At 43.1% G+C, this 144179-nt stretch overlaps 4 protein-coding genes and 1 long non-coding RNA gene across 29 annotated transcripts in view; 2 read left to right on the top strand and 3 right to left on the bottom strand.

The window, feature by feature from the left end:
* Positions 1–17182: 17182 nt before the first annotated feature.
* Positions 17183–78934, bottom strand: LOC310849871 (lethal(3)malignant brain tumor-like protein 4). Of its 24 annotated transcripts, none has more exons than XM_083750729.1 (22): positions 78718–78852; positions 63467–63636; positions 59488–59641; positions 57246–57351; positions 55562–55712; positions 54742–54796; positions 53547–53635; positions 50819–50923; positions 49857–49992; positions 48591–48682; positions 46824–46975; positions 44838–44914; positions 43349–43434; positions 41838–41948; positions 37632–37746; positions 37431–37530; positions 34731–34895; positions 34088–34225; positions 33525–33586; positions 31911–32077; positions 26294–26356; positions 17183–21784 (listed from the first exon to the last, which is right to left on the bottom strand). In XM_083750729.1, the coding sequence occupies exons 2-22, from the start codon at positions 63581–63583 to the stop codon at positions 21656–21658; spliced, it is 2370 nt and encodes a 789-aa protein (XP_083606855.1). In that variant the 5' UTR covers positions 63584–63636; positions 78718–78852; the 3' UTR covers positions 17183–21655. The 24 variants fall into 24 exon arrangements, with proteins under 24 accessions (XP_083606855.1, XP_083606862.1, XP_083606867.1 ...); XM_083750736.1 differs by having other exon boundaries at positions 63467–63596; positions 78718–78839; XM_083750741.1 differs by having other exon boundaries at positions 55562–55709; positions 63467–63596; positions 78718–78838.
* LOC310850006 lies at positions 66234–69604 on the top strand. The gene is made up of 2 exons (XR_014567192.1): positions 66234–66315; positions 66691–69604. It is a non-coding gene; the product is annotated as an uncharacterized lncRNA (long non-coding RNA).
* Positions 78935–95062: 16128 nt separating the features above from the next.
* Positions 95063–115953, bottom strand: SRSF4 (serine and arginine rich splicing factor 4). Of its 2 annotated transcripts, XM_083750855.1 has the most exons (6): positions 115593–115953; positions 107040–107182; positions 99463–99575; positions 97823–98037; positions 97048–97137; positions 95063–96470 (listed from the first exon to the last, which is right to left on the bottom strand). In XM_083750855.1, exons 1-6 carry the CDS (start codon positions 115697–115699, stop codon positions 95657–95659), a joined length of 1482 nt encoding a protein of 493 aa, XP_083606981.1. In that variant the 5' UTR covers positions 115700–115953; the 3' UTR covers positions 95063–95656. The 2 variants fall into 2 exon arrangements, with proteins under 2 accessions (XP_083606981.1, XP_083606982.1); XM_083750856.1 differs by lacking the exon at positions 107040–107182 and having other exon boundaries at positions 115593–115926.
* Positions 115954–125182: 9229 nt separating this feature from the next.
* Positions 125183–134686, top strand: LOC310849967 (putative transmembrane protein 244). Its single transcript, XM_083751010.1, has 5 exons — positions 125183–125267; positions 128337–128410; positions 128935–129060; positions 132521–132565; positions 133967–134686. Exons 1-5 carry the CDS (start codon positions 125236–125238, stop codon positions 134044–134046), a joined length of 357 nt encoding a protein of 118 aa, XP_083607136.1. The 5' UTR covers positions 125183–125235; the 3' UTR covers positions 134047–134686.
* A 1037-nt stretch (positions 134687–135723) lies between these two features.
* Positions 135724–144179, bottom strand: part of MECR (mitochondrial trans-2-enoyl-CoA reductase) — an 18051-nt gene continuing 9595 nt past the window's right edge. Inside the window, exons 3-10 of the mRNA XM_083750926.1 lie at positions 144017–144148; positions 143132–143275; positions 142035–142137; positions 140127–140229; positions 139518–139591; positions 138102–138162; positions 137781–137853; positions 135724–136968 (exon numbers count right to left, since the gene is read on the bottom strand). Coding sequence (XP_083607052.1) covers positions 136805–136968; positions 137781–137853; positions 138102–138162; positions 139518–139591; positions 140127–140229; positions 142035–142137; positions 143132–143275; positions 144017–144148 — 854 coding nt within the window. The 3' untranslated portion in view covers positions 135724–136804. The remainder of the gene's footprint in view (positions 136969–137780; positions 137854–138101; positions 138163–139517; positions 139592–140126; positions 140230–142034; positions 142138–143131; positions 143276–144016; positions 144149–144179) is intronic.

Genomic DNA, 144179 nt, shown 5'->3' on the forward strand with positions numbered 1-144179 from the left:
AACTACAGGAGGCATCCCAGAACCTTCCCGGGTCTGGACACAGTGCGGGAGGGGGAGCCACAGGGAGCAGAGGAAGTGGCAGCGGAGTTGCAGGAGATCCACGAGCAGCTCAGGAGGCAGTTAGAGTTGGCAAAACAGGCTTACAAAGTGCAGGCAGATCGACACAGGAGGGTTGGGGAGGACATCCAGGTGGGAGACTGGGTCTGGTTGGCAGCACAAGCAGTTCCAGCCAGATCGTTAGCCAAGAAGAAACTAGGGCACAAGCAGCTAGGGCCTTACCAAGTAGAGGCGCAGATCAACCCAGTGGCCTTCCGGTTGACACTCCCGGAGGGTTCCAGAATGCACCCGGTCTTTCATAGATCAGTGCTCACGCCCTACAGAGAGCCCCACAGGTTTCAAGCACCGGGGAAGGCGCCAGACCCGCTCAGAGAAGCGCCCAAGAAAGGGGGGTCGCCGAAAGGGGAGCCACTTAATGAAGCCACTGAGATTTTAGACTCAAGGTGGGGGGAGGACGGGATTGAATATCTTCTCGCCACGGAGGACACCCCGGCCAGCGCCAACAGGTGGGTGCCGGATTACGCAGTGGAAGAGCAGTTGCTCAAGGAAGAATTCCACACACTTTTCCCGCACAAGCCTATGCCGGCGGGCTTTTTCGAGGATTGTTTGTTCACACCCACACTCTCGGCCAGCACTTTCCGGGGTTTCTCGTCAGCTGAGGACTCGGCTCCGGGAGGCAGCTCTCCGGGGGGATCACTTTCAGGTTTTGGCACGGGGGGATCTTATTGGTGGGAGGACCAACCCGAAGTGGGCTGGCCCAGAGACATGCCGAAGGGGCCCTGGGAGGTGGACCCCCATCACACAACAGGGGGAGGAGGGCTCTTGGGTGATTTGGGGTCGAGCGCAGATTTCGAGCACACCGCGCAGGAGATGGAAGCGGAGGAGGTCGTCATCGACGAGCCCATGGGGGACTTCCCGGACTTATCTCGATGGTTGCAAGCCTCAGGGGACGAGCTGTATCCTGGACTCACCCCTACAACAATGGAGCACCCGGAACCCGCACCGGAAGAGGGGGAGGGGGGAAGGGGGGGCTTCGAGGGGGGGATGGATGTCAGGGGTTCAGAAGGAGAGACACAGGAGGGGGAGCAAATGGAGAGTGAGGAGGAGGAGTACGAGGGGGGCGCAGGCAGTGACAGTGGCCAGAGTTATTCCACAAGCCTCTCTAGCGAATCGGAGGACTCACAGAAGGGAGCGCCGGTGGCCAGAGCAAGGGAGATTCCAAGGGAGAAACCTCAAGAGGGAGGGGCCAGCGGGGAGTCTCTGAACAGCAGCTGGAGATCAGGGCCAGCGTCTCCACCAGAGCGCAGTGGGGAGGGGGAGTCCCAGGAGTCGGGACCAGTGTCCTCACCACCAGAGGGAGGAGAGGAGTCAGGTTTGGCAACACCCACATCAGGAAGCGGGGAAACGGTCAGAAGGAAAGTCACCGGCTGGGCGCGCGCGCCAAGTTCAAATGTACAGGAGCGCGGCACAGCGGGGAGCCCGGGAAGGGAGCCAGGTCCTAAAGCCCGCCGGAGGGAGGGGCAAGACTCAGGAGGCTCCGCGTCAGAGGAGTCCAGGAAGGAGGGAACCCCAGAGGGCAGAAGGACCCAACGCAGGAAAGAGCAGCGCAAGAGGTGGAGCCGGGCTAGAATCTTAAACTGGTGTGGGTGGAGCAGTGAGTCAGAGGGGACTTAGCCGGTCTAGCGTTAAGACGTGGGCCTGCGCGCCCAGAGCTTGGAAATGGAAACTAAACTTCAATAAAGACTTTTGTATATAATATCCACTGGGCGTTGGTCCTCTGTGAGCTGGGACCTAGCGGCAGTCCTGACACCAGTCATTCAAATACCGAATTGTATAGTTTAGGTGGTCCTTCATATGCTAGATTTGATGGTTTGATGATTTTCTTTATTTCTGCATTCCAAAATCTTATTAATTTCAATTACATTCCGGTCAAAATAATAATCCCTTATACAACAGCTGCAATACTAACATAACTTTTCCCCCCATGTTGTAAGCAGCCTTTGAGGATGGTTTGAACTGTAGAAAGACAGCATACAAAAAATAGTGTGTATATATGTATGATCCAGTAGAGCTTTGAATATGTTCTCAATGGATGGAGAAGATAAGGGGATTTGTGATTATGTTTTTTTTATATAAGATATTTATTGGCAATTTCACACATTTTATAAAACATAAAAATCACAAAAAAGACACAAAAAAGAAAAACAAAAATACATACAAGAAAAAACCACATGTATAACTTCATTCCCTTATATGCATGAAACTTACTTTCCCGACCTCCTCATACCTCTCCTTACTGTATTCCATTCTCTAATTAAGTCTCTTCAACAAATCCTTCCCTTAATTTCTATTAGATTTTTAAGCTTGGTTTCCATATTCACATAAATGTTACAGCTAGCAACCCCTTAATTTCAAAATCAACATCGTCTTAGCATTCAACAATTTTACAGTATTTCTTAAGATAGTCTTTAAATTTTTTCCAATCTTCTTCCGCCTTCTCTCTCCCCTGGTCTCGGATTGTGCCGGTCATCTCTGCCAGTCCCATATAGTCTATAACTTTCATCTGCCATTCTTCCACGGTGGGTAGTTCTTCTGTCTTCCAATACTTTGCAATAAGTATTCTTGCTGCTGTTGTAGCATACATAAAAAATGTTCTGTCCTTCTTTAACACCAATTGGCCGACCATACCCAAGAGAAAGGCCTCTGGTTTCTTCAGAAAGGTATATTTAAATACCTTTTTTATTTCATTATAAATCTTCTCCCAAAAAGCCTTAATCTTTGGGCACGTCCACCAAAGGTTAAAGAATGTACCTTCAGTCTCTTTACATTTCCAACACTTATTATCAGGCAAGTGGTAAATTTTTGCAAGCTTGACTGGGGTCATGTACCACCTATAAATCATTTTCATAATATTTTCTTTTAAGGCATTACATGCCGTAAATTTTATACCGGTGGTCCATAACCGTTCCCAGTCTTCAAACATGATGTTATGACCAATATCTTGTGCCCACTTAATCATAGCTGATTTGACAGTTTCATCCTGTGTATTCCATTCCAACAGCAAGTTATACATTTTTGACAAATTATTAGTTTTGTCTCCAATTTCGATTTTTCCACCTGAAAACCCTTTTTCCTATCAGACTTAAAGACCTCCATTATTTGATAATAGTGAAGCCAATCTCGCACTTTATCTTTCAATTTCTCATAACTCTGTAGTTTCAGTTTATCCCCCTCTTGTTCCACTATTTCCCAATATTTCAACCATTTTGTGATGGGATGATGAGCTGCTTGTGCGTAAAAGCTTAGTCCCTCAGAGTTTGCTCAGCTTAGCAAAGCTCTGTCTTTAGCGGAGCCCTTAAGCATGGCTCCCTCAATCGCTGGCAGAATCCGACAGTGGGCGTTTACGGAATTTACTCCAGCATAAAAGCTCCTTGACGGAAACGCGTCGTCTGGATTCTCGGCGTGACAGTTTCCGGCGAGGAGTGGGTGTACCTATGGGAGGTCCTGAGACTTCTCCGCTGTTATCGCTAGAAGACTCCCTGAGCCATTCCTTTGCCTCCCTCTATCTCTGATCTCCCATTCTCTCCCTGCTGGTGCCTTCCTCCGCTGCTGAGTCTCTCCTGACTTCTGAGAGCCTCTCCACCTCCTGTCTTTCCGATGGCAGTTCCCTGACACATTTCGACTCCATGTTAAGTTTTTTCACGGCCTTTGCCTCCATTGGAAATAACCACCTGGGAGTTTTGTTTTCCAACAAATCTTTATATTTAATCCAGACGTTATACAATGCTTTCCTGACAATATGATTTTTGAAAGCTTTATGAGCTTTAACCTTGTCATACCACAAATATGCATGCCACCCAAAAGTGTTATTAAACCCTTCTAAGTCCAAAATGTCTGTATTCTTAAGAAGTAGCCAATCTTTCAACCAGCAGAAAGCTGCTGCTTCATAGTAAAGTTTAAAGTCTGGCAGGGCAAATCCCCCCCCCTTTCTTTTGCATCAGTTAATATCTTAAATTTTATTCTGGGCTTTTTGCCCTGCCAGACAAATTTGGAAATGTATTTTTGCCACTCCTTGAAACAACCCATCTTATCCACAATTTGCAATGTTTGGAACAAAAATAACATTCTAGGCAATACATTCATTTTTATAGCTGCAATTCGACCCAACAAGGAAAGTTTCAACTTCGACCAAATTTCTAAGTCTTTTTTCACTTCTATCCAACATTTTTCATAATTGTCTTTAAATAAGTTCACATTTTTAGCTGTCATATTAATCCCCAAATATTTCACTTTCTTGACCACAGTTAAACCTGTCACATTCTGAAACCTCTCCCTTTCAATAGGTGTTAAATTTTTCTCTAAAATCTTAGTTTTAGTTTTGTTCAATTTAAATCCTGCCACTTGGCCAAAATCTTGAATTAATTCTAAAACCCTTTTTGTACTAGATTCTGGCTCTTGTAAAGTAAGTACCAGATCATCTGCAAATGCTCTCAATTTGTATTGTTTGGCTCCGACCTGGACCCCTTTAACCAACTGGTCCCTTCTAATCATGTTTAGTAAAACCTCCAGAACTGAAATAAAAAGTAATGGAGAGATTGGGCACCCTTGACGTGTTCCTTTTTCTATCCTGAACTCTTCTGTAACCACATTATTCACGATTAATTTTGCTTTCTGTTCTGAGTATATTGCACCAATACCGTTTTCAAATCTTTGGCCTACCCCCATCCCCTGGAGATTCTTCTTCATAAAACTCCAAGAAATGTTGTCAAATGCTTTCTCCGCGTCAACAAATATCAAGACTGCTTTAGTATTTAAGTTCACTTCTAGCATTTCCAAAATATCAATTATATTCCTTACATTATCTGACATATGTCTTTTCGGGAGAAAGCCTGCTTGGTCCCCATGGATCTCCTCTATCAAAACTTTCTTCAATCTCTTAGCCAAGATGTCTGCAAATATTTTATAATCCACATTTAATAACGAGATAGGGCGGTAGTTCTTCAGTTGAGTCTTCTCTGTCTCTGTCTTCGGTATTAGTGTTATATACGCCTCTTTCCACGAATCCGGTGCCTTTTTCCCCTCCAAAATTTCATTACAAACTTCCTTCATTGGTTGTACAATCCATTCCTTCAGCATCTTATAATACTTGGAAGTAAGCCCATCTGGTCCCGGAGATTTGCCCAATTGCATATTTTGAATGGCTCCTTCTATTTCCTGTTCAGTTATTTTCTGGTTCAGCCCTATTTTACTTTCCTGAGAAATTTTTTGTAATCCATATGTCTTAAGGAATTGATCTATATCTTCTTCCTTCTGCGGTCCTTGTGGGGATTTGTGATTATGTACAGGCTAACTAGGACGCAGGTGGCACTGTGGTCTAAACCACAGAGCCTAGGGCTTGCCAATTAGAAGGTCAGCAGTTCGAATCCCCATGACGGGTTGAGCTCCCGTTGCTCGGTCCCTGCTCCTGCCAACCTAGCAGTTTGAAAGCACGTCAAAGTGCAAGTAGATAAATAGGTACCACTCCAGCGGGAAGGTAAACAGCGTTTCCATGCACTGCTCTGGTTCGCCAGAAGCAGCTTAGTCATGCTGGCCACATGACCTGGAAGCTGTACACCGGCTCCCTCGGCCAGTAAAGCAAGATGAGCACCGCAACCCCAGAGTCGTCCACGACTGGACCTAATGGTCAGAGGTCCCTTTACCTTTACAGGCTAACTCAGCAAGTTGGACAGGCTAAGAACTGAAGTCTGAAACCCCAAATGCAATGGTGATATGGTTCCATTTTACATCTTACAAATAGGAGCTGCAATGCAGTGTTAATGTGAAGTCTATCCTGCCCAGTGTATTCCAAGATAGTCCATTCTTTTCCTGCTTTCACACATTTTCCATAGGATTGCAGGGAAAATAGATAACTCTTCAATGCAAAAAAATGCTTTTTCATTGCGATGTGGCTGTTATTCCATTTTACCCTAATTCTGGAGGAAAGAAACCAGGCTGTGGCAAAGAGAGAGAGAGCAACCCACACCTCCCTGAGCACATGTATGTTTTACTGACTACCCCCCACTTGGACAAGTCTCCTGCCTGTTTCAGGCAAGGCAATCTCCTTGGGATAAATGGTCCCATATGGCAGCAATTATGGGTTGTTTGCACAGTCTGAAACTGCCTTTTATCATGCCCAGCACCTTGGGCAGCCAGTGGTTTATTTTATGGATAATGAGCTGCACATGCGGGAGTTAATGAATGGCTTTACAAATCCAAGTTGCCCGCCACCTTGTTTTGCAGATTGCGTGCTGATGTCCTGCTTTCAAAATCACTGGGTTGTTTTTTTATGGCGTTCTTGGAGTTTGCCATGAATAAAGTCATGCAAACAGAGGAACGAAGCGCTTCAACAACTGATCTCTCCAGATGGCTACTGAGTCATCTGGATCCGTAGCAAAGCCAAAATGATCCAGTCTCCTTCAACTGAGTTATCCAAGAGGGCTTCTCCCCCCCCCCCCTTTGTATTGACATTGGGTTGTCTCCAGCATGGATCTTGCTCAGAGCAGACCCTCTGAAGTTAATAGACGTGATAAATTTGAGTCCATTAGTTTAAGTGGGTCCAGTAATGCCTAGGACTTGCTGATCAGAAGGTCAGCGGTTCAAATCCCTGCGACGGGGTGAGCTCCCGTTGCTTGGTCCTGCCAACCTAGCAGTTTGAAAGCACGTCAAAGTGCAAGTAGATAAATAGGTACCGCTCTGGTGGGAAGGTAAACGGTGTTTCCGTGCGCTGCTCTGGTTCTCCAGAAGTGGCTTAGTCATGCTGGCCACATGACCCGGAAGCTGTATGCCGGCTTTCTCGGCCAATAAAGCGAGATGAGCGCCGCAACCCCAGAGTCGGCCATGGCTGGACCTAATGGTCAGGGATCCCTTTACCTTTACAGTGGTACCCTGGGTTAAGTACTTAATTTGTTCCGGAGGTCTGTACTTGACCTGAAACTTTTCTTAACCCGAAGCACCACTTTAGCTAATGGGGCCTCCCGCTGCCGCCGCGCCACCGGAGCACGATTTCTGTTTTCAACCTGAAGCAAAGTTCTTAACCTGAAGCACTATTTCTGGGTTAGCGGAGTCTGTAACCTGAAGCGTATGTAACATGAAGCGTGTGTAACCCAAGGTACCACTGTACTAGTAATGCTAGAGGCAACCCACTTTCTCTTGGCATGTCTGCCTGGTGATGGCACCATTGTCCAGTGATTTGTGGTTCTGGGTTCAACCCTGGCATCTCCAGTTAAAAGGATAAGGGAGCTGCTGGTGGGGCAACCCTTCTGCCTGTGATCCCCAACAAGCTGCTGCCAGTCAGAGTAGACTGCACTGGGGTAGATGGACAAATGGTCTGACCTGGTATAAAAGGTAGCTTTGAACGAGCGATCATAACGATCTCTGCAAGAGAAGCAAATCAAACAGCTTATCTGGCCTCTGGACCTCTGTTGCTCTGTATTGATCAGAATATTGACCCATGGAAACAGACCGGTTTCAAGCACATTCTAGCCCTGTAAGCGATAAAGGAAGTGCAGGCGCTACTTACACAAATGGTGCTGGATTTCAGCTGAAAGAGGGCAAGTTGCCAATATCCCAACAAAGGAAAGGAGACGAGGGGGAATTTGGCAAACTAGAGCAAAACTAGGTCGACTCACTACGGGTTATGTGCAAAGAATATCACATGAGACAAAATAATAACGACAGCACTGGTCTGGTCCTTTGCAGTGTTTTTACATAGTCATTTGGCCACTAACATGAGGATAGCTTGACAAGTGTTTGGTGTTGCTTATTTCTGTGGGTAGGTAGATGTTGCATGCAGAGGGGGCCCAGGTTCAGTCTTTGACATTTCCAGGTATCCAGTGGTTGGTGATGGGAAAGACCCTGAGAAAGACCTTTGGGCCAGAGACCCCAGAGAGCTGCTGCCAGTTTGGCTAGACAATATTAGGCTAGATGGAAGGATGAACCTGTCAATTGGCAGGAAAATTCATACACGTTCTCATGTGCATTTTCCCCTAAGATTTTTGTAAGCAAGTTTGACCTATGTAGGCATTTCAGCAAGCAATTCTCTCCAATATCATACATATTTGCGTCTTATTTTCATGGAGTGGTTTTATACGTACTTTGCCATAATAAAGATGTTTTGGGTGGAGAGCTGCATCACAAAATGCAAAGAAGTGTGCATTTCGAAGGACAGCTGTGTTTCAGCTCATTGTATTGTTTTGGAAAGTAAGAACTGAAATGCAGACCAAATTACAACCGCCCTGCAATCCCTGGCTTGTTGATGGAGAGTACAAGCATTTTCATACTTGGTCCTGGCCAGTTCAGAGAAGTATTCTGCCCTTTGCCAAGATCATGAGTCGTTTTAAACTCTCCAGAGCTTCAGGGAAGTTACTGCAACTCTGCCAGTTTGCATCAACTTTATCCTGGTGAGCCATAAATTTTGGAGAGGCTGGGAAATATGATTTTATCACTAACCAGTGCTCTCAGTTCTGGCTTGTGAAGACCAAAGACCTGGACAGCATACACATTGCACTGTCTGTATCTACTCCCAGGTTCAACCACGTTTAATTATATGCAAGTCACTCCTTTGCATATTTGTTAAATTTAAGTAGCTGTTGGTGGGGGGCAAGCAAGATTGGACCATAGGAAAGTGGTGTTAACCCTTACCTTCACCACAGTAATGACCACAATCTCCCCAAGCCAGGCATGGCCAAACTTGGTCCTCCAGATGTTTTGGGACTATAACTCTCATCATCCCTAGCTAACAGGACCAGTGGTCAGGGATGATTGGAATTGTAGTCCCAAAACATCTGGAGGGCCAAGTTTGGCCATGCCTGCCCCAAGCTGTTGTTAGTTCCAGGAGGGAAGCTGCTGCTGACACCAATGGGAGCATCACCCAGCCTAGGGGAATCTGCAGATGTCCAGATGTTCTTTGAGTGGAAAATGGGTCAGTGCCTCTGGCTGATGACCAGAAGGTTAGTTGTTTGAGCCCACAGAGGGACAGGGTTATGCCTACTGGCGTGGTTGCTCGAGAGAGAACAGGCAAGATCCCCACTGTTCTTTTCAAAGGCTTTATTATCGGTGCAAAAACATTTACAGTGCAGAACGCCTCAATGTCTTCCTCAGTCACTAGCAGAATCTGAGAGTGGGCGGTCCTTAAACGTTCCCCAGCAGAGTAGTCTCTTGACCCGCATCTGACACCTCCCCTGTCTGCGCTTAAACCTACTGTGCAGAGAGGGCGTGGGTAAAGGGGGACCTGCCTCCCCCCCCCCCGCTTTGGTCATGCATGGTGTTTTGGCTCTCTTTTGCATCCTCTGAGCCCTGGATCTCTTCCCCACTAGAGGCTTCCCTCCTCCGTGGAGGAAGTGCTGCTTCTCACAATCTTTGGAGGCTCCCTGTAACCCAACTGCCCTTCCACCTCTCGCCTCCGAGCTGATGGCAGTTCCCTGACAGACAGAATTCCTGCAGTGCAGGGGGTTGAATTAGATGACCCTGGGGGTCCCTTCCAACTCTACAATTCTATGATTGTAAGACTCCAGATCCCACCAGCCCCAGGCTAACCTGGCACACGGCCAAGTTATTCATCTTTTATGGAACTCAGATGAATTTGGTGCAGGGGTGTGTAAGCTTTGTTGGGCACAATGGGATCCACTGGCCATGGCAGAAGGTTTATGTTTTCAGGAGCAGAGGTGGGGAACCTCCTCACCAAAGATCACTTTCAGTAGTGTCAGCAAATGGAAGGGCTGGGAAACTCTTGCCAGGGAACAATTTGACCAGACCTACTTGGATGTTTTCGAGAGGGAAGCAGATCTTGCTTTCCCTGCCGTGCTTTCAATTATATTATGACTTAGAGGAAAAAAGAGAAAAGAAAATAACATAATGTAATTATGTGTCAGCGTTGTGAAGCTATGGAAAATACAATAATGGGATTGTTTGCTCTGCATTCTTATGCAGAATATTTTATAACAAATGCAAATGGCTGGCCTGGGCCAGTCCAGCCCACGGCTGTATTTTACCTATCTGATGCTTCTGTGGTTTTTCTAAGTAATTTTCTATTAAAACAACCAGTCTTGCTGGGAATAAGGCTTTCGGCGTGATAAAGACCAAATGCCCCAGTCCATTGAGGAAGATCATCATGTGAAGGCAAACTTCCAGTCATGCATCATTTGCTAAATTGGGAACTGTGAGCATAAATGGAATGCATTAGTATCCATGCCTTTGTATGCATGTCTTATGGGACATAGTGCAGAGAAACCTGCATTCACATGCACATTTGAATTCGTTTCTGACTTGTACTCATAATTCTTGGTTTTGCATGTGGAATCTTCTGTGTGTTGTAAGACTTACGTCAATGCCCAGGACAGTGGGTTTATGTAGCAAGGAAGTTCTCTGCAGTTGCCTATGAAGTCGCTTGCGATGCTGAAGAGGCAGGCCATATTTTGCAGTGAAATCTGGCTCATCTCTTCAGCAGTGCAATGGAAATGTCAATGAAACCTCCAGCCAGTCTTGACTACCAAGACAACATTCAGCAACGGGTAACGCCTGGCGGTTTTCATGCGTGGTTGATTTAAGATGAACATCTTACTGTGTGAAATTCAAAAGGTAGTCATGAGATGAGGGCTTTATCAAACCAGAAATGAACAAGGGGGTTTGCTTTGTGGGACAAGTGGAGTTAGGACTCTATCCTGCATTGTAATTTTGTGTCACAGTAATAAATGCAGGGTATATGGGATGCTTATGCATACTTCAGTGTAATATTCCTTCATAGTAATGGGCAGAGGCGATGTTCTCTTTACTGTCTAGGTCTCTTAGAATAATGCCGTTTTCAAACGGTAGCCCAAGAAAGTCAGCATTTTGGGTTTCCAAGTGCCCCTTAGAGGACCAGGCAATCCTACAGTGCAATCCTATGAGTGTTTAGTTAGAATGCAGTCTCAATGTGTCCAAAGGGGGATTACTCCTAGTAGGTGAGTAACAGGATTGCTGCCTAAGACAACTAGTATTAATTGACCAGCACTATTTACCAACTTCGTGTTTTTTGAGGATACTAGTACAATGCTCAAGAAGAACATCCCTTGAAACACAGGTCAACCATATAGCCATGCATATTTCCTGGCTTGGGGCTATGTTGAAAGCTTTAATTGAATTGAGGACAAAAAAATGAGAGATATATGAGAAACAGGCACTGCAAAGTTGAAAGAATGCTTGTGTTTTCATTAAGTTTAGCATTCCAAGCTTGGATAGGAGAGGATTCATAGAGCTGGCCATACTGCCTTAGAAGGCCTGACACCAACCCTAGCCCCATTCCCAGCTACCTTGCTTTTGTCAGGGAGACGGACTAATTTTTTAATATGCAGTTGGACTTCTAAATTGCTAGGAGAGACCTAAAAGAGGATGCTTCTCTCTTATACCATGCTTCAGCAAAGGATGCTGTGGTCCAGCCACCTGAGAGACAGTGGCGGAGCTTCATGCTCCAGCACCGGGGGGCAGAGAGCAGGTGGGGGGCTGGTGTGCAGCCTGGGAGAGTGGCGTGCAGCCTGCAGGGCATGCTGCGTGTCCTGGGGGCGGGGGGCAGCCACGATGGCACCCTGGCAGGATTGCACTGTTGGGGACAGTGCGCTCCCCCCCACTCCTCTGCTTCCGCCAGTGCTGAGAAATATGGCCATCAGACAAAAAGAGAGGGAGAGGAAGGGAAAGAGACCTCAGTTTGGCTTACATGGATAAGTAACTTAGGGTGCTGCTGACTAGAGAGATTCTGCTACAGAAGCAGTGGCTCTCCATCTGAGTGCGTACACTTGTAGTGTGAACCTGTGGCCCTTCAGATGTTGCTGGACTCCAGTTCCCATCATCCCCAGATAGCATGACCAGTGGTCAGGGATGATGTGAATTGTAGTCCAACAACTTCTGGAGGGCCATAGCTTCCCCAACTCTGGTTTAAGCCACACCTTCATCTATCCTCAACCATATGCAGAAATATTGCAAAAAGACAACAAGACTTCAGTAGCCTCCTTCCAAGGGGAACCAAACCTGGCATCCTCCTCACCACTTGGAGAAGTGGGGTGAATACAACAATATTTTTGCTTTCTATACTGTCCAGATCAGGGATAGGGCCTTCCTGCTGCTGTTGCACTACAGCACCCATCATCCGTGACCATTGGCCATGCTGGTTGTGGATGATGGGAGTTGGTGTCCAGTAATGTTGAGAAGGCCATCGGCTCCCCATCCCTGGTCAAGATGGGACCCAAAACCAGATTACATAGCCACTATGAACCAGAGAGAGAGAGATGCAACACCCCCCAACCTCACTTTCTATCTCTTCAGCAAAGAAAGTAGATGTGTTGTTTATTTAATGAGAAATGAAATATGTAAAGGCTGGTAATTAGCAATTTGTTCTATAACTAAGGTTTCGCAAGCCATAAAAAGATAGAAGAAGCAGAACTTCTATTGAAACTTCATTTGAGATAATAACACCGATGCAGTATTAAAATAAAATTAAAAGGGGGGGGGAACAGCACCCAAGTCTGATTTCTTCTCCCTGCGCAAGTTATATAATGGTCTCATCTAAATTTTATATGGGAAATATAAAATCCCCTGTGTATAAAAATAATGTCTCACTATTAATCAGATAATGTCAAACTTTGCTTTCAGTTTGATCCCAAGCCAAGATGCTTTGCTTATTGGAAATGTAAATTAGCCTGCTAGCTAACACTGGTTCATGGGGAATTTACAGGCTTTCCCTTTTCGTTTTCAAACACATCTCTTTTTAAAAACAAAAAACCTTCCATTGCCATCTTAATAAGCAAAAAGCTAGTTGTTGGCAAACATTGACTCCCTCTCCCCCAGCCAGAGGAGCAACCTTGAAAAAAAATATTGGGGGACACTAGGTAAGCCCCACCCTGCATAGTCAATCGCAAGACACTGCCTGCACACCATTTGAGTGACAATGTCCATTGACTTCAGGAGGGGGCAGCCCCCTCCAATATTTTATTGGGGGGCCAAAAGAACCTTGAGCCCTAGAAGTAGGTTCCTATGCCCCCAGCCCTTAGTGGTACCATTTGCTAGGCTGGTGCGATGTTCTGAAATGCTAGCAGACACGGTGCTCAGGGCAAACTCATTTGTGGTAGAATATTGGCAAACAGAACCACTTCAGTGAGGGGAAAGGGTGAGATAATCAGCTTGGATAGGGACAATTTGACTCATGTCCTGGGAGCAATAAGTGCTGTGTACGGTTGTGGCTCAACTCTTTGGGATCAGTGGAGAAGAAGGCAGGGAGCCCAACAGTAGTTGGAGCTAGAGCCAGAACCAATGAGAAGCAAAGCCATGTGATTCTAGTTTTGCCCCCATTCCTCCACCGTATTGAGTTCTGTCGTGGCAACACCAAGACGGAAGGCAGGCTATCCTACTTGACCTAATGGACCACCAGCCACCACTGGTGTGCTGGGCCCAGGGGTAACCCATGAAACGCGGTCCAGGACCGGTCCAGAATCCGAAGGTTCCACTAGGAGTCAGTCCAACAGGGCCAAGGCAGGACACGAGGCATGATACCAGGCAAGGGCAGGTACAGGATCTCAGGCAGGATCTAGCATACAGCAATGTTGCTCCCGCAATCTGGGGCAGGGTCTGACAGCCTTTTATCTTTGTCGGGTTAGCAGCCGGTCCTGATCCCCCGCCGACTCACCTCCCTGTTTCACCCAAAGGCGAGCACTCCTCCTGCGAGTTACTCAGGTCTCTCCTTCTCTCAGACCTTAGTCTCTGCAGCTTGGGAGACATTGGTGGGTTACTAGACCCAGGGGCCTCCTCAGCCTCCCCTGACCCAACCAGTAGTAGAGCAGCTGTAAGTGATGGCCCAGCTGAAGGCAACAAGGTAATCCCCACATCTGGAGCCAGGGCAGGCTCAGGCCCCTGACTCGGCCCAGCTGGTGTTTGTTGCAGGGAAACCTGTGCAGACTGGGACTCTTCAGGATCAGGCCCCAGACTTGGTTCAGATGATGCCTGAGACAAAGGATCTGGTGCAGACTGAGACTCCTCTGGTTCTGAGTCCAAGCCCGGGTCCCAGGCCATCACAACTGGTGTACTAAAAAAAAAAAAAGTGAGACGGGCTTGCCAAAGTCCATGTTAACTGAAATAATGGCATATTTGCATAGAATTGTAAGTTGGAAACAACCCTGAGGGTCATCTAGTCCAACCCCCTGTAATGCAGGAATTTCAGCTAAAACATCCATGACAGATGGCCATCCAACCTCTGCTTTAAAAACTCAGAGGGACAGTCCATCACCTTTCCACAGCCAAACAGCTCTTACCCTCAGAAAGTTCTTCTTGATGTTTAGTCAGAATCTCCTTTCTTGTAACTTTGAAGCGGGAGACCACGGTTGTGGTTTCAGAACAGACTTCCGGAACGGATTAAGTTCATAAACCAAAGTACCACTAGGTACCAAGGTACAAGTGCTCTGATGGTGTTTCCTGATTGGCAGGGGGTTGGACTCGATGGCCCTTGTGGTCTCTTCCAACTCTATGATTCTATGATTCACTATACAAGGTTTTCCCCTTGCTAGACTTTGCCCCAGCCAGTACATACAGACAGTTTCTTTACATAGAAGACAAAAGTCATTGTTGGCAGTTTGGAATTGGGCATGCTAGAAATTGATTCACAAAGAAATTGAAGCCCCCTGCCCCAGTCAGTTATAATCAGAACAAACTTAGAAACACCCACAGATTGAGCATATTTCAGTGAACTCTTAACTGAGAACTCCCACATGAGTTATCAAGGATGCAATGTCTAGACATATTTTTTGGAGGGGGATAGGGTGGAATTGTTCCATTTTGGATAAAAGCCTAGCTTGATGCAGGCCTAGCTCATAAAAGCCTATGGATGCAGATCATCTTTCAGAAAATAAGCTATGCTGCACACACTTTGCACTTTGGTGATGTCTCAGTATTTGATTTATTCCAGAGTAGTGTAGATTTGATGCTGGGAGAATATGTGGGTCAGGAAAGGAAATGATAATCATACCCACCAACAACAAAAGAGAAACAAAACCACATACTTTTTTTTAAAAAAAAACAAAACTTTTTTGGAGTATATTTTCACCATTTGGAAATGACATCCATCGGCTAGACAGCTGACTGGGAGTGGCCGCCGAGACCAAAGAACACTGGTCCTGAAAGACCCACATTGGCTCCCAGTATGTTTCCGAGCACAATTCAAAGTGTTGGCGCTGACCCTTAAAGCCCCCAGTATACCTGAAGGAGCGTCTCCACCCCTTACCACCTCTTTTTCTATCTTGGACTGCAGTTCCCTACTCACATTGTTTATTCTGTTATCACCAAGTTGAGCCCACACCTGCAGAGGGCAGGTACAGTAGGAGAAAATAGGAAGATACCCTCTTCTGGTACTGATTGGAAACAGCATAAACCAGAGGGCTATTTACAGTGGATGAGGTTCTGAAATATATACCGGTATATCCTAATACAGGCATGTCCAAAGTCCATTTTGGGGGCCTAATCCGCCGTGCCGGTCGGTTTCATCTGGTCATTGTGGCTGTTTGTTTCCTGGGGTAAAATCCTATAAAAAGCTCAAGAACTTACTAAAAAACCTGTGGTCGGCCCTTCGGTCGGCCCTCACACATGTTCACTTCATCAAATCTGGCCCTCTTTGAAAAAAAGTTTGGACACCACTGTCCTAATATATACATTTTTGCCTGATAGAAATATGTTTTTGCAAGCTATTTCCCCTAACATAATGCTGGTTTGCAATCTGGATCCAGACCTGACCTGGAAATCTGAATTTTTTACACACAAGCATTGGGAAGCCAAAACAGCTGTAACTTTGTTTTTTCACCCACGTGTATGACATTTGGAAACATGGTAACCTCTCAAGAGGGGATTAGCCTTGACAACTTTCAGATAGCTCTAGGGATTATTGTGCTAGCCACTTTTAAAATTTAGTTTAAAGTGCAGAGGGGGTGGAGGTGGGGAAAGAGAGAAAAATAGGAGGGAGATGCAAAGGCAGAGCGGGAGAGAGAGAAAGAAAGAGAACAACTGCACTATTTGGTTCATGAACCTGAGGTTCCCCACAACCGTAACTGCTCTTGGTAAACACAGTCATTACTTGCCTTTGGTGTGCATGTGTGTACCCTTTTAAATATTTAGTTTGAGCTCCCCCTCCCTACCGTATTTCGAAATTAAACATCTAAAATTGCTGGATACATCTTAATTGCACAGTAAGGTAAAGGTAAAAGGACCCCTGACTATTAGGTCCAGTCGTGGTCGACTCTGGGGTTGCGGCGCTCATCTCGCTTTACTGGCTGAGGGAGCCGGCGTACAGCTCCCGGGTCATGTGGCCAGCATGACTAAGCCGCTTCTGGTGAACCAGAGCAGCACATGGAAACGCCATTTACCTTCCCACCGGAGTGGTACCTATTTATCTACTTGCACTTTGACGTGCTTTTGAACTGCTAGGTTGGCAGGAGCAGTGACCGAGCAACGGGAGCTCACCCTGTCACCGACCTTCTGATCGGCAAGTCCTAGGCTCTGTGGTTTAACCCACAGCGCCACCCGCATCCTTAATTGCACACATGGACACTAAGAGGCCATGTAGCGCACAGCCTGTAACTTCACACCCTGCTGTTGTAGAGGCGTGCTTGGAACTTTTGAACGCATGTTGTTTGGTGACAGTCTTGTTCTAGAGAACCACAATGTTGCTTCTCAGGCTCAGGCTACAGGGTTTGGGCCAGCAGTGCAGAGGGGGGTGGGATGCTCAGCAAGATGCCCCTAGTGAGCTATCCCGTTTCACAAGCCTGTCAAATCTTCACTGCTTCCAACAGATCCCTGCTGCTACTCACTGCTTGGTGACTTGAGAAGGTTGTGAGCCAGAGTTGGCAGGTGAGCAGTGATGCATGGTGCTAGTGAGTTGCAACTAAATGTTGGGGCCTCAGGAGCTACCTGGGGATACTGGCCCCCAGGGCTGGCCCTGCTTCTTGCATTTCCACTAGTAAGAAGTACAAGGAGTGTAGATAATACTGATGCAGAACGTGATGTCAGGTCACTCAGAATATGGCCCAGACCTGGAAAGAGAGACCAGAGAAGTCCATGGAACAAGTCCAAGTCAGAACAGTCATTTTGAATCAATGTGTTTTATTCACATCTTCAGAGCAATGCACAGATGGGGGGGGGGGGGGACAGCAAACATTTCAAGGCCTTTAAAAAAAAAGATTTAAAATAGTGAAATAATTCTGAACACTGAAAATCAAAATTCCACCAAGAGCTTCCCTGCTTTTGCATGCATGTCTAATTCAAGTAATAGTGTGTTTCAAAAATAAGCTTGCTCATCATCACATGATGGAGAGAATGTCAAAAACTTTAAAGCTTTCTCTGGCATAAATCCCTTACCAAGGCATGGAAGCGGCACGCAAGAAGTCTCACAGCCAAACTCGCTTATCCCCTGGGCTGAATATTTTTCTTCCTCGCTTGTAACGTTTCGGCTACCACTGTCACTGAGCGCTTCTGTGCGGCTTCTGGTATGATTCATTACCCTGAGCTGAAATGTACTACTGTCGGATTACGAGGATGATAGTTTGTGATGGCATGGAAATTTTTTAACTACAATTTCCTGCTGAGAGGGGAAAGGGGTGGTGGTGATAAAGGAAGAAACCAAGTTTGGTTTTCTAAAACAAAGCTAGAATGGCAGAACATGACACATCAGTTACATAAATATTTAGAATTGAGACCTTCTGTCCTTGCTTTGCTAGCTCATGAAGAGCAATCCTTAAACCGTGTCACTTACAGAGTGACAGGTATCATAGTGAATGCATAGGGATTAATAAAAATCGCTGCTCTTTAAGACAAAGATCCAGTCTGACTGAAATGAAATGAAAACCTTTGAAACAAGCAGCAGCAGCAGCTTTTATCAAAAAGCTCTTTCAGGTCTCCCCACTTCTTCAAATGAGCTTTAAAAGTAGAGACATGCAATCTAAATATACACTTCCAGAGTACTTCCTTGCTGGCAAGAAACCACCTTAGCATTTATATAGGATTAATAGCATGTAGGGAATGAAACCTTAATTCAGATGGTTGACAAAAAGATAAAAAGGAGAGGGAACCCTGGCTGATATGAGGACAGTGCCATCACTTCCTATCTCCACTGTGTGGCCACTGGGCTTAAGAATAATGTGGCAACTTATTCTCCGTGTTGTGTCTCCTGGGAGAAGATTTATTCTATGCTATGCCAGAAGCGCATTGGCAGGACAGCTCCAGCCTGGAGGAATTATAGGCAAGATATGGGTAAATTGAATTCTATACAGAAATGAGAAGATCAACAACTAAATAACAGATTAAAAAGTCTGATTTTGCAAAACTATGGCTAACAGCAGAGTAGAAAAAAATCCTTCTGGTTTATTCTCGCTTGGCTTTTCTATTCCTCTGCTGCTCACCATCCTGTCTTGTGATTTGTTCTTCATAAAAGGGTTCATGTTTTCTCCTGCCCTACCTGTCTAAGAGCCCCCCAACAATTCAGTTCCCTTCCTGTTTGGTGAAATTTTATCCCTAGATTCTGGCTGCTGGATTCATCCCTCTTTAAAGATGTTGACACCTTGATATTTGTTTTCTGTATAAGCTCAGTATATACTAGCTTAGGTGTGTGCTGACTGGAAAGCACACTCTTTTGCCAAAGAACCTGGATTTGGTTTTTGTGCCACATGGTTGCACTGCTGCAAAGACCACAGAAGTGAGACAGGAAGCATTCCTCAACCTAAAGCCCCCTTTTGTTGGATAAATTAGCACTTGGCTCCTGAGCCCTACAAATAGAAACAAACCTTCCTCACATCTATGCAGAGAAGTAACTTGCAGAACTTTGCTGAATCTTCTCAGTCATGGATATCAAGGGCTGTTTTCTTCTTGCATGACAAACACAGGAGTGTTCCATCTGATCACTGGGAGCGGCTAGGCAGTCCTCACATTTTTTCATTAATTGATACTTCCATGCTACATTTCCATTTGCATGAGGGATCCATGGGAGTGCTCCTGCGCTTAGAAATTACAAGGTGTACACAGTTGCCCTGAGAGTCAGTTCAAGAACAAGAGAAGAAAAAAACCAAGAAGTCTGTTTCCATGTTTCTTGCTTGCCAGTTAGACTGAGTGCTTCCCTCAAAAGTTCTGCTTGCATTTAACCAATATCCTGAACTGTTTTACTGCATGAATGTGCAACTTGCAGTTACAATTTGCATATATGTGGCCTTAATTTTGCCCTGCTAAAGGTGCCCATTGTTTCTTCTCATCTGCCAGAAGTATACATAGAGAAAACTAAGATGAAAATGTCCTTTGGAAAATATACTCTCTTATAAAATAAGATTATGTATTTTTTTTAAATGCCTCTCTTACCCAGCACCATAAACGTTATATGGAATATCTCTTTTACAGCAACAGTCATGTGGCATCTGTTGTCTCTCTCAAGTATTAATAGAGATTCTCTCTATCACACTCTTTCAATGATAGCTCTTCTACGTAGAAGGCTTAAACTCCTTAGCTTCTTATACAAAAATAGAAAGCTATGAGACATATTGCCTCTGCAGATTTATTAAATACTGTTCAGACTCAGCAGCCTGGATTGTGGACTATTTACAAGTCTTATGTCATCTTGACTTTAGGAAGGTTACAGAGACTCTTAAATAGTTGGGAGATCAAAAGTGGAGAGATGTATGTGAAGTGGATGTAACGGAAAGCTTGACACCATTCTTCACAGAAATGTCACACATTTGCTTATAAGGTAAGTTAAAAGGAGAGAAAGACATACCACCACTGACCAATAGGAAGAGCATCCTTTACCAGCTCACATTCTTCATGTCAACGATGTAAGACACTAACAACAGAGCAGTATCCTTGCTATGCTATACAGAAGTTCCCTTTTACTCCCTCAAGTTTAAACAGTTATCGACCCTAAAAATGGCTTGACATTAAATAAACAGAAGGCCTGGCTTGCTTTAGATGAGACACTAGTCCAAGGGATTCTATTGTCTGCTAAACACCAGGGCAGCGAATGAGGGGTAACTTTGATGGGCATGCAAGAGAGAGAGGAGTTATATGAGAGGGTTCATAAGCTCTTCCACATCTGAAGGGAGGAACATTAGAGCATGTGCCCTTCCCAAGTTATACTGTATTTTGATGTTGCAGGGGTTGAAGAAGTGAGAATGACTGTCTACATTATTGTACAGTGTGGGCTGCTAATTAGGGAACAGCAACAGAAATATGGACTACATGGCCATTACCTGCTGCAGGTGTGAAGGCAATGTCTCCATAGACAAACTGAGCTTATATTCAGAATCTGCCTTCCCCAGTGAAGATCTGTGTCAAATTGCTCTCTTTTAATATTCTTTTGGCACCTTGCATCCCCCCCCCGCCCCAACTATTTTTTCATCTACCCATATTGTCCTGTGCATTTCAGCAAAAGCTCCCAGAGATTGGTCTGCTGCACAGCAAAGCATGCAGATATCATTCTAAAGTCTAAGACTACTACTGAACTGAATGGAGGATGTGAGGCAGCAGTCCTTAGTAGCTTGTACGTTTGGCTCCTTTGTGCTTAAGTGGTCCACACTAGATACTCCTGTTTATTAACCCACTGTGCTTTCAAAACAAAAGGCTTCAGAGTGGGGATTCCAGATTCTTTCCAACAATTCTTGCCTCAGAAAGATCACTACAGAGAGGGATGTGCCATCCCTAAACTTTCCTTGCACTGAACCACAGGGAGATGAAAACATTTAAAACATACTCTAGTAGTTTCATTATGGCTCTCCAGAGGTTTTCCTACAGTTCAATTAGGGGAGCCCTCCACCCAAGTGATTGACTTATCTTTTGTTGGAACAATCTCCCAATAGCCTTTATTAGACCTATCTTCATTTCATCTCTTAACCTCTGCAATTGCACAGCTTGAAGTGCAGGTATAATAGCTTGATAATCAATGGTATGGAGTCAGACTTCATTCCTGGCACTCCTTACTCCCTGCCAAATCCTGGTAGACCAAAATAATAATTGCCAGTGCTTGAATAGCTGAAAGAGAATAAAAATTCAAAACTAGTTTGGAAAAAGCACAGATGTTTGATGAGGATTTCAACAGCAGTGCTTTGAAGAATCTGTCTCTTTCCTTGTTCCCTTAAAGCCTATCCCCAAGTTCTGCACACAAAGAAGTCGTCATGTACGTCAGTGATAACTTGGATTCTCTTTTAGGCACTATCAACAGGTTAGTCAGTTTGGCTCCCCACCAATAGCAATACCCGGGATTCCTCTTATAACTGGAGGCATCATCAAGATCTTCACAAAAGATCAATTTAACCATACCCATATTCAATTAGAAAAAAACACACAATTAATAATCTCTTCCTAGAAGGGAAGCCACTAAATCCATTCCAAGTGGCAGAAGGGATTGTACTTCTTTGGGATCCTTTCAGCAGGTTCCAGAGTCTGAAATGCAATTAGACCACTGCCTTTCCAAGGTCCCGACCTGCTCAATATTCAGTAACATGGATCTCTGCTGCTGAGTTGTTCTTTGAAGTCCTTTCCCAGCTCTGATCTCCTGGCTCAGACTGGTCCTGGAGGGGCTGCTTCAGTCTTCTTCCGCAGTCTTGAACATGAGGATGGCATTGTATATTTTAAGTGCTGGTCCCAGCTTGATACTCAGAATTTTAACAATGTCTGACTGGTTCAGGAGAAGGAAGGCTTCACCATCGATCTGCTGGTAGATGGAAAAATAAAAAGAAAGTCAATATTACGGCTGGGACAATCCAGCTTGCATATGCTTAAAATTAACACAGCATGGGAAGGGCACTAAGAATGACATTTGATAGGATAATCAATTACACCCTTGGTAAGCTTTTTCCAAGCAGTATCCTTTAGTGTACTTCAGATCTTTTGCAGGTGGCAGCTTTCTGTAAGGGAGGACAGGGTTATAGACTCTAAGCACCTGAATAGAAATGGTTACTTTAAAAAGTTATTGTGGTGGGGAAGTGTCCAAGTGTCCTTCACACCATAGGTCTCACATTCAATTCCTGGCACCCCCAGTCAAAAGCAGCTAAAGCAGGAGCTGGGGAAAAACTCTATATATCGGAGACCCGAAAGCAGTTGTTAGTCAAAGCAGACAAGATTGGGCTGGATGCACCAATAGGTCCACCCTGTTTAAGGGAGCTTCATACATTGCTTGGTAAGAACAGAACCAATGTCTGAGAAGCTTTTGTATTTTACAATTCAACAGAGAAATGGTGCTTCATTATATATATGGTATATGCTGAAACAGTCTCAAGGTCCTTCCCTTATTGCAAGGGGCAGTGAACTATTTTCAGCCTGAGGGCTGCACAATGCTTTCTGGGCAACCTTCCAGGGGTGATACACCAGTGGTGGGCAGGCCAGAGGCTAAAGTGGGCAGAGCAACGAATATGAAATTTACCTCTGTATAGTAGGCTAGCTTTAAAGACACTCCTCTCTCCTGCATCCAGGTAAGCCAGAAGCATGGGAAGAGTCCTTGCATTTGGCCCCCAAGCCCAAGGTTCCCCATCCCTAAATTACTATGCTAACTTTAAGGTGGTTGTACATGGGGTCACCCAAAATTCTCTTTAGAGGTGCCTCACTACACACCCCACTTGACTGTGTTGCATTGAGGTGACTTGGTGGTGTGTCTGTTACTACTCCTAAACAATAACCCCTTTGCTTTCCTGACATACCATGGTTGGACCTAGCAGGGGAAATAGGAGGCGGAATTGGGGGGGGCGGCTTCTATCTGCAGTGAAAAGAAGCGAAAAGCAGAGTTCACCTCAAGTTCTGCCAGCATGCAGAAATGGAGAGGAGAGGGCTGCTTTCTAGTGGAAGGGATAAAATCTTCTAATTTTCATGCCCCAGAGTAAGTGGGAGGAACAACCCACATGAGGAAACAATATTTCACAGATGAACAACCCTGTTCCAACCTTAGTACATGTGCTGCTAATGCTCTACATTTGTGATGCTGATTGGTGCTTTCTATGTAGAGTTGATAGGAACGTTATCCATGAGACATACAGCCGTACCTCCTCTTACGTAAACCTCGGGACACGTAAGCGGCAAACCCAGAAGTATATTTCCGGGTTTGTGCCACGCGTGCTTGCGCAGAAGCGGTCCCTCCGATTGCGGAAACCTTGGGGATTCGACCGGAGCTCTGGAACGGATCCCGTCCGCAACCGGAAGTACTACTGTATTATGAATTGCTTAGGCGTACAGGGAAATGGTTGCTGCTTTTGCTACATTTGTCCTTCTTGTAGTGTTATTTTTAAAAGTCCTCTCTCTCTCTTTTCAGATGCAAACTATGGAATCTTCAATTGTTAAGGCAGAAATGTGATGCGCCTTGTGCATGCGGTTGAGCTTTCTTTTCTTTTGCAAGATCTCAAAAAGAAAAAAGAAGTTTTTGAGCTATTTTTAAGGAAATTCACCAAAATCTACACTTCTGACATGGGTTGCCATACATCAGGATTTTCCTGGACATTTAAGCAATTTCTGGCCAGATACTGTTTCCAACAGCCAAATCCTGGATGTATGGCAAGCCTACTTGTGAAGGAAAGCTTTGCCCTTTTAGGCCAGAAGCTATTGAGGAGCCCGTATATGTATGGACTGTTTTGTTCCTAAATCACTCCTAGTAAGGAATTGCTGGATCCATTTTCTGGCCAGAATAGTAGGCTGACCATTGGAGTGTTAAGTTTACATATTTGTTAAATGATGTAGACAAATGCATAATTTTCAAAGCAGCTTTGTTTGTGGTCTCAGTGGCTAAACTTAGAAGGAGCTTTGTAGACAGGAATGCAGTAGACAGTGGGGGGTGATAGGAAGAATGCCCAAGACCTGTCGTTTTTCTTCTCCAATGTGGTTAGTTTTTATCTGCTGTTACTAAATAATGCATGTTTTGTGTGTTTGATGCTATATTTTGAAGGCTATTGCTTACAATAAAACAAATGACTGGTTTGTAATGTTAGAATCATAGAATCGTAGAGTTGAAAGGGACCATGAGGGTCATCTGGTGCAACTCCCTGGTAGAGTCTCATGCTCTACCAACTGAGCTATATAAGCCCAGCATGTTGCTAATGTGCTATTGAAGTGTTGCTCAGGAAGCCCAGAACAGTGACTAGTCTTCCATTAATGGAAGCACCAGCATAGTTTAACTACCACTGGGCTGCAGCTTGCCCTGGTGGAATGAGGAAAGGTTAGGTACCCAAAAGAGAATGATTAGAGAGGTACAACAGGATAACATCTTCAGCAATTCTTTCTTTTAATACACAGACTATGAATAGTTACATTCAAAGACTGCAAATTTAAAGTTGGTAGTGTGTGATTGGGATTTAGTTGAGCAGGATTGAGTACAAATACATATTTTAAGTTGTCAGCTCAACTTTCCATCTATATGTGGGAAAGATGGGAAGATGCAAATGATACTGAGGAAATGAAAAAAAATACCCATTGTAAAAGGCTTTGAAGAGTAGCAATGAAAATTCGTTATATAAGAGCTTATATAAAACAGTAATATAAAAATAAGTATCCATACAATAATTGCCCAACACACAGTGAAACTTTATTGCAGCTCAATATGATGAAGGTCAAGAGCTTAATGCCCCCAAATGATAGCTTATGCTAATTTATTTAAAGAGGATTAAAGCTTTGAACAGATCGATGAAAAAGTTTTGACTTGCATTAAAAAAGTTGGAAACTAGTAATCAGTTAAATAGGATGCTAATTTAATTGTACAGTACAGCTGGGCATCAAAGGCTTCAGCCCAGGAGTCAGAAAGTTCTCTGTTCTGTCCACACTATCCTTTGGCAAGTCACTTAATAGTCCAGCTCCTTGGTTTCTAGAATTGTGGGCACCACGATTTATGAAGGATGTTGACAAGCTGGAATGCGTACAGAGGAGGGCAACCAAGATGATCAAGGGTCTGGAAAGGTCGAAGGAGCTGGGCATGTATAGCCTGGAAAAGAGGAGACTGAGAAGAGATATGATAGCTATGTTTAAATATCTCAAGGGCTACCACACAGAAGAGGGAACAAGCTTGTTTTCTCCTGCTCTGGAGGGTAGGGCTTGAACCAATGGCTTCAAGTTACAAGAAAGGAGATTCTGACAAAACACACAGAAAAACTTTCTGACAATAAGAGCGGTTCGACAGTGAAATGGTCTCCCTCAGGGGGTTGTGGACTCTCCTCCCTTGGAGGTTTTTAAGTAGAGGTTGGATGGCCATCTGTCATGGATGCTTTAGCTGAGATTCCTGCATTGCAGGGGGTTGGATTAGATGACCCCTGGGATCCCTTCCAACTTCACAATTCTATGATTCTATGAAAATGTGTGTGTTCAGAAACGAAGAATGAATGTTTGATCAAGTTCTACTCATATTGAGAAAACACTGCAGAAAGCTTTTGGATTCTTTCATTCTTTCCAGTTCTAACTACTACCAAGCTATTCAAGTTTCAGAAAGATCTCTTCAGACTGTTGGCCCCCAAACAGGCATAATTCTCTGGCTGCAGATCGCTAGCAGCTTTACCCAATCTACTTGGCTACCTTTTTACATAGCTTGCACAATTTGTTCTCACATCAGCTATGGCCATTTAGTAAATAAAAATTAAAATAAAAGCACAACAGCCTACCATCTCTAGAATTATGTACCTAAATATGGTGTGTCTGGGCAGCTCAGCTGCTGCTAATGGACTATTAAAGCAGATTTCAGCAATTCTGTCACCAACATCTTTTTCTTAGCCAAAGTCTCGCAGAGAGGATATTTCTTCAATTTGGTTTAATTTCAGCCTGATCATAAAACCTATCCACTACATGCCAAATGAGCAGTGCTTTTCTTCTAGAAAGAAAGGTGCCAGTAATCACCAACATGCTGTTGGACTCCAACTCCCATTAGTCCCTGCTAGCATAGCAGGGATGGTGGGAGGTATAGTCCTCCAGCTTTGGAATGGCATAATGTTAGCTAGCCCTGCTCTATATCATGCCTTCCTCCAATGATTAAGAAAGCAGAATTATGTAGAAAGACCAGAATATGCAAATCTACTTAATTTCCACAATACAAAGCATTTGTGGAATGAGAATTTTCTCAGAACTTGATGTGGTTAACTTTGGTGCATTGTTTTGATTTTTCTTCTTCTCAATATCCCCCTCCACGTGCCACACATTATCCAAATGGAACAGATAGCAATATGACGTAGCCTGCCATTAGCATTACATAGCACTGGATTACCTCTTGTCGGAAGAGAGCAGCCTGATCCTTGCAACCAGGAAGACGCTGGACAAATCCAGCCACCTAATGAAGTGTGGGAAATAACAGACAGAATTATTAAAGGGCTGTCCAGCAACCTAATAATAAAAGAAGTCCTGTCTGAAAAAACAACTTTTCATTCATTCGAACAAAATATTGCAAACATTAAGATTTTTCTTTCTTTGTATCTAACCAAGAGATGATAAGAATTAATTATTACATTATTTCCATTTTTTTATATAAAAAAACAACACTGGAGTTGATATAAGGTTTGACGTAGATCTGTATAGTAATATAGCACAGACAAGACGAATAGCAAGAACTAAGGAAAGAGAAGCCTTGAAGGTAGACAAACTTTGGGCCAACTCAATTGTGCATGGGTGCGTACTAGCAAAGCAGCATGCGGTCAAAGAGATGTGCTCCTGGATCCTTTGCTTTCTGGCAGAGGATGCAGGGACACATATATTGGACTACAGATACCTATAGATGCAGATTAGCTGCAACACAAAGAGAAACAACATGAGGATGAGTTTAAAAACAAATAATGAATTTGAAGCAACGAAGCCTTATCAATCCAGGAATAAGCAGCCTGCCTTACACATACAGCAGAATGAGGTAGGGTCCTGAGGTAGCTGAATGGACTTAACCACTTCAAGTTGCAGATGAGGGGGCATGGGATTCCATTTTTGAGTGTTCCCCATTGGGGAAAAGCCTCCCTGTAGACAGTATTTAAAATAATCAAGGACAAAGCTTTTAACCCAATCCACTCCCTGCTTTGCTAATTTTCTTTCTGAAAGCTTTTCATGGGGGGCGCACAAAAGTGGCACCCCCCCACCTTTGGTGAGTAGCAGTAGAATGTATTCTACCGGCTCATTCTGTTGCATGTGTAGGCCAGGCTATCTTCACAATGGCCTGAGGCCTAAGAGACAGAAGATGAGAGAGAATGGAAGGAGTGTATAAATTTTACTACAACTCTCAACTTATATAGCTCCCCCCAAAATAAAACATGCTCTGATCTGGCAATTTTTCAGTAACCTCATGTTCCCTGAAGGGATTAACTCTACTATACAGACCTTGAGCTGTTACAGATGTGACATTCCTATCACCAATACCAAAGGACAAATAGTTACAAGGGACACTGTCAGAAACAATTTCCTCCTTTATATACCATAGGTTATCTAACTCCTTGCCTCTCAGCTTGCATAAGAAAAGTATACTGCCGATATGAATATAAATTCCTCTCTTATGTTTCTTTGCATAAGATCCTTCCTACTTTATTATGCATATCCTTATGTTGGCATTACAGGAATTAGACCATGGCAGTAAGCAAGTCTCACCCTAAAAGATAGTAAAAACCTGCAACTCCGGTTGATACAGTAATGACAGCAATATGGGATTATTGAGCACAGGAAGCTGCCTTACACCAGGTCAGACTGTTTGTCCAGTAAGAACAGTAAAGCTTACTGTGACTAACGAAGACTCTTGAGAGACTCCTGCAGGGGGTCTCTCATAACACAACCTGAACATTTTAAACTAGAAATGCCAGGGATTAAACATGGAATGTTCTGCATGCAAGGCATGTGCTCTGCCATTGAGTTACAGCACCTTCTCAAGGGCTGGATCAAAAGTTGCCCCAGCCTTTCTTGTATGAATGGCAACATGCTCAAGAGAATAAAAAATGGTTCCAGGGGGAGGCCCATGTAGGGAGAAGAAGGGATAGAGATGAAAAGTTGCCCCTAGCTGGTAGGGGGCAAGATCAGATTAAATTCCAATGGATATTGCTAAGGGTAATTTCCATAATATGCTCCATTAAGATATGGGGAGGTGAAACCTAGGAATTTGGACATTGTTAAACACATCCCATTGCACTGCAGATGGTGCCACTATTGTAAAAGATCCTCAGTTCACCCAGCAAATGCTTTAAACTGTGTTTGTTTGCAGTAAAAAAAAATGCACAAAAGAAAGTAGGATTTGACACTGTCGTTTTGAAATTCTGCAAAGAGGAACCAGCCTTGCTAAGCTTTGGACAGGATTCCCATCCGTGTATTAATTTCTTCTGTGGGATTAACTAAAAGGGAGATAAAACTGCCACACATGATACAAAATCACCCTCCCAGCCAGTTACATTTAGAAAACATTTTAAGAAGCATTTGAGAAATAATCAACACTCAAATGATAAGTTCTCACTAGAGGGTAAAGATTATTCAGAACGAGCCTTTCCTTGAGATTTTGCAATGAAGGAGAAACACTCCTACTTCTGCAGCAATTTCCTAAAATTAAATTTAAAAGGTCCTCTTTGGTTTCATTAGTATTACTACTTAATGCTGGAGGCCTCCCCCTTTTTTTAAACAGAGGCTGTGGGTTCCTTGGTCCAATTTTAAGTTCATAAACAAAGTTCAGTTCCGCCCATGCTACGAAGAACACAAGAAGAGGCTGCCGGATCAGGCCAACAGCCAATCAAGTCTAGCATCCTGCTTACAGGTTTCCCACCAGATGCCTGTGGGAAACCTGTAAGCAGGATTTGAACACACAGCACTCTGCCCCCTGTGGTTTCCAGCAACTGATATTCAGAAGCTCTGCTGCTTCCACTACCACTATGACACATTCAGGATTCAAATACTAATGAGCACAGAACTGCAGCCTTTGCCTCTTACTTGGGAGAAAGCCCCATTGAACCTAGTGAGGCTTTCATCTGAAAAAAACATGCATAAGATCAAAATGCAAGTTGGGCAGTTCGCCAATGATTTCACAGTGCTGTTCCTTCTGAGCTTACAGCATTTGTGATAAGCAAATTAAGTGCCACATACCAATAAATTTCACTTCCTATCCTAGGATGATGATTGGCTAGGGAATGTCTGTGCAGTCAGACCCACTAAGTAGTAGTTCTACAGCCAGGATTTTGAAATTGGAATGAGATGTTCTTCTCCAAAATACAGATAAACTCAAGGATATTTAAGGTGAAGAAAATAAATGAAGCATGATAGTGGGTTTAATATTCCCCCCCTGCAATTAGGGTTTAACTGGATTAAAGAAGCATGGTGGGCAGAAAGAATATTATCGTTAAAAATTGTTTGATCAGCAATATTAAAAAGAGCTCAACTATTTTATAGTGTTGTCTCAAAAGCTGTATTCTGAATGCATAGATTTCTCCTTCAGAAGTCAAACTAGTCGAGGAGGCTTTAAGTTGGACAAGCAAGTGTTCCCCCCTCATAACAACTCAAGAAACTGCTGGATCAGGCCACTGGCCCTCTCTAGATTAGCATCCTACTCTCACAGTGGCCAGCCAAATGCTTGGGGGAAACCTGCAGGCAGGGTCTGAGCCCAAGAGCACACTTGGCTCCTGTGGCCTCTAGCAACTGCCATTCCGAAACATTGCCTTAAACTGGGGAGGCAGAGCATAGCCATCCTTGCTCATAGCCATTGCTAGCCTCATCCTCCATGAATTTACGGTCTGCAAATAAAAACATCCTGAAGATCCCAGGCCACAGAGAGGTTAGGCTGGCCTCAACTAGAGCCAGGGCTTTCTCGGCCGCGGCTCCAATCTGGTGGAATGCTCTGTCACAAGAGACTAGGGCCCTGCGGGACCTGACATCTTTCCGCAGGGCCTGCAAGACAGAGCTGTTCTACCAGGCCTTTGGTCAGGGCGCAGCCTGACCCCCTCCTCTGGCAATCTGCACAGAATTTTGCTTAATGGTTGTCATCAATTTGATTTTAATTTGATTTTAATTAATTTTATAATGAATGTTTTTAGAATGTTGGATTATTTTGATTGTTGTTAGTCGCCTTGAGCCCAGCTTCGGCTGGAGAGGGCGGGATATAAATAAAATTTATTATTATTATTATTATTATTATTATTATTATTATTATCTGCCTAATCCTCTTTTAATGCCATCCAAGTACCATCACTGCCTCCTGCAGGAGTGAGTTCCACAGTTTAACTATGACTGCACCCTATGCAAAGAAGTAATCTGCTCCCAATCAAAATGTTTCAAGCTCCAGTCACCTCACTCTTTCTCCAGGCCAGAATAAGGACCACTATGTAACTGTGAAGCAATCTGTATCTGGAGCTCTATATTTTTGCAATGTGTGACCGACTGAAATATTGTGGCTTAGGCCAGAATGAAAGCTACAGTTCTACAGCAGCTGCCTCTCTTTGCCTAAAAAGGACTGAGAGGGATATTCACAACAATTACTCTCTGGCCTAGGAAGGAGAACTATGGCAGTCAAGAGCATACTCAATTGTTTTGTTTTAATAAATCATAGTTAAAGCCCAGGGGTGACCAACACAGTGCCCTCCAGGCATTGGACTCTAATTCCCATCCGCCCCAGACAGCATGGCCAATAGTCAGGGATGATAAAAGGTGCAGCACAACAGCATCTGGAGGGTATGGCATAATACTGAATGTGGCACAATGGGTCAGTGCCTCTGGGTGTTAACCAGAAGTTTGGTGGTTCGAGCCCACCCAGGGATGACTGTGGGCAGAATTTCTGCATTGCAGAAGGTTGGTTTGGATGACCCTTGGGACCCCTTCACACTCTGCAATTCTGTGTTTCTATGAAAGCTTTATATCTCCTCCTCATGGCCTTGCTGGAGCAAGAAAGGTGAATGTGTGAACTCGAGTCTCATTCATGTAATGGCAAACCATATTATTATATCAAAATAAGACCAGTATAATATGGGGCTATCTGTTTAGCCCATTTTAGTGTTGGCTAAGTTCTAAAATCTTCCTGGATGTTTTAACTGTGTATTGACAAATGTATTTTTTTCTGACTGACGGTCGAATAAAAGGTTGATGATGATGATGATGAGACCAGTATAAGATGGCTTCATATATTTGTATTAATCAAAATAATAATCATAACATGTTAAAGTAGTAAAATTTGGCTCAAACCTTTGAAGTGTCAGTCTTTCATGATATCAAACATCTCCAAATTTTGAAGCATAAATTAATAAATTTTACAGGAACAACTACTGCAACTACTATGAAGCATAACCCTTGAAAAAAGTATAATTTATACATTTTCAAAATAGGGCCAAGTGATCGTCAAACCAAATGGACTTTCATCTACCCGCTCACGTCAACTCAAACAAAACCACTCTTTGCCACTTTCAGCCTGTGGTATAGCGATTGCTAACTCCCAAGGCAACTGGTGCAAATGTACAGCACACGGCTCAGATATGCTGTGTCACTCAATCCCTGACTGCAGGGGAAACATATTGGCTTGCAGCAAAGCACAACATTAGTTTTGACTGTAAACCCATAGTCTCAACAGAATGGGTCTGTCTGTCAGCAATCATGCAAACTGTGGGGGTATTCTGTGCCACAGTCATGCAAGCATGCGCAGGACAATTGCAATGTAAAGTGAGTCAGCAGCAGACAAGCACAGAAAAGGCCATTGTCGAAAGAGGCCCCAAAGGGGTCAGCTGGTAAAAGTGGCATGGCTGCACAAGGAAGGATCAGTGCAAATTTATGTGTCTTGATCTAAAGTTCTGAATTAGCCACAGCTGTAAAGCAGAGGAAGAAAAGAATCACTACCACTATATTAAAAATGCTTTCCAATTAGATGGGGGGGGGGGGAATCAGGAAGCACAACTCACCTCTTCAACACTCCATTTGGCCACATTCTTGGCGGTGAGGCCAGAGACCTCCGGCAGCAGCTTGCAGTGTTGTTCCCAGCAGAGATGGAGGCGGTGGGTAGGGTTTGCAGAAAGGGAAGGCATGAAGACAGACTGGTGGAGGGCCTGCTGCAGAGCAAATGCTGTGTCTGGGAAGAGGGAGGGCAGGGAAGGAAAGAAGATGAGTCAGTCCTTGTTCAGGTGCAATTTAGAAGTGCAGGGCTGGAGCATCCCTCCCGAAAAAGGTAAAGAAGAAAGCCCTGTGCTGTTACAGATGCTCTCAGGGAAGAGATGCCCCGATGCTAACACAGGAGGGATTGCCAGGGAGGAGGAGGTTGGGTAACTGCATCTTCAGATGGAAATTAATGGCACCATTCCAGCTTACAGTTTGTATCCAGCCTGTTCGGAGCACTCTGCATACAAGATAATGACAAGCACTGGTCACATCCCTGGAGAGATGACTCCAAGGTCAGGAAGGTTGGCAGTTCCTTCCAGACGTTAGTATCAGTCTCCATTTGTCAAACAATAGAGGCATTAAGAACAAGAAAACATCTCCCGCCTGCCTGCCTCTCTATCCCTCTCATATATATAAGATCATCTGATTATTGCTGTGTCATGGTGCAGTAAAGATTTGTGGCTATCCATGCAGCATATACTGGAGCCACTGATTAACATGGCATGGCACAATTTCTTTGATTAGCAACATTAGCATGATTTATTGGGTTAACAACATTAGCTAATTATGTTTGCCGCTCCCCCTCCTCCACCGGGACACATACACAAAAAGAAAGGTATTTCAAAACACCAGGACCTTTTAAGTGATGGTTATTGTAAAGGTCTGTAGTGACATCTAGTGGCATTTTCAAATAACTGAGATATACTGCTTATAAGAGAGCAAGTACTGAACAGTCTGTGAAATGCTGTGTTCTTACTCCTCCCCTAGTTTAAAAATGATTGAGGAATACTAGGGCTCAAAGGGGCTGCTTATGATGAGATTGTACAACTCCCCTCCCTGCATTTTATAAGGAGGTTGTTAGGGAAACAACATGACCCCTCCCCCAAGTACACAACAATAAAGCCGTTTGGTGCTGTTACAGCACAAGTGGTTGAAGTTTTGGGAAGGGTGAGAAAGGAGTGGGGGGAGCTATAGCCTCTTCCTTTCCCACTTCCTGAAACCTCTCCTCTGTGAGCTAGTGCTATAAGCTTGCTAGAAGATGGGCAATTACGGGCTGGGGATACACTACTTTTTTGTTGTGGGCCCTCACTTTTTTATATGGATTGTAGATTTTTCTGAACTGAAGCAGGGAAATCTCTCTAGTGAAGACAGCTCTCCCTGTGGATTGCACCTGTTTTATTGACCAGTGGTCAGTGGAAAGAGATGGAACACTTATGGCTCTCCAATGAGTAATCCGATCCCTGCAGAAACAATTAATATTCATTTTAACAGGTTTGCCAGAGGAAAAGAGGTGGGAGAAATGTAAGCAGCAGGAAGCATCAAACCAAATAATTTGACCTTATAATTTTCATGACCAAATTTCCAGTAACTCCACAATTGTTTCAATGGTTTTAAAAAGCACAAACACAGAATTAACTAACCTCTTCCATCAGCCTCCTGCTTCACTAGCTGGAGCTGTATATAGCTACGTGAGCAACCAATCCTGAAAACACAAATTTGGGCAGTAAGGCAAACAATTATGCAGAAGAGACAGAAATGCTTCTCCAAAGAACACTTAAATCACGGAGCTGAATAAAAGACTTTAAAATGTTTTTTGTAGCCTGTTTAGCCAGCATTTGATAAAATGAGCTCTGACTCACAAATGCTTATGTCACAATACATGCTACCCTTTAAAACTTTTTAAGTTTATGCTGCCACAGGCCGCTAACCCCTTTGGAATAGAAATTGTTGGGTCCAGTGCCAGCTGAGGATCACTCCATTGTAATGTAAAAAAATGGTTTGGAAATTGACTGTCACTTTTAACTGATTTTTGAATTGTTCAGGTACATTTATTGATACTCCACGAATTTGTTTAATTCTCCTTGAAAGCTACCCTTGCATCTGTAATCAGTATCCCAACATTTTTCCTTCACTTCAAAACTAAATAGTCCAAGTGGGAAACTTTATTGGGAGTAGGTTTAACAAGTTGAACAACTTTGCTTACCCTTTTGATTTGATTTTAGTGACAGCAGACGATTCCCCTTCCACTGAGTCCTTCTCTTGGCTGGTCTCAGACTGCTCAGAAAGACTGTGGACACTGCTCCGTCCTGATCTCTCCCCATCTTGTGTGGATGATTTTCTACTAAGAATACAATATTTATGTCTATAAAAACCACTTCCCAACACTCCCAACTAGCCATGAATTAGAACTCAGGGCAAATCCTCACAAATTAAGGGTTGTGATTGTGCAGATAAAACCTGGCAAAGTCCTCAGGATAGGATGCAGTGATGCAGATAGGACTGGCTCAGCTGTCAGTGACTCTAATTAAGTTCTGTGGGGCAATTAAAAATACACAAAAAGGTTCCCCACCAAAATCAGTCACAAAACAAGAATCTTTCCCCACCCAGCAACAGAGTTAACTAACAACTGCTGTCAGGAAAAGGCCACAAAACCAACACAGTATAACTGGTCAAGTGCCTGAGAGAACAAGGACATCTTTGCCTGGCACCAAAAAGATCACAATATTGGCACCAGGCAAGCTTCTCTGGAGAGTCTGGGGCAAGTGGAAAGCAAGACCAGTGCAAGAGTAGCTTAATAAATGTGCCCAATATTACGGTAGACCTTAAGGTTTAGTTTAAAACTTCACCTGGACTGTGGAGAGTCTTCCTGAAGGTCTGTAAGTCTTGTAGAAGTCTCAGGTTTCTTGGGCTTCTGAACATTAGCACTGGGTGAAGGTTTTTCTCCACCAAGACGATCTTGTAAAGAACTCTCCCTGCTGCGATTGATTTCAGAATATGGGCAGCCAACTAATCTACATCAAAAGCAGAAAAATGTTTCCACAAGAAAAATATTATGCAACCCAATTGTTCCACCTTCTCCCTCCGAGGCCTATACTAACTAGCAAAGCAGTATAATACAGCAACTCTGCAAGAGCAACAAATGGCAGGCATGTAAGATAAAGGCTCCTGGGAAGTAAGTGCTTAGCAGCCACAGGCTAAAACAGAAATTCTGCAGAGAGATGCAGTTTTCAGTGAAAGGAGGAGGGAAGGACATCAGCTGCCAAAATGACTGCTCTTCAACAACACCGAGTAGCTGAATGAGCTTGGGGCAACATGAATGAAAGTAAAATCTTGCCCAGAATTCAGGAAACAGGGCACATAAAAAGCTAGCCAGAGGTACGGGGTATGGTGGGTCAGCTCAAGAGAAGAGTGACTTAATGTAAAGAACAAGTCTTTTTAAAAAAACAACACCCATCTTTTTATAACTGCCTTTTCCTAAAGGCTTTTGCTTTGGAGCTATTTCAAAATGTAGCTCTGCATAGTTGTTTCTTAGCCTCTGTTTTAACCACCCTTGTAATAATTGTTAATGCTGCTGCCTTTGTCCATGTTTTCAGCCACTGTATTTAATCATCAGTTTATGATATTGTGAGCCACCTTTGATGGGCTGTGCCCCAAAAGGTGGAATATGAATAATTTTACAAATAAAGAAATACAAATAAAAATAAACACACACATGAAAGAAGAAAGCAAAAGGAGCAGGTGGGGATGTGAGCTGGCACAAACACAGAAAGGCAATTGCTAAAAAATGCCTACATTTCGGCAGCCTTTTCAATGGCTAAGATTCTCAAGACCAACCTAGTCTTCCAATAGAATTGCATCACTTGTTCTGGACACTGGGACCATATTATACAGGTCTGAGGAAACTTAGGTTGGTTACTCTTCCCCACTCCCACCCCAAATGGTTATGGCCTTTAAACACAAGTTTCTTTCTCCTTCCTGTAAATCAAGCTTTGCCTCCCTCAAAAATAAAATAAAATAAAATAAACACAAGTTTTTGACTATCTGAACAAACACCTCTTCCCATATCTGGAATCTCATCCTCCTTAAGATTTGACAAACATTTATGTTGATGTTATTCTGATGCCAGCTTAAAGCGTGTCTTTTCACAAAGGCATTTGGGAAGTGTGATTGATTTTATGCCAATCTGGTTGTTTTACTGCTGGTTTATGTATCCTGATTTTTATTGGTACCATTATTTATTGAAGGTTAATTGTCCCTCACTCTGAGATCTTTGGATGAAAAGAACAGTATATATGTATCAGCCATGAAACTATCTGTCCAAGAAAGTTCACTTACACCTTCCATTCTGGATTTCAGGTGACAGGTGAAAACTTTTTTTTATTTCAAATGGTTTTTAATGTAATTCCACTCAGAGAGCTTTGCTATGGAGGGGGTATACAAATTCAAAATAACTAAAAACAACAAAACAACATTATTGTCACTCTGCAAAACATATGCATCATGTTTGTTCCCCCACATAAAGAGCTTCCTCTAAACGGCCAGTTAGCACATCAAGGGAGAAGGCTGGAGGAAGGAAAAAATTATCCTAATATGCTACCTTTTTACAATCTGGGAGTTTTTAACATGGGGGAACATTCTAATATGCAATCCTGCACCAGCTTAGTGGCACAGAACAGAAAGATGCACTCTGGAGGTCTTTAAGAATCCCGAAATTCATGAGGAAGTAGGCTATGAATCTTCTCTTTATTATGTAGGAAATATTACACAGAAAGCAAGATGCAAAGCAGAGGAGTCCATGTAATCTTGCGCTTCTTTAGTGCTACACCTGGGTTGTGCAACATGCATCCCGCCTATATCTGCAGTCAGCTATTTTAACGGCAAGAATCCCATTGCACAGCTTGGTTTTAGTTTCATGTTTAGAAAGACTTATGAGAGTGTCAATGAGTCAAAGTAGTAGAAACAGCTCCTTGTTTAAAAGAGGGAGTCCTGCCTTTGCCTTACTGACTTTGCCTTATTAATTTTTAAATCTTACAGAGTTTATTGGGGAGAAGCGATTTAATGGCTTTTTGCCCAACAAACACTGGAAATCCTAAACACACACACACACACACACAGCTATGAAACACAATTCCTTTCCCAAGCTAAGGAGCTGTTCTTTGCGCCTTTGTCTCAACTTTCTCCTGGGTGGGTTGAGAATGTTGTAGGACACCTCTTTATGCCACTCCAACTTTCCCTTCTTGCTGGCAAAGTTTTGGGAATGAAACCATGAGATTCTAAACAGCTAGAGCTGCCTCTTCTCATGTGAGTAGCTGTAATATGTAGCCAGGTTCTGATGCTACCTTTCTGTGATGTCAGTACAAAGCTTGTCAGTGAAGCCAAATACAAAGCACAAGAGGGAGCTAGAAGCACAGCATTTATAACTGAGACACGCATTCATATTTGTAGTTCACTGAAGCTGCATTACTTAATAAACAGGTGCTGGGCAACTGATACATATTGCCCTACAATCTGCTGGCAATTACCCCATAACTCTTGGGCACACGTACGTGTAATGCGTTCCATATCTGGGTCCCCTGACATGACCCAATCCCTGACAACCAGGAGTAGGGCATCCCTGTCCTACTGCCCCTGATGGGTCCGCAGTCCCTAGAAAAACAAAACTTGTTCAGGAATAGATTTCAAAGTCTTGTTTTAAATAATTAGGTAAGGAGGGGAGAAAGAAACTACAACATTTTTCTTTGTCTCACCTGGTGGGAGTTGCAAGGCATGTCCAGTTTTTGCACACCAGCCCATGGGGTGAATGTCTGGACTGTCAGCATCAACCCAGAAATCAAAACTGTGGTCCCAGCCATCAAAGTGTATCTAAAGAGGATGAAACCCATATTGGAGGAAGAAAGAATGAAAGTTATAAGATGTTTCTTTTTTTCCTTTTTAAATTAATTTTAATTGCATTTTAAAATTTACAGATAGACATCATCTTTTCATCTACATTTACGTACACAGTCTATTTATTCTTCTATGCATGTTCATATCCGTACCTCTTAACAGCTTCATCATCTCTCTTTATTTCATTTTCATAAGATAATGTTTCTTGTAACAACTCTAAAAGCTTCTAATAGGAGCAGAATCTTTTTGGTTGTGGCTCTGGAGCTGTGGAATACATTCCCTGGACAGTCTTTTGATCTTCCTTAGTTTTGCTTTAGAAAAAAGTGAAACTCTTCCCCCAACCAGGGATTTACCTGGATGTGTGCTTTTTGAACATAAGAGCCCTGCTGAATCATACCTTTAGCACATCTAGTCTACAATTCTGTTTCCTACTGGAGCCTCTGGAAGTCTACAAGCAGAAAATGAAGGCAGAAGCCCTCTTTTGTTGTTGCTCCCCAGCAGCTGGTATTCAGCGGCATACTGCCTCTGAACTTGGAGGTTGCTATAACCATTAGGACTAGTAGCTAGCCACAGTGCTCCATGGAAATAAGTCTGAATTGCTTTTGAATCATTTGTGAAACTGTTTTATCATTTTATGTACTGAATTTAAAACAGTATGTAAACTGCTTTGAGAAGATATGTGTAAAGAGGCAGTATACACCTGTACAGTGGTGCCTCGCAAGACGAAATTAATTCGTTCCGCAAGTCTTTTTGTCTTGCAAGTTTTTCGTCTTGCGAAGCACGGTTTCCCATAGGAATGCATTGAAAATCAATCAATGCGTTCCTATGGAAACCGCCTTCAGACCAGGTCCGGAGACAGTCTGTCCCCCGACCTCTTCTGAAGGCCAGCGGGGGGCGAAAGTCTTTGCTCCCCCCCCGCCTGCCTTCCCGGGACAGCGGAGACTTCTCCGCTGTCCCGGGGCGATCTTAAAATGCTGGCGGGCGGCAGCGAAACCTTCGCTGCCGTCCCCCAGCATTTTAAAAGAGGTCCAGGACCTCTTCTGAAGGCTGGCGGGGGGCAAGTCTTTGTCCCCCCTGCCTGCCTTCCTGGGGGCCTTCCTGGAGGCAAAGGTCTTTGTCCCCCCGCCTGCCTTTCCTGGGGGCTTCCTGGGTGCAACCTGCTCTAGATGGGACCACACTCTTGAAAGAGCACATTCATAGTTTGGAAGTTGTATTGGTTGCATTGCTGTCACTTGAGACACAGGTTGCCTCAGTGGCATGGCGTTCCTTCCTCCAGCTTAGGTTGGTGGCCTAACTATGACCCTATCTGGACAGGGATAACATGGCCACAGTAATCTATGCTCTGGTAACATCAGGATTGGACTATTGCAATGCATTTTAAACAAGTCTGCCTGTGACATTTTATTTACTGGCTTTGTTTGTGTATTTATTAACTACAGTGGTGCCCCGCAAGACGAACGCCTCGCAAGATGAAAAACCCGCTAGACGAAAGGGTTTTCCGTTTTGGAGGCGCTTCGCAAAACGAATTTCCCTATGGGCTTGCTTCGCAAGAAGAAAGCCCATAGGGAAATCTCCGGGGACCTCTTTTAAATGCTAGCGGTGGGGAGCAAAGCCTTTCCCCCCCCCCACTCCAGCCTTCAGAAGAGGTCCAGGAAGGCCGGCGGGGGCCGAAAGGCTTTGCTCCCCACCGCAAGCATTTTAAAAGCAGTCCGGGATAGCAGGGAAGCGCTTCCCGCTATCCCAGATGGCTTTTGAAGGCAGGCGGGGGGGAGCAAAGACTTTTGCCCCCCGCCCTTCAGAAGAGGTCCAGGACCTCTTCTGAAGGCTGGCGGGGGGCAAAAGTCTTTGTCCCCCCTGCCTGCCTTCCCGGGGGCTTTTAAATCGCCCCGGGACAGCGGAGAATTCCTCCGCTGTCCCGGGGCAATTTTAAAATGCTCCCGGACGGCTTTTGAAGGCAGGCGGGGGGAAGCAAAGTCTTTTGCCCCCCGCCCACCTTCAGAAGAGGTCCAGGACTTTGCTCCCCCCCGCCTGCCTTCAAAAGCCGTCCGGGAGCATTTTAAAATTGCCCCGGGACAGCGGAGGAATTCTCCGCTGTCCCGGGGTGATTTAAAAGCCCCCGGGAAGGCAGGCAGGGGGGACCTCTTCTGAAGGGCGGGGGGCAAAAGTCTTTGCTCCCCCCCGCCTGCCTTCAAAAGCCATCCGGGATAGCGGGAAGCGCTTCCCTGCTATCCCGGACTGCTTTTAAAATGCTGGCGGTGGGGAGCAAAGCCTTTCGGCCCCCACTGGCCTTCCTGGACCTCTTCTGAAGGCTGGAGTGGGGGGGGAAAGGCTTTGCTCCCCACCGCTAGCATTTAAAAGAGGTCCCCGGAGATTTCCCTATGGGCTTTCTTCTTGCGAAGCAAGCCCATAGGGAAATTCGTTTTGCGAAGCGCCTCCAAAACGGAAAACCCTTTCGTCTAGCGGGTTTTTCGTCTTGCGAGGCGTTCGTCTTGCGGGGCACCACTGTAGTTAATAAATACACAAACAAAGCCAGTAAATAAAATGTCACAGGCAGACTTGTTTAAAATGCATTGCAATAGTCCAATCCTGATGTTACCAGAGCATAGATTACTGTGGCCATGTTATCCCTGTCCAGATAGGGTCATAGTTAGGCCACCAACCTAAGCTGGAGGAAGGAACGCCATGCCACTGAGGCAACCTGTGTCTCAAGTGACAGCAATGCAACCAATACAACTTCCAAACTATGAATGTGCTCTTTCAAGAGTGTGGTCCCATCTAGAGCAGGTTGCACACCACTCAGCCAGACTGAGGAAGCACCCACTTAACAGCACCTGTCTTCCCTGAATTAAGTTTCAGTTTATTTGCTCTCATCCAGTCTTAACCAAGCACTGATTCAGCATGTCCACTGCCTCCCTTGCAGAAGATGATAAGAAGAAATAGAGCTGTGTCTCATCAGCATACTGATTACGAGCTCCAAAACTATTTAGGACCCCACTTAGATATTAAACAACATGAGGGACAGGACTGACCCCTCCAGGACTCCATACTGGAAAACTCATGGAGTCAAACAATGCTCCCCAAGAACTGCCTTCTGGAGCCAGTCAGCCAAGTAGGAGGAAAACCACCCAAACTGCCCAGTAAAGCTAAGTTTCCTGGGTTAAGAAATACATTCTGGGTAAAGCTAACTACCCAGTAAATCTAAGTTGTTGGTTCCGATATCAGTTTATGGCATCACTTTTGACTTCTAATAAATGTTTACCCATAACACAAAATCTACAGCATTAGAACTAGAAGAACCTTATTGACAGATAAACAGAATAGAATTACTGTGGATATCCAACAATGGAAAACTACAAATGTATAATCAACAGGTATATCAATAGTTATTAATGAAACCACAGTAGGTGCTCAACTGGAGACTCTTAGTTTCTTAGTCTCTTATATGCTTCCTCTAGAGCATCTTGAATTAGGCACTTTCAGAGGCAGAATGTTGGTCTATAAGCATCATTGCTTTGACCTTGCAAGAGGGCTCTTATAGCCTAAATCCAATTCTGATAAATAAAAACTGAAGGAGCCCACTAAGGAGCACTTGAGAAAAATCTGCTGCTGCTTCACCTATTCTGTGAACTGAGGGAGATTTTCAATCTTTGTATCTGACAAACCTCCATTTTATACAATGAGTTGAATGCAAAGTTGATGTGTTTATGTACTCATTACAGGATGGTGAGTGGAGGCGTTCAGCATTTTAAAAAAATGAGGTTAACCTGATGTTGAGGTTCGTATTGCAAGTCACCCTCAAGGTATGAGAGCTCTAACATGGCAAATTTATGTTAGATTCATACAGAGAATTGCTCAAGGGGAAGAAAAATCAATTCAGAAATGTCATTCCAGAATAAGTGGCATTACAATAGCATCCAGTAATAGTGAGCAGGAGCATTGCAATTCATGGGGGGACTAAGATCAAGCTGTCATATTACTGCTGAAGATGCTTTCTTTCTTGAAAGCTCAAATGTAATGTTCTTTTCATACTCTTAGAGTAGCACCATGGCTTATTTGAATGCACATACCTTGACACGATGGTCATCTTTTTCAATTATGGTTGCCACTCTAATTAACATGGGATTTCTCTTGTCTACAGCTTCTAGTTTCATGTTGGGCTGGAATCCATGAGCTGGGCGCTGTAAAGGAACGCATTGCAAATGCAGTCAAGCATTACTGAGAGTAAGGTGAGCCATATATAATTTAAAGGTGCAGTCTGGATGTAATGATAAACCACAGCCTAGCATTAAAAAAGTAAGATTGCTTGGGCAGCACCATCAGCAGCTTCCTCAGTGCATGCCAGAGTGTCTCTAGAAGAAGTTGCTTTCTGGTTTAACTAACCACAATTTCTTACATCTGAACTAACTTGTAGTTACAGTGGTACCTTGGGTTAAGTACTTAATTCGTTCTGGAGGTCTGTACTTAACCTGAAACTGTTCTCAACCTGAAGCACCACTTTAGCTAATGGGGCCTCCTCCTGCTGCTGCGCCACTAACCATGACAGCCCTGTTCTACCTCCACTATAATAAATAAATAAAAAAACTTATTTGTACCCCACCCTCCCTGGCCGGAGCTGGGCTCAGAGTGGCTAACATCATATAAGTAATACAATATCTGAATTCCCTGAATACCAGTTACTGGGAATCACAGGTAGGCAAAATGCTGTTGCAAACATGCTTCCCACAGGTATCTGATTTGTCACTGTGAAAACAGGATGTTGGACTAGATGGGCCAGTGGTCTGATCCTGCTGGCTCTTCTTATGTTCATAAAATTCAAAAAGCCAGTGCCACTTACCAGCTTTTTTAAAAAAATACTGCTACCTTAAAGCATTTCATGTAACCCACTTAGTTTATCTAGAACATGATTTCTAATTTGCCTTGCACCCAACATTCCATAAATACCATAATTATAATAAAATAGCAGCAACAGCAACCATCATCATCCTAATCATCCACCTATAACAGGGGTCTGCAACCTGCGGCTCCGGAGCCGCATGTGGCTCTTTTACACCTTTGCTGCGGCTCCGGGGCGGATACTAGTGAGGGGAGGAGGCGCATTGTGCGCCCCAACACTCCCCACTGTGGTGGGCGCTGTACTGGCTGTGACATCGCATGGGGGCCGTGCGTGCGTTAGTCACACACCGTCCCGACGTCACCTGCCCGCCCGCCCGCCCGCTACATTGTAAGCTGGTCACTGCATTGAAAGGGGGCATGTACGCTGGTCACTGTTTTGAAGGGGAGTGAAGAACACACACACAAAAAAAGGTAACTTGTTAATTTAACGTTTATTTCTATGAGGAGGAGTAATTCTGAGGGGTCAAACAAAGAAATAATAATAAAAAGTGACAAAAAAGTTATTTTTATAATGATGAGTTTTGCGGCTCCCAGGTTTTTTTTCCTTCGGAAATGGGTCCAAGTGGCTCTTTTTGTCTTAAAGGTTGCAGACCCCTGACCTATAACTAAGAGCTGTACAAAAGTAAAACCATAGCTTTTAATGTTGTGATTCACCAATATAAAACTAGAAAAGATGTTGACCAACCAGTTTAAAAGCTCTTGCTGGGGCTGCCTGAGAACCAGTTTCCTCCAAGTATTTCTCCCACGAGAAACTTTTGAAATCCTTATATTCTGCATAGAGGTTTAGAAATATTATCAGTCTTTAACTACAACTGTAAGTAATAGGAAGTGTACTTTAACCAAACAATACATTGTTATGCAAGGGAACTGAAATCAGAAATTAAATCACTTTAAAAAATGTTTATATAGTGTAAGCTTCCAATTCAGGTTATGTGCCTAGGCTTGTTTTACATCTATGCTACTTCATGGATTGGTGTACGAGCTGCTCTCTCCTTCATATGTGCACTGCAATACCTTCCCTTTCATGGAAAATCATAGCTTGTCATCATATCTGAAATGAACAAATGTTAGCTTGTTCTTGCCCTCCAAAACATTGCAAACTTTTATCCTGGCTTTTAATTCTGGTCTGGAGGATAAGCACAAACCAGAGTTTACCAGTGTTTGTGCAAAAGCAAACTATGGTTTGGCACAAAAGTAGTAGTTAGGGAAAGTGTGAGGGAAGGAGTAATTGTGCAAGCCTAAACCAGCTCAAAGACTTTGGTATGGAGTCTATAATACATAGAAACTAGTACAGCATTCATAACTCTTGCAATCTCAGAAAATTTACTAAATGGGTCCACATCATAACATACATTAGTTTTTATTTTCATTTTAAAGTTAATTTTACTGCATTTTCTGTATGTAAACTGACTTCTAAAGCACCTTTATTACCTCTAAAACTTATAAGTTGAAATTCCACACCCTTAATTGGCCAAAAATAGACTTGGTGATTTAAGTGAACGTTATGAGCTGCCCTCCAGACTTCATAGAATCATAGAACAGTAGAGTTGGAAGGGGTCATGAGGATCATCTAATCCAACCCCCCGCAATGCAGGAATCTAAACGAAAGCATTCATGACAAATGGCCCAAATCTACAGTTGTTCCTCCCTGAAGCAGTGTGTGACACCCTGTTCACAGTCACCTCAGTCAGCAGTAATAACACCAGCAAGATCCCCCAGCCCACTGTGGAGATCCTTTGAGTTTTTAAGCAAGGCCTTTTTGCTCTCAATTCTCCTTTCCCATCCCAACTCCTGTCTAGGGCTCCATCTGCACTTTATGTCTAAAGCCATATCATACCACTTTAAACAGTCATGGCCTCCCACAAAAGACTCCTGGGAACTGTAGTCTGCCAAGGGTGCTGAGAGTTGTTAGGAATCCCCCTACTGTTAAGCCGGCATCAATACATCATGTTGTCAACAAAGACCCTATTTTGTGACCAAGCACCAGCATGCAGTTACCCTTATCATAATGGAATTATGGGAAGGGCAGGAGGTGTCTCCCATTCTACAAATCTAGCAGAATTAGTTGGAGAGGAGAAACCAGAACAGACCTCATAGACATCTGAATCACATAGAGCAGATCGCATCTTGCAAATGTTTAGAATGCAACAGGGACTTGTGAACTTTCAACATACCAGCTGGTGTTGTAAGGGGAGTTCCAGTTTCTTGACAGTAACCAACAGGTCGAATATAAGGGCTACTAGCATCACACCTGGATCAAACAGAGAGAACTAGTTCCAATCACAGCCAGTACATGAAAGAATCAATCCGATGTTTCTTTGCTGAACCTGATCATACATGGAAGCCACTTGCTTTAAAAGTCATAAAACTATGTCTTCAAGAAGACCAAAACACTGGAGCTTACTGTGACGGGTTTTTTCTTATTCAACATAAGAAGGTATCAAGTGGGTTATAATCCCTCCTAGTGCTTGGAAGGCAGGGAAAATGTGAATTTCTGTTTGAAGATCCAGGTGAAAGACATTTCTAAGATAAGATGATGCCTCCTACTGGAGGGATCAGTCAGACCCTATGCTTGCTTTCCATTGAGAGGAGCCATCCCTCTAACCAGACTGACTCTGACTGTGGTCAGTGAAGGCTTGGTTCTCAGACTTTGTTCCAGGCCTTTTTAAATAGCTTTCCCCTGTATTCTTTGTCTTTTCTTTTTGCCTCTTCTCCTCTCTTGGTGTGACTGTTGTGTGAGCAGCCACTGTATATATTTTCATTGATCTACAAAGCATTTACACCTGTGCTAAGAACCTGCCTTGAGTTCCACTTGGAAGAAAGTCAGGATGTTTTTTTTTCCCCAGGAACCTGGTATGTGCAGCATAATTTGATATGCTGGGATTCTCAGTGCTCTTCTTCTCCTTCTCCTCCAAGCATGCTTCTAGTGATCAAGGTTGCAAAAGACTTAAAATTTGCATACAATGGGAAAGAAGGTTCAGAAATGAGAATAGATTGGATGTCCTTCAGTGGGTAGCAGTTCACTGCATGGAACAACCGATCTATCCTTTTCACCTGTCAACTATTCCCTAATCTCCTAAACCTTGATGTGTAGTTTGACCCTAGCTTGGAACATTCCCAACCCACAATTGCTAAAGTAATGTGAATGAAGGGGCATGAGGAACATGTGTAGTTAAGCATTGGTGAATGTGAGAAAAGAGTGCTTAACCTTTCACATACTTATCAATTCTCCCCTCCTAATGTTTCCCGTAACCTTCTTTCCTCCATTTGGGTGTATTTCTGGTGTCAGAAACAAGGCAGGGAGAAACAGATCTAAATACAGCTGTGGCGTGGGATTGGATTTTCATGGAGAAATCAGCAGGCATGGGAAGGGATAAGCCAATGATTCTTACACTGTAGGGCAGCCTGCCCTTTAGAGGGTCTAGAGCACCTTCAGAAGTTCCCAGTATCTTTATTGCTTAATTTTTAATTTTATGTAATTGTTGCATGTCATACGCTCTAATGTTAACAAAGATATTTCTCAATGCAACCATGTTAAACAGTTCAAAGATGAAAATGAATAAAAACTGTGTTACAAAACAAAGAAAGTTCCAGATGTATGTAGATCCTAAGGCAAGTTGTATAATCCTTCTCTACTAGCTAAGACCTAGCTAGAAAAACTTAGATGTTGACTACATTTATTTTATTCAGTTACATATATATTCTGGGTTTTGGTCCTTTACAGGACTCCCAGGGTGACTCAAAATTGCAACAATATACCTATCTATAGTTATATATACATACACATACCTGTAAAATAATTAAATCATAATGACAAATGGTAAGCATGCATAAGTTTGCAAGTAAAAGAATATTGTCCCCCTAGATTTTCAAAGAGATGTGAGCTGTACACAGTTCTGCAAGTTTTGACAATGTCACAAGCAAACAACTGGGCCCAAACATATTTACTTGGAGGAAAGGTGCACACATCTAAATGAAATTTAAGCGTGTGTAGGACAGCTTCAGAAATTCAGGAAGTGAGTAAGACCTGATGAATCTAAATTCAGAACTGGAGCCTGACTCAAAATGCAGAACTAGCACCCCCCTCATCCTAACTCAAATTCATTCTCTATCTAGGCAATGCCAAGTTGTGTGAACAGAGGAGATATTTCTTTACTTACCAGTAGTCATAACTTTCATCCCAGTTGTCAAAATGAATTAGCAGCCGATTATCCAACATGTCTGCAATGGTTGCTACACACATTAAAGAAGGATTCTTTTTGTCTACGGCCTCCAACTTCATTCCCACTCGAAAACCAGAAGGTGTGACTGGCTAAGGAACAGGAAAAAATTGAGAAAACATTGCAGTTAGCTAGATTATTGAAATTACAGCTTCATTAGTATAATGAATGCTAATAAAGTATTTTTTTTTAAAAAAATCACATGTTCCAATGGACACTAAAGACCATAATTTGTTAGATATGGGAAAGTCTCATCAAAAAACAAACTATACCAGTCAAACTAGCAGGTTAATTTAGCAGCTGAATAAATTTATCCATCTAAAGAGGTTTCAGGTAGAAATCCTTCCCAGGAATGGTTCGTGAGTTTGTTGTAACTGGACATATTAAATACCGAACTTGGCAATACATGTGTGGTATTGCATTCTGAATTTTCCCTTTCTCCAATAGAAGGATTCATTCATCCAGAGGAGGAGAACCTTTAGATCCAAACCTCTTCTCCCTCCTCTAAACTATAATCCGCTATGACATCAAGACAGCAGAATGCAAATGCTATTTTCCACTTGGATCAAAATTCAGTGCTAGAGGCTGAATCCTATGACAATTCTACTATGGTAACAGCAAGTTCTGGCACATTACTGGACAAATCCTCTGAAATACAGCAGATGTTCCCCATAAATAGAGGAGGATCACTCAGACTGAAACCTAAAGACCCTGACCTTGTTCAAATATATGAAACGTTTCCATATAGAGTGGCCCTGCAGACACAATCATGTGAAAGAAATAATGTCTGGGCTAGTTTATCCACAAATACAGTTACAGCTTCCTGGCACAATTCTTGGCTGAAAAATGGGTTGCTTGCTCTTTGACAGCGGAACAGACAAATTCGGAAGGTTGTGGACTCTCCAGTGGAGGTTTTTAAACAGAGCTTGAATGGCCATCTGTCAGGGATTCTTTGGCTGTGATTCCTGCATTGCAGGGAGTTGGACTAGATGACCCTTGGGGTGCCTTCCAACCTTACAATTATATGACTATGTAAAATGCTGCTGAGAAGTGACTCTCGTATTCAAAGAAAAGCTGGAACAGATCTTACTTTCTCCACAAGGCTACTCTGCATGGAAGAGTTACAAAGGCCCTTCTCATTCATTCAAATCAACACAATTTGACAACCATTGCCAGGCTACAGATTAGACAAGGTGCTATGCAAATGTACAAGCAAAGATACTTGACAGAGTGGAACGGGAAGCAAACTAAAGCTATTTAAAAAATGCTGGAGATGGGGAAGATGAATGCATTTATTCAAATGAGCAGAAATGTGTTCGATGTAAGTACACATATAACAAATATTTTCCCGTCAAGGACTGAGCAAGTTCTGGTATTCTGGTAAAATGTAGCCAATGCCACAGAAATATGACAAAATACAATCTAGTCTGTGCCAAATCACCTAGTAAGTAGTCAGATGATAGAATTCTTTCTTTGCTTGGGTAGGTGTCTGCCATGTGCACATATATAAAAAGCCAGACAATAAACTCTGTTTACTAAATTTAAGTGAGAAATTAAATAGGTTTCTTATTTGACATCTGATATTCCCCTGTTTCTTAGTGATTCAGCCTCTGTTCCAAGCATTTGAAAAAGGCACAATAATATCCTGGCTGAAGCTTTAGAAATGGCTGGAATTTAAAAGACTAAAACATCAGTACTGCCTCTTACCGTGCTCAGGGCTCTGAAAAGAGCTTTGGGGGCAGCTTGAGCTTTGCAGTTCTTCAAATATGATGTCCAATTAAATTCCCCTTCCTTGTAACCTAGAGAGAGGGAGGGAGGGAGGGAGGGAGGGAGGGAGGGAGGGAGGGAGGGAGATAAAAGTATTGTTTTATACAGTGGCTGCTGCTACATTCAGATTGGTTTTTCAGAAATAGAAATGATGTGGGAAGAATGTGAACTTTGCATAATAGCTGCCCCTGTGAAATAGGCAGGAGTTACAGGCTTCAGTTAACATATCTCTCACTTTCTTCTGTCTTTTAAATACATTATTGCAGTTTTAATCATTAATCTGAAACTTCAGAAGTCTCTAGGAAACATTAAAAGGGGGGGAAAGTAGTGAATGCATTTGCTATATTGCACATTACTGAAAGAAATTCTCATTATTTTATGTTTTCCATTGCTTGGCTCCATCAAAAAAAAGTTTGTCTTTTCTCTTATAAGAAAACTGCTTCATAAACTACAGCAAAAGTGAATGCACTCTCTTCTGTCCTGTAAGATTTCTGTCTTCTAAGGTTTACCATACATGATCCACTGCAAACAATACACTGCTTCAGCAGTTTATTTCCATGCTCTACACAGGGTGGACAAACGGTGTCTCAACATCTCACATATTATTATTTATTCATTTTATTATTTATTGCACTTATGCAATGCCTTCCTGACAAGCTATTTACAAATATTAATATCATTTACGCAAACAAGTAAAGGCAAGCAAGCAAAGGTAGGTGCAAATGTTATATTTAATATGTACCCATTTCTATTTTGTGAAGTGGCTACTTATTGGTTTAGATTTCAATTACTTCTTCCCATTTTTAACAATGTTAACTTTAGTGCTACCAGAATGAGCACAGGCGAGCCATGAGTTTGCAAGCTCCCTCCTCACTTCCCCCTCCTCTGGCAAGGAGACTGGAAGCATCCACATCCATGTTTGAACTAACTACACTTTATATGAAATGGCACAATATAGTAAATTAAACAACCTAGCTTTGATTCAGCAAACCTATGTTTAAACTAAGCAGAGTTCCAAGTGTGGATGTGACAACAAACTCAAATCAGGAACTGGATGCCTTTAACTTTCTGTTCAAACACACACACACCCATGAGATGGGAGCATAAAAGCTTGAAGCTTATCCGTGTGTGTTCCCAAGGTGCTAAAATGTGGCGTAGCATTACATCCAAATGCACTTGTTTGAACAAAAAAATAAGTTAATGTACCTTTAGGAGGAAGCAGCTTGTGACCTGTTTTTTCACACCATCCAACAGGGTGGATTTCTGGAGAATCCGCATTAACCCAGATGTCATAACACTCAGAATAACCATCGAAGTGCAATCTCACTCTGTACCCTTGCACCTGTAAGCATGAAGCAACTCAAAGTTATCCCTTTCACGAGTCAAATGAACCTTAGGGTTGTTTTTTGTTTGTTTGGGTTTGTTTTTTAAACTTAACTCTGGATTGATTCCATCTCCTTATAATCTTTGGCAAAAGATAGAAATGCTCTCTTTTAAAATTTACTATCTATAGTTGTAGGGACTCCTCCACAAAGTCTGTTTTATGCTTATTGTCAAAGTGGAACTCAAGTCTCTACACTGCAGTGTCCAGTCACACTGATGTTGAGTCTCTCTCTCTCTCACTCACTCCCACCCACCCACCCACCCACCCACCAGGAGATCCATTTTGCACATGTGTAGGCATTTATTCAGGCCTCAAAATTACCGTATTTTTCTGTGTATAAAACTAGTTTTTTTCCCTTAAAAATAATGTCAAAAATTATGTGGGTCTTTTATACACGGATATTGCCGAGGGTGAACTAGCAATTGGTTGTTGCCACAAAAATAGGGGGCGTCTTATACATGGGGGCATCTTATAGACGGAAAATACAGTAATTCAAGTAAACGCCCAAGAAAACACACACACAGTAAAGATTGTCTTGTTTACCTGAAAATACCCTTTGAGTCTGGCAGGATCTGTTTCTGACTTTAAAACCATGAAAGTTGTTTAATTTAAAACAACAAAATCTAGGCAGAACATATTTTTATTTAAATAGAATGTGAAGCATTATCTTTAAACATCGTTTTAACTCACTGATCCAGGGCATGCCTTAGGACCTTTCCCCTCCCCCTTATTATTCAGAAAATAAGTTAATACTGTTGATTTCAATACAAAGAAAGGCAAATACCTCGGCAACAGAAAGCACACAAAATAAGGATGGGTGTTCAGGATCTAGGCCCTCTAGCTTCATTCCAACTTTAAATCCATTTTTGTTTTGTGGAAAGGACTGAGACTGCAGTGGAAATAATGGAGGGAAAACATTATTTTACACTTCAATGAAGACTTTCTTGTTGCAGTGTTAATACTCTATGGGGAAAATAAGAAGGAAATGAACTCTAGTTATTTTGTGTAATCTGTTTTCTCTAATGGAGGTAACCTCAGAGATTGCTAACTCTGTACTTGTTTTACACTGAGAGATGGAAGGTGAATGACATCTATATCAGAATTATATTCACAAATATATTGATTTGAAGACTGTGATTCATCAGAAATGGCTTGCCCAGTGGGACAGAGCTGCGATGCTAATTTTTTGGCAGTAGTGTCACTGTCACTTACCACGATGGAGTGGGGTGAGGCAGTGGGGAGGTCAATGCATAGTGGGTGCAACAGTGAGAGCACTGGATTAGGTCTGCTGGTGCACCCACACGACCTTGACCTTCCCACCCCTTCATCTCCTGGCAACTGGCAGCACTGTCACTACTAGAAAGCTAATATTGTGGTTCTGCCACATCAGACAAGCAGCTTCTGTGCTCAGTTCAGACATCAGTTGGCTATAGTTAAGCTAACTCTGAAATGAAAAACCATGGCTTGTGATCAGTCAGCAAACAAGAATTGGAAACCATGGTTTGAAATTAATTTGCAAGCCATTTTTTGAGCTATAGTCGGTATGATATCAGAACTCACAAACCATGGTAATGGCCCTCACTTCACTTCCAGAGGCTGCTGTTCTATGGAGAGAGAAATGAACTTAAGGAGCTAAGTGCTGAGCAGATCAGAAAACAAAAGCAGGCAAAAACTGTCTGTAGACTGGGGTTGGGAATATCTGGCGTGTGGGCCAAACTTGGCATGCCAGGCCTCCTCATTTGGCCCACAAGGCCACTTGGGGGAAGTAATGCCCACCTGCCCTAGACCTGATGTTAAGATGATGGGTGGTAGGAGTACACCTTGATCAAGGAAACAGAAGTGGCTTCCATTCAATGGACAGCCCCACCCACTAAAGGCATCCTGATAAGGGTCTGGCCCATGCAGTCAAAAAGGTTCCCCACCCTGATGCACACCATGATTTGACTGTTAAACATTTGGAAACTCAATCCATTGGTTTAGTTCTAAACTATCGTGAGCACAAAACTGATTTGGTTTGACATCTGAATTGTGACTTGGTGCGATACCTGAAATAAGTAGCTTATTCTGACTTTTGTAAACATCAACCAAGAACAAATTTTCAAGTTTTGACATAAAAATAGTCGTAACTCTCAAACCCTGGCTAAGAACAGGTAGATAATTAAAAGGAATTCTGGTGATGGAATCTGAAACAACCTTTTATAATCAATGCTTACTTCCACCAAGAAGTTGATCTTTATAGACATAACTGATCAAAGCTGAAAGGTGCCGCTAGAAAAAAAAGGATGACTGAACATTCCCCCAGCGTTACAAGGTGCTATTTTTTCATTTCAATGGAAATTGAGGGAATTCAGTCTCAGACAGGATGCGTGCTATATTCACATTCTATAGAGGTCGGCTTCTTGCATATTTTTAGACATGCCAATTGGTTGCTACTTGTACCCTCACTTGTAATGATTATTTTTTAATCAGATAATCTACAACATGCTAAAAGTCAAGGATCCAATTAATATAAGCACTATGCTAATTAGCAAAGCTAAAGCTAGCTTCACACAGTCACTGGCTAAGATATGATCCTAGCGCTGAGCAATTTCAAATACTTCAGGCACAAATTAAAACAAGGGTTGGGTGCAAACTTAAAAAACAACAACCCACAACTATTAAACTTTCTCTAGTGAGTAATTGACATATTCCCATTTCAACAGGGGAACAAGTACAAATAAAACCCTCCTCTGCCCGTATTAGTTCATTTCTCTGGCATCCAGTACAGGCAGTAATTGAAGATTTCTTAGAATCATAGAGTTGGAAGGGACCAACTAGTCCAACCCCTAGCAATGCAGGAATCTCAGCAAAAGCATCTATGGCAGTTGGCCTTTGTCTTGCAGCACTTGCTCTCCCCTTTTCTTGTCTACTACTCCCTCACAATGAGAAAGCCCGGGGCTACCTATCTCATTAGCAAGCTGTTTTGGGGAGCAGCACCTTGTTGCAACAGCTCTGGTCACTCTGTAGTGACAGCTCTTCCCTATCCAAATGGGCAAACAATTCCTGACTACAAAGAGGAAACAATGAAAGGAGCAAGGGAGTTTTTCTGCATTTTTCCTAAGACCAAAACAGAAGTGGGGCTTGATTACACATTTTCCCTTTTAACAAGGCAGCTTTGTTAACTTTTAGGATAGTATCGGAAAGGCATCAGGAACCACCCTTTAGACAAGATGTAACTACCCAGCCAGCCAACCACCTAGCCAACACAACACCACCAGTAAATCTAGCTCTTTAGCCTGTGTTGCAGCAGCACAAAATAAAGTCAACCCTGTCTGGTTCCTCCCTGTAGGAGAACTCTTTTGTGTTCAAGAACTCTAGGCTGGTTTGACAAGGTGAAAACTATTTCTCCTGTACGAACCACAGCACATGCCAAAACAACACCAGCCCCCCCCCCCCAATTCTGTTAACCAAATGCACAAAGTCATTAAATAGACACATGAACAAATTAAATAAATTATCCAAGAGCTGTCAACCTCTTTGAAGAGTTTCAGTGGAGCAGGTGCCATTTTTTCTTCTTCTAAGTATGACAGCCAGTTCCACACATGCTTCTTTCCAGGAGTAACTGAGCAAAGACAGAATGAGAGGGAAATTATTTCTGCAGGGCAAAGCACTGAAGCAGAGATCCACACACATGTGCTTCTATTTGCCACATTGGGTATCCAAAGGTAAGCCGTTTCTTCTACAATAGATGGAAAGCAGCTTTCAAGAACAGTTCAACAATTCAAATGCTATCAACTTCCCCTTACTAGAATATATATTAGGGAACTAAAATAAGCAAAACTATCTGCTATTTAAAAAATGAATAAAACTAATTGCAGGAAGGATCTGGTTTCTGGTGTTGCTTTTTAAAAAATTACAAACATACCACATACAATTAATTATTTACGCATTTACAGTTATTTATACAAAAACACAGCAAAATTAACCATATATAATAATTCTAAATGAAACGGGGGGGGGGGGGATACTCAGAATTGGTGTGTTTTTTGTAATGTCTGCTCATAAATTTCAAAATATTTTCTGTGTTGTAAATATCTGAGGCTGACTTTTAATGCTATTTAAATATGGTTTTCTTGTTTCTAGGCACTGGTCAAACAGACCCTTACTGACCAGTACAAAACAATAAATTCCCATAGTTCTTCAAAATATATATAAGATGAGCAACCATTAGCAGCAATAAAGCAAATCTAAAAGAAATTAAATGGCCAGCCAACAGATCATGAGGAATATGAACAGGCTGCAATCTTATACATATTTACCAAGTTCCACTTAATTAAGTGTGCTGTAAATGTCTCCAGCTCTGACTTTAGTAAAGGCGTTCAACAAATTAATGCAAAAGATGAACAATATTTGAGGATGTAATTTAATTTAAGATGATCCTTAAGAGCCCATCAATCATTATCAGTTTCATTTCAATTTTATCTTCCAGTGTTTATTTTAACAGGATTTATCATATTCAGCTTGCTGTTCATAAGAGGGACTCTAGTTTGATGATGCCAGAATGAATGATCCAGATGCTTTGCGGCCACCTGAGCAAGTTGGTATACTGTTACTCGCAACCCTTAATTCTACTATTCTAGATATATTATGGGTTCTACAGCTCCAGCCTTCTGGGCTGCAAAATTATCCACTATACAGCAGCTTTTCAGCATTAAGCCTTCCGCTTACCTTGCTTTACTGGTTTAGCATTCTTGCGGTTTTTCAAATTCAATTTATTCTTTTCCTAGAAATAGACATATTTTTTAAATGATAAGAAAATACACCGAGATTTTCATACATATGATTGACATTTTCATTCTTTTATAAAAATAAAAAGGTTTAGTATTTTAAATTGTAACTCACCTTGGGTACCTTGGTAGAAAGGTAGAAATGAAAAAAACAAACAAGAAAGCATAACCTGCCATATAGTGTATCCCCGCCACGATACACACACACACACACACACACACACACACACAAAATAAATATATATATATTTATAAACTTTCCAGAGTGATATTTTCTGAATGTAAAATGTTAACATTAGCTTCTAATTCAAAAAAGTTTTCAAGATTTACATATATCACTGCCCGACTCAAGTGTAGCCTCTTGGTTATGATTCCAACTACAGTGGTGCCCCGCAAGATGAATGCCTCGCAATACGGAAAACCCGCTAGACGAAAGGGTTTTCCGTTTTGGAGGTGCTTCGCAAAACGAATTTCCTATGGGCTTGCTTCGCAAGACGAAAATGTATTGCGAGTTCCTGCGGGGTTTTTTCCCTTCCCCCCCTTTTCCCCAAGCCGCTAAGCCACTTATCAGCTGATCCGCTAAGCCGCTTAACAGCTGATCCGCTAAGTTGCCAAGCCGCTTATCAGCTGATCCGCTAAGCCCGCTAAGAGCGCTAAGCCGCTAATGGGCTTGCTTCGCAAGACAAAAAAACGGCAAGACGAAGAGACTCGCGGAACAGATTCTTTTCGTCTTGCGAGGCACCACTGTAAACCTGTAATACCTCATCATCATCTGCATTTTCTTCCTCATCTTCAGAATCCAAAAGCAACTTCCTCTTTTTTCGTAGGCGCTTGGAAGGTCTGTCTGTTTCATACATCTGGCTGCTACTTGTCTGTTTCCCGAAGTCAGCTGGGGTGTCCTTAGAGACTCTACTAGGAGACAAAACCTAAAATAAGTGCAAAGTATCCCTGTGAAGTTACAAAAAGTTACCCTTCGCGTTAACAGTGAAGCATCTGGATTGGCAGATTTAAAAGGCAATACAGTATAAATGGTCTGGGGCACAGATACTTCAAAGACCAGCTTCTTCAATGAAAACCGACCTGCTGCATGTTTACTCAGACATGTCTCACTAAGACCAATGAGGCTTACTCCCTAGGAAGTATGTTCGGGACTTAAGCTTTAATAGCTAGTACTAACTGGCATCTTATTTAGGAATTAATCAAATTTCAGGAAACCAAAATCATGTATAATAGTGATCTCTCTTGAAGCACAGGTCAACTGCACAACCATGCAGGTTTTCTTGATGTTGAACTTCATTCATATTAGCACTGAATATTTCACATCAAGGAAAACAAGCACTGCAAAGTTGAAACAATGCTTACATTTTCATTCAATATGAGCCAATGAAAGCGTCAGAGCTAATTTCCTTTAAGAAAAGCTCTTGTACACTTTTATACTGCAATGTGGCCTTCTTATGCTTCAGTCATACCACCAACGGTTTTCCTATCACAGCTTGCTTGATGAGTTTTCATTTCATTTTGTCTTTTATAAGGAAACTGGATATGTATTCATTTTTCTGCTGTGGCAGAGGAAGTCTTGTGAGGTAAATAGGAATATAACTTCCCCATTTGAGTGACAGGTTTGCTACCATCCTAACAATTTTTATGGGCTACTTCAATGTTTAGCATTACTAAAAATGCAAAACTTGTGTATGAAAGTTATGGTGGGAAACAACTGAGGTGGCAAAACATAATTTATCTGAAGTTAGAAGTTACTCAAATTAATGAAATTTTTGAGTATTATAACTCATCTATTTAAAGCAATCACAAATATGTGAATAAAATGAATTTCAGACAAACTGGAGTATTCTTTATATATAGTTACAGTGTTTTTAAATTAGATGGGGATGCAGAGGGCAGTTAAATGATCAGAGGTTCAATATGTTTTTTCCACCTTTCTGAATATGTTTTTTCAGCTTTCAGAATAAAGTATTGAGAATTAACTTTCAGTCATGCTGAAATAAATGTTTTGAAAGATAATTAGACATTTTAAATTTAATCAAAGAATACTGTTTAAAGAAAACAACAACTGCATTTCTTTCTCTTTTGAATAATGTTAACTGATAAAGAGAAAACCACTACCTCCCTTAATCTGTCTTGGTCAGTGCCTCATCAATACATGGGGCCAGTCTCCACCTTGAATGCTATCTCATTCTTTCATAAAGTGATTTACCCTGCAATCCTACAGTCAGAGTAAACCTCACTCAGTTCAATGGTATTGACTCCCAGCTCAGTGTGTAGGATTGCAGCCTTACTATGTAGTTACTGCATCGGCAGCCAGCCAGCCTGTTTTCCAACATCTTTTTTAAAAAATTGATACTTGCTCTTTTAATACAGAGATAAATATAGATTAATCCAGATTCCACTTGTGTCCCATGAAACAAAAGAGGAGACCAAAGACATTACCTGTCTCTAGGTTCCTGACGGGAATTCTCAAAACAGTCCATTTTCCCAGGGTGTCTGTTATTTTCACAGGTTTGGAGTTCAGATCTGAGAATATTGTTCTTGGACACTGCAAAAAAAAGGGATGATAGGCACTGATTAATTCAAAATAAAATTATTTGGGACTTCTAACACCTTTCATGGAGCTCTTTCAATGTTTTTTACATTCCTGAAAGGAAACTGAACACCATGGAGGAGGTATTTAAAGAGTCTGTGAAGTCATTTAAGCCAAAGCAACAAACAAATGAAGACTCTGTGGGTATTTTAACTGTGGGTGAACTTTAGAGATGAGAAGAATAGTGTTTTGAATTTTGTCAAATGTATAAAGCCTCTAGGCACCTACCCCATGAAATGACAAATTCAAAACTTCATCTATATTGACAAATTCCAGAGGGGGAAGCTATGTTAGCTGCAGCAAAAAAAGCAAGAAGAGTCTTAACACCATAGGCTAATAAAATGTATTTTGGCAAAAAAGTATGAGTTATAGGCACCTCATTAAACATATACCTTAAGGCCACATTCAATAAAAGAAAGTGATTTAAAGATATGGTGATGTAATTAAAATAATGTATTTTCTGTCTGAAAGAAATAGGTTACATTTAAGCCAGATTTGCTGTAACTAAACAGAAACAAAAATTAACAGCTAAAAATGTCATTAACTATGTGTATTGAAATGACATTTTAATATATAGATTGTTTATATGCACCCTGTTGTTACTGGTTTTGGCTTTGGGAACAATTTTATATTTTTTATTTTATCAATTGATAATGATGTTGGTCTTATAATAATCTACTTACTTAAACAAAAAAGAATGAGATTGGTCTAACTATATGATGAATACAATATAAATTACCGTATTTTTCCGTGTATGACTAGGTTATTTTCCTGAAAAATTAAGCTTAAAAATTGGGTTGTCTTATACATGGGGGCAATTCCCCCCATTTCCTCAATATGGAGTCCCAAAAAAGAGTCTTATACATGGGCGGGTCTTATAGATGGAAAAATATGGTAACTCTCTACATGGATGTCAGATAAAGGTGTATCTGTTTTGAAATTTTAATAAACTTGTGTAGACATAGTAAATATATGCAAGCAACTATGACTTTATAAAGAAATTATGTGTATGTTTAAAGAAAATAACAAAAAAATTATTGATAAAAATAAATAAATAAATAATTAAATAAAGCCTATATCTAAGCATATTTTCATGTGTACTTTACTTGGATTCATTCTTCTGTTCTGGATCAAAAATCTTCAGCAATAGCATGTGGACAAAACAGAAAATTGTACCCAACTGTACAAAGTTTGCTTAGGAGGAAATGTGTAGCATTACACAGTTAGTAATCATACAGCATGAGATCATTTTTGTTCATAAATCCTTGTTTAAAATCACAAAACTTGGCAATATATTCAATAATCTGCATAGAGACAATACAACCAGGTTAACTTAGATGGTGCCAATCTAAGTATCAGGAATGGCCAGAGAAGTCCAGCAATGTCACCTTCCTGACATCAGTGTCATGTAGCAGCAATATCAGTGTCAGGAAGGTGAATCTGCCCCACTGCATAAATTTATATAAGCTTAAATGGTTTTCAAACAGTGCACTTATTCCTCTTGTGTGAATTTAATAGCAGTAAATAGTCCTAGCAATGTCTTACAAATGTAAAAGTAACAAGAATTAGTAATAAGAAACTGCATCTGACCACCAGAAACAACAGAAAGTTGCTAGCTAATGTTCTCCCCTTTTCCAGTGAAAATTCAAGATTGCTAACATGAGTTGATGTTAATGCATTCCATAATTACATAAAATATTCTATCCCAGCAAACCTGTTCCAGAAACAATGTCTTGCCCACAAGATTGCTCTGGGTGCAAAATATTGGACAAAAGACATAATTTGGAAAATTGTGCACTCCAGCCCCCCCCCCCCCAGTGTGGTAGAACAGGAGTCCTGATGGTTGAAACCACAATGTTTCAAAGTTAAAAGTCGCACTCTTGTTTTACTGTTTCTGTTCCTAAGGACAAATATAAACAGTGACTGTAAATAATGCTAAATGAATAAAAATTACAAGCAGTTCAAATGTTTCACCAGATTGCAAGCTACTACAAAGACCCATTCTTGCTACACGTAACTGAAGCATTTTAATTTTTTTATGTTGGCTTCATGCTCTTGTTCCATTATATAGTCTATGAGTCTAAGGCTCACCTTCAGTACCACAAGCAGTTATGGTATTGGGCACAGAAGAGGTAGACAAGTTAAGGGCTGAACTAGTATTGATTGATGATGCAGAGAGAGCTTTTGTAGCCTTTGCTTCAACTTCTGTAATTATTTCCAGTGTCCCAAACTCAGTTAAACGAAACTGCAGGGAAGAAAAAGTGAATGGAGTAAACATGTAACAAAAGAGACTTTTGAAGGAAAGGAAACAGTATATGAGAGTCAACAAGGAAACAAGGTAGACTGGAGTAAAAAGGAACTAATAGCAAAGAAAATGCATTAAATACTGCATTTACAATAATCTCTAGGGCATCGTTAGTACAGCACAGACACAGATTAAATGAGTACTCATTTCTTTCAATGTACATACAGAAAGACATCATCGGTAAACATGATTCAGACCTATGAAACATATAAAAATATAATGAGGAATGATTACATACACAATCTAAGATCTACAAAACTATAGTGCTGTTTGAGGGAGAGTAAGCACTCCTTAATAATGTTATCTGCTTAGAGTCAAAATCTAAAAAGTGAAAACCATGGTTGCCAGTATCTGCTGCTTTGGAGGGATGGAGGATGTCTCAGCACATCAAGCTGGTACTGGTATACACCTATAGTGCTAGAGCACCAAACCCCTAAATGGTTCATGCAATTATAACCTAGAAGGAGAATGTCTCTGAACAGTTCAGGAAGTGATGTGTACATTATCTGAATTTCAAAAAAAGCAAGGTACATGGGTAGTAGTAAACATTTCTGCTGTATCATCCAGTTTATGTTTATTCAGTCCCCATAAGCACTTAACCAGTATCTGCCACAATTCACCAAACTACTCAACAGACAGGGTACAATCCAGTTAGTGGTAAACACCAAGACTGATATCCGCTAGTAGAGTAGACCCAATAAAATAAATGGACTTAAACAATTTCAATGGGTCTACTCAAAGTATGGGACGTGGGTGGCGCTGTGGGTTAAACCACAGGGCCTAGGACTTGCTGATCAGAAGGTCGGCGGTTCGAATCCCCACGACGGGGTGAGCTCCCATTGCTCGGTCCCTGCACGTCAAAAGTGCAAGTAGATAAATAGGTACCGGTCTGGCGGGAAGGTAAACAGCGTTTTTGTGTGCTGCTCTGGTTCACCAGAAGCGGCTTAGTCATGCTGGCCACATGACCCAGAAGCTGGCTCCCTCGGCCAATAAAGAAAGCTGAGCGCTGCAACCCCAGAGTCGGTCACGACTGGACCTAATGGTCAGGGGTCCCTTTACCTTACTCAAAGTATGACTTCGCTGGTAAAGGTAAAGGGACCCCTGACCATTAGGTCCAGTCGTGGACGACTCTGGGGTTGTGGCACTCAGGGAGCCGGCGTATAGCTTCCGGGTCATGTGGCCAGCATGACTAAGCTGCTTCTGGCGAACCAGAGCAGCGCACGTAAACGCCGTTTACCTTCCCACTGGAGCGGTACCTATTTATCTACTTGCACTCTGACGTGCATTCGAACTGCTAGGTTGGCAGGAACAGGGACCAAGCAACGGGAGCTCACCCCGTCAAACCGCCGACCTTCAGATCAGCAAGCCCTGGGCTCTGTGGTTTAACCCACAGCACCACCCGCACCCTTATGACTTAGCTGGATATCACCCTAAATCCCAATGAATTCAGTGAATTAAGCATGTACCTAACTATCCAACTGAAATCACTGATGTCAGAAGGGCTTCTTTTTGACTGGATGTTGCTCACAGTACACTTGCATCTCCATGTATTTAGAGATTCACCCATTACAGAGGGCAGAACAGTATTTTAAAACACATAAAAAGGACTATAATGCAAGACCCTTAAAAAACAAGTGAAGATTTGTTAAGCATTCTTAAGCATTTTATAAATAAAATATTTTATCATTTGTTTTGTAATCAAATTGAGCCATTCTTACAAATCCAAGGATAATACAGCATTGTTTTAACTTGACTGAGAAAAAATGCAAACCAGCCAACATGCTGATCAATAATTATAGATTGTCACAACTATGTTGTTACTTTTTAAATGGAAGAGCAACAAAAGAATGATCTAAGTGTTTATAGACACAAACGTAGGTGGTTACAATGTGAACCTCACTACAGTTGTTATGTGTCATTAAAGGCAAGATGATATGACTACGGCTGGGTGATATCAGCTTTTCAACATTGTGGTGTATCACTAGCCAAACATTGTGGTTTGGTGATATACTGCAATGTTGGAAAAACAAGCTGCATTGGCCTCTGCCCGTGAGGCACCTGGTGAAACTGCCCCAGCTATCATCTCAGGAACTGAGGTGGATTCACCCAAGCGCTCATGGGCTGGGACAATGCAGTTTGCTTGCGCACCTCAGCTAGGCAGGGGACAGGTTCCCTCTCCCCAGCTGAGACAGCCCTCAGTCAAGCAGTTTAAAGATGGAGAGGGAGGGAAAGTATCTCCCTCTGCATTGTATGAGGGCAGAGTGTGATGGCAGTTTCACTCAGCGATATATCGCTGGTGAAACTGCCACCACTCCTGAGTCCCTCTGCTAGCAATGCCACTGGAGGCAGGAACTCTAGTGGACACTGGTAGCAGAAAGACTCAGGAGCGATGGCGGTGCCACCAGAGATATACCACTAAGTGAAGCTCCTCATACCGGTCCTGGGAGATATATTGATATATCGCCAAGGCCTAGATATGTCATACTGGGCAGACTTTCATATTAATGATGAAGTACTGGTTATTTTATTAGAACATTACTCTTGGGGGGCATGTAATTTGTATCTTTAAAAATCATACCAACAATGACTGACAAATTTTCTCATTGCAATGTTGCCCATTCTCAATTTCTGAAAAGAGAGAATTCAAATCATCTTTAAAATCACACCCCATGGGCTATGTGCCCACACTAGAACCCAAGAGAGGAAAAGAGAATAAAAGATCAGGGGTAAGGAAAATGCCCTCTGAGCATGATGCAACACAGTTATTACTTCACAGGGTCTTCATCCTTAAAGCTATTTATCATATTAAATCCTTCAATAGTTTATAGCACTTCGAGATTTTTAAAAAGACAGCTAACACATTTAATTAAAAAATAAATAAAATAACATTATGGAGATCAGTTAGCAGGTGGGATGGGGATAAATCTGTAATGAAAAAGTCTATATAAAAGAGGCATTCCAACAAACCATATTTGCCTAAAACTCTCAAATTAGATGCAGATTAACTGCAAAGTTGAGCTATTCTCTCCTCCCAAAAGCTGGAGCTAAGGCCCTGTTCCTCAACAGGTGGCCCACAAGCCAGACCAGTCTTCAGACCAGCATCTCTGAGCAGCACAACCAGCCACAGTTTCTTCTGCTCTCCTTCCTATTGTCACCATGCAATTCTCTGTTGTCCTTTTGGCTACCAGCAACCAGCCTTGGTTTCCAAGTTTTCTTATAACACACAGGTGTGTAAGGAAACATCTTGGAAGAGGCTTAGATGTCACCAGGTCCAGACAAGGTAGCACAGTTCTTTCCCCCCTGCTGCAGTTTTGTTCTACTACAGTTATTATTCTGCAGTACTGGAACCCAAGGAGTCACGGCTAAGAAGAGAGGTTTCCTCTGTCTCACAAATTAGTTAAAACAGGGTGATTATCTTTAGTAAGTGTACTTATGTGGCTGAAAATATATTAAATTAGTTCTCTGTTTTGGTGCATAAACAGTGAGTTATACTTCTTCACTGACATTTTATTTCCAGAAACTCCAGATTCACTGCATAGCAGGGAAAACAAATAGCTAAATCAGCAGGCAAGCAGAAATCTCAGCAAAATTTAACTTAGTTTGGTGGTGGCATCTCAAGTTTGCTTTTGCCACCAGAGCTCCAATTAATGCCAGAGGGCAATACATTTCACAGCACGTCTTTTCTCTACCCTGACAAAAGAACATTTGGTAACTCTTACTAAGTTAGGGCCTTTGCTTACCCTATCTCTTATTTTTTTTCCTTACTTGTATGTTGCTACCCGGCAAGGTGGCAATGCCGTCTTTCCAGTCTAAGGCACCCATTACATCGAAGTCTGCAGTCTGGGCGATGGCTGGTTTTTTCTCCGATATATTCTGTTCCATCTTTCAGCTTAGTCTTTGATTTTTTTTAAAAAAAATTAAGAAACAAAACTAGGCTTGAAAACAAAACAAAAAGGCACAGAATCAACAGGCCAGTTGTGTACATTTTAAGAACAATTTTAGGGAGGGGGGAGGCTTTGAAACATGAAAAAATGTCATCCTTCAATAAGGTGCATCTTCACACTGAAGCAATTGGTGTAAAAGAAACAAGAGTGTTTTGTGACTTAACTGTGTGCTGCCTACCTGCGTATTTGTACAGTTCTTACCTTATTGTGAGAGAAGAGGTCTCTATACTTAATTTTTTAGGAAATAGCCATGACTTAAAGAAAAATCATAGGCTTTGCCGAGAGAAGGCCTGTGACATCTCAGAGGAAGTATCAGAACCCAGGAAGCTGCCTTATACTAGTCAGACTGTTTGTTCATTGAGCCTAGCACTGTCTGCTTTGACTAGCTGCAGAGTTCTAGGCAGAAGTCTATCACATCACCTGCTATTTCATCTTTCTAAATGGAGACTTGTGGATTGCACCAGGGACCTTGTGCTCTGCCACTGTACTATGGTCCCTCCCAAATCTCTAGTTAAAAGGCTCTCAAGCAGCAGGCCTGAAAAAATCACTGCCTGTTATCTAGATAAGGAATTGTTGTCAGGGTGACAGTGCTGGGATAGTTGAACAGTTGGTCTGACTTGGTATAAGCAGATCCTTATACCTATACTACTATTACTGTTGTTGTCAAGTCATTTCTATACCACAAACACATATAAAAAACATATGCATGTGGTGTAGAAAATATCAATTAAAACCAAAACAAAATAACAAAATTAAGCAGAATGCATTAAAGAAATGGGTTTACAAAAATGGTTCATCTGACTAAAAATCATGAAATGAAAACCATATATCTTTTTCATAAGAAGGCTTGCTGAAATAACCAAGACTTAAGCTGACACTCAAAGTTCATTACCGACAATGCTGACTTCATTATGTTAGGTAGAGTGTTCTATAATGCCGGTGCTCCCATACTAAATGCATAATTTGTTGAGGACAGCCAGGCACCATCAAATGATTGCAGATTGGGCAGAAGTATAAGGAAATATTTTAAGTACACTAGTCCCAAGTGTACTTAAGGAGGCAGTGGAAGACAGGAGTGCATGGTGTGCTCTGGTCCATGGGGTCACGAAGAGTCGGACACGACTAAACAACAACAGCCCCAAGTTACTTAGGGCTTTATATACTATTAGTAAGATTTGAATATAGTTGGTAGCAAATGCCTTGAAACAGCTGGGCCTCAGAATTCTGTATCATCTGCAGCTTCTAAACTAATCTCATGGGTAGCCCCTTACACCAAGTGGATTATAATAGTCTAGGTTATCAGTGCTTGAATTCCCATAGTCAAACTACCCTGTAATTGGAAAGTAAAATAATAAAATACATTTTTTTCTTGTTGATTCAGAAAGGTCATATTGCACATAGTGGCCAAAACAGCATCACTGACCATATTACATGTGTGGGAAACAAAACAGCTTTGACCATATCATTGTAGAAGTGTTTTTCACACAATAAAATGAACAAGGGTTCCGAGACGTATTTTGTTTTTATTAAATAATTAATAAAACTTATTTTTAAAAAATATTTTATAACCACAGACAAACACCCTTCTTGTTTTTAAAACATAACAAGTTCATGATTAGCCCATTCTACAAAAAAAGTATGATACATGTGTTAGTTGTGGTTTTCGTGCTATGGCTTATCAAACCTACCAAGGTATGAAATGACAAAAATTCACTTTGAATGGTTGGTGACCCTTTTCTGTGGCGCTTAATATCATTTTATACCTTAGTTTGAAACAGACCAAAATTAGCTTTATTTTGATACCAAAATAAGCCCAATTGGTTTAAAAAGCAAAACAGGAGGTTTTTTCTAAACTGACACAGAAATTGCATTAGCCTACATCACATGAAAAAAATTAAAAAATTAAAATTTCTCCAATTCTGGACCAAAAAATCTTTTAAACATAAAAAAGGTTATCTCATAGGTATCTCTACACATTTAATTTTTTGGAAGAAAATCTGAGTCGTCAGAGTGCATGGCACCAGGTGATTTAGCATGGAATGACCCCCCCCCCCTACTGAACATCTTCCAATATCACAGTGAACACTCACATTATAGAGAGCTTATAACCCACCTACGCTCAGTAGCCAGAAGCCTCACAGCCAGACACTGGAGAGACCTGTCAGGGGTGAACAAGGACCAATGGGAAACAGACTTACTAGAAAAGCTAACCAATAAACTGAAACTGGCACAGGGACAAATAGAAGAGGATGCCTTCACCCCAGTATGGCTCCCCTTTTTCACATACAAAACCAAACAAGAACCCACCAACAGCACACGAATCACTCTGGCTTACTTGACCCAACAAGCCCATCCCCCCTCACAAAGGCAAACAAACCCCATTGCAGCCAACTAACCATACCCTGGGTCCCCAACCTCTTTCACTACCAAGGAAACGTAACAAGCGAACAGAAAGAGAAGCTATCTAGAAAACATTAATGTCCCATAACAAATGTAACTGATCTGTAGAAAAGACTGTACAACTTGAGAAAAGAGGCATGTACTTTTGTAAACCAAGAAAAACTTTAATAAAAATAGATAAACTTCAGTAAGTCTACTTTGCGTAACAGTGACCACTACTCTTAGATTCTTTTTAGATATGGCTCCAACTATAAATAGGGATGGACGCAGGTGGCGCTGTGGGTTAAAGCCTCAGCGCCTAGGACTTGCCGATCGAAAGGTTGGCGGTTTGAATCCCTGCGGCGGGGTGCGCTCCCGCTGCTCGGTCCCAGCGCCTGCCAACCTAGCAGTTCGAAAGCACCTCCGGGTGCAAGTAGATAAATAGGGACCGCTTACCAGCGGGAAGGTAAACGGCGTTTCCGTGTGCGGCTCTGGCTCGCCAGAGCAGCAATGTCACGCTGGCCACATGACCCGGAAGTGTCTCCGGACAGCGCTGGCCCCTGGCCTCTTGAGTGAGATGGGCGCACAACCCCAGAGTCTGTCAAGACTGGCCCGTACGGGCAGGGGTACCTTTACCTTTACCTTTATAAATAGGGATGGGAAGAGTATGGCAATAATGGATATACTGGTCTCTATTTCATATTTTTGAATAAACAAAGCAAGAACTTGTGCATATTTGCACAAACTTCAGTTTTATAGCTCACGGATAATTGTCATGTTGGGAGCCAACAGGAGTTCCAGCTATATTTTTATTCACTTCCCCCAACAGCTGTTTCATGCTGCAAAATAAAGGCCCTCCAATTCTATAACATAATGGGAACTTTGGCAGGATTACTTTAATAATTACATAGCTGTTCCGCAAAATATACATTAAATTATGTAATACTTCTAACATTTAACAATGAAGGTTACAAAAAAAAATATCTTTGCAGATAATTTTTAACCATTTTCCTCCTCAAAACTATGCTAGACTCATCTAGGCAGGAAAATATTGACAGTCAATTCAGTTCAACCCATAACCAGTGAAAACAAATTGCTCTGGGGAAATCACACTGCCATTTCATTTGTATGGTTCTTTTAAAAAAACAATACAAGACAAAACAATCCATTGGCAGAACTTCATGCCATTTGATTTAATAAAGGAAACCTTTTGAGAGGCAGTAAGTCGGTTGCCTTGAAGAATCATTTATGATTCAAGCTGCTATAGTGAACTCTCTGATTAACTCCTTTGTGGACAAACAGTTAAAACAGTCACAGCAAATAACTCTTTAATAAGTCTAAGGCTTCTAGCAAGTACCACCTCCAGCAATGGCATCTGAAGGCATCACACTCCATCCTGAGGCAGTCTTTAGGGTCACTTCCAGACTATCTGTTGATTACACATTCATCCTAGTTTGTTTGCACTAAGCTAGCAAAGAAATTATATGATGCCTGCTGTTTATTGAGCTTTGGTTTGTGTGTAGGTTATACTGCTTCCTGTCAACTGATTGTCATTCTGTATTTTCTAGTCCAGCTTCTTGTGCCAGAGTGCTTTAATCCACTTCAATAGTGCAAACCTAAATGTTTTCTTTAATGTACATGAAAACATGTTATAGTCTGTAGGGTTTTTTTAATTTCACACTAACTTGAGATGTGAATTCATCTAAGAGATTTGTACATTATTAGAAAAGTAAAATAAACACTTTAGACTTGTTAATTATAGACCAAAGTCATATGAACAGTCAATGCCACCACCAAGCAAACCCTTCCTCACAAGTTATTTGCAAAGATTCCAGCACCTGAGTAATTGCTGTTGCTTTTAAACTTAGAAAACTACAAAATTTTAGAACACTCAAATTCTGCTTTTAACTGTTACCTAATTTAACAGTTTATAGCTCATACATAAACACTGCATAAATAAATACTGTTACAGCTGTTAAATGCTTTCTAGTCCCTTGTCTCTCCAAAAAAGTCACTCACAAGGTACAGCTCATACACTGTTCCTCACTCTGCCTCATTCTTGTCCTTTGCCTTGTGTCCCAGCCTTGATATTCACTTCTGTGTCCACATCACCTTAACCTATGGGCTGCATTTGGAGAAATTGTATTATCTAACTTCCCTAGATGCTGTCCTTTTTTTCTGAATGGTTAGGTACACAGTCAGGGTCAGGGAATGCTCCTGGACCCAGCACTGTCTAGGGAGATGCAAGTGATGGAGGTTGCTTGGGCTGGTTTTACAACCATGGCCTTACCTAGGGAAGACTGACGTAGCCACAGATTTAAATCTTTTAAATAAATGAATGAAACACTAGCCTTTGATTTACAACGGCAATACCATTATATTGTGCTATTATAAAACAAGATTTATACAATATACCTAGTTCTATGGGTAGGGGAAGCATAAGCATCTCTCACATTAAAATACAGTACTGTACAAGTTGTCAACACTTTGAAGGTCTTTCCTCTAAGTTAACAGTTGGCCATCTGTTCAGTGGTGTACCATATGATATGTGAACGCCTCATGTACATCAATTCTGATCTGAAATGGCAATTCACATGCAGAAGTCTGTTTCTGACTGCCCTTGATGGGCATAGTGTATCTTATATTCAACAAAACAACAGGAAAACACCTGTGGTGACAGCTTCATGCGGGGGTTCTGTTCCTGGCCATCGCACACGTTAGCAAAGCACACATAAGTCCACCCTGCCCCACTGTGCTTCACACACTTCACACACTCCCATTATGCCCCCATTATGCTCTCTTACAAAAGGACCCACGCATCAGGGATTGAGCATCAACTGGACGCGAGCAAAATTGTTGCCACCTGTATTACTAACTGCTCATTATACAACATAATCCAAACTTACAAAACAGTTGGCATACTTAGTCAAACCACAAGCCCATCTAATGGCCAATATTATATTCCTCCATATGCTGATAGTATCTAAGGATATATCTTAATGCATAATCTGTCAAACAGATATTCCCGGCTATGAGAATGGCATCGGAGAGTGCCGGCCGTACCGTGCTCTGCAACCCAGTGTCCTGCCACTTGCACCTTGATGCAAGTCGGTATTCTCGGACAATCGGCGGGTCTACGAAACAGTCCTCCCCCAATCTGGGGAGTCTGCCAGGGCTAATTACCCCCATAGCAGCCCTGAATTACCGGCACGGCTGGGGTCCAGTCGTACGGGAGTCAGCCATTTCCCACAGGAAGCTCTCCTTTTACATTATCTTAACATTACATGCACAAATTGTTAGAAGCAGATCAAACATGAAGGCTTCCTATCAACTCTCTTGCGGTAGCTCTATGCCAGCTCAGTGGGCAAAGTATTCCTAGGATCAGTACTGTACAATGTTGCCAGCTCATGCTACATACATTGATAAAAAGAGACTTAGTGGCATCACCGTCAATTTAGGAACTTCCTGTACTGTCAAAAGTGGTGCTGAAGAGGAACTTTTGAAGAAACATGCAAAGCAATGCTGGAGTGATTTCCCCCTTTTATTTGTAGTATCTTAACTAGTAATAGGAAAATATGGGGGGGAAATTCATATGGCAGAAGGCTTTGATGATCTGGGCCATGGGTAGGCAAACTAAGGCCCAGGGGCCGGATGCAGCCCAATCGCCTTCTCAATCCGGCCCGTGGATGGTCCAGGAATCAGCGTGTTTTTACATGAGTAGAATGTGTCCTTTTATTTAAAATGCATCTCTGGGTTATTTGTGGGGCCTGCCTGGTGTTTTTACATAAGTAGAATGTGTGCCTTTATTTAAAATGCATCTCTGGGTTATTTGTGGGGCATAGGAATTCGTTCATTTACCCCCCCCCAAAAAAATATAGTCCGGCCCCCCACAATGTCTGAGGGACAGTGGACTGGCCCCCTGCTGAAATGTTTGCTGACCCCTGATCTGGGCTAACAGCCAAGGTGGCATATAAGGGGATACTGCAATGTAATATAATAATAGTAACATACGCTTTCCACATTGACAAGCCATATCTCTAACTATGGTAATGTATCATTTTTATGCAATGGTAGCCACTGAATATAGTCAAGGTTACGACCTCTCCATGTTTTACAGAAAAAGTTATCATGGAGTTTTTGTCAAGGACAATATACGTATTGAAATTAAGCCTGCAACATCTATAACAGAATATTGTGAAGGAACAATCTTTCTTTAGAGACAACAGCCTGCTGCTTGAAAGATAAAATATATATTTAATGAGATTTAATGGGTCTAGTCTCCTTTTTTAAAAACTATAAAATGCTCTCTGTATGAACTACATTCTACAGAATTTCCAGATTATCACAATTAATCTTGTTTCTTTTATTTTCCTTTTGTACCCTTCTCTTCCACAAAGATAAGGATCAACATTTTGCTCCAATGCAAACAGCAGGCATTTTAAAGTCAGCTGCCCCTATCCCAAATAAAGAGTTTGCCTCAAGCCAGAAATAAACATTTCCTTTGTAGAAACCTTTGATGGCTACCTTGCTTGCAAATAACATGCTTTCTTCTCAAATGCCTCAGTAGGGTTGTTTATATTGTTTATCTAGTAGCAGACTGCCTGTTTGAACTTATGATCTGAAAATACCTTTCTTTTCAATAAACACCTGCATAAATTCTTTTTCTGTTCTATTCTAGTCATCCCTTTTTTTCTGTCCCCCACAACCTCCACTTCCTAAAAATGGGAATATCAGTGAAGAAAAATATACTCGGTGACCAGGGCACAGTGCAGAGATAAAAGAAGAGCTGATAGTGCAGCCGATGTTTTCAATTTGCCACTAGAAAGGCAACACATCATAACCTTATTTTCACTGCTGAAAAAGGAGATAATACCTACAATACTCAGTTTGCTAACAGAATGACTCACAACCCTTTCCATTATGATAGTCATACTCACACTTATGCTAAACGTTATAAACATGTTATATAAACTGCATGTTATAAACACATGCAGAAGTAGTTGTTTGGACACAAACTGCATCTGACCAACCCTGTAAAACAGAGGTGGGGAACCTCAGTCCTGGGGGTCAATTGCAGTCTTCCAGGCCTATCTGGCCCTCAAGACTCTACCCAGGCCATGAACCCACCCACCCCTTCCAGTCCTGCTATGCACCTTCTTAAATGTTTTTATCTGGCCTTTAATGTGTTTGAACTGTTATAATGAATGAAGAATGGAGAGATGTGTGTTGTATGGGTGTAAAACTTTGACATGGCTGGAATGTAGCCAAACGGTACAAAAGTAAAAGTGACAGACCACTTTTGCTTCTACCCGTGCCCACCACTGGCATGTCACCCCAGAAGCTTTCATACAAATGAATATGCCCCTCAGACTGAAAAGGGTTCCCCATTTCTGATGTAAGCATTGGCTTTTTGTATACAGATCTACATGGGACTTTTCAAGTCCTTACAGTCAATGCATACAGAACTGTACATTGCATGGCACACAATTAATATGACAAAGGTGGTTGTGGGAATCAGATGTGAATGAGAAGCCTAGTCATATGCATTACGGAAATTTAATCAGTGGTATCGGGAAGAAGTAATCAAGTAATCCACCATTAACCTGCTTCACACAAGTATTATTTCACTCTAGTCACAATCATTTCATCTTTGACAATTGCAGGTTAAAATGTAAGTTAAGAGAATGGCCAGTTGGTTATGATGATCAGTGTTTCAATCAACAGTAATTCCCTTAACATTGTTTTATTACCACAAAAAGTATTACAAAAGTATTGGCTTATTCCTGAACTTCTGTTTTAAGCAGCTGTCACAACCAGGTAATATTTGCAAGGCACCTGAATGAACGGACACTTCCTGATTTTAGTGAAAACTACAAATGCCAATAGAAAATACCCTAACAAACCTGCCATCTCCAATTTAGACATTAACACTTTTATCATGGCTAAAAGATTATTGGGATACAATTCAGCCAGATAAAAACCATCATCCTGTAGCATAAGGATGTAAAGACTAGAAAGGTTAAACAGAAAGTATGTGTGTAAGGAGCTAAAAGATTCCATGGCAGCTGATCAGTAGTTAAGGATAGAAGTTAACCAACTTTTAATGGTTTGGATAGAAGTGGAACAGAGTTTGGGAATTTTAAGAACAAAATGTGAGCAGTGTATAAACATAGTTTGCAATAGGAGGCAGTGTGATTAAGTTGCAAACCTAAGAGCAATTGTTATTTTGGAAATATTACAGGACTTCTGTTGGTAGAAATATATGCATTACTATGCATATTTCACTGCCCTTGACATTTTAATATCACATAATTAAAATGCTGAAATTTAATAGTATTCTTTGATGTGCACCAAACCTGTTTGTCTACCTTATCAGAAGTGATCAAACATTAAGGTTAAGGGATGACTTTCACTTACTAACATACTTCAGAAACAGACAGATTTTAATTTGAAAGCAAGTTAGTAACACAAAAGTATGTATCTTTCCTGACAATAAGAACGTAAGAGTGCAGAATTAGGCATGTCATAGCCCACTAAAATCAATGAGATTGGGTGCACAAAACTCAGTTATAGGATTGGGCTATGCTACACCAAAAACTAAAACCATGAGTTAATACATAGTTGAACACCACATTCTCTTATTATTTCATCTAACTGATGTGCTAACATAACCTTATATTCAGTACACTTAAAATAATTCTAAGCTTGGAAGGTCATTATAACTCTTTATCCAAAGCTCAATTGTACTATTTTGAGTAATGGAACAAAGTTCTTTGCTCTACCCTAGGTCTGAAGGTCTTTCTGACCCAATATAACTACTGACAATCATGTCGCTTATGATAGGTTGAGCTACTTCAGGCTACCTGGAAGCCCTTTCTGAGTCTACTGAACCAAAAACCAACTTCCCAGCCACCAGTAATGACAATATCTTTATCTCGTCATAGAGAAATGAGTAAAATAACCAGCTACTACAGTAGCCTTAATAATGTAACCTGGTAAAATACATTTAAGTGAGAAATATGCTTATTGTCCATGATAACAACTGAATGTAATGTGCTCTCCATGATAACAACTGAATGTAATGTGCTCTCATGTACATCCTATTAAAATTAACACTGTCATTTACTTCGGCAATAAAAGATAATATCATTCATAAAGCAAGAGATTCCTGCTAATCAGAGCAAATGAAAAGCAATATGCACTTTGACAATTTATACTGGAATTCTTTGGAGCTTCAAATATAGAAACCATATCTATATTTTACAAAAATCATATTTTACAAGTAGTCAGTTTTGGAAGGAAACATTTGTAGATTGAGAAATTACTCAGTTCAATGATGTCCATATATATGTTGGTTGTTCATCCAATTCATTTCTGAGGGAAAACTGGCACTCCTTTACTGGCAATAACTGTTAGTTTCACCCATATACCCATCTCTTTTGAGTTATACATGTAATTATTTTGCTAGAACTCTCTCACTAGGTTCCAAGGCCATTCTTTTGATAATTTATGATTTGTACATATTAAACATTCCATTGCCCATCAACAGATGAAACATGGTTTTCCTAGTCACATCATCAGAAAAAGCATAAAAGATAGATAAGAGAAAAAAGTTAACCTGACAGGAAGTATGAGTTGTTTATCACAAATGCCCATTATCATGTAACAGTTTCCACCACTGTATACTTTTCCATTTTTGATTATGAATACAACTTGAGGGTGCTGATACAATAGCAGTATAATGTTACATTAGAAATTGAACACAAAGCCTCATCTCTCTTTCCATTCTATCCTATGCATGTTAACTGGGAAATAAGTTTAACTGCTGCTCAATGGAGCTTATTTCCAGATAAGCACATAAAGGGCCAAAGCCATACAGCACAATCCAAAGTAAGTCTACTCAGAAGTTAAATGAGACCTCCTCCCAGGTAAGTGTGTATAAGGATTGCAGCCTCTGTCTTTCAGCTTTTGCAGTGGGGGTAGGAAGGAAACCTGTGGCCCCCTATACACTGTTGGGCTCACATCAACCCCAGCCAACATGGCTAATGTCAGAAATAATGGAGGATGCAGGCTCCCCATCCCTGTACTACACAGTCCAGTATTCCATTCTTCTAATGTTTGACAAATATGCTACAAAATAAAAAAAAATCCATTATTCTCAAGAATAATTCACTGACAAAAAAAAACAACTAACACTGAAACTATACTTCTAACGTCTCCAAAATAACTATATAGGTGGGAAATAATCTGAAATGGTGAAATTATCATACAGCATACTATGTGAGGGATATGAACAAAGGATGACCACATTACGATGTGCTGACTGAACACGCAGATACATAGTAACTTGTTTCAGACAGGATGCTAAACTATTATTTGTTTAGCTTAATTCTGACTTGTTTGTACATTCAAACCCAACTAAGCTCACCAACTATGATCTGAAACCATGGTCGGAAGGTAACTTGCGTATTTCACTATGAACATGGATTCTAGGAACATGCTTCCTACCATCAATACGTGGAGGGGGGGGGACTTAACAAAGCTATAGTTAAATAACCAAACCTTTATCAGACTAGTGTCTAATCCAGTGTTTCCCAACCTTGTGCCTCCAGATGTTTTTGGCCTACAACTCCCATCATCCCTGACCACTGGTCTTGCTAGCTAGGGATGATGGGAGTTGTAGGCCAAAAACATCTGGAGGCACAAGGTTGGGAAACACTGGTCTAATCAATCCATGGCCCCATCCAGAGAACTCTGCAACTAACTTTTCTAAATTGTAGCTCCCTGCACAAACTTGCAACACAGGCTCCTCCTACACATGTACTATTGAGCCCATCCTACAAGTAAAAAAGTTTTTATCTTAATTCTGAAATCAAATTTTCTACAGTATGCCCCGGAATATCAGTAGCTGGGCGTGACAAAAAGAGAGCGTTGCCACACTTAGGTCCTGTTTATGGGCTTCTCACAGACATCTGGTTGGCCAGTGTGAACAGAATTCTGGACTAGATGGACCTTTGGCCTGATGCAGCAGGGCTGTTCTTATATTCTTTCAATGAAAGTCTCAGGGGGAACCTCTGCACAGCTCTTTGTGCCATAGGCCACAAGGAACACTGTATTCCCCCACCCCACCCCTTCCCACAGAATCAGGAAATACACAAACAAACAGGCAATTCTACCAGCAAAATCAATTTACTGTACTGATTCTATTAGCACAGGCCATTCACATGGGCAGAAACAATAGGGATTGAAGGGTGGGAATAATGTCCTGCTAGAATGGCCTTTGCTCCTTGCTAATTCCCTGTATACATCTCTCTACCTGCTATTATCCCTTGCAACTCTAATTCTTATACAATTATTTCACCACACTAGAACTTCTGCATGCATGTAAACCCATTCATTGCAAGAATGATTTCTACAGGATGAGAGTGAAGTTCAAGAAAAGTTTAGTTACAACTGATTTTTGTCATAGCCCTGTAACTACTTGCCAAAGAGTGCCAATTGAGGCTCCTTAAGAGGAAATGGCCACAATGCAAATGTACATGTATAAGCATTTAAGCCGCATGGAAATTAAGGGTTTGATTTCACAGAAGCTCTATAGTGGAACATGGTCAACTATTTCAAAACATAGTATGATTTTGGCTGAAAACATATAGTTCTAAATTCTTATTAAAGATCTTTGCAAGCAAGAAGACAGCTTTCCTGGCCTATCTCCTGCTTTAAAGTAATTCATTTTGAATGTACACTTAGGGAGTGTAAAGGTACAATTAGAGGTTTTATTCTGCTATATATTAACTCCCAAAGGGACTACAATGTTTTCAGCAGAGCCTGCTGAAGATTATTGACTTCTTCCACCAAAAGTCAATAATCCTGCCAAGACAGGATTAAGCACTCAAAGTGCTTAGAATATATTTTCTCAGTAATCTTTACAATAGCCTTGTAAAGTACACCAGTCATATAATCATATTGCAGGAAGGGGGCTAAGACATAGTGACTTGTATAGGACTACATATTAAGTTAGTTGGTGAAATTTGCACCCATTACTTCAGATCCTGCGTTAATGCAACCTTTCTGTGGAATTATCTGGCCTATCAGCAGAGGAGATGGGGATGAGGAATGCATTGCTTATCCTTTCCTGAAATTCAGAAGTGCACAGTGGCATTAGTACAGACTGTTGGCCAGCCAGGGTCCACATCTGAGACATCTTCAAGGACAAATTATATATTATATTTTTTGCTGTAAATCTAAAATGCTTTAAGGGTACATATAATGTAATATGTGAAAAAGACAACCCCTTGTTTAAAACCATGTTTCATAGTACTGTACACTAATCAAAGAGCCATGCAGAATTGGCTACAGCTCCCTAGAGAGTATACACTTTGTTGTGAACAATGGGGAGTCCTGTGACACTTTAAACACCAACAGGTTTATTATGACATAAGCTTTTGTGGCCCAGAACATATTTCATCAATTGCCATTCTCAGCTAGCAGACATACATATATACAGGTGTAAAGAAAAAAAAATGTAAACAATAGGACCATTAAATGCCAGAGATACAATCTGTGACATGTATACTTTGGAGCTCTGCAGTTTGGCCCCACGGTTTACATTTTTTCTGTACACCTCTGCACTAGTCAGATCTGAAGATCCAGATCCAGATCTCTGCACTAGTCAGATCTGAAGAACTGTATTCAGTCCTGGACATTGCACTGGAGAAAATAACTCCTGTGAGGAAAGGTTGAAGAAACTGAATATGTTGAGCCTAAAAAAGAGAAGATGGAGGGAGAAAATGATAGCACTTTTCAAATACTTAAAAGGCTGTCACGTAAAAGAGGACAAAGACTTGTTCTCTGCTCCTCAGAAGGGGTAGATCTAATGGGCTTAAGTTACAGAAGGATAGATTTCAATTGCCCATTAGGAGAAACTTCTTAACAGTAAAAGCAGTCGGATAATGGAACTAATTACATAGAGGAGCAGGCAGCTCCCCTCACTGGAGATCTTCAAGACTGAATTGCCCTCTGATTGGGATGCTCTAACTCTGGATTTCCTACAGCGAGCAGCAATTTGGTCTAGAGGACATGTAAGACTCGCCCTGTGGCTGTTTGTGCCATATATGCATTATTATCCGTGTAAGTAGGAGGAGATGGCAGGGACGCAGGTGGCGCTGTGGGTTAAAGCCTCAGCACCTAGGACTTGCCGATCGAAAGGTCGGCGGTTTGAATCCCTGCGGCGGGGTGCGCTCCCGCTGCTCGGTCCCAGCGCCTGCCAACCTAGCAGTTCGAAAGCACCTCCGGGTGCAAGTAGATAAGTAGGGACCGCTTACCAGCGGGAAGGTAAACGGCGTTTCCGTGTGCGGCTCTGGCTCGCCAGAGCAGCGATGTCACGCTGGCCACGTGACCCGGAAGTGTCTCCGGACAGCGCTGGCCCCTGGCCTCTTAAGTGAGATGGGCGCACAACCCCAGAGTCTGTCAAGACTGGCCCGTACGGGCAGGGGTACCTTTACCTTTACCTTTACTAGGAGGAGATGGAGCAATGCTCAGCGAAAGCACAAGTGCTGCGTGTAGAAGGCCCCAGGTTTCAATTCAAGAGCAACAGACAGTATAATCTGACCAGGAATATAGGCAGCTTCCTGGGGTCACAGTTTGCAACAGTTCCATACCACAGGAATAGACAGGAATAAGACACTCTCTCTCTCCCCCCCCCCCATATAATAGTTTTCTCTCCATATTTTTTTACACATCAGGCAAATAAGGGGGTGGGGTGGGGTGGGGGTAAACAAAACCTCCTGTCACAATAAGTCTTTGAAGATGCCACCGGACATTTGTTGTTGCCTGACTGTGAAACACTAGACATCTCTCAACTTTAAATGAACAAAACAACCCAAGGGGCCTCCTATGGGACTTACTCGCAGGTAAGCAAGGGTAAGCCTAACACAGCCACCCATCAAGACCTTTGTTTTTGTTTTTTGGTGGTTGTGGGGTGGGGAGGCGCAGGGGGTGGGGAGGGGAGAGAAGGGAAACCTCACCCACCCACCCAAGCACAAAGCAGAAATTATGGGATGGGGAAGAAGGAAGATGCGGCGGGTGGCGGGGTGGCGAGCGGAGAGGAAAGACAACTTGGCATCCTCTCCAAACTTCCCCACAGGACTTGGGGAGCGCGGCGGTAACCGAGGCGGCTACAGAGTTAAATGAGGGGAAGGGGCAGTTTCCGAGTCCCGGGTCGAGGTGGGGGGTTGGGAGCCCCCACTCCGTCGCTCGCTCATTTACCTACCAACTCACTCCGATTTGGGGGGGGGGGGTGTTGAGCGCACTTAATGGGACAGACCCCCCCTTCCTCCTCCTCACTTTCTTCTCAAAATGGCGGGAGGAAGCGCCGCCTAACGGTGTGTGCAGCGCACGCGAAGCGTCGGCGGCGACGGGGGTACGACGACGACGACGACAAAAGACGAGGGCCCCCCGCCCCCCCATGCACAAAGTAATCCTCTTTTCCTCCCGTCCCATTCCATCCCCCCCCCCAACTGAATTCGAAGTACAAAGAGGGGTTGAGAGCCTCCGCTCTTTCCTTCCTGGCCGACACCCCCCCCCGCACTCCCCATCTCTTTTCCCTACTCACCTCCTCCCCTCGCTGGACTCTTCTCCTTTAAACTCCCACAACAATTCTTCACCCGCCCCCCTCCCTCCACTCTTCCCTCTTACCGGAGCGGTGCTCGGAGCGGCCAAGGCGCATGCGCGTAATAACTGGGGCGGCGCGGGCCGTTCCGGCCGGTTTGTGAGGGAACCCGAGGGATTGAGGCCCGGAGTGGAGGCGGCGGGGCGCGCGAGCGAGCGAGAGGATGAGGGTGGGAGGGGCGCGAGGCTCAGGCGGGAGCGCGCGCATCGGCCGGCTCCTGGGGGGCGGCAGGGGGATGTTTTGGGCAGGCGACTTGGGAGGGGAGTTTTTTTTTTTTGCGTGACACAAGTTGCGACACAAACACACGCACACCCCTGAATCTTGTGGGTATGGGGATTCTGGCCCATAGGATGTTGCTGACCTACAGCTCCCATCCTTCCTGCCCCATGGTCATGCTGGCTGGGGCTCATGGGAGTTGGGAGTCCAACAGCATCTTGTGTTGAGAGGGGGGTGTGTGTCCCAGACAGGGGTGGCTCGTCCTGTTTGGCCGCCTGAGGCAAAACGGGAAGGTGCCATCGCCCCGTCCTGCCTAAGCCTCACTTACTGGGGTCATGAGGCGGCAGCTTTCAGGGGAGGTCTGGCTGAGATCTGGTGCAAGCTACATGAGATCTTGCAAGAGATCAGGAGTGCTGGCTTGGCCCCGCGACCGTGGGTGCCTGGGGTCGTGGGTGCCATGCAGCGTGCATGGCCCTGGCACTGAAATTGTGAGTGCCCAGCCCCTTCATGGGGAATTTTGTGGGTTCTCAGGCACCCAGGGCCCCAAGGAATGGGCACCTATGCAAGAGATCCTCAAGATCTCACCAGAAGCTGCCTCTGTGTGACCCCAGCCCATGGGATTCTGCCGCCTGAAGCAGCTCCTTCATGAGCAGGCCGGCTCTGGTTGCAGGTTTGACATCCCTGCTTTCAAGAACAGCAGCTCCTTTTTCAGTTTTTTAATGTGGCAACAGGATTGGTTTAGACCTTTTCCCCCTGGTATCGTATCCACATGCATGTCATACAGTTACGCTTGTGAGTTCTGATGTATTACTTGTCTTTTTAAAGGGTTGGGATTTGATAATGAAGAAAATAACTTGCAGGGTTTATGTGTTCACATCCAACACCCCTTACCAAATTTGCACCCAAGGCTGTTTTTGCATCTACAGCAGCTTTTATGATTCAATAAGTCTTGTCATGCGGTCATGATTGTCTTGCCACTTTTAATGCATGGTATTTTTGTTATCTTGCCATTTGTTCAAGTTGTTTACCTCCATAATTGGGAACACTTTATTGCTCAGTTATGTCTGAATGCTAAAACAATAACAGTATTTACCCCAATAAAAAGATTCTTCTCCCATTGGAGTTGTAAGACACATCTATAATGCAGGGAAAAATAAAGCCTCAAGCAGGCCTGAAACTGTTACAATTTAAATGAAAATGGGATCGAAGGAAGATGATACATGAGAAGCTAAATGGTTCACATGAAGTACATGTTAAACTAGTCTTGATTGCTAGAGTGAGATACTATTAAAACCTGCTATTAAAATTCACTAAACAGGAGCACATATTTTGCCTAATCTGCGTATCTGATTTGATGTTAGAATCATAATTCTGCTGATGGTTAAGCAGCATGCTGGTACATTTTAGTTGCAATCTTATACATGGGGGGAAATCCCATCAAATTTAATAGGAATTACTGGCAAGTAAAAGACTAAAGAACAACAACAAAACATGTATAGCACCACACTTGTGTAACTCATACAACACACAGACACACACATCTGCACACACAAATTTATGGTGTCTTCTGCTCTTAAGGCTGCAATCCTGTGTTTATCTGGGGTCTATGGGATTGTGCTGTAACATTTATTAATTTAAATATACCCACAATGGATTTATTAGCGGCAGTTATCATCAGTATCCTTCGGTCAAGTCCATCAAAAAGAGCTAGTCTGTCCATGTCAAAGTTGCTAGAGATCTCCTCAATGTAGGGCAGTTTATACCATTTTCCTGTTTGTGTGTTTTGTTGGTTTGTGCCACTTTCCACCACAGGGCTCTTGAGTCAGATGAAAACAAAAGCATGTGGTTCATACCTGGCCAACGACATTGTGGTTGGGCACATGAAAAGATCACAATCACCACTTCCTTCTTCATTCACCTGTGTGCAGGCATGGATAACATAATAAAGAGAAGGGATTTCAAGTGTGTATCAAGTAACCACACCCACCCCTGTGGACAGCAGGATCTAGAATCAATCTAGATTGAAAGCAGTATGTTGAGGTCTAGCATGAATGATTGCAGATTGAGAAAAACCTACATTTTTGTGCTACAAACAGGTTAGTGTATACACAGTCCGAGTCAAACCATTGGTCCATCCAGCTCAGTATTGCCTACACTGACTGGTAGTGGCTCTCCAGGATTTAAGATAGGGTTCTCCCCCAGCCCTACCTGGAGATAGGACTGTGACCTGCATTTACAGCAGATGCTCTACCACTGACTTATGGCCCTTCCGGAACCATATTCCACCCTGCCTGCTCCACAGAACCACTTAGCTGTATTTTCCTATACTAGATAGGGGTCCCTTCCAACTCTATGATTCTGTGGTTCAAACCTGCAGATTATGGTTAGTACAATCCTTCTAACCAGGTTTGCAAAGCCATTTCAAAGTACGTAACAGCGGCCACTCTAATGAGGAAGTTCACAACGTGTGGAACTTTCGCACAGCTTTGATAGGCTTTCAAAGTGGTTTATGTTAATACAATACGAAAAAATTAATTTGGGTGGTGTGTATGTGTGTTGTAATGATTTTGTCCAAAATAGCCCATTCTAGATCTTCTGGAAAGTGACAGCTTTATGGATAGTACAAAGCAATGTGCTTGCTGAGGTTTTATACAGTGGTGTAGCAACAATGTCATAACGGCTGTTCGAAATAATTGCTCACATATGTCTTCAGGCTTCATCTTTTTAAAGCTGTGGTGTGGTGATAAGAGTTTAGCATAATGCATCCAATTTGATGGACAAGTCGGTGTCGCTCACCTCAGCTGGTGCTACCGCAAAAAAACCTTTACTTTGGTATCACTGAATTAAAAGAAGCAGCTTCCTTTTAGAGTCCAAACTTCTGTTTGCCCATTTCTCCCCCAGCCAATTGATTCCCAAATGAGCCCTGTTTGGATTGGAGTGACCGGAGCTGATCTTCCTTTATCTTTTGTGCTATAAGTGAAAGGATTGATTGTAACTGAAATAGTACAGCTGGCTTGCCATGAGTATATCTAGTATGCATAATCTACCAAAGTCTGTCGGATGATTTAGCATTCCTGTTGCTTTACAGTTTATACATCTGCAGATAGATTTTATTTGTTTATATGTTTTGAAAGATTAGTATCCTGCCTTTTTGTCCCGTTATGAGACAATCAAGGGGGATAATATTTTTTTGGGGGGGGGGAACATGGAAGAAGATACAAGATGGGTAGGGATATAATACTCAGATATACACTTCTATCTTTAAATGTTTCAATGGCAGACATCACAGTTCTTCAGGAACATTCTCCAAACTAATCTAATATATATTTATTTATGTAAGCTGTTCTGGGAGCCTTTCCAGCTGAAGAGCAGGATAAAAATGCTTTCAATAAAATTACTGAATAGACAACAAGAAATGCATGTATTTATTATGATTTGTATACAGTGCAGTGCTAAGTAACTGTCCTATTAGTGCAACAGGACTTATTCCTGCAACAGGACTTATTCCTGCACCTTCCCCTTCCCTAAATCTGCTCCAAAGGTTTTGGGGGAACCTCAGAACAAATATAGGGGCACACGGGGGAGGAGAGGGGGGAATGTCCCATCTCACACACTTAAATTCTTGTGATGACAAGATACTTAACACTGCATTGGATACAAGTCACAGCCCAGTTTCTACAAAGGGTCAAGATGGATATACAGTCTCCGCTAACCCAGAAATAGTGCTTCAGGTTAAGAACTTTCCTTCAGGATGAGAACAGAAATTGTGCTCTGGTGGCGCGGCAGCAGCAGGAGGCCCCATTAGCTAAAGTGGTCCCAGGCCTCAGAGAGGTTAGACTGGCCTCAACTAGAGCCAGGGCCTTCTCGGCTGCGGCTCCAATCTGGTGGAACGCTCTGTCACAAGAGACTAGGGCCCTGCGGGACCTGACATCTTTCCGCAGGGCCTGCAAGACAGAGTTGTTCCACCAGGCCTTTGGTCAGGGCGCAGCCTGACTCCCTCCTCTGGCAACCTGCACAGAATATTGCTTAATCGGTTGCCATTAATTTGATTTTAATTAATTTTTATAATGAATATTTTGAATGTGTGATTATTTGATTGTTTGATTATTTGATTATTGTTAGCCGCCCTGAGCCCGGCTTCGGCTGGGGAGGGCGGGATATAAATAAAATTTATTATTATTATTATTATTCAGGTTAAGAACAGTTTCAGGATAAGTACGGACCTCCAGAACGAATTAAGTACTTAACCCGAGGTACCACTGTAAAAGAATACCACAATATGTTACAATGAAACAACATAATAAAACAGCAAAACACACCAGAATCTATATAGCTATATAGAACAAATCAAATGCCAGTCAAACCCTCAAACTGCCTAAAAGGTTGACATGAACATGTATGCTAAAGGAGGGAATTTAGGTGCCACTACTGGAAAGGATTTCTATTCATGTTCCCACCTATCTAACCTAGAGAAGGATCTTCCATTAATTGCAGGAAGGTTCATGTGAATGCTATGGCACAGTCCTGGAAAATAATCACGATTTTTAGAGAGATGTTTCTCATTTCATGGTAATTGTGATGCAGAGACCCTTTGATTTTATAATGATTTAGGGATGTCTTGTGTGCTGTGTAAGTTAGGCAGAATCTAAGAATGAGGACCATTCAGACCAGAACACAATATGCACAGTTAGGACCATCAAACACTGCAAATTCAATTCAATATATAATTGTGCACACAAAAAGGTAACAAAGTAAACCATCTTCTATACACAATGATAAAATGCAAGGTATATTAAAAGACAGAAGTGAATACAACAGGCAAACTATTTCAGGTTATTTAAATGAGGCAAACTACCGTAACTCTCTCAGTTGCTGAACAGCAAGATAAAACAGCTTCTGAACACAGTGACAAATTACAGCATGTATTGAAAGACAGATGAAAACACACTCTCCCAGACAAGCAAACTTTCAGTTGGTTGCAATATATTTGGAAACTGAAAGTTTTGTTTATCTGCAACAGGTTGTTAAGTCACTTTTTCTTGTGCCTTTCAATATCCTGTCATGCACATCTCCAAACTGAGGAAGACTTCCAGGGTGTCAACACATGCCTCAGGTTCAGTTTCTTTAGAATGAAGGTCACTGAAGCCTCTTTATGATATATGGTTTTATTCATATGTATATGTATATGTATATGTATATGTATAACCTGAGCATAGGGTGGAGGGGCTCAAAGCATTAACACTTCATCAGATCTTGCGTCCCCATTAGGTTTCTAGAGGAGTCCCAGCTTAGGTTCAGCACATAGCAAGACATGCCTCTGTGTCTTCCGCTTCTAGGGCATGTTGAATTTTTCAGCTTTCAAATTCCAAAAATGAGGGGTGCTAACAAGTTGTAACATGACTTGGGAATTCAAAAGATGTATTGGTTAAATTACCATATTTTGGTTTGGTTTGGTAAATAACTACATTAAAATAGTGACTTTTTAAGGGTTTTTTGTGGAATTTTGTGTGGAAAAATTGCATAAAAATCATTAAAAATGGCCAGGTACTTGCAGTTATATTACTTGTCCCTCAGTTGTTGCTGTTGCTGCTGTTGTTCTTCTTCTTCTTCTTCCTCCTCCTCCTCCTCCTCCTCCTCCTCCTCCTCCTCCTCCTCCTCCTCTTCTTCTTCTTTGGCTACTACTACTTCCATCCTAACCAGTGTGGATTGACCTACAACGGCTCCTAAACAGAGAACAGGACTGGGGACATTCACACATATGAGCAAATTAATTGGAACTGGCAGAGAGTTGTTGAAGAAGAAGAAGAAGAAGAAGAAGAAGAGTTTGGATTTGATATCCCGCCTTTCACTCCCCTTCAGGAGTCTCAAAGTGGCTAGCAATCTCCTTTCCCTTCCTCCCCCACAACAAACACTCTGTGAGGTGAGTGAGGCTGAGAGACTTCAAAGAAGTGTGACTGGCCCAAGGTCACCCAGCAGCTGCATGTGGAGGAGTGGAGACACGAACCCGGTTCCCCAGATTACGAGACTACCGCTCTTAACCACTACACGCACATTGTTGCTCTCTGAAGTCCCAATTCAGATCTTTCTGTACATCCGAGAAGGACACCTTCCATCAACTCCAGTGTATCATCCCTGTTGTTGCTCATAGACTGTTCTGACGGGGTCTATGAACCTCCTTTGACATGTAAACTTACTACAGCGGAAGTAAATAAGTTAACTGATGGCCCTGTCAGGCTCAGTCTATAGAGAGGTGTGCGAAACAAGGAAGCAGGTAGGTGTATACACATAAGGTGTGTGATCTTGGTTGTACATTCTGTTGCTGTAAACTGTCTTGTGCATAGTAATATAGAAAGGTGGCATACAAATTAAAAGTCAAATGAAAAGAAATGAGAAATGTGAGGGCTACATCAAAGGCCAAAGTCAGTGAATCAAAGCAAGACTTGATTAAAGTTGCTTAAATTTATTTTACATTTGGTTTAAATTAACTGGTGCCATTGCTTTCTAGTGTTGTTTTATGATTACAATGTAATGTTGCATGCTTAATAGGATATGCTTTATGCAGAAAAACCAAACAAAAATTTGGCACTACCTGAAATTTTCAGAAGGTAAAATTATTTTTTTATTGTTTTCCGAGAGCAATTTAGGTGCTTTTTAATCAAACATAGATTAACCAAGCTAAATGTTGTCCAATCAAAAAATAATACCAGATTTGAATTCCTCACACCCAAAAACATATTCTTAGACCCCTGCCCTCAGTGACGAAATTTGGAAAAATAAAGTTTAGCCCCCTAAAATTACATGCCTTACCAGTGGTTCAGGGCTTGCACAGACTCTCCTGGTTCAGATGTTATGGAGTAGAGCTGTCTGTCATCAGTATACTGATGGGAATAGCCCAGGGCTCCTTCAGATTAACTGACTAGAAGATTTCTGCTGCAGGTGCCCCAAGTGCTGTTGCCACTTAAACATTAAAGCTGCATGCTGTGATTTTTTTTTTTTGCAGTAGGACACCCCCATTTGAAATCAAGAACTCCAAGGATCAGAACTCCCTGTGTGTTTTCGAAAATGTTTGCTCAAATAGTTTGCCTAAGGTCTTGAATTAAACTGATGGCAATGACAAACCCTCTTCCCACATACAGAAATGTTTCAAACTAGCCAAGAGAAACAGCTCTTTCAATATACCAAATTATGTCAGGTTTGTTGAAAAAATAGAACCCATAGTAAAGTATTTCCTGGTGTTTTTTGAAGGCACAGCGAGCATAAAATACATATTTATATAGTCTTTTAAATGCAGATTAGGTACCCAGTAGAGGGATACATGAGCACAATTATGATTATTTTGCTTTCCCTACCTCCTCTCAGATTTGCTCTGTTTTGCCAAGGGTGGGGGGGGCATCCTTTTATTTTTGGCCATTGCTGTATTGCTGCACCTTCCCGGCGCTATCAAGAAAGTACTTTCTCAAGCAATATTTTTTCAAAGAGGGATTTTTGGAGCCAAGAGATAAGGGGTGAGCTTTGCATCTGTCTGTACAGAAGCTATTAAATTCTTATCACAGGTCGTTTATAGGCCTGGGGATTTGGAGTACATAAACAGGCAGATGCAAATGTCCTCCAGTGTTCTTGCTCCTCAGGAGGCACTGGGGAGAGCACAATCGCTTCAATTTGCAGCCCATTCTCTGTTGTTCCATTAATTTCCAGCGAAAACAGATACACCTGTTTAAACCAATATAGATTTGGGAAAGTGGCTTGTCTGTCTGTCTGTTTGTTCTCTATGTAAAAGGGAGTCCTTGGAGCACCCTAAAAGGTAAAGGTAAAGGGACCCCTGACCGTTAAGTTCAGTCGCAGACGACTCTGGGGTTGCGGCACTCATCTCGCTTTACTGGCCAAGGGAGCCAGCCTTTGTCCGCAGATGGCTTCCAGGTCATGTGGACAGCATAACTAAGCTGCTTCTGGTGAAACCAGAGCAGCGCACGGAAACGCCGTTTACCTTCCCACCGGAGGTCTACTTGCACTTTGATGTGCTTTCAAACTGCTAGGTTGGCAGGAGCTGGGACCAAGCAATGGGAGCTCACCCTGTCACAGGGATTCGAACCACTGACCTTCTGATCGGCAAGCCCTAGGCTCAGTGGTTTAGACCACAGCACCGCCCGCGTCCTACAATTGCCTAACCTTGACTCCCATATATTCAGGTTGGGGGTCACAAACAAGAGACTTCAGCCAGGAGATTGAAGCAAAACAGCAGCTAGTCGGCCTAATCTTTATTGTTGCAACAAGACTTCCCACTACCACAAAGTCGAAGCAGCCAGAAGCCCTGATCAATTGTTACATCAGTTCTTAAAAAAGTTTCCCATAATACATTTCCAGAAGCATCCTCAAGACATCATAGATATGTCACAGAAAAGGTGTGGTCTCCAGGCATGCCCCTGTCAATCAAATATAGTCTTTCACATGTATTCCATCACAGTACAAAGGAAAGTATTTACAGTTCCCTGGTCCCTGAGTCAAGTCAAACACACCCCTTTGTCTTGTCCAGGCTTCATCCCATTATGGAGTGAGTAGGCATTGTGATTGAGATGTTTATCTGTCTGACGCTAGGTCATGACTCCTTTTGAAGGCCCTGCTGACATGACTGTACATCTCAGGGATTATGGTGGGCTCACTAACCCCTCCCCTTGTACCTCACTTCCCTGGGTTCTAAATGTCATTGGAACTGAGAAGATTGATACGAGTGGTATCTTATGAATTTCTAAAGTTTTCCCATTGAGCCAGTACATGGATACATTTATCAGTGAACGGCTACATTTGGTATTGGCGCTTACCCTGTTTTCCTTTGTTGGAGACCTGGGGCTCAGCTGGGGCTCCTGCAAACTGACCTGAGCTTCCCTTGCAGATGCAATGCCTTTGCAGATATGTTGCTGTTAATTTTATTGACGTTAGGGGCTGCTGTCGGGGATTTTGAGTTTCTGATTAGACAGGTACTTTGTGAATGGAATCTTGAACCTAAATACGAGCCCCCCCCCAAATGTTTAGGGGTACTCCAATTTTGACTCAAGAAAACCACCATTTTATAGTTCAAATCGGGGAAAATAAATAATTTAAATGGACAAAAGTACAAAGATTCACAAAATGTTTAGGGGTATGCGTACCCCTGCGTCCCCCCAGAAAAAACACTGCCTAAATGAATGGTTTTGGTAATGTGTGAGGCAAGGCTCGTGGTGGTGGGGTGTCTCTCAGCTCCTCCTGTCCTGTAACATCTATAGGTTTGGCTGCCTGTTGGATATCATCAAGTTTGGAGCGAGGGTTCCCAAGGGGGGGGGCGCTTACAGAAATGTAAGATTGATAAAATGAGAAACTGAGGAAACCAAAGTTGGCATTGCAAATCGGCCAGAGGTTTCCTAGCAGAACCTAACCTACTTTCTGCCCACCCCTGCTCCACACAGACAAACCTTGAGGAACCAAATATATGGACTGAATTAGTATTAAATGGCAACCAGCAAACAAGGTGGTAGAGAAAGATGGATTTGGAGGACTATGAAGCAACCTAAAATGCAAATGCTTGAGGAAAGTCATGCATGAGCTCAGGCTGGGTGTGTGTGCTGCAACATATAATTGACCCAATCATAGTGTATTAATGGTGAATTTATACTGGATTGCACACATATTTTGTTTTATCAGTTGTTCTGTGGTGCTTCCCCAATGTTATTGTGTTACAGTCATGCCTTGGAAATTGAACGGAAACTGTTCCAGAAGTCCGTTCGACTTCCAAAATGTTCAGAAACCAAAGCGTGGCTTCTGATTGGCTGCAGGAAGCTCCTGCAACCCATTGGACGCCTCGTTGGACGATCAGCTTCCAAAAATAGTTCACAAACTGGAACACTCACTTTCGGGTTTGTGGCGTTCATGAGCCAAAACGTTTGAGAACTAAGTTGTTGGAAAACCAAGGTACGACTGTATTGCTGTTTGGAGATGCCCTCTTGGAATAGAGCCTGGGAGACCAGGGTTCAAATCTCTTCGGCCATGAAGCTCACTGGGCAATCTTGGGCCAGTCTCTGCTTCTCAACCTTGTTGGCTATTTGCAGTATGGTAGCGCTGCAGAGAGCTTGCTGGGGAGACCATGCATTAAAAAGGGACTCAAAAATAACTTAAACAAGGTTTTAATAAGAAAAACAAAAACTCCATTTACACTAAATACATCAACAAACCAGACCCAACCACCAACCCATCCCCCAGGGTAATGGGAGAGCTGGGTGCTGCTCCTTATATACTACACCCAATTGCTGACACAGCTTAATCAATACAACTCAGCAGCACCTGCTATGTTTCACAGCTGTAAAGCTGTGTCTCGTTATTTTGCTCTGGCCCCTTAAAGACATACACATCAGGTGGAACAATGATGAACCTTTACATTTAAAGAAACCATTCAACAAACCTTACGTACCTTACAGGTTTGTTGTGGGGATTAAATGAGGAGGGGAAGAACTATGTACACCACCTTGAGTTCCTAGCAGAAAACGGTGGGATATAAATGCAATAATAAAATAAATGGAACACAAAAGCAGGGCAAAATAAAACAAAACAGAACATCTGTGGTGTAAATAGTTATAGTATTTCAACAAGAGGTTAAGGGGCACACACCGATTGGAATCAAAGCAGTGTGCCTGATCTGAATTTTTGCAGGAGCAAAAGAGGGGGGTCATGTACAACTGCCCTGATACCATCATGTGCAAAAATAGTCATAAATTCCTAATAGGACACCTGGAGGGGCCCTCTGTCACACTGAAGGATAGTTTGAGACCTGGGCAAATGAAGGAACCTGAGACAGGGAAGGCCCTTGGTAGAAAGAACAAGAATACAGAAGCCAGTTGCTTTATTTGCCCCAGGATTAAGCTTGCCAAGCCTGAAACTCTGAGTAACAAAGGGATTATTTTCCTTCCAAAAGCATTTCAATACAACCCTGGAAGAGAATGAAGTTGCGGACAACGTATGGGACTAAAGATAAATGCTGCTGGAGACCCAAACCTGTGGGAGAGCAGCTGGGGGGAATTAAAGGCTGCGCTGAATGATTTTGCTGCATAATACATAAGAGGTCAAGGAAGAGGAAAAATGATTAAAAAATTCACCTGCATATGTGTGTGTGTATAAATGTCTGTGGAATCTTTAAACAGAAAGAAATAAAGTCTTTTATGTGCTAAATCCCGCATGGGAGATTTTGGGCTTCTAATACCGTCCTTTATGTTGCTTCTTTGTGGCAATGGAAGAAAGTGACGTCCCGAATAGTATAAAAGGCAGAAAGGTTGGGACCCTTTTAAATACACTTCGTCAGGGCATTTCAGCAAGTCTTTTGGAAGCATTACCTTTTCATCCCCCTCACCTGTTTTTAATGGTGAGATAAAATATTCTGTTGACAGGAAGGGCACACATCCAAGTGATTTAGCAGTTAAGCCCCAGACCGGTCTTTTTTGAAGGTGCTTGATCAAAGCACCAGTGTGTCCCTTTTGAAAACAAATGCATAATTTTTATTTTATTTTTAAAGTCAAATTCATTGAGCCAGAATAACCTCTCTCGCAAGTGTGCCTAGAGATGCTAATTTTGAAAGTCAGTCTCATTCTGAATTTTGTATCTATTGATACTGCCCTCAAATTGTTCTCTTCCTACTTGTCTGATACTTCTTTTGGCGTTTTCCTAAGGGGACGCTCTTTCCCCTGTGTTCCCTCTCCTTATTGGCATCATGCAGAGGACATCTTATTCCTGTGTTCTCCTGTGCTCCTCTCTACAGAAGCTAATTAGCATGCCTGAACCCCGGAGAAATATGGAGCTCCCTCTGCCAGCCGCAGTCTTACGAAAAAAGGCAGGGTGGCAAAGAGGTAGCAGGCATTCAAGTGAGGTTCTTTTAGCTGCTATGCAGGTATCAAGTTGCGCCAAGGCCTTCTAGGAAACTTTGGTAATTAAGCAGTATATGAATTGCTTAAAGGAAGAATTAACAATGGGTGATTTCCCATCCCTGAAAACATAGTGCTGGCTGTTACCCAGATGTGTGTCCATTCTTGGATGCACATAAAAGTTCCTTGATAGCTCAAAAAACAGGAATTAAGACAAAATAGGTAGCCCTGCAATTAGCAAAGTCGAAATTAATTTTAGGTGTGCTAGGCAAAAGTTCAATAGAAGCCACATTGGATAGCTTTCCTTAGAGACTGGAGAGGATTTTCCATAATGGAATCAAGTCCCGCCTTCAGGTGGTGCAAAATCCTCTTCTTCCCCCCAAAAATAATACCCAAAGTAGCTGTGTTGACCCTTTGAAAAACAGTTGGCTAGCAGCGACCCATTATGCTTTCACAGAAAGGATTAAATATTGCTCACACTTAGACTTGGTGTGCTGCTGAGAATGCCAAAAGGGAATGTGTTGAAGTTGTGCCCCATTAAATTCCTCAAATATTACATTTGTTTGAAACTCATTTGGCCCATCCATCACTCTTCCTGTCTTTCACACAGAGGAGATGCTTTGAAAGGCTGGATGACATGTATCCCGTCTCTCCTAAAATTTCACTGGAAGCCTCTTGATAGCACTGCCACTTCAGGGTAACATGAAATTCCAGTGAGGTGGAGACAGAACGTAAGCAAAGGGCTCCTTTTTCTTTCACATGCACTTCCCTCTCTGAGACACCCTCTTGTCTCCAATATCCCCAATGTAGCGCCTCCTCTAGCCCACTATGTCCAGCACCATTATTGTTGCCATCGTCTTGCTGCTTCAGGAAAGGAGGGGAACACATCCCACTTGGCTGCTCAACCATGTGCTGGAACATCATAGGAAGCTCTGTATATTGAAACAGAGCTGGGATAGCTCAGTTGTAGAGCATGAGACTCTTAATCTCATGGGACGTTGTTTTGAGATCCATGTTGGGGGAAAAGGCTCCAGAGACATTGTACCCTCGTGGCACCTTCCAGCTCTATGATTCTCCTGCATACAGCTCAGTATTTACACTTACTGCTAGTAATTTGTCAGGATTTTAGATAGGAATTGCTCACAGCCCAGTATAGCCATGGAATGAAAGGCTGCCACATCAGGTTGCCGTTACAGCCTTCTTCAAACCACTGGGCAACTGCAGTGAAATGGCTGGAACTTTTGACTTCAGTTAGGGTGACTCCATTTCAATTTCCTGCTCAGTCACAAATCTTGCCCCTGAGCCAGTTACTCACCTTCAGCTCAACCTGCTTCACTGGGTTGTGGTAAGGGTAAGAGGACAAGACCAGGCATCCCCAAACTTGGCCCTCTAGATGTTTTGGGACTACAACTCCCATCATCTCTAGCTAACGGGACCAGTGGTCAGGGATGATGGGAATTGTAGTCCCAAAACATCTGGAGGGCCAAGTTTGGGGACGCCTGGACAAGACCATGGACAGATCCCTGGAGGAAAGGCAGGACAAACATTTTAATCAGCCATGTATTTAAACACTGGTTTGGTAGCCACAGGTGACTGGAATTCCATGTAGGCAAACAGAATTCTATGCAAATGAGTGAACTGGAAGAGGAAGGAAAGGGTGCAGTGGCTATCTGCTGCATGCAGTGTAGAAACAAAAGGGGCTGCTGCACATAGCATAAAAATGCAGCTCTCCATCCTTACTCTGCCACTCCAGCAGGCTGGTAACTCTGCAAACTTATTTACGAGGCTTATTCTAACATTAAAAAAAATAATAACCGCTAGTAGTGCACCATGCAGCATAGATCTGGCATATAAACTACAATGCAATAAGCAGTAGGAAACGGTTTATTTTTGTATTGGTTCAGAGACAGACAATAAATTCATGTATATCCCTTTCCAAATGCTCTATTGCTAGTCTAAATACACAAGGTTATAAAAGGATAGTTCAGTTCCATTACAGACAGTTTTCAAAGTGTAGATATTATGTACCATAGTCCAGGAGAAAGTATTAATCTTGTTAATGTCTTGCACCATCCACTTGAAGATTTTGCATCAGAACTGCAACACTAGCTAGTTCCTTGATAGAAGTGAACTGAACAAATGAAACCAGAAATATATATATTTGTGCCTCCCGAAAAAAATCTATTCCTACCAGCACAACTGCAGAGGATCATAGCAGTTCCACACTTTAATAATCTGTATCCAAGAGTTTAAGGCACTCTTGAGCTTTAGATGTAGCATGTGTTCACCTACTTTGATCCAGAAATGCATGCCGTCAAAGCACTGAAACCTGGAGTTGAGCATATGGGTTGTTTAGAAGCTGAAGAGCTCCCAGGTGGAATAAAAACCTAAACAAAACTTCATTGGTTGCATTTGCAAGAAAGCACTCCTAATCCACTCACTGGAGCAATGGCAACATACCCAGAGAAGACCAAAAGCCTCACCACTGAATAGGTGTATCCAACTAAGTTCTACTCAGAGTAGACACATAAAACTCTCCTTCAAGCTATGTTTGCAAAAAAGAATAGATGGAAAAGCATGTTGCTGAGGCTAGCTCATTACATTGCCTAAAGGTGTTCATCAGTCTCAAGCGAGGAAAAAGTCCCAGGACACCTGAGCTCATCAGTTCAGTGTCACAGCACAAAATAAGCCGTAGATGACTATCACCTTCCCCTATGAATAGGTGTGAGTAGGGAAGCAGTTTTACGGCATAACAGCATCCAAGCTAGGGATGGGGAAACTGTGGGTCTCCAGATATGATTACAAGTCCCACCACCCCTGCCCACTGGCCATGCTTCCTGGGGCTGATGGAAGCTGGTCTAAGGGCCACAGGTTCCACATCCCAAATCTAGGTGAAGTCGTGCCATGTACTAGATCATTGTTTAGGCAGCATGCTCTTAAGTTCCTGATCACTTCATATGTCTAACTATCTGCTGTCAGTGGCCAGATTACATCTGTTCCCAAGGACAGCTAGCTTTTTTGTCTTTGTAACTGTCAATAAAGCACACAAATGTATGTCTTCACTTGGAAACGATTCAAGACCCACATGGTACAGATCAGGTTGCTGGGTTCAGATAAAAGTGAATTTTGCAAAAGGACACTTGAGCACTGTATCCAACAGTGAGGCAGTACTGTAACACATGTAAAGAACATAAGAGCCATTCTGGATCAGACTAAGGCCTATCTAGCCCTAATCCTATTCTCACAATGGCCAGCCAGATGTTTATGGGAAGCCTGAAAGCAGGAATAAATGCCAACAGCACTTTCCTCACTGGTAAGTTGCATACAAAGGCATACTGTCTCCAACAGGGGACGTAGAAGATATGGGTAGTAGTCACTGACAGCCCTGTCCCCTATGAATTTGTCTCTTTTACAGCCATCCTAGTTTGTGGGCATCACAATATCTTGGGTGGCGCCATGGTGTGTGAATCCCATAGTTTAACCATGTAATGTGTGAAGAAATGCATTCTGTTGTCTGTCCTGAATCTCCTAGCATTCATACTAGCATACTAGAACTTGGGAGTCTTCAAATGAAAGCTGAGAGATGGAGGAAAACTTCTCTTTCCACTTCCTTCACACTATGTATAACTGTATACACTTCTTACCATGTCTCCCCACCCAATTCACCCTTTTCCTAAACTAAAAAGCCCCAGATATCATAACATTTCCTCATAGAGAAGCTGTTCATTTGTTCTGGCCACCCCACATTTCTTGTCACTGTGTCGTCAATCTAAACTTGAATGGGTCCCACATAAAGGATTAGTCACTTTACTGCAGTTACCATTTATCCATGTACAATTCAATGCATCAACTGACAAATAAGAACATCAAACACCCTCGAGACCAACTTCATTTCAATGTGTCTATTAAAAGCTTTAGGGACCACGCTTGACAGGCCCCCTGCACAATTGCATAGTTGTCAATTAGATTTTGTTGCTCTCCCTAATGCTGTACGAGAAGTGCAAGTAAGGATAGTGAATTTGTTTAAAATCATTTAAAAACAGGTCATAATAAACTGGTCATATATCCCCTTAAGGGTGTACGTCAGAGATACTTGCTTTGTTTCAACCGTAAGCCAAGTTGTGCAGGGATCTTGTCAGCAGCCACATAATAGTACTATGGAGTCTTGATAACAGGAATTAATATGTTGGAAAAATACTGTTTTCTGAAGATCTTGCCTAAAACTTATGAACATGTAAAGGAACAAATCAGCATAACTTAAAACCATTACAACGTGTGGTCAAGCAAAAATAGTCTTTATTCAAATTTAATGGAAACAGGGGCCACTGTACTTTGCAAGATGGGGAAAAATAAAAAAATATAAAACAAGGATATTGTCACAATACCAGAATGTGGAACTCTACTCCCCCCTCCCTTCCTATGGTTTACTGTAGGTATCTATTTTTCTTGACTGTGCTATTAACAAACTCTGCAAGTCCAAAATATGAAACAAAAGTAATATGAAATTTAAGACTCTGCACTTTTCACTAAATGGCGTACATCAAAGGGCATCAATTTAAGGGCAAATTGTTGAAGTTACCATACCTACCTAGGAGTCATCATTCCAATCTTAGAAGCCCATCGAAAAGCAGTGCTCATTCTCTATGGCTATTCTGGAAATCCAGGAAGATGATCTGATGAGACTCTCAGTATCATTTTCCAGAATGTGCGACAGAGAGGGAGCACTGGACTGAACACTTAAGACACACCATTGTGGGGCGGGGTTTTAAAAATGTACAGCAGTGACATGTGTTCTACTCCAATCACTTGTGCTACAACTACCAAACATGTACAAAAGACTTCTCATAGAGCTCTAAGTGTGGTTGCAGCAAGTTTAGGATCTGGACCGAGACCTTGATCTAGATTGGGAATGCGATCTAGAGGCAGACCGCGATCTAGACTTGGATTGGGATCTTGGCTTTGAAACAGATTTGGATCTGGAGCGAGATTTTGATCTGACATTTTGTTTAGAATTGGAATTTGACCTGGACCGGGATTTACAGCGGGTGTCCATTTCCTCACCCTCACTTTTTGCTTCCTTTGTGTCTGGTTCTGCTTTTATATGCTCTTTTTCCTTGGACTGAGATCTGGACCTGGATCTAGACCTGGATCTAGACCGTTCTTGGTCTTCTCTCTTTTTCTTCTTGCTGCTAGACTTGCTGTCATGTTTACTCCGCCTCTTGCTTTTCTCACTTCTGCTGCGACTCCTGCTCCTGCTCCTACTGGCCTCTCTGCTCCTCTTCCTACCTTTCCTCTTGTCCTTACTTTTGCTACGGCTCCTGCTCCTACTCCCCTCTTTGCTCCTACTTCTCGCCTTGCTGACACTCTTCTCTCTCTCTTTACTTCTACTGCCCCTCACACTGCCCCTCTCCTCCTCTTCTGCTTTCTCTTTACTGCCACTCCTACTCCTGCTTTTACTCTTACTCTTTTCCTTGCTGGGACTTCTACTTTTTGCTCGGTCATCATCATCAACATCGTCATTATTCTGCACCACATCCTCTGGCTTGTCTTTACTTTTACTTCGGGATTTCTCTGCACTTCTGCTGCGGCTCCTGCTTTTATCATCTTTACTCGGACTCCTGCTTTTTGCTTTTTGGCTTCGACTTTTGCTTCGGCTGCGACTCTTGCTTCTGGAATGGGATCTTGACCTAAGAAGCAAAACCAAAAGTAGCAAAGAATTCTTATATAAATCTTCATGAGTTATCGGCAGGAATGAAATTTAGCCTCTGTGATTTTGTTACTCAAACAGAAGCTTGCAAGTCTTACCCTGTTGAAATAATTGAACTTGTATCAGTTTCCGCTCATATGTTCACTATGTTCCCTCCTTGCACATTTCCCTGCGAGACATTCAGTGTTTGTTCACATTTTAAGAACTTCCTATACTGTACTGTAACCAGAATCTGACTTATGTGTTGTAGCACTTAAATGAGTATTATTGCTACAGAAACAAATCACACAAGCTGTTAATAAATGAAACCCACAGGAAGGGGACAGAAATAGAACAGTAAGGGATCAGTATCTAGATTTTAAAGCTAACGAGGGTAATAATGGGATCTGGAATTCAAGAAAAAAATCAAAGCAAAAATCACTGCAAATTAGGGATCTATAATGATTAGATTTCACAGCTATGTACGCAAGATTTGTTCATGTTGACATCGGTTAAAACCACTTAATCAGTATCCTCTGAAGTATTTTGAAAATTATGTAACTTTGAGTTTGCTCTACCTGGATCGTGATCTGCTCTTTGAATGACTGCTTTTACTACTGCCACTACGACTCCTGCTTTTACGTGAGTGTCTGCTTCGAGAGCGGGACCTGAAAGAAAGAAAAAAATCATTGTTGTAGCTATAAGTCTTTACATATTTTTAGGAGACTCCTGAAACACGGCATAGCAAATGGGTGGGGGGAGGGAGGTTGCTGGGTTCTTTTTGTTTTTGTTTTGATTAAGTATAAATACCTCAGGTTTGTCTTCCCTTCACCCATGCACAATAATTCCGTGTGTCTGATCCTGGCTTGTGGCAAACTACAGGACCATGGAAAGCTGCCTTATATCAGGGAAGAGATCAATAGATGCAGCGGCTCTCCAGCTTCAGATAGGGGTAGAAAAAGCTCCTGAAACCCCTATCCAGAGATGTCAAGGATTCTGCTATTCTGCTACTGAGCTATGGCTCTACCCAGGTTTCACTCTGGCTTCAAACTGTGATTTGTAAGGCATGAACACAGTTTGCTGGCTTGAATGAAATTACTAACTTTGGCTGTGCCTCAAACCAAGATCAGAGGTGGAGATTAGTAATGAGTAAACCTAAACTCTCATCTGTTTGATCATGGTTGGAATTAAGTTTAAAGCACCCCTCTATTTCCATCACCCAACAAGAGAACTTCACAGTTCTGCAACTCACCACAGATCCTTCAAGGTTAACAAAGAAAGGGTGCAACACATTAATTTCCAGCAGCTCTAACAAACGTTTGCTCTGCCAAGGAGTGTTGTGAACAGACTTACCTCGAATGAGTCCGACTTCTAGAGTAGGAGCGGCGGCGCCTGGACCCAGGCCTGTCTTCCACTAGCCTTATCTTCCTACCATTTACTTCTGTCCCATCCAGCTTTTCAAGGGCTCTTTTCATGTCAGAATAGGATTTGAACTCAATCACACCTTCATTCTTTCTACCTTTGTGTGCGTCAGCATACGTCACTTCACCTGCCTGACGCATATAATCCTGGAAGACAGAACATTGCCTGTGAATATACCTATGCTTTCAAGCTGATTCTGTCTGTTATCATCCCCCCCTAGGTCAGAGCTTTCAAAGCTGTGTGTCGTGACATGTTAATGTGTCGGCTGAAGTGTGTAGGTGTCGTGCAAAGGCTCCCTGCACTCCTCCCAGGGCTGCAAAGGGTTTAGTTTAACCTCCGGTTTGCAAGTAAAACAGAATTACTGTGTCGTGAAAAGATGCATGTCTAAAAAGTGTGTCACCAACATGAAAAGTCTGGAAAGCTCTGCCCTAGATGCTGCAACTGAAAAGCACACTAGACTGCATTTCTTTTACAAAGTGTGAATGTGAGAATGTTCAGCTTATTGATGTCCTCTTGATTCCCTCTCAGATGGACAGATGAAAAAGCCAAGAAAATGGCTGCAAACTACACCAAGCCTCACCTCTGGTCTAAAACACAAGGAGCACTGTGGTCTATTACCAGAGGCAATTCTAACCTCAGACATTCTGTTTGAAGATGATACTGTTGGGCTGGCAAAGGAGGAACAATACTGTCCAATTACTGGTAAAAATGGCCAGAAAGGATAAAGCAGATAGTGTAATTCAACAGGGACTATCCTGCTTGGATATTATTGCATCTGCTCAAGCAATTCAACCAAGACTTCATAGACTGCATGCATAGCAGACTTTTCAGCCTTCCTTTTCTCTGCACACATCCTTCTGCATCTCAGTTTGCATTATGGGGTCTATCACCCTTAATCTCCTCAAAGTGGCCGCAGTACTATTTTAGCCCACTGCCTTCCAAGGGAAGCAGGCCTGTCATGACAGTAAACCACATGAGCCAGGAAACCAGAGGAAAGCCCCCCCCCCCCAATTCCCTGCAAGCTGGCTGTTTGGGAAGGTTTTCAAAATGCATAGCAACACGTGAGTTTAGGTACAAAACCTTGTATTACTTCAGAAGCATCTTATCTGCATTTATGCACGAGGGTCTTTTTTTTTCCTTTTTACAATCAAGCAGTCTATATAACTTTCATGAAACAACTAAATGAAATAAAACATCTGAAATAGTAAAATATTCAGTGTGCATAATAACTGCACAGGCTGAAACCCTCATGCTCAAGGAGCTTATCACTTTTACTGTTCTCTGTTGTGCTTTGTACACTGCAGTAAGAGTTAACACAATGTCAGTTATTCTGAGCAGGTGGTGGTATTCAGCTAAGCATAGATCCATTGAAATTAATTATCTTAGTAATGTTCACAAATTTCAGTGAGTTTACTCTGAGTAAAGCATAACTGAATACCACCCAGGGTTTCCATGAAAAATGAAAAATATATTTGCGTAGACCACAGGCCAAAAGCAAGGCTTAAAAAGAGAAGCACAATTTATGTTTTCAAACCTTTATCAGCACTAGCAGAGGCACAGAGATGGCATACCTTCAAATCCTGCCAACTGCAACGACTTGACAGATTTTCAACGATCAATCTGTATTCAGTACGGGTCGGAGGACCGTACTTATCTCTTCCACTTCTTCTATAACCATATCCACCTTTAGAGGTGATAAGCAGATGGAATACTTCAGGTAAGGTAGTGGAGCCAGGTGGTTAATCTATACCCCCAAAGAAAATAAAAACTAGTCTACCCAACAGCCAGTAAATACATTTAGTTCCCCCCTCCCATTAGCCTAAACTACATTCTCAGTGTTAAAATTTTTATGTTATGAGAGTCAGACATTTAAAAAGGTCTATATACATTATGTCTAGAACATTAGCATATAATTAAAAGACTGTATATTTTATATTTACTATTAAAATTAAACATGCAACTAAGTTTAAGTTAATAAAAAATAATAATGTTTTTGAAAAAAAAAAAACCAAATCACTATAGTCAGTTACTAATGTTACTTACATTGATTTAAAGCTTTCTGAATATATAACATGAATAAAGGTTTCAGGCACCTATTTCAGTTTAATCACATCTGTCTCTAACCCTTGGGGTCCTCACCACCCACGTCTAATGGGAAAAGGTTGCGGTCGTCACATGGCTTCCTTTTTGGGTCAGCCAAGGGCCACAAAGGTCAAAGAGCCACTCATGGAAAGGCAACCCAGGGTCAGCAAATGGAACAGGCAGTCATCTTAGCCTCAAAGGACTCTTAATTGAAACATTGAGGTCTTTGTTAAGTCTATGTTAAACAATCACATTACAAATATATTCATATATTTACAAAATAAAATAATGAAAATTAAGGTTCATTTAGTTAATTACAGTTTAAAAAGTTGAATATATTAATATCTAAATGTCAGGGGTTCAGAAGGAGAGACACAGGAGGGGGAGCAAATGGAGAGTGAGGAGGAGGAGTACGAGGGGGGCGCAGGCAGTGACAGTGGCCAGAGTTATTCCACAAGCCTCTCTAGCGAATCGGAGGACTCACAGAAGGGAGCGCCGGTGGCCAGAGCAAGGGAGATTCCAAGGGAGAAACCTCAAGAGGGAGGGGCCAGCGGGGAGTCTCTGAACAGCAGCTGGAGATCAGGGCCAGCGTCTCCACCAGAGCGCAGTGGGGAGGGGGAGTCCCAGGAGTCGGGACCAGTGTCCTCACCACCAGAGGGAGGAGAGGAGTCAGGTTTGGCAACACCCACATCAGGAAGCGGGGAAACGGTCAGAAGGAAAGTCACCGGCTGGGCGCGCGCGCCAAGTTCAAATGTACAGGAGCGCGGCACAGCGGGGAGCCCGGGAAGGGAGCCAGGTCCTAAAGCCCGCCGGAGGGAGGGGCAAGACTCAGGAGGCTCCGCGTCAGAGGAGTCCAGGAAGGAGGGAACCCCAGAGGGCAGAAGGACCCAACGCAGGAAAGAGCAGCGCAAGAGGTGGAGCCAGGCTAGAATCTTAAACTGGTGTGGGTGGAGCAGTGAGTCAGAGGGGACTTAGCCGGTCTAGCGTTAAGACGTGGGCCTGCGCGCCCAGAGCTTGGAAATGGAAACTAAACTTCAATAAAGACTTTTGTATATAATATCCACTGGGCGTTGGTCCTCTGTGAGCTGGGACCTAGCGGCAGTCCTGACAGTAAGTCCCCTCTCCATTTTCACCAATTTTGCAACCTCGTGGAGTGCGGGAAAGCAGCGAGGGGTGAAGATTGGTGCTTCGCGAGCTCACGAAAAACAGGGAAATGACTACCGAAGAGAGGATAGCGAGTTTGCAAAACGCAGTGACGCAGTTGACTGCAGAAATTGCGGCTTCCAGAAAGAAAGAACAGGAAGCAGCTGCTGCCTGCCAGGATCTGCGAACCAGGTTAGAAGTGCTAAGTACACAGAGGCTCCCAGCCACCAGACCAGAAGGGATTGGGCTGGGAAACAGAGGAGGGAGCCTGGTATCTCACTTCAATGGGGACCTGCAGGAGTATCCTAACTTCAGAGCAGATGTGATTTATACATTGCAGCTGCTTGACAAAGACTTTAAAAATGAGGGAGAGAAAGTGGGATTTATTATTTCGCATTTGCGGGGGGAGGCAAAATCGTGGCTGCGCAATCTATGGAGAGACAAGGATCCAGCCCTCCAAAATGCGGCTGCCTTCATTAAAGTGATGGATGCGTGTTTTTTATCTGAGATTGATGTGGATATCGCTAGGAGGGAGATTCACGGACTAAGACAAGGTAAAGCCACTGTGAGGCAATATCATGCACGTTTTTTCGGATTGGTGAATGTACTAGCCTGGGAGAAAGAATCGCCTGCCGTCAGAGACCTGTTCTGGGAGGGGTTGAGCGGAGCTGTGAAAGATGAGATCGCAAGGGGGGGAAGACCCCAAACCACCAAGGAAGTGGTGGAACGGGCACTCTCCATTGGGGTTCGGTTGGAAGGACGCCCTTGGGGCAGGGAGGAAGGGCATTTGGGACGCACGCCAGCGAAAGGACTGCCTCCCTTCCCCAAGGAGGCGGCGCGCGCTCGATCCATGCCTCCGCTGGGAGGGGGAGAGGAGCCGATGGAGATAGGTGGTGCTAAGGCTCACTCCACAGTCGGAGCCCTAACTCCGGGAGCAGTCAAGATGAAGCCTCCTAGAGGAACCAGGAAGTGCTACATCTGCGACAGTGCTCAGCATATGGCAAAAGAGTGTCCCCAGCGGTTTCACAAGCATACTGCAGCCGCAGCGACAGTAACAGACGCAATTCAGCAGAGGGAGTCGCAGCAGGAAAACTCCACTGTCTGGCTGGAGATGGCATCTCTGGGGACCAGCCAGACAAGTCAGTGAAGCAATCCCCAGGGATCTTACAGCCCACCGACCCCCTCCCACCCAAACCAGTAGTGCAGCTCACCGCATCCCTTCAGCTCCCCAATGGGCTACTGGTGGAAATTCCCATCACCGTAGACTCGGGGAGCAATGCAGATTTTATAGACATGCAGTTCCTCCAGCAACATGGCATAGCCCTTCTGCCAGCGGCGGTACCTCTGAAAGTCGTCACAGTGGACGGCAGGGAGCTACTGGGAGGGCAAGTGCTACAGCAGACGCCGCCAATGGTGATGCGCATTGGAAACCACCGTGAGGTCATCAGCTTCAACGTCACCCGCCTGTCAGACACGCCCATAGTGTTGGGAATGAGTTGGCTGGATAGGCACAGCCCAGCATTAGCTTGGTACCAGCGGCAACTGACCTTCGGCTCCTCTTACTGCGCAGAACACTGCATCCTGGCGGACTTGGAAGATGAGGGGCACGAGGATGGACCACAGCTGAACTTGGGCATGTTGCAAGCGGTGCCTAACAAATACAAGGAGTTTTTGGAGGTCTTCTGCGAGAAAGAGGCGGATAAGCTGCCACCCCACAGACCCTACGACTGCAAGATCGACCTCCTGCCCGGGGCGACGCTCCCGACGGGGAAACTGTACTCCATGTCTGAGGATGAATTGCAAGAGCTCAGGGAGTTCATAGATCACAACCTGAAGCGGGGATTCATCCGGGAGTCCAAGGCGGCAGGAGGCAGTCCCGTGTTCTTTGTAAAGAAGCGGGACACGCCCCAAAAGAGGCTGGTCGTTGATTTCCGCTTCTTGAACCTCAAGACCAAGCCCTCAGCATTCCCTATGCCCAAGATCGATGACCTGCTGGCGACGGTGAGGAAGGGTCGCATCTTTACCAAGTTGGATCTGCGCGGAGCGTACAATCTCATTCGCGTACGGGAAGGCGACGAGTGGAAAACAACCATGTTTACGCCGCTGGGCACTTATGAATACAGAGTTATGCCTTTTGGATTAAAAAATGGTTCCCACTGCTTTCAAGCCTTCATGCATCATGTCTTGGCGGGTCTCCTCTACAAGAAGTGCGTCTGCTTCCTGGATGACATCCTAATCTTCTCGGAATCGCCGGAGGCTCACGAGAGAGATGTTAGGGAAGTTCTGCAGAGGCTGCGGGAGCACAGGCTGTACGCCAAGCTGGAGAAGTGCCAGTTCGACAAGACGGAGGTGGATTTCTTGGGCTACAAACTGTCCGACAAGGGACTGGCTATGGACGGTGCCAAGGTACGTGCAGTACTGGATTGGAAGAGCCCACGCAATAGGAAGGAAGTACAGAGGTTTGTCGGTTTTGCCAACTTTTATCGCAAGTTCATCAAGGGTTTCGCCATGCAGACAGCGGCCATCACCGACACCCTCAGTTCCAAGAAGAAGAGGTTCATCTGGACGGAGCAGGCAGAGCAGTCCTTTCAGAAGCTCAAGCAGCTCTTCGCTTCCGAAGAGAACCTACTGCACGTAAATCCCAGCAGGCCCATGAGAGTGGAGACGGACGCCTCAGACAGGGCCGTGGGAGCCGTTCTGTTGCAGCAAGACCACCAGGGGGACTGGAGGCCGTGCGCTTTCTACTCCAGAAAACTCAGCAAAGCGGAGCAGAACTACACCATTTGGGACAGGGAGTTGCTGGCCATACATGCAGCCTTCAAGGCGTGGCGGCACTTCCTCGTCGGAGCCAAGCACACGGTGCAGGTCCGCACAGACCATAAGAACTTGGAGTACTGGCGCACGGCGAGGTTCCTGAACCAGCGACACATCCGCTGGGCGGAGTTCTTTGCAGATTTCGACTTCAGAATTGAGTACATCCCAGGAAACAGCAACGTCTTGGCGGACGCGCTGTCCAGAAAACCGCAGTATCTGGAGGCAGAGGCACCGGCGGCGGCCAAGCACATTTTCACACCACAGGCGTGGGCATGCGCGTCAGCCACGGTGGACCTGGACGCGGTGCGCCGCGCGCTGCGAACAGACTCGTTCGCCCGAGCCAAGATGGAGGAGGTGTGCAGTGGCAAGGCGAGGGGAGACGAATTCCAAGTGCGAGACGGCCTGCTCCTACGCAAGGGAGTCCTCTACGTACCAGGAGACAGCCTCCGCGCGAAGGTCCTGCAACAGCTGCACGACGCGCCCAGCGCGGGGCACTTCGGCAAGGAGAAGACGGTGGACTTAGTAGCCAGAGACTTTTGGTGGCCTAAGATGCGGGGGGATGTCGCGGACTATGTCAATAGGTGCGACACCTGCCAAAGGGCTAAGCCTGTGCACCAGCCGCCGGCGGGCCTGTTGGAACCGCTACAGACACCGTTCGTACCGTGGGAGAGGGTAGCCCTGGACTTTGTCACAGATCTACCCAGCTCAAGGGGCAAGACGGCAGTGCTCGTGGTAGTGGACCTGTTCACCAAGATGGCCCACTTCATTCCGTGCGCGAAGGTGGCCACGGCCGAGCAGACCGCTAAGATGTTCATAGACCACGTGTTCAAGGTGCACGGCCTACCACGGTCTATTTTGTCCGACCGGGGGCGCCAGTTCATCTCCAACTTCTGGCAAAAGCTGATGGGATTCCTGAACGTCAAGGTCAGCCTGGCGTCGGCGAGACACCCGCAAACTAACGGGCAGGCGGAAAGGGTCAACGCCATCATGCAGCAGTACCTGAGATGCTACGCGAACCAGCAGCCATCGACCTGGGTGGACTATCTACCGTTGGCCGAGTTTGCCTACAACAACACGAAGCACGGGTCCACGGGGGTGACCCCATTTTTTGCCAACTACGGGAGGCATCCCAGAACCTTCCCGGGTCTGGACACAGTGCGGGAGGGGGAGCCACAGGGAGCAGAGGAAGTGGCAGCGGAGTTGCAGGAGATCCACGAGCAGCTCAGGAGGCAGTTAGAGTTGGCAAAACAGGCTTACAAAGTGCAGGCAGATCGACACAGGAGGGTTGGGGAGGACATCCAGGTGGGAGACTGGGTCTGGTTGGCAGCACAAGCAGTTCCAGCCAGATCGTTAGCCAAGAAGAAACTAGGGCACAAGCAGCTAGGGCCTTACCAAGTAGAGGCGCAGATCAACCCAGTGGCCTTCCGGTTGACACTCCCGGAGGGTTCCAGAATGCACCCGGTCTTTCATAGATCAGTGCTCACGCCCTACAGAGAGCCCCACAGGTTTCAAGCACCGGGGAAGGCGCCAGACCCGCTCAGAGAAGCGCCCAAAAAAGGGGGGTCGCCGAAAGGGGAGCCACTTAATGAAGCCACTGAGATTTTAGACTCAAGGTGGGGGGAGGACGGGATTGAATATCTTCTCGCCACGGAGGACACCCCGGCCAGCGCCAACAGGTGGGTGCCGGATTACGCAGTGGAAGAGCAGTTGCTCAAGGAAGAATTCCACACACTTTTCCCGCACAAGCCTATGCCGGCGGGCTTTTTCGAGGATTGTTTGTTCACACCCACACTCTCGGCCAGCACTTTCAGGGGTTTCTCGTCAGCTGAGGACTCGGCTCCGGGAGGCAGCTCTCCGGAGGGATCACTTTCAGGTTTTAGCACGGGGGGATCTTATTGGTGGGAGGACCAACCCGAGGTGGGCTGGCGCAGAGACATGCCGAAGGGGCCCTGGGAGGTGGACCCCCATCAAACAACAGGGGGAGGAGGGCTCTTGGGGGATTTGGGGTCGAGCGCAGATTTCGAGCACACCGCGCAGGAGATGGAAGCGGAGGAGGTCGTCGTCGACGAGCCCATGGGGGACTTCCCGGACTTATCTCGATGGTTGCAAGCCTCAGGGGACGAGCTGTATCCTGGAATCACCCCTACAACAATGGAGCACCCGGAACCCGCACCGGAAGAGGGGGAGGGGGGAAGGGGGGGCTTCGAGGGGGGGATGGATGTCAGGGGTTCAGAAGGAGAGACACAGGAGGGGGAGCAAATGGAGAGTGAGGAGGAGGAGTACGAGGGGGGCGCAGGCAGTGACAGTGGCCAGAGTTATTCCACAAGCCTCTCTAGCGAATCGGAGGACTCACAGAAGGGAGCGCCGGTGGCCAGAGCAAGGGAGATTCCAAGGGAGAAACCTCAAGAGGGAGGGGCCAGCGGGGAGTCTCTGAACAGCAGCTGGAGATCAGGGCCAGCGTCTCCACCAGAGCGCAGTGGGGAGGGGGAGTCCCAGGAGTCGGGACCAGTGTCCTCACCACCAGAGGGAGGAGAGGAGTCAGGTTTGGCAACACCCACATCAGGAAGCGGGGAAACGGTCAGAAGGAAAGTCACCGGCTGGGCGCGCGCGCCAAGTTCAAATGTACAGGAGCGCGGCACAGCGGGGAGCCCGGGAAGGGAGCCAGGTCCTAAAGCCCGCCGGAGGGAGGGGCAAGACTCAGGAGGCTCCGCGTCAGAGGAGTCCAGGAAGGAGGGAACCCCAGAGGGCAGAAGGACCCAACGCAGGAAAGAGCAGCGCAAGAGGTGGAGCCAGGCTAGAATCTTAAACTGGTGTGGGTGGAGCAGTGAGTCAGAGGGGACTTAGCCGGTCTAGCGTTAAGACGTGGGCCTGCGCGCCCAGAGCTTGGAAATGGAAACTAAACTTCAATAAAGACTTTTGTATATAATATCCACTGGGCGTTGGTCCTCTGTGAGCTGGGACCTAGCGGCAGTCCTGACACTAAATAATATTACTTTAATAAAATCTACAGTAATCAAACTTTACATTTTAAATTAAAAAAATACTGTTTTTAAATGCTGTGTTTTAAATAGAATAAAAGGCACCAATACAACGGTATGTTAGTGCTTACTGCGTCCAGAACCGTAACTGCTGTCGCGGCGAGGGCCCCGGGCATGCTCAACAATTACACGTTCCCCACATAGATCTTTGCCATTTAGCTCATAAACAGCGTCATCAGCATCACGCACATCATCAAACTCAACAAAGCCATACCTAAGGGGAGACAAAAACAGATCCAGCATCAACCACGTCAAGAGTTACCTTCACAATTCTGGCCAACAGTGGCATGGGCAGCATGGGATCTATGCAGTATGGGAGCTGTTGACAAGCATCTCTCTCCAAGTGTAGCCTTAGAAGTTCAATGGTGACAACAAAAGTATGGCATAAGAATAGCTGTCAAGTCTTACCATAGGGCAAAAGAGGCTGATATACCTCAAGAAAAGCTTTGTCGCAAATATTAGAAAACGATGCCTGCCTGCCATAACAGCACTCAAAAGTGTGTTATTCCTATCTCTTCATGACTTTATTATTCATCGCCAGTTATTTGAAGTATATTGTAAATATAGGCATACATGTATATGGGTGCTCCCCCATTTTCAAATTTGAGCAGGCATCAGTTTAAGATAAAGCGACTATTGATCATTGCCAATTTTACCACTTGACTATACAGTGGTACCTCGCAAGACAAATGCCTCGTAAGACGAAAAACTCGCAAGACGAAAGAGTTTTTCGTTTTTTGAGTTGCTTCGCAAGACGAATTTCCCTATGGGCTTGCTTCGCAAGATGAAAACATTCAGTGCATTCCTATGGGAATCCGTGCTTTGCAAGATGAAAAATTCGCAAGACGAAAAAACTCGCAGAACGAATTAATTTTGTCTTGCGAGATACCACTGTACCTTTTAACATCAGGAAATTCAAGGCCTCCTCTACTGGCTATCAAAACACCAAGATTAGTGTTAGCAGTTCTATGTGGTTTGCTTCACCATACACTTCATGGTTTTCTTTCCAAAGGCAACATTCCCAAAAGGAATAGAATTTTAAGGAGAAAAACCACATTAACTGTAGTAATCCTTTCTAACCAGGAAAAAGGGTATTGTTTGTACTGTTCCAGATATTTTTTTTATTTTTGTGCTGGTAATCTTTTTGCTATTGTAATCTCTTATTGTTGAAAATCTGGAAGAAACCACATTCCTAAGTGTTTTATTCAAGTAACATTCCATTGTAGACCTCTGAATTTTACATATTCCTCTTGCAAATCAGGAGGGATATTGATACTGAATTATTCAGATGGAGAAGTGTTTCTATCCAGATTGCTGCTTGCATATAGTGAGGTTTTAAATTATTTCATGCCGATGAAAACAAAACACTTACTACTACAATGACCTCATTCAGCAAGATTTTTAGGAAGTGAAAATTGTAAGATTTCCCCTCAAAGTCTAAGCATCAACAATTTCAGTGAACAAGCAACTTCTAATAATGCTTGCTAGACATAATTAAGAGAACAGAAATGAAATGCTCAATGGCCTCCAGAGATGAACAAGGAAAAAACCAGAAGCAGCAAGTTTACAAGTTATTGTCCAAATGTGTAAACAACAGCAGGTTTAGCATCCATCTCTAGTGTGAGAGTGTGGGTACAGAAGATGAACACATGCTTTGGTTTTGCAGGAAAGTTCAGCTCATTGCCAATGCCAAGAAAATATAGGGCAAACACTTTTCACAATATGCACACTATCTCATTATACAAGAAAATGATTTTCAGTCCATACAACGAGCCTTTTAGGCCTTTGCACAGATGGAATGCACTACATTTTCCAGGATGATATCACAGTTCTTCCTCTGAGGAAGCCTGTTGGGTCAAGTGCAAAAAGAGTTGCATCCCCATTCCAAGTGTGAACACCAGTGGCCTCTCCTGGAAGCTTTAGAAGTGGTGAAGTCCAGGAACTTTATTCTTATCTATAAACCACCACTTTGTGCTGTACATAAATTATTTAAAAACACAGACCCTTGCCTGCCGGCTTACAATCTATACAGATAATAGAGGGGAAAAGGAGGGAAGAGGAGAAAACACAAACCCAGGAGGCAATTTTCTTAAACATAGTTAAGGGCTATAATGATCAGATGGAATTACCACTGCAAGAGGCAGTTCTAACTAGGGAGGAGCCAAATGACGGTTGGTTTTTATCATTTAGTGACTTGCATGTCACATCTGTATATCGCTCTTCTGCTGAAGAGCTCAAAGTGCCTTCACTCAGTTTATCCTCAAAACAACCTTGTGAGGTTAGTGAAGCAGAGAAGAGTGCCCAACTGTAACGCTCACAGTTCTCTGTTGTGGAATGAGAGACAGAAGGGTTATTACTCTGAATTCTAATCAATATGGGCAACCTTTCACTATTTTAGCAATTAAAAATACTAGTGTACCCAACTGACAACATGAACAAAAAAACACAAGTTACCCAAGCCCCTGATTGGGAGGATAATGTCAGGTGTCTGTCACTAATTGGACAGAATTAAGTCCTTGTCAAAAAAAGTTCCTCTCAGTCTGTTAGTTGTATGACCCATATTACCTCTTCCTCTAATTTCTGATTTCTTACTTGCCATTATCTTCACTTTGTGAGATCTAGGCCAGTTTCACGGTTCTCAGAGGAGCCTATGTTCACACAAATGTAAAGACAGTAGTACTAATCAAAATAAATGGGACTAGGATCAGGGATTCACAATATCACTCACCACACTTGTCATGGTAAGTGCTTGGGAAACTTCTGATGTAGTTGCAGAAATGTGGTCCCCACTCACTCTGCAGCTCCAATGTTTGGAGGAAACCTAGGATTTGTTTTTGCTCTGTGCTTTTTAGGAATAGATTACAGGGCAAGTGCAAAGAAAAAACAAGAACATGTGATTGTCCTTGACCTTGGACTGACTTTCAAAGGTATGGGTGAGATCAGGAACTAGACCCTATTCATTGAGAGAGGAGAATGGTTCTGTTGACTAACAAATTTTGCTTGATGAATCTGTAGACTTCTGGATAGGTACAGTATTTTAGACTGGCCCACTTTGAACATCATATTAAACCATAGGTTAGCATGACAAAAACAAGCTATAATGATCCTCAGACTCATGTGCCCTTTGCTCCTCTTCTGGTATGAATGTGATAAGTTATGAAGCTTTCACTTCCACCATAGATTAAGAGCAACTTGTCAGGTTTTCCGAACCAACAAGATTAAGCATAGTTTGGTTTATCTATGGTTTGTTTGAAACAGACGAACTTCAAACCATGGGTTTTGAAGCTGGCTTGTTTAAACAAACCTGAATTAAAATTAACCAAAGTTTAGTGTTCAGATGATATGCTGAACTGTGGCTAACTGAAATCAGAAGTGAAAACTTGTGCTCTGTTCCTAAAAGCTGTTTCAGGGTAGAGGGGGAGTATGCATATCTCATTTTCTAACACTGTGCAAGCCTAAGCCTCATTGCAGCTTGCACTTGTCACACTTAGTGTGACATCAGATTACAGCCTCTGTAGTATAGTATTCCAGCTTCACATTACAGCTTAATTTACCCCAAACTTAAAACAATGAATTTAAAATCTCCTGCAAACTAAGCACCTATGATCAGCATTAATTCTGGATAAACTAAAAAATGAAGAACTGAAAAATAAGGTATCTTACAACTTGCAGTTAATTTGTAATTGTTTGCTAAGCATTAATGTAAAGGATGGCAGCCCCAACAAATAAAACTAACGCAGTTATTCTGAGGAAAAGCACAATACAGTATTGTTCTACACCTGAAAATTGTTCTTGTTATTCCAACAACATACCTGCTACATAAAATAATAAAAAAATGTATAAAACTGTGATTTTAGATCCAGGGCATATTAACTGTGGTCTGTTGAAAGATTTTTAGATAGCTATATGAAATAGCATATATAAAGAGAGAAAGGCAGATAACTCCAGAATTCTAAAGTAAAGGTGGGATCAGGTTAAAATTACTGCATTTAGCAATGATAACATGGTGCTCAAAACCTGGAGCTCATCTTTTACTTCCAGCACTGAGACAGGATTTTTTGTGCCAATATAAGAATGAGTTTAGCCCAGCAGAATGCCAAAGACAGAGAACAGAAGAAAGAGAATGTGAGCTTGTGAAACAGATAGCTATATTATAGCAATATTTTTTTTTTTAAAAAAATATTTATTAAAAATTTTAAATACAAATGCAAAAATAATAAACAATATAACATATATCATAACATAGTTTCATAGCTTCTTTGGACTCCCTCACGTCTCCCGCTCCCACTTACATCATTGTAGATTTTTACCAGCAATTTATCATCTTGTTTGCGTTCTTATGTCCCGCTCTTTTAAATATAATATAATAATTCTCCAAAGGATTTATATTTTCCTCAATCTCACTTATCATCCTAATTCCATCTAATTTAGTGGTGCTCAATTATTTATGATTATATTATAGCAATATAGGGGGCTTAGGAAGTTTACATGTTACCAGATCAACAAAATTATCCTTAAGACACCAATCAGCCCTCCATATGAGAGGAGGGTTTTTTGGGGGAGGAGGAAGAGGGCATGAGGGCAAGGCAGAAGGCTTCTGAAGTCCAGATCTTCTGCCAAGAGCATGCCTATGAAAACACCTTTATGTGTGGTGCAAAGGCTCTGGAAGCTAAGCCACTTGTTTACAGATGCACTGCCCATCAATCTCTGAAAATGGGAAAGAGTTTTGTGAGGGGAATGAATTGTATGGGTTAGCAGCATATCTACAGATGTCAACCATCCACATTCTATCCCCAAGCATGCCAGAAATCAACACCAGGATACCATTTACAAGTGTAACTTACATGTTACATACTTTTTGTTCCAGAGGAGAATCAATCCATAAACTTCCTAGAATGACAATTTGCTGTCTGCCCATATATAATGAACTGCTACAGAATGAATTACAGACTCATCATTCTTAAAGCTCAAAGTACACATTACTTTCCCTGGCAGTGAGTCACAGAACTAGTTTTTCAGTGCCTAAACTCTTTGCTGAGAAACCTCCACTGTTCAACAAATTATTAGGAACAGAAGAATTGCCTTGCTGGATCAGATCAACACCTGTCAAGTCTAGCATTCTGCTTTCAACGGCTGCCAGTCAAAGCGGTGTTCAAAGATTATGTGGATGTTTTTAACACAGAAGCTATCATGACTATTAATACTGGCTACCCCTGAATTTGGGTGATCCCTAATGGCACTGTGCACCATATAAGTCTTTCTGCACTGTAGTTTTTGAACAAGTTTTCCATCATGACTCTCAGATATTCAACAGTACAGTTCCAAAGTATGAAGTTCTGTATGTTTCAGCCAATTTAGATCCATCAATGCACCTTTTGCTTTTTGAAACTAATTTTATTAATTTGGAAGGGTTTTTTTGGAGCTTATCAATGACCACATTTGGATACTGCAAGGATGGGGAACCTGTGGCCTTCCCAGATGCTGATAGATTACAGTTCCTGCCATCCCTGACCACTGACCATGCTGACCACAGGATCTACAACACACTGGCTTAATAAGCTGAGTTCTGAAGGAGCCTTATGGCCATACACAAACCTCCTTCATCACAGTGAGCAAACAAGGCATTAAGTTTCCCATGACTGGCTACCTCACAGTTTACCTCACAGAAAATTTATGACGGATCATCAGGGCAGAAGCTTTTTTTTATTATTCTGTGTCAGGGCAGGAGTAATTTCCAATTCTGTCAGTTGTCAGTCACATGTATGAATAACAATACACTTAATTAAGGAAGAACTCTCCCTCCCCAACCCAGGTAATACTTATACCATACTACAAAGCTGATGTTCATGCAAGTACTTTAATGTTTTCAGACGAAATGTGCATACACGGAATATACTGAATGCCCATATGATGCCATATTCACAAGGCCTGTAGAAACTGCATTTCTTGCATATGTAGCACATGGAGACTTATCAGAAAACCTGGTATGCACACATCCCAGGATACCCATTATGGCGTGGGAAACAATCTCTAAATCAATAAGCTATGAGGGCCAATCTCTTCCTTTGCCTATTTCAAGCAAGGAAATCTGTACTCTCTGCATCACTGTGCAAGAGTTCCAGCATGTTAACTTTACAGCAGAAACATTTCAGATGCATCATTCTTTCCACAATGCAGCATTAAAAAGTGTTCTAAGGCTGTGCCCTCCTGCACACTTACATGGTAATGAACCCCAATTAGCACAGTGGTACAGCTATTATTTTTCTACCTAAGTAAATACACCTAGAACTTTGTTGTTAAGCACAGCAGACTCTCTCTGTCTCTCTCTCTCTCTCACACACACACACACACACACACACACACACAGTGAGTCCCAATGAATTTCATGGAGCTTATTCCCAAGTAAGCACATATAAGTGTCAATCTCAAGACGTAGGCTGCAATCCTAAACACACTTACTGTGCAAGGACTAATAGTGGGACTTCTAAGAAAACATGTATAGGACTATGCTGCTTTACAGGTGCAAAAACCCTAACACCACGGAAAGCCATCTAATTAGATTTTAATTTGATTTTAACCTGGTTTTAGGAGGTAATTTAATTATTGTTTGATTTTATACCAATGCTATATATATGATGTTAGCTGCCCTGAGCCCGACTTTGGCTGGGGAGGGCGGGATATAAATAAAAGATGATGATGATGATTTCAAATTCAAACTTAGCACTGAACTTTTTGTGTTAAAGGAAGGCAGGACCAGAGCACCAGAGCAGAGAAAATGCTTTGCAAGTACAGTATAAGGTCTCAGGTTCATTCTCCAGCATCTTTAGACAGGGCTCAGGGAGACCCCTCTAGGAAATCCTGGACAGCTGCTGACAGCCAGTGTGGAGGCTGCACTGCTACTAGGATGTGCTGAAATTTTCAACTTCCATTTTCCCCAAAAGTGAGTGATAAAAAGTTGTAACATAACATGGAAATTCAAAAGATGTTTTGGTTAGATTAATATATAGTTTTGCTTGGTAAGTAAAATGTGTTAAACTGCATAGAAATCATTAAAAATGATTGCTAAGTACTTGCCGTTATATTTTTTATTATCATTTTTATTTATGAATTAATCTTTAGAACTACCTACTTTTCAGAAGGTAAAATTAAAATTCTTTGGTTTTCCAAAAGCACTTTACAGTCGTACCTTGATTGTCAAACGGAATCCACTCCGAAAGTCCATTCGACTTCCGAAAATGTTTGACGACCAAGGCATGGCTTCTAATTGGCTGCAGGAGCTTCCTGCACTCAATCAGAAGCCTCATAAGCCGCATTGGACGTTCGGCTTCCAAAAAACGTTTGCAAACCAGAGCACTCACTTCTGGGTTTGCGGCGTTTGGGAGCCAAAACATTTGAGTCACAAGGCGTTCGAGATCCAAGGTACGACTGTATGTGCTTCATCACACATAGACTTACCAGCTAAATGCTGTCCACCCACAAAAAAAGGATAGCAGATTTGAATTCCTTGCACCCAGAAATATATTTCCCAAGACCCCTCAGTGAAGGAATTAGCAAAATGGTCTGAGACACATTATATGGGGGACTCCCTATAAAAGGTAAAGGGACCCCTGACCATTAGGTCCGGTCGTGGCCAACTCTGGGGTTGCGGCGCTCATCTCGCTTTATTGGCCGAGGCAGCCATGCGTACAGCTTCTGGGTCATGTGGCCAGCATGACTAAGCCGCTTCTGGCGAACCAGAGAAGCACACGGAAACGCCGTTTACTTTCCCGCCGGAGCGATACCTATTTATTTACTTGCACTTTGACGTGCTTTTGAACTGCTTTGTTGTTTAGTCGTTTACTCATGTCCGACTCTTCGTGACCCCATGAACCAGAGCACGCCAGGCACTCCTGTTCGAACTGCTAGTTGCGGCCAAATTTGGGGAAGGGTCTGTTATGGAGCACACACTTTGCATGGATAAGGTCCTAGGTCCAAGCACCCCTGCCCTCACAGCATCATAAGAGCTGAGAGGGGTCCCTAGGGTCATCTAGTCCAACCCCCCTGCAAAGCAGGAATCTCAGCTAAAGCATCCATGACAGAGGGCCACCCAACCTCTGCTTGAAAACCTCCAATGAAGGAAAGCCCACCACCACCTTTCGAGGAAGTCCGTCCCCCTGCCGAACAGCTCTCAACTGTCAGAAGAGCTCAAGTGGGAGAATTCCCGCCTGAAACCCTGGACAGCTGCCGTCAGTCACGGTACTGAGCTAGGCCGGGGTCGGTGGCGGCGGCTTCCTTACGCTCCTGCAGCGAAGTTCATTTTAAGAGGAAGGCCTTCGGCCCCCTCACCTCTCCGGTAGGGCAGAAGGGGCAGCGGGGCGCCAGACTGAGGGAGAAGCAGCTGCTGCTCCCACCACAAGGAAGGCCTAAAAACTGGAGCCGAGGGAGAAGCCCCTCTGCTCTGCCAATTCTGAAGGGTCCCGGGGGCAGCCACGGCGAGGAAGAGGAGGAGGAGGGCGGGCGAGCAAGAAGCGCGCGCGGGAAAGGACGGGGAAAGGGCGCGCATGCGCTCTGAGGCCCCGGCCGCGCTGACAGGAAGAAACGAGGGGTCCCGGGGACTAGGCCCGGCGGCGGCGGCGACGCCTTACCCGTTCTTGAGATCCACCTCGAGGATCTTCCCGTAGCCCTTGAAGAACCGCTCCACATCCCGCTCCCGGGCCTGGTAGCTGAGCCGCCCGATGTAGACCCGCGGCATCTCCCTTGCCGACAGCCTCGCGAGGGCCTGGCGCCGCGCACGACGGCGGACGCGGCCTCAGCGACAGCTTCGACCTGCGGAGCTCAGCGCTGAACGGGAAGGGGGGGGGAGGGAAGAGAGAGAGAGAAAGAGAGAGAGAGAAGGCGGGGGAGGGGCGGCAGGCGGCAGCGGACTTTTTTTTTTCTTTCCCTCCTCTCCCTCGCCGGCGTAAGCACACACGCAACGCAAGGGCGTGCGCGCTGACGTAGGCGCGTCAGGTGACGCCGCGGGGCGGGCGGGCCCGAGAAGCGTTCGCTGCGGCGCTTTTCGAAGTTCGCTCGCCTCTCGGAATGGGCGGCGGCTCTTAAAGGGGACGCTCGGAGATGACGGGGGGGGGGAGGCGCTTGTCTTAACAGGCAGACATTCGGCAGGTGCGGTTCGCTCCCTCCGATCGCTTAGAGACAGAGTTTCACCAGTATAATGGCTTGATGAGCCGGGTCTGTATCCCGCGTTAGTAATACCCTAGAGCTGACCCACTGAAATTAATGGACGTGGCTGACTTAGGTCCATTAATTTCAGTGGGTCTGTTCGGGAGCTGAAGGCAATCCATGTGCTTTCATTATATGCGTGGCAGCAGGCATAAATCCACCGGGCGCAGCTATATTTATTCATTTTTAATGCAGCTAACGGATGCTAACGTTGCTGAGCACTAAGCCCCACTGAGTTCAAAAGTACTTGCTTGCTAATAAGCATGTTGAAGATTACAATATAACCGCGTGATCATATGCATTTATTCATCTACACAATAGGGTGTCATATGCTAATTAATTAAAGAGCAGAAGTTACTGCTGGAGTAACTCCCACATCGAGGGTGCAGTGAATTCTGTTTTGCTGTATTTATGTAGATTTTCCTTTTTTAAGAAAATGCTTTTATGTCTTATCTGTGTATTTCAGTCAATACAATAAATAAATACCACTGTAAGTTGCTCCAAGGTATTTGATGTAGTAAGCGACCAATTTTTATTATATATACTCCACCCATCTGCCTGGGTTTCCCCAGCCACTCTGGATGGCTTACAGGATATCTAAACCGTAATGAAAGCATATAATGATTAAATAAATGTGTTTAAGTTTGCAGACTAAATTTCCCTTTTGTCACTAGGCAGAAGATCCGGCACACCATAACGCTCACAGACATGACAGCTTGTGACATCAGAAACCTGTGTTTGCATTTAAGGCATCAAAATGTTACATGGTACTTCACTTCAAGAAGTGATCTGCCAGATTGTAGTGAATGAAATCACTCGCTGACAGTTCCCTCTTGATTATATTAAGACCAATCTATATCATAGAAACATTTTTTTAAAAACCCTGCCATATATAGAATCCAACCCTTGGTCCATTTAGCTCAGTGTTGTCAACACTGACTGGTCGTAGCTCTCTGGGGTTTCAGACATTCCCAGCCCTACCTGGAAATGCCAGGCGTTGGACCTGGGATTTTATGCTTGGAAAGCAGATGCTGTACCACTGAGCTATGACTCTTCCCTAGATATATTCACCACATTTTCTGCAAGAAGGAATTCAATGGAGGTTATATCCATGCACCTCAAAACTGTATCTTGGGAGATTTTATGGACTCCAGAAATTGGGTACTAACCGTGCACATGTGTACTCCGAAGAAAATCTTTGTATCTGATGGGATTTATTCCCAGTAAGTGTGTCTCCACCATACCCACTTGGTGTGCTTTGTGAGCTGCTAGTGGCGGGTGGAAAATCTTGCTAGTCACTCTTGAGTACTAGATTAGACTGATCTTGGTCTGCTTGTGCCTCCAGATGTTGGATTCAGGCTCCCATTAGCTCCACCCAGAACAGGCAGTGGACAAGGATAATGAGAGTTGAAGTCCAGAAAAATCTGGAGGCCAACACATTGGCTACCTCTGCAGTAAAGCAGTTACTCTATTCTTAGAGAATTGCCCTTAATAACACAAACTGTACCTCCGCAGATGTAGAGGCCTTCAGTTTTTTGCCGTTTATTTATTGCACTTTCCCCTGATTTACCGTGCTCACGGACAATGATCCACATTAGTGGACAGCACCATAATAAAAGGCAACCAGAAGGCCTCTTAAAAGCGGGCAGCGCCGTAATAAAAACATCAGAAGACCTCTAAATCAACAACAGGACTTTGCTCGTTCACCCAGTGAAGAGAGTTTAGGAGTTTCTGAATCATTGCATTGCTTTGTAGAAAGTGTAGATGTTCTGTAATGGTTTAGAGAAGAAACAAGGGCTGTAAAGTTAGTATTTTATTGACAACAAATTCAGGATGCATGAAATATTGTTATGTGTTTGGGGGTTTAGTCTGGATGGAACCCAATGTCTCCTTCCAGACCTGCGATCCTATATCTGTGAGGGTAGAATGTATAACAAGACAATAAAATAGTAATCGTAATAATCATAGAGAGCTTGAATAGCATAAAATAAATTCCATAGTAGAATACAAGATTGGCAGAAATACGAAACATACCAGATTTCAAGAATGTTGCCAGATAAACTCATATTTAGTGGGAATGTGCCAAGCCTGAGATTGTTTGGTCATATAAATCACAAACAGCCCCCAAGCAGAGGCAACAATTCTTTATCTGTTGGTTGCTGCTCATCTAGTGATCTCAAGGGTGGAAGGATGCGACTTGTTACTCTAGGGATCTATGGTTTTAAAAAGTCATGTTCATTGCCATTTTTAAAAAGCTGACTCCTAAGAAATGTGCCACTAGGGGTGATGCAGAACCCTCTGATTTAGAGCAATAAATCTTAGGTTGCATCCAGTTTTACAACTTCCTGCTCCTCACACATCTTGAATCTATCTTTTGAGAACAAGGGAAAAGCATGGCTTCTTTCTTTCTCCAACCAGATAGTTAGGAGTATAGAACTCTTTCCTTTCAAGAATGAACTTCCTTGAATGATCACAAGCTTGCTTATTTTACACCAAGGCTCAGTGTAAATACCTTTCAACTAAAGGTGTGTACTATGCAAGGATTCCACTTAACTCAACTTAATTTCTGCTGCTGCTGCAAATAAATGCTGTGTGCAAACAGATTTGCTGGAGTTCTTTTGAAAGAAAGCTGTCCTCCCTGTAATCACACTTAAGGTGGAAAAGATACAGTGCATGTGTTCTTTTACTCTTATTACCAGGGGGCTTGAGAACATATAATCTAACATCTCCTGAAACTATTTCCAGGCTAGTCTTTGAAGGGACTAACATTTTTAGCAATGAGCAGGTGGCAATTTTTTTGTAAAAATGTCTCAAACCAGCTATGATTGCTAGTTCTCAGTGTGCTATTCTCTAGAATAAGTTTTAACAAGGTTTTGATCTTCTGTTTTGTAGTAAGTGTTAATAATATTAACATTTCCTTGGCACACGTGATCTGTTGGGAGTGATTCCGAATTTCTAATGCCCATATTAAAGTAAAGCCTAGAGGGGAACTTGGAACACTTACTCTGCTCAAAGCACTGGTCAGTAGCATCCAGTCAAGTTCTTTGGATGTTCATTTGTTACAACATGTATATTCTGCCTTTCCTTCCAAGGAAGTCAAAGCGATTTACATTGTTCTCCCCTCCCAATTTTATCTTCACAACAACACAGTAAGTTAGGTCGCCTGCGAGCTTCATGGCTGCGTAGAGATTTGAACCCTGGTCTCCTAAGTCATAGTCTGGCATTCTAACCAACTACTCCAGATTAGCTTTCCCTAATTACTCAGTGTGGCTAAGAGAATACTACTTTTTATTTTCTCCTCTTATTCAACGCACAAATAGGAAGAAAAGGCAAACAAAATCTAACACACCTATCTAGTCTTCCAAGTCTTTACATTAGGGCTGGGCAATTTTTGGTCCTCCAGCCGTTACTGCACTACATTTCCCATTATCTCTGACCATTGGCCAATGGGACTTGGAGTCCAAAATCATCTGGAAGGTCATCCTTCTTTATCACAATATCTTGAATTAATTGCAAGTAATAAGACATATTGGAATGAAAGTTCTGTAGGTCTATTCCAGTATTGTATAAAATCAATAAGCCCTTCCCTTCCCAAAATGCTTATAAAGGTAAAGGGACCCCTGACCATTAGGTCCAGTCGGCGCTCATCTTGCTTTATTGGCTGAGGGAGCCGGTGTACAGCTTCCGGGTCATGTGGCCAGCATGACTAAGCCACTTCTGGTGAACCAGAGCAGCGCACAGAAACGCCGTTTACCTTCCCGCCAGAGCGGTACCTATTTATCTACTTGCACTTTGATGTGCTTTCAAACTGCTAGGTGGACAGGAGCAGGGACCGAGCAACGGGAGCTCACCCTGTCGTGGGTATTTGAACTGCTGACCTTCTGATCAGGAAGTCCTAGGCTCTGTGGTTTAACCCACAGCGCCACCTGCGTCCCAAGTTTATCCAATGAAATGGTGCTCCAGAGTTTTGGGCCCCAGCTTCCAAAGACTGTAGTTGCTCTGTTTTCATTGCTTTCACCGACAAACACCAAGCAATTGTCAACACACAATCAACATCACAATATGTCCTTTTGTTGCAAGGGACAACATATCTGAGGGGGTCCCTTCTCAATATGGTTAAGGGTATAACTGGATTTTGTACCACAGAATATCCCTGGTATTATGGGCAAATGATCCCCTGATGATTCCACAACATGGACAGAGTTCCAAACATTGCAACTCCATCATTGCAGGAAGTACAACCTATCTAAAAAGCTTGCATGTTAAGAGGTTCATCCATGGTCAGGAAGCTGAGCCAAGTCTTGGTATCATATCAGGCTAACACAGCAAATGGAGGGGCTGTCTTCACTGTGCATTACCACTTGCTCTTGAAGCTTGTGCTAAAGCAGAGATGTGGATCCTCCAGGCAGTAGAAGCTGATCTGTTAGGGCAAATGGGGCACAGTCTCACCAACCTCAGCCTGCCATCAGCCAGTCCCAATCTGCCTGCCTTTTTACAGCCTGTTGAAGGGGTGGCACTGGCTGTCAGCCTCCTCCTCCTGCTGCTGATCCACCTCAGTGTTACCTTTGTAGAACTCAACTGGGAGAAATCAGTTGGCTGCACCAGTCTCTGGCTCCACCTACAATTGGCCTCCTTGCTTTCCACCCCAGTTGGCACCATCCACCACTAACTCCAAGGGGTGGATTTATACACAGGAAAGAAACACTATACTATAAACAAGTCAGAAATTAAATTGTTATAACAAACAAAAGGGAAAAAATCCTATGAAAAATCATGTAGAAAAATTTTCTGCTCTCTGGTGCCATCTGGTGTTGCATGTTTGTAACACATTCAAATCATTTTTTTATTTATGTTTCTGTGTCCCATGTGTTGTTGGACTACAACGCCTAACTATTGGCTACGCTAGCTGGCTGGCTGGGGCTGATGGGAGTTGAAGTCCAGCAACACCTGGAAGCTCACCAATTCCTTGCCCCTGCAGTGAAGAGTTCTCAGACAACCGTGCAGAAATTGCCAAACTCCAGAGTAAAAAATTCTCTCTTCATTTTTGGTCTTCACGCAAGTAAACCATTTCTCCTAACCTTGACACGTTGGCAGTATTGGGCCCTGAGCACAGAGCGCTGTGCCTTCTGTTGACATGCTTAATTTTTTGACACATTTTTTAATGTATGTGTAGGGGGAGCAATCTATTGAAATAACCATTTTCTTCATATGTAAAAAGCTTCCATCTCCTTTCATAATGCTTCAGGCTACCAAGCTTCATTAGCTACAAAGCCAGGGACCTATTTTTCTAACTAATGATATTTTCTCGATTTGATTTCTTTTCCCTCTTCTAAATAATAATAATGAAATGGCGGGCAAAAGTCAAAGATAAATTGAGAGTAGCCAGATACTATGTGGGCAGAGGAAATGGAGGCTAAGCTATGCTAGCCTTCCTCAAGAGCTATGCAATGCCAACTGGCCCTGCAAGAAGGGTTGGAGAGGAAGAGGCAGGAAATGACATCACCAATGCTCCTGGAAGAGTCATGAACAGGACAGGAAGTGGTCAGCAGGGCAGTGAAGGCGATGTGGAATTGCACATATGGCTTCAGAATGACAGGCACTGCTCAGGGTGGTGTGAGCAGAGTCAGAGCCAATCCAATGTTCCTGGCGCTGGCGCTGTGCTCACCTTGAGTTGAGCTCTTCATGCCTCAGAAGTCAGGTGCGAAACTCTACCCTACCATCACTGACCCACTGACCACTACCGCACCAGAGGACGGCAATCTGATGAAGACAGCAAATGTTGATGCCCCTTAAAAATGGAGTGAACAGTGAGTGGGTTCTTCCATGGTAGACCCACCTATCAGAGAGTTGGAGAAGACAATTTTGCCCAACCTTCATGCAGTCAATGCATGGCTTGGGAACCCCCTGTGCAGCCTCTGCTTAAGACCTCTAATCAGGGGAGAGCCCACTAACCCTAGACAATTGGTTCCATGGATGTTCTTACCATCAATAAGTTCTTCCTGATGTTCACCCAAAATCTACCCTTGTGTACCTTAAGCCCATTACATGTACACCTGCTATCTGGGGCAGCAGAGAACAAGTATTTGCCTTCTTCAGTGCAATGCCCCTTCAAGGATTTTAAAACTGCTATGATCCTGCCCCCATGCTCCCAGTCTTCTCTTCTGATCCCATCTCCCTCCAGGCAATTAGTTTCATTGTCAGATCACTCCTGTCACCAAGGTATTTTTGCCACTGGTCAGCTTGCTTTTTGTATTTGACTGCCATCTTCATTGCTCTCCTCTGAATCCATTCCAGCTTGCCCACATCTTTCTCTAAGTATGGTGTCTTGAGCTGAACGTAGGAGGTCCAGCATGGAATAAAGGGGAACTAATACTTCATATGACTTGAGAACTCTGGCTCTATTAGGCTAAAATCACATTCACTTTTTTTTTTTTGCTGACTTACGTTCACCTTGTGATCTGCTGTGACCCTTTTCACAATCACTGTTTCCAAGCTAGGTGTCACTCGCTTGATGTTGTTGCATAAATGCAGAACTTTTGCATTTGTTTCTGTTGAATTTTCATTTTCATAGTTCCAGGCCATCCCTTCACATTCTGTCAAGCTCACTCTGAATTTTATTCTGTTTTCTGAGGTGTTGGCTACCATTCCCTGTTTAGTGCCATCTATGGTAGTATATGGGACATGGGTGGCGCTGTGGGTTATAAACCACAGAGCCTAGAACTTGCCGATTAGAAGGTCGGTGGTACGAATCCCCGCGACAGGGTGAGCTCCCGTTGCTCGGTCCCTGCTCCTTCCAACCTAGCAGTTCAAAAGCACGTCAAAGTGCAAGTAGATAAATAGGTACCACTCTGGCGGGAAGGTAAACGGCATTGCCATGCGCTGCTCTGGTTCACCAGAAGAGGCTTAGTCATGCTGGCCACATGACCCAGAAGCTGTACGCCGGCTTCCTTGGCCAATAAAGTGAGATGAGCACCACAACCCCAGAGTCGGTCACGACTGGACCTAATGGTCAGGGGTCCCTTTACCTTTACCTTTTATGGTAGTATAGATGCACTCTTGAATGTCTGGGTAGGAATTTCTTCAGCATCACTCAACAATGTGATCCCATCCCATGACAGATATTGAGGCCTATAAAAATCACCACCACAGGAGGCTACTCTACTAAGGTGAATGGGGACATTGGCCCACCAACCTCACTTTAGCTCCAGTCAGCACCCACCTGCCTGTCTTCTTTCTTACAACCAATTAGAGAGAGGCTCTGCTGTAGATCTTCCTGCCTTCTGCCTTAACTGTCCCAGTGGGTGTAAGTCACCCTGACCACTGTCATGGCAGACTGCCACAGTCCATAAGATTCTGCTCAGTCCTTATAATGTCTTCAACTCTTCAAGTCAAAGAACTGGCTGCTTTCCTTTGCTCCTCCCTCTTTCTCTGCCACTAACAGGCTTTGCAGCTCAGACCTTAATCCTCTGCGGGAGAAGACCAGGCTCTCTCTTCTGGGCTACAGCTGTGCTTCGCGAAATATTACCCTTGCTGTTATGAATCTTACATGGTGCCTCAAGGCAGCTATACAGCAGCCATCAAGGTAAAGCCCTTGGGGAACAGGGTACCTCTACTGAGCTGGGGGCGGGAAGCAGAGTCAGCTGCTGCAGAGAGGTTTGGGATGTCAAGCAGGGATTCACCCACACCACCTGCTCCTTATCAGTTTGAAGTCAGACTGCAGTATCTAAAGATAACTGTAGAATAGAATACCTCTATAATTCCAAAGATAGCTCTAGCATAGAATTCTCTAGCATGGGCCAGGAGAAGGTCCAAGGGCATAGTCGGGGGAGGCAAGGGGGCAACTGCTCACCCTCCGCCCCAATCAAGTAAATAAATAAAAATACTTAACTAAATATCACTTGGATGATATTGTGGTGCATTCTAGCGAATGCAAGTGGCAACCTGACTGAGTGATAGATTTCTCAGTGGTTTGTAGTATGAGAAAAAACTACAGGAAGACAGAAGTCCTATTTTATCTATGTATGTATCTTTGTATTTATATTTTGAATAATAATAATAATAATAATAATAATAATAATAATAATAATAATAATAATAATTTATTTATACAGTGCCCATCTGGCTGGGTGGCTTCCAACAAAATATTAAAAATACAATAGAACATCAAACATTAAAATATATCAAGGTGGTATACAATTTATAGGAATAAAATCAGCAAAAAGTATCCGTAAAAAAACATTATTTAAAATAAACTTCATTAAATACCAGTTGGTTAAAAAGGGGAACATTCATATCTCAAAGGCCTGTCTAAACATTATAGCTTTCAAAAGACATATGAAAGAAGGGAGGGATGGTTCTGGAAAGACTTATTACTAGCTTACATTATTGAAATTTGGTATGCAGAATATGGCTTGTGAATCTGATAAGTAGACGTTACCCTATGGGAATCAGGCACAGAGAGATTTGGAGAGAAAAATAATAAAGTTGCCTATTGTAGGAAGTACTTAACTTGGATAGAAAAGCTTCTCTCTAAGCTTACTAATCTATAGAGGAAAAAAAGGCAGGTCTGAGAGAGTGAGGAGGAGGAAGTTGTGAACAGGATGCAACCTAAGGCTTGTCAATCCAAACTTCAAAGGAGAGAGAGGTCAGCAGAGAGGCCAAAGGTACAGGGATAGTCTAGGAATCTGAATCCCCTTTTGGTCAGCTGAGTTGCACCTGAACTTCCAACAGAAATGAAGCTGTGCTTTTCCACACAGAAGCCAAAGTCATTTATTTGCTGCAGAAATGCTGTTTCTCAGGCGAATCCAATACCATTTCCAGTGCTCTGTTGGGTTGCAAAGCACCTTCAACAATCACCTGCAACTATTTGGGCCAGCTAACATAGGTACCCAATTCTTGAATGACTTCTCTCCTTTGAGGTGGAACCATTCAACTTTGCTCAGCAGGAAACCAACATAAAGTCGCCATGTGTACCAATCTGTTTCATTTCTTCTTCTTTCCTGGTTTGATTTCCAGACGATTGTTCTTCATATACTGCTGTGCCTCCTCATTTTCTACACAGTGTATTACATGACTGGAAGCATTTGCTGTGGAGCATTCAGGTGAGGCTGCTCTCTGTGAACCATAGATGTTACTCTCAACCTCTCCTGTTAGCATCTCCCACAAGCGTTCCGTCTTCCTGCTGCTGCTCCTAATAAGTGTTTGCGAATGTTCTTTTCCCCTCCACACCTGACACAATGCCTAATTACAGTGTAGGCCATTTATTTTAATTTCCCTTTAGCTTTGTGCTGTTACAAAACACACCTGACAGCATGTTCCTGGGAGTCTTAAGGCTTGTGGTCAATGTTAGTCACACTCAGCGTAGATCTATTGACATCCTTTACTGTATTTATTTCATTCATATCCCAACTTTTTCTCCAAGGAGCAGAAGGCAGAGTACAGGGCTTCCCCCTTCCTCATTTAATTCCCACAGCAACCCTGTGAAAATTAAGCAACTATTAATATTAACTAATGAACATAATATTATTAATATCTATATTAATGGATATGATTAACTTAGGTCATTAATTTCAGTGGGTGTACTCCAGGAATAAACACACACAGACAGACATAAAGTTTTGATTCTTGTCCATTGTCTTTTAACTGCTTGTTTAAAATTATTGTTTTTTCTATGTTTTTATTAATTGTATTTATCTGTTTAAATAAATATATAAAATAAATTAATAATAATAATAGTAAACATCTCTTTCAATTTTAGTGTCTGTTTCTCATTTTCACACATTAAGTTCAGTTTGCCACACTTCTGCTTCAGTCTGTGATTTCTTTTTTAAGTCCTCAAAGAAGTTTGCCAGCATTTTAGTAATAATAATAATACCTTTATTGTCAATGTACAACCTGTGTACAATGAAATTAACCAAGCCTCTCCCCCACAAACACTAAATCTCATTGCACTCTGTGTGCTTGTTGCATAACACACCAACCCTGAAAGTCAGTTGCACTATATTATTTTCTGTTCAGCCCACGGATAGTAACTGTTTTTTAGCCTGTTGGTACAACTGATTATACTTCTATATCTCCTGCCTGAGGGTAGATAAAAAATGTGCTGGCTGGGGTGTGAATTGTCCCTGAGATTTTTTCTCGCTCTCCTAAGGCAACAATCCCTTGCGATGTCATCTAGTGGGCTCAGGGGACAGCCCATGATATCATGTGCTGTGTTCACCACCCTCTGTGAAGACTCATTCCTCCTGATATACACACTCTAGTATGCATTTTTGCCTAATACACTTTTTCTTTTGGAAAGCTTTCTTCTTGAAGGCAGCTGGCCATTGGGCTAACAAACGTTTCCCACTCCGATTTAAACCAATGAGGCTTTCTTCCAAGTGTAGCTACATTTAAGACCAAAGTGATTACCCATCCATCAATGATAGACAGGTTTATGAGTGCCTAGCTTGACTCCCATTGTTGGTTAACCTCCCAACCTGGCAAGAAGAGCAATGATTTGTAATAACTCACACAAAATGTCTGGGGAAGAAGAGTACTTAAGCCTTCAAGGGTACTGGGTGGCTTTGCCAAGTTGTCCAATCTGACAAAGTTGTTGGGTGAAACCGTAGATCTCTTTGGGCAAAGTGGACAAAGTAATCAATCACAGTTACATGAAGCAAGCAGAACCCACAGCAAAACATTGCAATTTCGAGTTCCTTTTCAGGGTTCTAGCCGGGTGCATGAACACAATTACCTTTCTGTAATACCTACAACAGCCTCTCGCCAGGGCTGGGTGGAAGCTGGGGGAAGAGTTTGCCTAAGGCAGTGGTGGCCAAACTCAGCCCTCCAGATGTTTTGAGACTACAACTCCCATCATCCCAAGCTAACAGAACCAGTGGTCAGGGATGATGGGAACTGTAGTCCCAAAACATCTGGAGGGCTGAGTTTGGCCACCACTGGTTTGAGGCAACTAGTGGAGGGCCAAACTACACAGTAAGTTTAATGCACAATTATATTTCATGTATCTGGGCTTGTTGTTTGTTAAATAGCATCTCTCTCTCTCTCTGATCAGGGTCATACAGGATTGGAGAGGACTGAATCTTTTCTTGCCCACCATGCTCTCATATAAACCTGTACCCCCTAAAACTGCCATTGTCACTAATAGTTTGCTGCAGAGGTTTTTTTATTTTATTTACTATAACTTTTTAAAGGATTTATAAACAAGGATCATAGGAATAATAAATGATACAAATAAATAGACCAAGTCTTCTCATGCCATGTGTATACCACAAAAGGAGCATAATTAATCTTCAGTGATATCTGAAGCATATGGTTCATTATTAGCGGTCAGTGTATAAGTTCTTGGTTTGTGAATTGGTTTAAACAAAAATAAAGGGGAGCAGGACAGAACAGAGTTAACAGATAAAGTTTAACATTGCATAGCCAAATGCTTAATCAGGAGCCTTTGTGGTTGTGCTTCGATTAAGTATGAGTCATACTCATTTCTCCCCTACTGTTACCAATGAAACAGTTGGTATATTGAGGAACATGGAGGGGTGGGTTCAAAGGGAAGATAATATATGTTTAAATTAAATTTAGATAAATCCGATTGAAGCAAATGATGATGAGATTATTCATTTTCTGGAATACTGGCATACGTTATGAAATTAAACCACACCAGAGTAAACCCATCTTTCCTGACCTGTTCATGTTTCAGCGACAGTTTATTTGTTAACCTCTTAAGGAGGGCTGTTTCAGTTTATTGCAGAATTGAGATTCAAATGCTCAGCTTCTGCACTTGGAAACATCATGTGGGATAAAGTGGACCTTGCTCGGAATCAGCAAGAGTTAGAAGATGTCGGTGGAATTTACAAGCACCACCATCGTAACAGTCATGAAGCTTCGTGCCAGTGTGGTGTAGTGGTTAAGAGCGGTAGACTCGTAATCTGGTGAACCGGGTTTGCGTCTCCGCTCCTCCATATGCAGCTGCTGGGTGACCTTGGGCCAGTCACACTTCTCTGAAGTCTCTCAGCCCCACTCACCTCACGAGTGTTTGTTGTGGGGGAGGAAGGAAAAGGAGAATGTTAGCCGCTTTGAGACTCCTTCGGGTAGTGATAAAGCAGGATATCAAATCCAAACTCTCTTCTTCTTCTTCTACTGAGTTTAACCTCAAGTACTTTTCTTTCCAGGCTCAACAACTTTGGCATGCTTATCCCTTTTGAATTCAACATGGAACCATCTTATTCAAATCCCAAATATCTGGGTGAGTTGGGGAAACCCTTTAGTGTTCATAGAGATGGCATTGCCTTTGAGGGTGGGGGAAGAACAGAAGCATCAAGGTATGCCTATGATGCAAAACTCAGAGTAGACCCATTCAAATTAATGGACCAAAGTTAGTCATGCCAATTAATTTCATTAGGTTCACTTTAATAATAAATAATAAGTTGTTTTTCATACCCTGCCCATCTGGCTGGGTTTCCCCAGCCACTCTGGGTGGCTCCCAACAGAATATTAAAAACATGATAAAGCATCACACATTAAAAACTTCCCTAAACAGGAGCTTTGAATAGGACTAGCATTGGATAAAACCTAGAAAGTCTAAAATGAATGACCTCTGTATAGAACACGACATCAAAGACATTTTGCTCTACTATACAGGAGAATGACTGTAGTTTAGAATTTTAGCTGGGTGTTGTTGTTGTCCCCCCCCCCCCCAATTTATAATCCAGAATATCTGGATTACACCAGGTTATTGAAGGCTTTCTTTCCCTTTTCCTCCTTCCTAAGCAAATGTGCTGTCGATGGAGACCACCTTTCTGATCAGCGGCCTCCTCTTCGCTGTGCTGCTGAAACGCTGGGTCTGGGATTATACCATCACTGTTACCATGGTCCATGTGCTCTTGACTGTTGCAGGTGAGTTCAAGGCAGTCATGTACTAAATTGGAGGGACCCTTTCAAGGATGGAAAAAGGAGCAATGTTTGGCACTGGACTGCAGCTTTCATGGACCAGTGAAGTAACAGCCAACTGTCCAGCTATGATATTACCATATTGGCCTGAATATAAGCCTCACTCCCCCCCCCCCCAATTCCAACCATGAAAAGTTAAAGTGCGCCTTATATTCGTGACCTTACAGTATGCAGCCAGAAGCATAGGGCAAACAGTGCCAGGAGCGTGGCAAAGCGGCGCCTGGCCTGTGCGTATTCCCCTGTCCTCTCCCCCAAGGCAGGGAAGGGAGAGGGTGAGATAGGGGAAAGGCCACTGGCAACGCAGCGTGGCTCCCCACCCCCCATAAGCAGCCAGGGGCAGTGAGGAATGGAGCAGCTTATATTCAGGTATTTTTTATTTTCTTCTTTTTTTTATTCTCCAATTTTAATGGTGCGTCTTATATTTGAGTGCAGCTTATATTCGGGCCAATACGGTATCAGTCATGTTCAAATCTTTTGTTTATTTATTTAAGTTATAAACTGCTTCATTTTTCTATAAAAGTTTCTAAGTGGTTTATAAGTCGCCCCCAAAGCAAGTTCATACAAGGGAGTATAATACAAATTCCACATGCAATGCAAAACAGTATTACTAATCACCATCATAATAATAACTTCAGATGGTATATAAGGCTTGTCCAACTCAGAGTAGACCCACTGACATAAACATGACCACCTATAGTCTTCACTTCAGTGGGTTTAATTGAGTAGGACTTAGAACCTTCCACATTTTAAGTTAACATAATTAAACAACTAAGAACTGACTGCAAACGGAATTTATTGATGAAAGAACAAAATATATCCAGGTTATGGGCAGGAGAGAAATGTAATTCACTTTGTATTTAAAGGCAGACTAACCTAAGCTGCACTTAATGAAACCAGATGAAAAACAATAGGCAGGCATCCTTCAAAGCTTGCATTTATCCGAATTTTGCAATGCAGGTTGTCAGCTAAGCAATGAGTACAAAAATGTATTAGGGTAAAGTGTGCATCAAAAATGCATTTATCAGCAAAAATTACATAAAATGTGTTATATCAGGGGAGATTGTTTTGCAAAAATGGATACATTTGTGATGTTCCCATTCACACCAGCCAGCACGCCAAGTAGTCAGAGGAATGATGGGAGTTGTAGTCCAATGCCTCTGGTTCCCCTGGCCTAAAAAGTTCACCCAGCAGACAAAGCCAACTTTTCCCTTCTTCCTACAGGCATCCTCTCCACCCCCACCACCCTAGAAGCAGCAGTAACAGCTAATGATCCTGCAAAATCAAATTTAAAAACAGCTTTAAAGCAAATATGAACATTACCAAGGAAGAGAGCGTTGTTTTTAAATAGCTTGCAAATGGCTGGCACCCGCCTCTTCTCTCATGTCCCTGCCTCCACTATTGTTCTGTCCCATTAATCCCTGTGCCATGTGGAACCATCTTTCCTTCTCTCCCATCATGGCAGCAATGATAACAGGGAAGAGCCTTCCATTTCTCTTGCGTGCTGAAATGCCAGATAGACAGGCGCCGACATCTGCAGCCTGCTGGTGCTAATGGACTGGAAAAAGGCACCCATCACTTCGCTGTCACCATGAGAGGTGCAATGCTCCCCCTCGGCTTCCCGTGTCAATTGCGTTGCTGGGGGGCATCTATGGAAAAGACTAATTGCTTAGTCATAAACAAAGCAATCTTTGCTAAATGGGAGCCAGACACATGCGCTTTAGTAGAAAGGATTGTGTTGCTCCCGTGCCACAGTCCCCATGCGTTTTCCGATGAGGGATACTGCATCGGCCTCCAACATGGGCATGATTTGTTGGCGTCCTGGCTCGGGCATGATAAACTGCAGCTGCTTCTGCTGCCAAAGCAAGGTGCAGTCACTCTCTCTCCCCCCTTTAAAATTGTGACTCGGAGGGAGGCAAACTTCTGTGCTCCAAGATTGAGATGGATGGATGAAAGGGCTAAGATAGGCAAATTAAGAGATGATTGATGAGCGAAGCGAGGAACGGGGAAGAGCCGCACAAAGAGATGAATGGACTTGCAAACAGATAGATGAGTCAGGTTTATTGGATTTGCTATGCCAGAACAGGGTGGTAGCCACCTACTTTAGTAGTCCAGCACACACCTGAAAGGAGCTCAGCCCCCATGCTGGAAGATGCTGCACTGGAAGGGAAGAGGAGGATCTGGATCAATAAACTCTAGTTTTGTCCCCATCCTCCTCCAAAAGGACAGAGACAGAGAACACAGAAGAGGAGGAAGCCGACAGGCAGTGCCACCCTCAGGACTGACTGTAAGAAAGAAGGCAGGCAGGTGAGGCAGTGGCCCATTCACTCTAATGGTCCCACCTCTGTTGTGTATGTGTGTTGCAAGTACAGTTATCCTGAGTACTGGTGGGTCACTCAAGATGGAGAGGAAAGATGAATAGGTAGCAGCAGCAAGGCCAGGAGACTCCAAGAGTTGGTAGTGGATCCTCCACTGAGGTATGGGCTTTGGCAGCTGTCAAACAATACTAACCCAGAAGTCAGCCTTGCTTCTTATGAACTATCACAGTTCAAGGACTCTTTCCAACTAGGAAAAACACTTAAAGCAGGGCCAGAAGGAGGTATGGTTGAGGAAAGCTCTGAGAGCCAGATAGAGGGCCTTAGAAGGTCAAATTTGGTCCTTGGGCCTACAGTTTCCTGACCCTTCAGTAAGGCAAAGCTGTGCTTCAGGTTACTGAAAATGTTAGTAGTAGAGGCAGCAAAGGGACCTTGGACCCTGGAATGCCACATTTCTCCGATATGTTCTTTCCTACCTAATAAATTATCCTTTATAGCAGGGATTGGCAAACTAAGGTCTGCGGGCCGCATCCAGCCCATTGCCCTCTGGATCCGGCCCGTGAATGGTTCTGCAATTGCTGCTTGGATCAATGCGCTCGCCATTTTTTCCCCGGTCGCCTTTTGGGAGGATTTGCCCCCTCCCTCCCTCACCGTGGCGGCGTCTTCTCCCTCCTCCCGGCTTCTCCCCACCCTGCAGAAAAAGGGGGCTGAGCTTTGATAGGAAGCCTCGCCGCCCGCCCACTGGCCTCTTCCCATGGCCGCGCTGTGGGCTGGAGCTTGGTGCACCTGCTGGCCCTGCGACTGGCGCCCGGGAAAGCTGGCCCGAAAAGGAGAGGTGCCGCCACCGCCGCCGGCTCCCAACTGCAGGCAGAGTGGCGGAGGAGGTAGGCAGGGGGAGGGGAGGGGGTGGGGGAGAGATAAGCCCCCTCCACTGCGTGCGTGTGCTCCTGCGCACACAGTCCAGCCCACTACTGTGTCTGGGGGATGGTGAACCGGCCCCTTCCCAAAAAAGTTTGCTGACCCCTGCTTTACAGTATAGTGATGCCGGCATATCTCCAACTTTTCAGCTGACTTTTCTGACCTGTCTTTTGCAGTAATGAAAGAATTTCCTCTGGTTTGGCAATGGTGGCTGGCGCTTGGTAAGATTATTTTTTAAAAGCCAACTCTGCTTTTGAAGGGATAGTAGAAGGTCTGCAGTATTCAAAGTCCATCCAACATGCATTGCTTTATTTGGGAGTTCACACCTCTGACTGACAGGGTGTTGAGGGCTGGGTAAAGGTGGCCCTCTCACCTTCACCGCGCTGTGCCCAGACCACCCAGTTTGTTGATTTTGTCAGGAAGAACCTGAAAACAGGTTTCCTGCCTTCTCTCTGATCTGCTAACTCTCATTGGCTAGTTATACGATTATGTCAGCTTCAGAAGGGCAATGCTTCCTGGTCTCATTCCGGCTTCTCTTGGGTAAAGGAGAGCAAAATGATGTCCAGTAGTGGTGGATTTGCTACTAACAGGACCATGAGCAGGCAGCAAAGGGACAAAAAACATGAGCAAAGAGTGGATCTGCATAAAGCTGTGCCCCACTCATCAAACCCCCTCTTTCAAGCTAAAAGAAGTTAGAGAACATCTAGTAATATACACTCATCAGTCACCACTGCAAGGAAGAACCAGGACCCACAAGTTACCCAGCTGCCCAAGAGTAAGTGCCCTAAGAATTCCTGAAACTGGTTGCTAGGTAGTTCATTTCCCCTGTGGTCATTGTTAAGCTTTGAAAGGGAGGAAGTTGCTGCAGCAACATTAACAGCATTAAAACAAACAAACAAACAAAAAATTCCTTCCAGTAGCACCTTAAAGACCAACTAAGTCAGTTCTTGGTATGAGCTTTCGTGTGCATGCACACTTCTTCAGATACACTGAAACACTGAAACTTCTGTTTCAGTGTATCTGAAGAAGTGTGCATGCACACGAAAGCTCATACCAAGAACTGACTTAGTTGGTCTTTAAGGTGCTACTGGAAGGAATTTTTTTTTTTGTTTTGACTATGGCAGACCAACACGGCTACCTATCTGTAACATTAACAGCATTGTTAGGCTATCTTGCAGTAGGGGCAGGGGTATGCAACCTAAGGTCTGGGGGCCAGATGCAGCCCAATTGCCTTCTCAATCCAACCCGCGGATGGTCCGGGAATCAAGGTGTTTTTACATGAGTAGAATGTGTCCTTTTATTTAAAATGCATCTCTGGGTTATTTGTGGGGCATAGGAATTAGTTCTCTCTCCCCCCCCTATAGTCCAGCCCACCAAATGGTCTGAGGGATGGTGGACTGGCCCACGGCTGGAAAGGGTTGCTGACCCCTGCAGTAGGGTATGTGATGCCCTCCAGCTGCCTTATTTCTTCTCTTAATCTTACTTGGTTGTGAGTTCCTGTAAACCACCTTAGAAACCTGTAATCAGTCAGAAAGGAATGATGTAATCTTAAATAAATTATTAGCAGAGGATTAGGTTAATTTAGACAATATTTCATATGCTGATTTACCTTCCCTCTGCAGCCAGCGGCCTCTTCATCATGATTTGCAGCGGAGAACTCGTGACTTACCTCACCTGCTCCAACACAGACAGCCTTCTTTAAGATCAAAGCGGCCTCACTTCTTCACATCAACATGCAGCGCAAGGCACTCCCTGCTCATCAGAAAGGGACCATGCAGCATGCAAAAGGTCCCAGTTTCAGGTTTCTCCAGTTAAATCAGGGATGGGGATCCTGCAAACTTCTAGCTGTTATTGGATTCCAAATCCCATCAGCCACAGACAGCATTGTCAATAGTCAGAGATCAGGGGAATTTGAGTCCAACACTTGGAGCATCACAGGTTTTCCATCCCAAAGTTAAATGAATCCCAGGTAGAAGGGAATGTGAAGGACCACTACCAGAGACCCTAGAATAGAGAATGCTGACTTAGATGGACATATAGTCTGCTTTTGGCAGTGTATGGCAGATTCTTCCAGCGTTCCATTTGAAAAAGATAGGCTGACAAGGGTGCCTAAGCAGACAGCAGCATTTAGCTGTTAATCAATTTCAAATATCAGCTTACAATGTGGCCTTGATTAAACAAACAAATTGCTAATTTTAGAAAATATTTTAAATACCTTACAAAAACTGCAGAGGGCAAGCACCATCTAATATAGGCACTCCTTCCAGTGCAAGAAGGGAGGTGCCTCTGGAGTCTATGGTGTCATCTGCTGCAACACACATACTGAAACAACGAATGTTTCCTCCCCCTTAGTACTACTGTTTTTGTTTATCTCTATGTAATATAATTGTCTTTTGTTTATTAAAACACTTATATCCTGCTGATACAAAACAACTACTCAGGACTGCTTACAACATATATACTAATGGGGTCTGCACTGGCAGTAACTGACCAGGAATGAGATCTTGGGGTTGTATTGGATAGCTCAACAGAAACGTGGGGCAGCTGTGGAAAGTGGCAAATTCCATGTTAGGGATCATTAGGAAAAGCAAACTACCATTATAAAAATCTATGTGAGACCACACTTGGAATACTGTGTAGAGCTGAGCTTTCAAAACTTTTCATGTTGGTGACATACTTTTTAGACATGCATCATTTTGTGACACAGTCATTCATTTTTAGTAGCAAAACGGAGGTTAAACTAACCCCTTCCCATCTCCGAGAAGAGCACAGGGAGTGTTCACATGACACACCTACACACTGCAGTCGACACACATATTGCACCACAGAGTTTGGAAAGCTCTGGTGTAGAGTTTTGGTCACTGCAAAAAAATAAAATAAAGATATTGTAGAGCTGCAAAGGGGCAATCAAAATGTTCAGAATGATCCCTAAAAACAAGCCCTTTGAAACCCCAAATTCTTCAAGTTCATGGTATTACCAACACTTAGAAAATCAATTCATACTCTAGAAATAAAAGAAATATTGACTGATTTTGCTAGGCTATCACACAATTTCTTTCTGGGCTTAAAACATTTCTATTGTTTTATCTCCAATCTCTGTGGGCTGATATACTTTCTCATCATAATTAGTCCATGCACTGATAACTTTCATCAAAGCCCAGCACAGCCGTTCTCATTTTATGCTTATGTGTGTGTGTGCTAATGCGTATAAACATACAAGCTTCTACACTGCCCAAGTCTAATGCGTGAAAGCACCATATAAGCTATTAAAGCAATGCCATGAAATACCCCAGAGGCTGATATAGCAACACTACGTGACTGAACAGCTTCAAGAGTGCCATAGCCTATTACTAAGCTCCAGCAAAAATCTCATCACTGATCAGAGCTAGAGAATTTTATTGGAAACGAAAATCATTGGCATTTCAACGGTCATTACACGGTTCTGCAAGAACAGGTTTGCAATCAAATACAATTTGCCTTCATTTCAGTTACAACAGTCTTGATATAAATAACCAATTTTAAAGTAGTCTTTCTATGCGTTATATACAGATTAGGAGGATGACACTTGAGGACTGCAGGCTGCATCTGACACATCAACGCTCTCGGAAAGTAACCTGCAAAGTGGTAACTCCAGGGGAAAAGCCTTGGTAGGCTGGATACAGCTCATGTTGCCCATTGCTAATGGACCAAACAATGTGAATTAGAACACACTAGACATTAAGAGGGCTAGTAGGCAAGCCTCACTTTTCCTGAAGTCTTGACCAGATCTGTCTTCCCATATAAAACTACGCCACTAATGTACAATCACTTTTATGCCTGATTTTGAATGGTGGGAGCACATTGCTACTTAAGACAAGGACAAACACAGGAAGTGTTACAAGTGGAAAAGAAACAAAAGAAAGATCTGTAGGAAATGGACAGGTTTTGCTGTCCATAATTCAAAAGCTGTTCTCCATCTAAAGAAGGCCAAATACCTAATTATGCAGTAGTACCTGATCCTAGAAAATGCAATCAATCTGCAGAAGCAGAGCTGAAGTGCAGAAAAGCCAGCAAAAAGTGTGCTATAGGAGGACACCAGGGTCACAAAAAGCAGTGCCATGAGGCTGCTTGATCACATGCTCTGGCAGTAGGCACTCTGAATTTGAGCACACAGCAGCTTTTGTACAGTTCCTTCACTGAAAATCTGGATCAGGGTACACTGAGGGAAAGTCTCCCTAGGTCATCCTCCACCCCACCTTCTGCCATGAAACCAGTGTTTCCTAGTCATATAGAAACAAGAGCTCCCACCACCACTATTACTGGATAGTCTGGGCCATTTGCCCCCCACAGTTCCTCCTCTGCCAAGCTGCAGGGCATGGAGCTTTGAAAAAGTTCAGTTCTCTAGTCTTGGGAGCCCTCAAACCAGCTGGGCCTGACTTCCATCTGAACAGGCTTGTACAAACCTCCCCATCGGACCGGCTTCACATAACAAGGATCTGTTTAGCTGATACATAGGGCTTCATGGAAGACTCCAAAGCAGCTTGGTAGTCTCTCAGTGGGACTTCTTGGCAGGCTGGAGCTGTGAGCTGACCCTTACGAATGAGATCACATAGCTCTTCAATCATTCCTCTCAGTTTCTCTTTGTCTGTATACAGGAAACAAAGCAGAGTACATATTAAATGTTTTCAAAAACAACTGAGCTTACATTGAACAAGTCCTGGCATGAGAATGAAAAAGGCAATGATGCTAATAAATCTACTGCTACTAATAAGCAGATTTTGATTGTTTAGAAGTAGGGAAGTCAAAAGCGACACAAACAACACATGGATGTTGTTCAGGGCAGAGATGCTGAAATTCCAACTTGAGCTGGAGGCCGTATTGCATCTGAATACTAGTCGCTGGAGACCACAGAAGGGGAGAGGGCACTTGCGTTCAGATCCTGCTTGCAAGTTCCATAGGCGTCTGTTTTGCTACTGGGAGAAAATGATGCTGGACTAGATGGGCCATTGGGCTGATCCAGCAGGCTCTTCTTATGTTCTGTTCTAACACAGTTCAGGATACCTCTTTTGTGCGCTGGATAGAACAGGAGTGGTTTCTTTCGTTGTTTAAACTAGATCTTGATGTTCAGCAATTGGAGTCAGGTGCAGAGCAGTGGCTTGAGAGGTGGGCTAAGATGCCAAAGAGCGGCTCAGGGGGCAGAGCGAATTATCTACAGCATACTACTGGTATAACATGCAACTACACATTTACATTCATTTTACTATAGATTTTACTACAACACTAAAACCGGACAGCAGAGATGCACAGTAACCAGCTTGAAGTCAGCTAATGCCTCTGACAATAAGGGGTTCTCCAGGGTCTCAGGCAGAATTCTCTCTCATCAATATACGGGACCACACATCACCCTGCTCTTTTCTTCCAAACCCTATTTCACCATTGCACATTACCATCACTTACTCTGTGCGTTGTCCCGCTTCCACTGGGTCATCCAAAAGCCACAAAGTTTCACATCCTTAAAGATCAGTGCACTCTGCAGAAAAAAGCAGAGGGATTATGAAAGCCCTGAAATATATTTTCTTTTGGAGGACATTTTGGAGGACAACATGACCTGGCATGAGAATGGTTTTGCCCCATAGATGTGAAGAATTTGGCACTCTGCCAAGGAAAGAGATGACTCGTTGCAAGGAGAAACATAACAGGAATAAGCTATTGCCCCTTAACAAATGGAAACGTGCAGAAAAAAATTAAGTAAACCACAGAACTCTCATGGCTACTCACCACAGGGGCTGTTATAGGCTGCTTTGACATTCCACCATAGGTAACCATGGTCCCTTTGTGCCTATAGGAAGAATTAGCAGTGAGATTAGAAGATTAAATGGTTGGGCTTTTCCATTTCCAGACAACAAGCATATCCTCTTACTTCGGCACTCAAGTCTACTTTGTTGACCAGCTTCTCTCATCTCCTGGATATCTGGCTAATATTACCAGGATTAATTTGTAAACAGCACAGCCCAATAGTTCACAGTAAACAGTACTGCACAAATATCAGAATGCCATTCCTTTTCCTGAGAAAAATGTCTTAAATTTAGATCAAGCAAAAAATTGGGAAGGTGAGTTGGGGTAAGTGCATAGGGGCCCTTTCAGAACAGCCTGCTGGATCAGGCCAAAGGCTCACCTAGTCCAGCATCCTGCTCTTCTCACAGTGGCCAACCAGATGCCCATGGGAAGCCTACAAACAGAACCTGAGCACAGCAGCACTCTCCTCACCTGTGATTTCCTGCAACTGGCATTCAGAATCCACCCTGTCTATTGCCTAAAGTCTATGACTAAGAGAGATCTGTTCCTTTTCAGAAAGAACATCTGCAGGTTTGTGGCCCTGGGCAATTGTCTGCCTTTAAATAATAGGGTGGCTCCTGGCAGTGCATCTGCCGAACCTGGCAGGCCTTCAAGGTAATTTCAAGCGGCTACACTAAATTATGGAACACAAGCCAGCTTTGATCAATAAAGCCCCAAACTAGTGGGGTCCCAATTAGGATACCAAGCCCCTTCCTGTGTTCAGTCATGATGACAGCTAAGTTTGCTCAAGAGTAGGTTTCAGTCCTTCCATGATCTGTGTTCAAACAGCTACTGGGCATAGGAGTCTCTCGTGGAAGAGATAGATGTAGTACTTTATTCCCTCAGAACATGAAACTCAAGGAGGCTCAAGATTCAGCAGAAGAGACCCTTTAGCACTGACAGGCATTTGAAAGTTACCAGCTCGACAAGTAAGGTATTCTATGTCTTTTAACGCATCTTAATTTCTCTCTTAAATGTTACCCATGCTGAACCTCTGTGATAATGATCAATATAGCTACAATTAAGACTGCTGGGAGCTGGAATCTCATATCCTTGGGAAAACGCTCTCTTTTTTACATTAGGAATAAAGACTTTCAATTCACCCACAATCTTGTTGCTTCAAGAAACATGAGTGCACACACCCAAGAGAGGATTTTATAAATCTGCACTGTGAACTAGAGGATTCCAGCCACAAGCAATACTATTTAAATACATTTATTTAAATATTTATTCCAGAGCAGTTCACAATGCAAATATTTAAAATGTTTAAAATATGAAATATACAAGCAGTTAAAAACAGTAAGACAAAGGCATTTAGTAAACACTTAAAATGCATCCCCAACAAATAGATGAACTTACTGCAGGTGACGCAGCAACTCAGTGGCACTTTTCCCTCCAACGCCATTCAAAGCTAATATGGGCCTAGGGATTTTCTGGAGAACAAGAGATTGCACAGAAAATAAGCTCCTTCTTTTACTGCCTCCCCCTTCACCGCATGTGTTTGCTGCTTTGGCTCCAAGATGTCAACCTTTCAGAAGGGATTCTCACAAAGAGACACTGATCCTGGCTCATTTGGTGTCATTCAGTACAAGTATAATCAAGACTCCTATGAGCTGGAATCTTTTATCTCTAGATTGCAACTGGCTTGGCCCATAATACGAGGAGGCAGCTTCTAGGCAGACAGGAGGAGAAACAGAAAGGAATGCAGAAAATCTGACTTAGTTTTAAGGGGAATAATTGCAACTGAGGCTGTATGGTTTTTGTTGTGTCAGTCCTAGGCCACCTCTGCCTTGCCACTCAGATTTTTGTCTTTGTTCATATTTCATTATCTTCCACTCTACCACCACCAAACACTCTGTCTTCTTTGTCTGTTTTGTTTCATTTATTATCAATCAGTAGTGATTCACTGCGGCAACCCTGTTTTCCTGTGCCATCTCTGTCCCCCAGAAATCTGGTTTTCACTTATACCTTAAACAGCTCTTTTACTTCCGGTTTTCTCAGCATCTCCTCTGTGACGACATGGTCTGCTCCAAGGGACTTCAGTCTGTCTACAAGCTCCTGGAGATTGGGTCTGGGAAGGAAGGACAAATGATAAAGGAATGTAGTTAATGTTAAGACCCGCTGTTTACCATGCCACGCTGCACAATAGTGAGGGAGAACATCTTGTACTCGCCATCATGTGAACCCAAGTCCTCATTTAGTGAGAAAAGGAAGAGTTTCTGCTCTTCTTCCTGCAGTCAGTCACTGAAGAAGCTTCCTCAGGATACGTTGCTGAGGGAAGCACTTGCCAATTGCTCAGAAACCTAAATAGATTATAATCCAGAAACCATAGTGTGGGAGCCATCAGCCATGCCACTTCCATTTCTCTACTCTTCTCCAAAATAAATCCCTTTTTAATCAGACATCCACATGCCCACTTTTCATTGACTAGACACAAGGGAGGGTTTAGAAGAAATGTAGTCAATTAAACGCTTCTTTAAATAATAATAATATAGTTAATAGCAATTATTATTATTAACTAAACTCAGACACCCATGGGTTGATGTGACACTGCATGTGAAGCAGTGAAGAGGTAGGAAAGCTGGGAAGTGGTGAAGCAGATGTATAAAATGATGCCTAGTGTACAGTTAGTGGCTAAGGAGTTGTTCTCTCATCTAACTCATTGGGAGCATCCCATGAAGTTGAATGGTGGGAGGTTCAGGACAGGGAAGAGGAAATATTGCAAATAGTTAAACTATGGAAACTGATACCACAAGATGTACCGAGGGCAGCTAATTTCAACAGCTTTCAAAAGGGATTAGGCAAAATCATGGAAGATAAAACATGATGGATCCATACGACCTCCAGTATCAGAATACTAGTTGTGGAGAATACTAGTGGGAGTGCGCTATTGTGCTCATGTCCTGTTTGTGGCTTTCCATAGACATCTGGCTAGCTATTGTGAGAAGAGAACACTTCCCTTGGATTAGATGGGCCTGACTGCCCTGATCCAGCAAGGCTGCTCTTACATTCTTGGGGTGGGGCATATATTTGGCCCTCTCCTCATGCTGCATTAACCACATTGAAGGACAAAGATAACATACTTAAACTGTGACTGTCTTTTGCCCCCAGAGAAGATAACAGCAATTTCTGAGTAGTGGTTGAGGATAAAGATTTCAATGAAGGGGGTGGGGGGAAGCACGGATGGGAAAGGTTATGATTCTTCTCTTCTGTTTGTTAAATTATTATTATGTTACATTTAATCCCACCTTTTTCTCCAAGGGCACAAGGTGGCATATATAGTCCTCTCCCTCTCCACTTCATCAACACAACCACTCTGTGACAGAGATTAGGCTGAGAAACAGTCATAGAATCATAGAGTTGGAAGGGACCCTGAGGATCATATAGTCCAACACCCTTTAATGGGGATTGAACCTGCAGCCTTGGCGTTATCAGCACCATGCTTTAACCAACTGAGCCATCCTGACTGGCCCAAGGTCACTTAGTTAGCTTCATGGCTGAGTGGGGATTTGAACCCTGGCCTGCTAGGTCCTAGTCCAACATACTAAACACGACACCACTCCAGTTAACACCCCCTCCAAAACAGTCTCTGTGGCAGTTTTAAAAGTTTTCTTTTCTTTAAGAAATTGTGGAACTCTTAATTTGCACCTGGTTTTGTCTGTACCTGCTGAAAGTTATGCTACACTTTAAAAAACCTACATTATGATCATGTTGCAGGACTGTAATGCATTTACCTGCTTAACTCTAACTTTGGGAATTGTTACCAAGAGAATATCCTCTCCTGCCAAGCCAAGCCAAGCAGCAACTAGGGGAGCTGTTTGGGCCAAAGCAAAATAGAAAAGATTTTCAGAATGAGCAGTTTCACTGTACACTCACCTATCTCTGACCACATTTATTGTTTTGAACCCCTTGGCTGCTGCGATCTGGATGACGGCCTGCCCCACTCCACTATTGGCTGCATTTTGGATGACTGAATCTCCTGCAGACAAACAGATGCATCTCTGTTTAAGATTCCCTTTCATTTCCTTTGGTGGAGTTTGTTAATTTTCATTATTGTCTGTTACAGAATATAAAACACAAGAGCAACCCTGCTGGGTCAGACCAAATGCTTCTCTAGTCCATCATTCTGCTCACAGAGGTCTATGGGAAGCCCATAAGCAGGTCATAAATGCAACAGATTCTGAGAAGCCACAATCCATGCTGTTCTTAGTAGGAACCCATCACCCCTTTCAGTCCTAATTTGAAGGGTTAGCTCTAGAAATGATAAAATGGTTGACCATTGTTAAAATCTTGTTGTTTACATCAGCAGCTTTAGATTCTGGTATCAATGTCTGTGCTAAATCACTACTGGCTGATAATAAATGAAACAAAACAGAGAAGTCAGAGTGTTTGGTGGTGGAGGAAGAAGGGATAACAATGAAATATGAATGAAGACAAAAATTTGAGTGGCAAGGCAGAGGTGGCCTAGGAATGAAAGCACAACAAGAACCATACAGCCTCAGTTGCAATTATTCCACTGCCCGAGTTTCACTCTTCCTCCTCCTTGTTTCTGGCCACATAAAGTCACTTGGGAAAAACAGAACAAAAATTCATCTTATGCTGCTTCTCGAACAGGCTCAGACTTGAACTTTGGAAATTCTCCCAGGGGATGAAATTCATGATGAAGGAGCAATAATTGAGAATACCTGTCAACATGATTATGCTGTCCAGACTAAAAGGTAATTAAGATGAGCAAGGCAAGTTAGAGTTCTTTTGCTCATCCCTCAACTCTATTCCTCCCTGCATCCTTGCTAGAGAGTCTAGTGATGCATCTTTTAACTCCAGTACAGACCAGCTGGATTATAACAAAGGGCCAATGGTTTCTCCAGTGGTCAACCAGATTCCTCTGTGTAGCCCCAAAGCAGGGCATGATGTTCAGTTGGTAAAGTTTCTCATGATGTACAAATACTACAAAACACATTGTCAGTACACACCTGGCTTCAAGACCTCAAAGTCTGACAACATCCGATAAGCCGTGCAGGGGTTGACACTTAAAGTGGCAGCGCACCTTAATGGGATATCAGGAGGAACTTTCAGCAGGGTCTCCTCACCAAATATTGCCTCTGTTCGCCATGTTCCTGATTTGAGGGATTAAAGAAAAAATTTGGGCAAAGAGTGCAGCTAGAAACAAGCAGCTTAAGTTAGAAGCTTCCAGTTCAAGAAATAGGTCAAAAATTATGAATAGCTCAATTCCTGCAAGCCAGTGGTTTCAAAATGTTTACTGACATGCCTAAGAGCAAAGAAGAAAATAAATTGAGTTTTGCCTGTTGCTGGGTCACAAATATTTTCTTGGAAGAACATAAGGGCTGTTCTTTTTTCAGGCCTAAGTTGGTATGATAAGAGAACTGATTGGACCTCCGGATTTTCTGTTGTTCTTTAAGAGGTAAACATACTATGGGTATCTATGAAGCAGGCAATGACCATTGCAGTGCACAACTTTTAAACACCCCCCCCCCCCATTTTATTAATCCCTGACTTCAGAAGTTTCTCTTTGTCCCATGAGGAGAAAATACAAGCACTATTGCTGAAGGTCACATAATTAATTTTTGGCTATTCACCAAATGCTGCAAACTCTGCCCACTTAGGCATAAATTGTAAGTTGATTGATGAAAGCAGGTGGGCGCTACTGTATCTTCATCAGAGATTTTCAAGTGCATGTCTTTGTAGATGTACAGCAAAAGAGGGCATCTTTCTTTAAACTGGGGAATCAGACTATCAGACGGGTTATGGCCCTTGACGAGTATGTTTCCTTTCTCTTATCTAGTTGCAGAGCCAATTTTTCCTTAGTTAATTGTTTTAAAAAAGTTATTTAAGCTCACCAAGTCCTGCATCAGCTGGGATAACCAAATCACCTGGCTTCAGAGAAGTCACACGACTCCCAGCTTCAATCACTTGTCCAACTCCTTCATTCCCACCAACCGCAGGCAAGTCAGGCAGAGTAGCATACGTCCCTGCAAGATGACAACTATACCATAAAACATC

The sequence above is a fragment of the Podarcis gaigeae genome (genome assembly GCF_964106915.1).
Source record: "Podarcis gaigeae genome assembly, chromosome: 8".
Classification (NCBI taxonomy): Eukaryota; Metazoa; Chordata; class Lepidosauria; order Squamata; family Lacertidae; genus Podarcis; species Podarcis gaigeae.

Bases quoted from the DNA above. Each gene is read 5' to 3' on its own strand.
- SRSF4 (XM_083750855.1), bottom strand. From the start codon at position 115,699: ATGCCGCGGGTCTACATCGGGCGGCTCAGCTACCAGGCCCGGGAGCGG. The intron at 107,183-115,592 runs GTAAGGCGTCGC...GTCTCCCCTTAG, and splicing joins GAGGTGGATCTCAAGAACGG to GTATGGCTTTGTTGAGTTTG. The intron at 98,038-99,462 runs GTATGCCATCTC...TCTGTCTTCCAG, and splicing joins GCAGTTGGCAGGATTTGAAG to GATTATATGCGTCAGGCAGG.
- LOC310849967 (XM_083751010.1), top strand. From the start codon at position 125,236: ATGACTGGAAGCATTTGCTGTGGAGCATTCAG. The intron at 125,268-128,336 runs GTGAGGCTGCTC...TTTTCTTTCCAG, and splicing joins ATTTGCTGTGGAGCATTCAG to GCTCAACAACTTTGGCATGC. The intron at 132,566-133,966 runs GTAAGATTATTT...TTCCCTCTGCAG, and splicing joins GCAATGGTGGCTGGCGCTTG to CCAGCGGCCTCTTCATCATG.
- LOC310849871 (XM_083750729.1), bottom strand. From the start codon at position 63,583: ATGGAACAGAATATATCGGAGAAAAAACCAGCCATCGCCCAGACTGCA. The intron at 46,976-48,590 runs GTAAGAGGCAGT...CCTGTTCCTTAG, and splicing joins TTTTCAGAGCCCTGAGCACG to CCAGTCACACCTTCTGGTTT. The intron at 34,896-37,430 runs GTACGTGTGCCC...CTTTTGATGTAG, and splicing joins AGATATGGAACGCATTACAC to ATTAGTTGGCTGCCCATATT.